The 144179-nt window shown below is 39.7% G+C and overlaps 1 protein-coding gene across 8 annotated transcripts; it reads right to left on the bottom strand.

Annotated features, from left to right (window-relative positions):
* Positions 1–32241: 32241 nt before the first annotated feature.
* Positions 32242–133705, bottom strand: EYA1 (EYA transcriptional coactivator and phosphatase 1). 8 transcript variants are annotated; one of them, XM_044294515.1, is made up of 19 exons: positions 132845–133705; positions 127363–127418; positions 125615–125742; positions 118715–118780; positions 110923–111000; positions 106578–106644; positions 105694–105839; positions 104496–104633; positions 94637–94719; positions 93995–94181; positions 82283–82422; positions 81843–81926; positions 75479–75568; positions 45323–45381; positions 44035–44195; positions 43252–43366; positions 43019–43140; positions 39198–39298; positions 32242–35157 (listed from the first exon to the last, which is right to left on the bottom strand). In XM_044294515.1, the coding sequence occupies exons 3-19, from the start codon at positions 125736–125738 to the stop codon at positions 35077–35079; spliced, it is 1842 nt and encodes a 613-aa protein (XP_044150450.1). In that variant the 5' UTR covers positions 125739–125742; positions 127363–127418; positions 132845–133705; the 3' UTR covers positions 32242–35076. The 8 variants fall into 8 exon arrangements, with proteins under 8 accessions (XP_044150450.1, XP_044150451.1, XP_044150452.1 ...); XM_044294516.1 differs by lacking the exon at positions 132845–133705 and having other exon boundaries at positions 105694–105836; positions 127363–127580; XM_044294517.1 differs by lacking the exon at positions 132845–133705 and having other exon boundaries at positions 104496–104618; positions 127363–127579.
* Positions 133706–144179: the final 10474 nt, after the last annotated feature.

Below are 144179 nucleotides of genomic sequence, written 5' to 3'. Positions count from 1 at the left end.
CGCTTCCAAAACCTTAATTAAATTGTGGGCCTTGTGATCACTTTAAGGCCTATTAAGCAGCAGCAGCATGGTGATAAAAATGAGTAGCAAGGTGACATGGTGAGATGGCAGCATGAGGAGGACACATAGTGGCACAATGACAGAGTCTGGATAAAAGACTGAGGTCACAGATTGTTGAGAAAGATGCAGGTAGAAACAAATCTGTAGAGCTGTATGAGGTTCACCTGCAGATTAATACAGCCATCATAATCAAGTTGGATTTGTCGGTTCCACCTCAGATCACCAGCAGGCCTGCACCTAAAATGTTTTACTGGGTCAGCTCACCTGCAGGCCCAAACTCAAATCTTTTACAGGGTCAGCTCAGCTGCAGGCCCGCAACTCAAATCTTTTGCTGGGTCAGCTCACATGCAGACCCGCGACTCAAATCTTTTACAGGGTTAGCTCACATGCAGGCCCTCGCATATAAATTTTTAGAGGGTCAGCTCAGCTGCAGGCCCTCGCATATAATGTTTTACAGGGTCAGCTAACCTGCAGGCACTCACATATAATGTTTTACAGGGTCAGCTCATCAGCAGGCCTGCACTTAAAATCTTTTACAGGGTCAGCTCACCTGCAGGCCCACAACTCATGCTGCCTTGCTTTGAAGTAGTAGCAGTAGCCGTTTATCAGGCTCCTTCTCCGAAATCGAACAATGATTCCCCGTTACCGGTGGTCACCATGTTAGGCGCATAAAAGAACATCGAAAGTTGATAGGGAAGATATCTAAATGGATCGTGGACGACACAGGTGCGTGTGATCAGGCAGAAGTTATCTAAAGTCAACAAAGCGGCAGCAGGGCCTCTCCTGTATAACATTTCCTCTTCCAAAATACCGCAGTGACATTCCCTGTAATTGTTTATTACTCATTCCAATAAAAGGGCATCTTAAGAGTCCTGTATTGTTATTTATCGGGAGTGTGGAGTCGAGAGTGTGTGATTTGCGCGCCACCCGCTTGCCTTACTTAGATGCAGTAGCCGCTTCTCAGGCTCCCTCTCCGGAACCAAACACTGATTCCCCATTACTCGTAGTTTACAATGGTTTTGAGCTGACAATTACATCATAAGTTTATAGGCCAGACATCCAAATGTATCATAGCCGTCACTGGGAATTGCCATCGGCCTCGGGTTAACTAGAGTCGCCAAAGGGCAGCAGGCCACCACCCATTATGTTTTAGATGGTCAGATCAGCAGTCCCTTGCTGCTAATGTTTTTGAGGGTCACCAGCAGGCGATTAATCAGAATTTTTAAAGGTTGTGTATGATGCCCTCCTTTATGTGTAATTAAGGGTGTATCAGAGTGCCTTTTCCTTGCAATTTTTAGCAGCACTTGCACTTTATATACAAGTAAATATTCAGGAAAGAATGTTTTTTATAAATTTTTTCTCTAAAATCAATTTTTTTCCCCCTTGGTTTTGTGTGTATTATTGTCATTATGTAAAAGTGGCGTACTATTTGGACAACATAGATCCCAGCAGCGACCAGAGAGTCCAAGATGCATCCATACATCCTCCCCATCCTGTTACAGAACCATTTTGATGGTGTTACCAACAATTTCTGACATTTTCTTATGAACCAGGCACCCTCCCATCTTCAGAGTAGGGGGTACCTGGTTTAATGCTCGGGTTCTCCTATTGACTTCCATTATACTCGGGCACCCGAATATCACAATGTGTTTGGCCCGAACCCTCGAGCACCCGAGCACTACGGTGCTCGATCAACACTACCGTATACAGTTCTGGGCTCCTGTGAAAAAGACAGATATAGTAGAGCTGGAGGCAACAGAAGTAGTAACTGGAATAGGAGGACTAGAACACCCATAAAAATGATCATAATTAGGGTTATTCACTTTAGAAAAAAGATGACTAAGGGGAGATCTAATAACTATGTATAAATATATCAGGGGTCAGAAGAGAAAATAATTATTTACGGTAAGAGTTGTGAGACTATGGAACTCCCTGCCTGAGGAGGTGGTAATGGTGAGTTCACTAAAAGAGTTCAAGAGGGGGCTGAATGTATTTCTGGAGTGTAATAATATTATAGGTTATAGTTATTAGATTTCTGAAGAAGGGTTGTTGATCCAGCGAGTAGTGTTGATCGAGCATGCTTGGCCGAACACCAGTTCGGCTCGAGCACACGCGACGTTCGGCCGAATACAGCAGTGTGCTCGAGCACGATGCTTGTGTCTTTTCCCGCACGTTTGTTGGCTGCTATGCAGCCAATAAATGTTCAGGTAAGTACTGCCACTCACTGTAATGCCGTAGCCATGTTGGTTACTGGCATTACAGTGATTGGCTGGCCGGAACGCGTCATTGGGTGCTATATGATTCGGCCAGTCTTAGTCAGGGAGAGCTGTGCTGTAGAAGGGACAGATAGTGTAGAGAATATAATTTTTTTTTTTTGTTAGGCAGGGTTGGTGTTAGAGACCCAAAAGTCCTTTTAAGGACTATTGTTGTATCTGGCAGCAATATATATTATTAGCGCAACCTGCACAAAATTGCAAGCAATTGTTAGAGACCCAAAAGTCCTTTTAAGGACTATTGTTGTATCTGGCAGCAATATATATTTTTAGCGCAACCTGCGCTAAATAGCTTGCAATTGTTTGGCTACTGCAGACAGCGACATTATCTGAGTTACATCTCCTGTTTAACGTGTGCGCATACTAAAAATATCTGTGACATTCAGTGTACTTTTTCCGTAGACGGTGTCTGCTGCGGACAGTTACATTACCTGTGCTACATTTCCTGTATAACATTTGCGCATCCCAAATAGCTGTGACATTCCCTGTAATTTTTTATTAGCCGCTAGTGACAGCAGCAACATTACCTGCGCTACATCTCCTGTATAATGTTTGCGCATCATAAATATCAGTGATATTCCTTGTAATTTTTTATTAGCGGCTGGTGACAGCAGCGACATTACCTGCACTACATCTCCTGTATAACGTTTGCGCCTCATAAATATGAGTTACAGTCAGTTTAATTTTTTTGCCGCTGGTGACAGCGACATTACCTGCACTACATCTCCTGCATAACGTTTTTTGCATCATAAATATCAGTGACATTCCCTGTAATTTTTTATTAGCTGCTGGTGACAGCGACATTACCTGCGCTACTTCTCCTATATAACGTTTGCGCATCCTAATTATCAGTGACATTCAGTCTAAATTTTTTGCTGCTGATGGCAGCGACATTTCCTGCGCTACATCTCCTGTATAACGTTTGCAAATAGCTGTGACAATCCCTGTAATTTTTTTTTAGCCGCTGGTCACAGCGGCATTACCTGCGCTACATCTCCTGTATAACGTTTGCGCATCCTAAATATCAGGGACATTCAGTCTAATTTATTTGCGCATACATTTACAAAACCTGCGCTAGTGTACGTGTGACATACTTGCAAGCATATATACAATTTAATATGCAGAAGGCGAGCAGTAAGGGATGGGGAAGTGGCTGTGATGCTGATGGTGCATGCAGAGGCCCTGGCCCTGAGCACTGAGAAACTGTGCTTGCTGCCAGAGCACAAGAAACACACTCATTCAAGATACCTAGCTTTATGTCCCAGTTTGCAGGGTGGTGCAGGACACCACTCTCAAAGTCAGACCAGTGCGAGCAGGTGGTCGGTTGGATTGCAGAAGATAAGGCTTCCAGTCAGTTAAGCACCACCCTGTCTTCCATAAAGTCCAGTCTCAGTAGCTAAGAGTCTGGCCAACAGAATCCTCACCCTGATCTTCCTCCCTCCCACCATGGAGAGTCTTGCCAAACAAGTAATCCCACACTTGGATATTCCTTGATTTGGGTCTCTTGCCAAGCCCGCTTGAAGAAAGACAGGAGGAGATCGTTGGCACCGATGTCCAAACTCTTGATCATCCACAGTCACAAGAAAATGACGGTGGGGAACGGCAATTAGTGTTTCACGAAGTGGATGATATTGATGAGACACAGTTGCCAATAACTCAACGGCAATTAGTGTTTCAAGAGGTTGATGATGAGGATGAGACACAGTTGTCAATAAGTGAGGTTGATGTTAGGTCAACAAGTCAAGAGGATGACCAGAGTGAGAAAGTGGAAGAGGAGGTGGTGGACCAGGAAATCACTACCCAACCTGGGAAGGTGACAAGCCAAGCGAGGATAGCAGTACAGAGAGGGAGGGAACCGCAGCACTGCAACAGGCTGAAAGAGGCAGTGGGATGGCAAAAGGGAGAAGGCGGGCCACACCTAACAGGCTTGCAACTGTTCCCCGGAGCACATCCCTGTGGCAATCTCCCTTGCCAAGGGGTAGGTGTTCCGCAGTCTGGCGCTTTTTTGAGGAAAGTGAGGATGATAAAATAATTTTCATTTGCAACCTGCGCCGCACCAAAATGAGCAGTAGTGTGAACACTAGCAACCTCACCACCATCAGCATGATCCGCCACATGGCATCAAAGTACCCTAATAGGTGGGCCGAACGCCTGGGTCCACAATCAGCGTCTGCGGGTCACACCACTGCCTCCTCTTCCCCTGTGTTGCATGCTGGCCAATCCCCTGTTCAAGACGCAGGCTCGGATGCCTCCCACCCTGCATCTGGACCTTAGCAAGCACCATCAGCTAGCACATCCACTTCTGTGTCCCAGCACAGTGTATAGATGTCCAAACGCCAGGCCTTAGAATGAAAGATCAAATACCCAGCCACCCACCCACAGCTTATAGCACTAAATGTGCACCTTTCCAAATTGCTGGCCCTGGAAATGTTTCCATTTAGGCCTCTTTCACACGTGCGTCATGTGTGAGGGCCGTATAGGATGCAAGTGTGTTGCAGGAAAATTGTGCGATTTTGCCTGCGAGTGGGGTTAGTTTTGTATGCGATTTCATTGCGTTATTCAGTTTTTTCCGCGCGAGTGCAATGCATTTTAAAGGCGCGTGAGAAAAAACTGAATGTGATACCCAGACCCAAACTGGGAACTTCTTCACTAAAGTTCGGGTTTGGGTTAGATATTCAGTAGATTTTAATATTTTCCCTTATAACATGGTTATAAGGGAAAATAATAGCATTCTTAATACAGAATGCTAAGTAAATTAGGAATGGAGGGGGGAGAAAAGGACCTTTGGTGATGTCACTGTGACGGACCATGTGATGAGCTCAGTGACGTCACCAAAGGTCCTTTTTCCTCCCAGGTCATCAAAGAAGAAGAAAGAAGAAGAGCCGTGCAGCGCGAACAAGTGGATGAGGTGAGTTTAATTAATTTTTTTTTAACCCCTCCATCGCTAATTTACTTAGCATTCTGTATTAAGAATGCTATTATTTTCCCTCATAACCATGTTATAAGGGAAAATAATAATGATCGGGTCCCCATCCCAATCGTCACCTAGAAACCAGGCGTTAAAATCGCACCGCTTCCGCACTTGCTTGCGGATGCTTGCGATTTTCACATAGCCCCATTCACTTCTATGGGGTCTGCGTTGTGTGAAAAACACACAATATAGAGCATGCTGCAATTTTCACGTGAAAATCACCGCTCATGTGCACAGCCCCATAGAAATGAATGGGTTCGGATTCACTGTGGGTGCAATGCGTTTACCTCACGCATTGCACCTGCGCAGAAACCTTGCCCGTGTGGAAGAGGCCTTAGGCTTGTGAACAATGAGGCTTTCTGCAGTCTGATGGTGGCAGCAGTCCCTTGTTACTCAGTCCCCAGCTGCCACTATTTTTCCCGGTATACTCTCCCTGCCTTACACAAGCATGTGTCCCGTAACCGTGCTCTGACCAACGCAGTTATTGGGAAGGTCCACCTAACGACTAGGTGAATGTTGTGGAGGCCTGGAGTGAGCCATACCCTGGGATAGCATAGGTGCTTCCGACGCCAAGGATTGTGGGCCCAACTTCCTTCAGGATTTCTGCCACTTCCTACGTTAGTGGCTGCAAGCCCCCCTTTTCCTCCTCCACCTCCTCCTCCGCTTCTACCTCTGAATTCTGATCTTGCAGCACCAGTCAGCCATTAGTCAGTAGCTGGAAGCAGTGTAGCACTGCATTAGGGAAGTGGCAATAGGCCGTGCTGAAACTAATGTTTAGGTGACAAACAGCACACTGCTGCAGAGCTGTGATAGGGTATAAGGGACTAGACTGAGCTGTGGCTCTCGCCACTCAACCTACAACCAGGCATGGCCGTAACTTGGTGGCGGCTTTGGAGCTCGGCAAGCTCACACGCATACCATGCCTAGCCCACATGTTCAACTTAGTGGTACATAGGTTTCTCAAAACCTTCCCCAATTTGCCTGAGATACTGGTGAAGGTGCGCTGTGTGTGTGCACATTTCGGAAAGTCATCTACAGCTGTCGCCGATAGGGCAATGCTGCAGCAGCGCTTGCAATTGCCAGCTCACCGCCTGTTGTGCGACGTGAGCACGTGCTGGAACTTCACGTTTCACATGTTGTCCAGACTTTGTGAGCAGCAGAGGGCAGTAGTGGAATACCAGCTGCAACATGGTCATCACCTTTCCAGTCAGCTTCCACTCTTCACAAGAGACAAGTGGGCAAGGGTGTCTGACATCTGTGAGGTTTTACGCAACTTTGAGGAATCAACACAGATGGTGAGCGGCAATGCCGCTATTATCAGCTTAACCATCCCACTTCTGTGTCTACTGAAACGCTCGCTGATCACAATGAAGGCGGACGCTTTGCATGTGGAAGAGGTGGAAATGGGGGAACACAGAACACAGGGTGATAGCCAGACCACCCTCCGTTCGTCTTCTCAGCGCGAATTAGATGATGAGGAGGAGGAGGAGCAGGAGACGGTTGCCTCCGCTACAGAGGGTAGTACCCACAGCAGGTTTATTCCATATGTTCAGCGTGGATGGGTCAAAGAGGAGCAAGAGGATGAGGAGATTGAGACATACCCCCTACCTTATAAATAAACCTGATCTGGCCGCCATTTAACATTCAGTCTTTTGCCAGTGTAGGGAGAGGTTGCTGTGTGGAGCTGGGACAGACTGTTGGGACACAAATCGCTAGCTAATAGGGCTACAAAAGTCCTTTTAAGGACTGGTATAGGTGTGCTATCTATAGGTATTATATACTGACGTAGAAAGTATATTATAGTGCAATTGTATTGTGCAGCAGTTGTGTGTGGTTCTGCTGCAATACTGCAGCTACACAGTGACAAACGCTATTGGAACAAATAATTTCTACTTGTGTGATTAACCAGTTGCCCCCCCAGAAAACTGATTGAAGCAGGGGTGCTATATACCAATAATATACTTTCTATATAGTGCATTTAGGTAGTGCAGCATTTGTTTGCGGTTTTGCTGCAATACCGCATCTACACAGAGTGAAAAACACTATTTGAAGAAATAATTTCTACTGGTGTGATTAACCAGTTGCCCCCCCAAAAAACTGATTGAGGCAGGGGTGTGATATACCTTCTTCCACAAATACTGCTCTTCTATAGGAACTTATGTCACAGGGTAATTTTGAAAATAACAGGCAGAGGAAGAGGCAGGCGATTCCGCAGGCGTACTAGGGTCGGGCAGGTGCACCAAGCCGCAGCCTAAGTGGGAAGTTGCAGAAGATGCGTGCGATTACGTCAAAGGACGCACCGCTTTTGCACCCTCCTCATCCTCTCTATCTGCACCCTCTTCACTCTCTGCTGTGTGCACCCCCCAAGACACCACCACCATATAACCTCCGCTCGAGTCAGAGGAATTATTTTCCCATCCAATATAAGACCTTACTGATGCGCAGTCATTATTGGCATCGGATCAGAAAGAGGAGGTGTCAACGGTCGCAACCCAGCAGTCTGACAACAGTACCCAGATCAGCCCAAGGAGGGTGGTCCCCGCTGTTGCTGCCTACTCCGAGATCATGTCAGTGGTGGTGAACATGACGAATCCGATGATGACGTGTCAATGGACGTCACGTGGGTGCCCACAAGAGAGGAAGAGGAGGGAGTTCAGAGGGAGAGACGGAGCAGCAGATAGGGAGGAGAAGGAGGAGAATCAGGCAGAACTTACAGTGCACAGGGGGCAAAAAGCAGACTGCTAATGTATCTGGAACGAGTGCAGGGTCACATCTGGCGCTACCAGGAAGCCGGCACATGTCTCCGCAGTGTAGGCTTTTTTTATCGTGTCCGCTGCTGACGATAGTGTTGCCATCTGCAGCCTGTGCTGTCAACGCATAGGTCGCGGTAAGCCCAACACTTACCTATGGACGACCACCTTAAGAAGGTACCTGGCCTCCCATCACCGAGCACAGTGGGAGCAACACCGTCAGAACCCACAAAGCCACACTCCCGGCGCTCCCCATCCTGCCTCTTCTCCTTCTCCTCTCCTCCCAGTTGTCCTCCACTTCAGCTTCCACCATGCCGTCGTCGCGTTCATCTGGCAAAAGGCAGGCTTCCTTGCCCAAAATGTTCGAGCGAAAAAAAAGATGATGACGTTGGATAACCCTCTTGCCCAACGGCTGACCGCTGGCTTGTCAGAACTGCAGGCCGCCAACTATTACCATATAAACTAGTGGACTCGGAGGCCTTTAGAAAAATTGTGAAATATTTCTCCTAGAAGGGCATCCCAGAGCTATATGGCCACGTTCAGCGGCAAGTGAATGTATCTCTGGCACACAGTGTCGGTGCCAAGATACATCTGACCACAGACATGTGGTCTAGCAAACACGGGCAGGGAAGGTACATAACTTTTACTGCCCACTGGGTGAACCTTCTGACGGCCATCAAGCATGCAACCCGTGGCACCCATGTAGATTTGGTGTTACCGCCATGGATTGCATGCAGGCCTGCCTCTTCTTCGCCTCCTCCTACTCCATCCTCCCTGTCCTCCTCAGCTGACTTCTCCTTTTCCGCTGCTATGGTCTCTTCTGCTGCGCCCCCCAAGCTCCCCAGAACCTATTCGACGTGCCAGGTGAGACATTGCGATGCTGTGCTGCGTCTGCTTGGAAGCCAAGAGCCACACCAGTCCTGCACTCCTTTCAGCTTTGCTGTCACAGGCCGATCAGTGGCTAACTCTGCTCAATTTGACAGTTGGTAAAGTGGTGTGCGACAACGGTGCCAATCTTCTGAGCGCACTGAAACAGGGCAGAATGACAAACGTGTAGTGCATGGCACACGTCCTGAACTTAGTCGTGCAGCGATTCGTTGCCAAATACCCTGGGGTCCAGGAAGGCTTGCGGTAGGCCAGGAAAATCTCTGACCATTTTAAAAGATTTTACACGGCCATGGCTTACCTTGCTGACATTCAGCGGCGACACAACCTGTCCGTCAGACGTCGGATTTGTGACTGCCCAATGCTGAACTCCACCTTGTATATGCTTGATATTCTGCTTTAGCAGAAAAGTGCAGTTAACGACTACCTGTACGAACTCTGCTGCAGGACAGGTTCTGGGGAGATTGGTTTATTTTCACCGCGCCAGTGACTGCTCATGTGTGACGCATGCAGACTTCTGCGGCCATTTGATGAGATCACCAAACTAGTCAGTCGCAACCAGGGCACCATCAGTGACATCGTACCTTGCGCCTTCTTTATGGAGCATGCATTGCGTTGTGTCATTGATCAAGCTGTCGAGAAGCAGGAGCAGAAAGATGAGGAAGTCGAAATGCTGGATAAATTCCCAGGGGAGGCTACTCTATCTTAGACAAGTCAACAACAGGAGTCTGAAGAGGACTCAGAGGAGGATGGTGTCGGGGTGGAGGAGGAGCAAGAAGAGCATGCTTTAAATGTTTCTGGGATCCCTGGTGTTGTCCGTGGCTGGGGGGAGGAGAACAAGGACGACATTATCCTAGATGATGAGCAGGAGCCAGGCCACTCCACCGCTTCCAGTTTAGTGCAAATGGGGGCCTTCATGTTCCAGTGTTTGAAGAGGAACCCCCGTATAAAAAGCATAAAGGGCAAGGACCAGTACTGGGTGGCAACGTACTTAGACCCCCGGTACAAACACAAAATGGGTGAAAATGTTACCACCATCACAGAGGGCTATCAGAATATAGCACTTCCAGGCCTTGCTTCGAGAAATGTTGCATTCTGCTTTTGCGGGAGCTGGCAGAGGATTTTCCACTCACAGAGAAACAGTTGCGGGTAATAATCCTTCCGCGAATGCAAGAAGAGGGCCATTTGAAGATGTGTTAGTGAATTCGAATATGAGATCATTTTTGCGGCCAACCCATCGACAGCCATCCTCCGGAAACAACCTCAGGGAACGCCTAGACCGACAGGTGTCTGACTACATTGGGTTAACGGCCGATGTGGACGCTCTGAGAAGCGATGAACCCCTGAACTACTGGGTGTTCAGGCTTGACCTGTGACCAGAGCTGCCACAATTTGCCATCGAACTGTTGGCTTGCATCTCTTCCAGTCTCCTGTCTGAAAGGACTTTCAGCGCAGCAGGGGGTATTGTGAACGATAAGTGCACTCGCCTAGCTAGTGTGGACTACCTCACAGTTCTAAAAATAAATGAGGCATGGATCGCTGAGGAATTCAACACATGTGACAAGTCGACCACGTTTGATTGAATTTCCTCATGACAGCCCACAAATATTCGTCACCACCCAGAACAAATCATGTTCCCTGTCTTAAGGTAAATACAGCGGCATAAAAGGCCTTTTATGTCCGTTGAATGCCTAATGTTTGGTGCCTGTACTGGCCGACAGTTGCATATTTATCCTGTGAACGCCTAATGTACCTCCAGCCACAGAATCCAAAGTTTTTTGCTGTCAGGTGAATGCCTATTGCCTAATTTTTGAGGCCTGTACTGGCCAACAGTTACATATTCATCCTGTAAACTCCTAATGTACCTCCAGCCACAGAATCCAAAGTTCTTTGCTGTCAGGTGAATGCCTATTGCCTAATTTTTGGGGCCTGTACTGGCCTACAGTTACATATTTATCCTGTGAACGCCTAATGTACCTCCAGCCACAGAATCCAAAGTTCTTTGCTGTCAGGTGAATGCCTATTGCCTAATTCTTGGGGCTTGTACTGGCCTACAGTTACATATTTATCCTGTGAACGCCTAATGTACCTCCAGCCACAGAATCCAAAGTTCTCCGCTGTCAGGTGAATGCCTATTGGCTATTTTTTTGGGCCTGTACTGGCCGACAATTACATTTTTATTCTGTGACCGCCTAATGTACCTCCAGCCATAGAATTCAAAGTTCTTTGCTGTCAGGTGAACACCTATTGGCTAATTTTTGGGGCCTGTACTGGCCGACAGTTACATATTTATCCTTTGACCGCCTAATGTACCTCCAGCCACAGAATCCAAAGTTCTTTGCTGTCAGGTAAATGCCTATTGTCTAATTTTTTAGGCCTGTACTGGCCGACAGTTACATATTTATCCTGTGACCGCCTAATGTACCTCCAGCCACAGAATCCAAAGTTCTTTGCTGTTATGTGAATGCAAATTTGCTAATTTTTCGGGCCTGTACTGGCCGACAGTTACATTTTTATCCTGTGACCACCGAATGTACCTCCAGCCACAGAATTCAAAGTTCTTTGCTGTCAGGTGAATGCCTATTGGCTATTTTTTGGGGCCTGTATTGGCCGACAGTTACATTTTTATCCTGTGACCACCAAATGTACCTCCAGCCATAGAATCCAAAGTTCTTTGCTGTCAGGTGAATGCAAATTGGCTATTTTTTGGGGCCTGTACTGGCCGACAGTTACATTTGTATCCTGTGACCGCCTAATGTACCTCCAGCCACAGAATCCAAAGTTGCTTGCTGTTATGTGAATGCAAATTTGCTATTTTTTTGGGCCTGTACTGGCCGACAGTTACATATTTATCCTGTGACCGCCTAATTTACCTCCAGCCACAGAATGGAAAGTTCTTTGCTGTCAGGTGAATGCCTATTGGCTCATTTTTGGGGCCTTTACTGGCCAACAGTTAAATTTTTTATCTCTAGCCACATAATCACACCCTTGTTTCACTCCTCTGCCTCTCATTATGATGGTGTATGAACTGCATTCACTATACGGACCTAATGTCACACGGTTATGTGACTGTGCCACCCTGTACTGTGCCCCCTTATACCCTGCTTATCACACCCTGTGCAGTGCACCTAGTCATTCCCCGTACTGTGCCCTCTTATACCCTTTATACCAGGGCTGGCCAACCTGCGGCTCTCCAGCTGTTGCAAAACTACAAATCCCAGCATGCCTAGACTGCCTACAGCTATCAGCCTACAGCAGGGCATGGTGGGAATTGTAGTTTTACAACAGCTGGAGAGCCACAGGTTGGCCAGCCCTGCTTTATACGGTCACGGTATGGCGGTGTTATCCGGTCACTGTACAGAGGTGTTATCCAGTCAATGTATTGCGGTGGCATCCAATATCTGGATGGCCTTAACTGTATCCCTTTCCCTTTCCACGCCATCCTTTTTTAGACCTGGCATGAGCGGGAAAAATATGCAGATTGCGGTGTTAAGGAACTTTGCGCCTCAATTGGTGTCAGAAATACGCCTAACATAGATGTATTTCTATATAATAAATGATCACCTAATTGTATTATCATTTGGGGGTAGGGCTAATATCTTTATATTATATAGATTCTAGTGTATTATACTGTGCCCTGTATTTCCCAGTAGAAAATGATCCTTGGTAAACATAGTCCTCATCCCTGACCACCAGGACCAGTTAACGCTCTGTCAGTGCATGGCGGCCTCCCCTCTCCGCCACGCTGCTCTGCTGTGTACTGGTGCTTATTCTGACACTAGGGCTGGGTTCACATCCTATTTTTGACATCCATTTAATGCATACCAAAAATGTATGCGTTAACAGATGCCTCAGACTGATGCCGTACAGTGGCGTCCGTTCACCATACAGTTCCATGGTAGAAAAAAAATGTACGTTAACGTATGCATTTTTTTAATAGACTCTGCAGGATACAAAAACGGGGAGTGCTGCACTGAATGTTTTTCAGGTTCGCCTGCCATTAAAGCAAATGGTACCCGCCGCGAACTTGCGGTTCACAAACATTTGATCGCGTTCGCGCGATCGCGTTTGTGAACCGTCTCAGCTGATGTTCGTCCATCACTAATTGGGACACCTTCACATTATACCTAAAGGGGTTTCCATGACATCTGATTCTTAATGTATGGACATTAATATGGAGTTGGTCCTTGCAGCAAAAACAGCTTCTGTTTTATTGGGAACTTAGGCGTTTCTAAAATAATTTGAAGTGTGTTCTGGGAATTTTTGCTCATTCATTCACAAGAGCATGTTGGATGAGAGGGCCTGGTTTGCAATCTCTGTTCTAGTTCATCCTAGAGGTTTACACTGTGCTTTGATTGCCTAGCCATGCCTTTATGGCCCTTGCTTTGTGCACTGGGTCACAGTCATGCTGGATCATAAAATAGCCTTCCCTAAACTGCTCCCACAAACACATACAATTGCCCAAAATGTCTGGGTATATTGAAGCATTAAGACTTCCCTTCACTGGACCTAACCCATAGCACTTACCCACTGGTAACAACCCATAGTATTATCTCTCCTCCACCAAACTGTACAGTCGGCACAAAACAGTCAAGTAGGCAACTTTTTTGGGAATTTGCCAAACCAAGAGTCGCTCATCAGACTGCCAGGTGGAGAAATATGATTTGTCACTCCATAAAACATGTTATGACTGCTCCAGTAAGTCCAGTGGTAGCGTCCTTTATACCACTTCAGCTGACACTTGCAACTGCTTGGCTACAGAAACCCATGACATGAAGCTCTGAAAGTCAAACTTAGAGCATTGGCAACTTTTATGAGCTATGCTCCTCAGCACTCAGCGGCCTCAATCTATGGTATTACATGGGCTGTCACTTAGGCCATTTTAAGCCATTCTGTAGTTTTACTGTCTCTTACCCATATATATGGAAAAAATAACCGGCAGCACCAACCAAACCAATGAAACAGAGTAGAAAGGGTGCACTGCCCGAGTATGGTAACTGGTGCTTACCCACTGATACGGAATAAAAAATCGGACTGCACTCCAGATGTATCTGCAGTGAAAAAAAAATGTATTCACCCATATGGTGGCACAAGTGACGTTTCGGCTCACACATGAGCCTTTCTCAAGCATTGGTAAGAAGTGAGCAAGTTACATATAAAGGTGTGTCAATCATAACAATTGGTGCTTCAACCTAATTGATACTTAAAAACATATAAGCAAAAAAATATTACAAGTAAAACAAAATACATCCAATTTGATATGGTTAGTAAAGTGACAAGTGCAGTAAGTGCATAAAGTGCATGATGTATCGAAATTACATATCAATTCCTCCAAATCCATAATTATTCTCAGCTACATTATACTCAAAACGTGATGATGACATAAATCATAATGATACACATGTGTGGGAGGAGGTAACCAGTAAATTGATACCTGGGATACTGCTAGCGACCACGCAGACCATCGCGCTGTACAGCACGTCCTTGCAAAGCCTTTGCACATGTCCCGATAGGCTGCCACGTCATTGTCCGGCGCCCGCCAGGGGACGCACGTGCGTCGCAAGGTCACATGTCAGTGACGTGAGTGGCGCACAATGCGATAACCCACGGCGTCCTATACATCTATCAAAGAGGGAAGCGCATGAGGTGTCCCCAATGTACTAACCGCCATATTAGATGAGGGAGCATTGCCCTATTATTAGTATATACTAAACAGACTTCTGTTCTCGTTCCACACTACGTCACTCTGGGTCAATCCCATGTGTCAGCAGGTTGGAAAAGTCTCGACCCTTTTCAAGTAGGAGGCTCAATTCCAGTCGTTACCCCAGTTCTGTGGGCACGTCAGTTCCATCAGTGCTGTGGGTCCCAAACCCGCTAAAATACGTGACTAAGAGGGATTCTCCTCATTACCATGTATCAGAACGGTATCTAATTATAGGTCGGCAGTACAAGCATAAGTTCTATCCTATCTCAAGATTGGGGAGAGGGGGACAAGAATGGAAAGCAATTCTCTATTCTACGCCACCGGGACATATGCAAGAATCACAAGGAAGCAATATTTTAAAAAAGAGAAAATTTCAACGTAGGCCACTCATCCACTGTCCAGGTCCATCAATTTTGCAAGATACCTTCTCCAAAGGTGTAAGTGTACCTGAAATAATAAAATAAAATTGTCAGTGATGCATATTCCAAGCACTATGTACAAAAGTGGTTTGTTTCACATTTATCTTTGTTACTAATTTTTTTATTTTTTATAAAAATATTGTTACCAATGAATCAGTCTACTACAAGAGAATTACTTCATGCACAACCAAAGCATAATAGGGCAAACCAACCTACTCACATCCCACCAACATATCCATAGTCAATATTCAGTCCATTAGGGTGCAGACTATTTAAAGTCTGGATCCAATACATTTCTCTTTTTTTAAGTAGGGATATCCGATCCCCACCTCTCCGTGGCATATGCACCTGATCTATAATCCAGCACCTAAGATCTTTTTCACTATGCTTTTTCAAGCTAAAATGCCTGGGAACTGGAAGATCTGTGCGCAGGAGGATGCGGAACGCATAATCAATGGCATACAGGGAGATACTGCCTTTCTCACCAACCCATCTCTAAAAGAACTTAGAAGAAAATACGAAAATTTGTCTAAACGGAAATTATCTCTGAAACTGCATATGACCACTTTGGGGCACTACTATAGGGAACAGAGGATTCCCAGACGGATGCGATCTCACCTGCGCCCCAATTTATTTTCCCCCCTGTCACTGATCACCCCCCCCGTAAGGCTCCATTCAGACGTCCGTATGATTTTTACGGATCCATGGATACATGGAACGGATCTGCAAAACACATGCGGACGTCTGAATGGAGCCTTACAGGGGGGTGATCAATGACAGGGGGTGATCAGGGTGATCACCCCCCTGTCACTGATCACCCCCCTGTAAGACTCCATTCAGTCGTCCGTATGATTTTTACGGATCCATGGATACATGGATCGGATCCGCAAAACACATGCGGACGTCTGAATGGAGCCTTACAGGGGGGTTATCAATGACAGGGGGTGATCAGGGTGATCACCCCCCTGTCACTGATCACCCCCCCTGTAAGACTCCATTCAGACGTCCGTATGATTTTTACAGATCCATGGATACATGGATCGGATCCGCAAAACACATGCGGACGTCTGAATGGAGCCTTACAGGGGGGTTATCAATGACAGGGGGTGATCAGGGTGATCACCCCCCTGTCACTGATCACCCCCCCTGTAAGACTCCATTCAGACGTCCGTATGATTTTTACGGATCCATAGATACATGGATCGGATCTGCAAAACACATGCGGACGTCTGAATGGAGCCTTACAGGGGGGTGATCAATGACAGGGGGGTAATCAATGACAGGGGGGTGATCAGGGAGTGTATATGGGTGATTACCCACCTGTCATTGATCACCCCCCTGTAAGGCTCCATTCAGACGTCCGCATGTGTTTTGCGGATCCAATCCATGTATCCATGGATCCGTAAAAATCATGCAGACGTCTGAATGGAGCCTTACAGGGGGGTGATCAATGACAGGGGGTGATCAGGGAGTGTATATGGGTGATCACCCCCCTGTCATTGATCACCCCCCTGTAAGGCTCCATTCAGACGTCCGTATGATTTTTACGGATCCATGGATCGGATCCGCAAAACACATGCGGACGTCTGAATGGAGCCTTACAGGGGGGTGATCAATGACAGGGGGTGATCAGGGAGTGTATATGCATGATCACCCGCCTGTCATTGATCACCCCCCTGTAAGGCTCCATTCAGACGTCCGCATGTGTTTTGCGGATCCGATCCATGTATCCGTGGATCCGTAAAAATCATACGGACGTCTGAACGGAGCATGACAGGGGGGTGATCAATGACAGGGGGGGTGATCAATGACAGGGGGGTGATCAGGGAGTTTATATGGGGTGATCATGGGTGATCAGGGGTTCATAAAGGGTTAATAAGTGACGGGGGGGGGGTGTAGTGTAGTGTAGTGTTTGGTGCGACTTTACTGACCTACCTGTGTCCTCTGGTGGTCGATCCTAACAAAAGGGACCACCAGAGGACCAGGTAGCAGGTATATTAGACGCTGTTATCAAAACAGCGTCTAATATACCTGTTAGGGGTTAAAAAAAATCAGATCGCCGCTGGCAGGCTGGAGATCCACTCGCTTACCTTCCGTTCCGGGAGCGCGTGCGCCTGTGTGCGCGCGTTCACAGGAAATCTCGGCTCTCGCGGGAGGACGCGTATATGCGTCCACCCAGAAGAGCAGGGCCGCCGGCAGGACGCAATCCTGCGTACGGCGGTCCTGAGGAGGTTAATTAACTTCTTTCGTTCCCTTAAGTTAAAGGTATGGTTCCAGGGAACAAGTGGTGAGCAGATAAAAAGATCTAGTGAGTTCAATTGCAAAATGTTTAATTTGTCCAACAGAAGCTGCTTGGATATGTCATCATTGACACCTGAAGCTTGCTCTTTTATCATCGAGTTACTCACGATCGTACTGGAACATAATTACTTTCTGTTTCAGGACACATACTATGTCCAGAAGCTGGGCGTGGCGATGGGGTCCACTGTGGCCCCAACCTATGCCAACATATTTATGTGCCAGTTTGAGGAGGGTGTCGTCTATGACTCCCACCATGCCCAGTATATACTGGGGTGGTGGAGGTACATGGTCGACATCTTCCTCATCTGGACTGGGACCGAACAACAACTGCAAGACTTCCACAGATATCTCAATGGTGTGGACGATGAACTACAGTTCACCGTCACTTATTCAGATACTGCTGTTCAGTTTTTGGACACTAATGTAATTGTGTCTAATGGGGTTTTGTTTACTGAACTTTATACAAAACCCACTGACAAAAACATGATGTTGAGGTATGAAAGCTGTCACCCCAGGAGTATGGTAAAGCACTTGCTTTATTCACAATTTTTAAGGGCTAGGAGGATTGTGGCAGTTAATTATACCTTTGAGAAAACAGTAGATGGTATGATTACCAAATTTTAACAACGAGGGTACCCCAATACACTGCTTGAAGCACAAAAGTTGAAAGCGCTAGCGGTAGACAGGGACACCCTACTGCGGGGTAACAAAGAGAGAAAGAACCATAACAGAATTACATTTGTGTCCACCTACTCAGAGCAGAGCAGCGCCATTAACAAAATACTGAAGAAACATTGGGCAATATTAAATTGTTGCCGGGCAACGGTACCAGAATTTGGGGCATTACCGCTATGTGCCTACCGTAGGTGTAAAAACATTAGAGATCAGCTGGTGAGAGCTGACGTGGGACACAAATCAGTTACCAGACAGACAACGTTGGCACCATTGGGCACTGGATGCCTTCCATGCCTTCATTGTGTCAATTGCCGTGTAATATGTAGGTCGAGGGTATTCACACACCCTGGTACAGGACAGACATATCCTATCAAGTTTCACTTGACATGTGACTCCTCGCATGTAATATACATCTTATCATGCCCATGTCAACTTCTTTATGTGGGTGAGACCTCCACCGACTTAAAGACCAGACTGAATAACCACCATTACACTATTAGAAAGGGACGCACAGATCTTCCAGTTCCCAGGCATTTTGGCTTGAAAAGGCATAGTGAAAAAGATCTTAGGTGCTGGATTATAGATCAGGTGCATATGCCACGGAGAGGTGGGGATCGGATATCCCTACTTAAAAAAAGAGAAATGTATTGGATCCAGACTTTAAATAGTTTGCACCCTAATGGACTGAATATTGACTATGGATATGTTGGTGGGATGTGAGTAGGTTGGTTTGCCCTATTATGCTTTGGTTGTGCGTGAAGTAATTCTCTTGTAGTAGACTGATTCATTGGTAACAATATTTTTATAAAAAATAAAAAAATTAGTAACAAAGATAAATGTGAAACAAACCATAGCACTTTTGTACATAGTGCTTGGAATATGCATCACTGACAATTTTATTTTATTATTTCAGGTACACTTACACCTTTGGAGAAGGTATCTTGCAAAATTGATGGACCTGGACAGTGGATGAGAGGCCTACATTGAAATTTTCTCTTTTTTAAAATATTGCTTCCTTGTGATTCTTGCATATGTCCCGGTGGCGTAGAATAGAGAATTGCTTTCCATTCTTGTCCCCCTCTCCCCAATCTTGAGATAGGATAGAACTTATGCTTGTACTCTTTACTGCCGACCTATAATTAGGTACAGTTCTGATACATGGTAATGAGGAGAATCCCTCTTAGTCACGTATTTTAGCGGGTTTGGGACCCACAGCACTGATGGAACTGACGTGCCCACAGAACTGGGGTAACGACTGGAATTGAGCCTCCTACTTGAAAAGGGTCGAGACTCTTCCAACCTGCTGACACATGGGATTGACCCAGAGTGACGTAGTGTGGAACGAGAACAGAAGTCTGTCTAGTATATACTAATAATAGGGCAATGCTCCCTCATCTAATATGGCGGTTAGTACATTGGGGACACCTCATGCGCTTCCCTCTTTGATAGATGTATAGGACGCCGTGGGTTATCGCATTGTGCGCCACTCACGTCACTGACATGTGACCTTGCGACGCACGTGCGTCCCCTAGCGGGCGCCGGACAATGACTTGGCAGCCTATCGGGACATGTGCAAAGGCTTTGCAAGGACGTGCTGTACAGCGCGATGGTCTGCGTGGTCGCTAGCACTATCCCAGGTATCAATTTACTGGTTACCTCCTCCCACACATGTGTATCATTATGATTTATGTAATCATCACGTTTTGAGTATAATGTAGCTGAGAATAATTATGGATTTGGAGGAATTGATATGTAATTTCGATACATCATGCACTTTATGCACTTACTGCACTTGTCACTTTACTAACCATATCAAATTGGATGTATTTTGTTTTACTTGTAATATTTTTTTGCTTATATGTTTTTAAGTATCAATTAGGTTGAAGCACCAATTGTTATGATTGACACACCTTTATATGTAACTTGCTCACTTCTTACCAATGCTTGAGAAAGGCTCATGTGTGAGCCGAAACGTCGCTTGTGCCACCATATGGGTGAATAAATCTTTTTTTCACTGCAGATACATCTGGAGTGCAGTCCGATTTTTTATTTTATATATATATATATATATATTGAAAAGGTAAATGAATAAATGATATTTAGGCCACCATTTGGCAAATGAATTGTGATATTCACTTCTAGCAGGATTTCTTTCTCACAACCTACTTTCAGTGAATAGGACAAAATTACAAACTTTTCCTTACATCAAAAATGATCTAAAGAATGAAAAATTGAAAACTGGAGAAAACAAGTGAATGGAAATGTAGCTTTAGTCATTTACTGTATGGAGACATGCTTTTCTCTGTTATGGTTGGTATTTGTTTATATGTGGTTAATTTCATGTTGAAATGCTTGACATTAACCAGACCAAGCAGAATTTTAACTTTTTTTTTGCTTCATGGCAAACTTTTTCTAGGAAAGCTATGTTATTATGTAATGGCATTTCTGCAAATAGGTAGATAGTAAATTATCATATATTTTGTGTACTAGATTAAGTTAAATGTTTTGATCTGCTTAATTTTACTACAGCCTTATAATGTGAATATTGTTTTATCCTCAAGCCTCAGTTGTGGAGGCCTGGGATTCATGACTGTTTTAAAATTATTTACTTTATTTCATTTTTAGATGGGATGTCTATTAACGGATCATGCATCTAATGTCAAGTTAGAGTGCTCTGGCCCAGGGCAAGGCGTTTTGGTATCCTAGGAAGAGTAGGCAAATTGTGCCAACACACATACCACTCACATACATACAGTACTGTGCAAAAGTTCTAGGCAAAGGTGTGGAAAATACTGCAAAGTAAGAATGTTTTAAAACTAGAAGTGTTAATATTTTTATCTTTTAATAAAATATAAATTAAATGAACAAAAGAGAAATCTAAATCAAATTAGTAACTAGTGTGATCACCATTTACCTTTACAAAAGCATCAGTTCTTCTAGGTACACTTGTACGCAGTTATTGAACTTGACAGGGAGGTTTTTAAAAAACTCTTGGATAATTAACCACAGCTTTTCTGTGGAAGTGGGCTTGCTCATATCCTTTTGTTTCTTCATGTAATCCCAGACAATGCTGTTGAGATCACTTCTAAGACTCCTTCTTTACACTGAAGATAGTTCTTAATGACATTGGCTGTATGAAGCTCCCCTGATAGTATTGCATGATGGGTATGCATCTGACTGTATTTCTCATATTTGTAGACACCATTAATCCATTTCTGACCAAATCCCTAGATCTATTTTCTGAAAACTTAGTGCAGCTGATAAAAGACACATCATGCTTACTTCCTTTCTAAATCAGAAGTGCCATCAGCTCAGACGTGGCAGAAGCCAGTGAGACCTAGGTATACTCATCTACCATTCTGGTCAGAAGTGGTTTTCGTGGAAGAATTGTGGCCAAAAAAAACACATACTTTCTAAGTGGAAACAAGGCTAAGTGACAACTATGCATGAAAGCATATAAATTTGGGTGCAGAAAAAAGGTAGCAGGGGCACTGGAGTGATGAGTTAAAATTTGAAATATTCGGCTGCAGCAGAAGACAGTTTGTTGAAGGAAGGGCTAGAGAGTAGTACAATAATGCGTGTCTACAAGCAACAGCAATTATGGTGGAGGTTCCTTGCAAGTTTGGGGCTGCAATTCAGCAAATAGAATTGGGGATATGGTCAGGATTAATGGTGTCCTTAATGCTAACAAATATAGTCATATACTTACTTATCCATCATTCAATACCATCAGGGAAGCATCTGCTTGGCTCCAGATTTTTTATGCAACAGGACAATGACCCCAAACATACATTCCAGCCAATATCATTAAGAAATATCTTCAGTGTAAAAAAGAACAAACTGTGTGCAAATGTACCTATAAGAATGGTTGTTGTTTGGAAGGGTAGTCACACCAAGTTTTGATTTGATTTCAATTTTGTTCATTCAATTTGCATTTTGCTAATTGATTAAAATAAACTTTTAGCACTTTTATTTTTGAAGAATTTTTACTTTTCAGCATTTTTTGCACACCTGCCTAAAACTTTCACACAGCACTGAATAATCAATTCAAATCTACCTTAGTTGATAATTAAAGATTGAAATGCATTTTAGAAAAGTTAATGGAATAAAAACAATACATTATTATAATTAGTGTTGAGTAAATCAAAGCCAAACCAATTGACTTTGATCTGAATTTCAGGAAAATTTTGATTTGCCGCAAAGCCTAACTTCCTTGCACCTTGTGGCTTTGCGATCGCAGTTCCCCATGTGTGTGCTACATACAAATGCGGAAAGGTGCCTGATCAATAGGTTCTAGTTTGCCAGTTTCCTGCAAAGGTGTGCCATCTGTTCATTTGCCTGACCTCAGCCTGCATGCTCTCTGTTCTGACCCTGGAATGCCTACCCTGACCTCATCCTGTCTCTAAGTTTTTGCCGTATTCCTCAGTACTCCACTTTGGTTTTCCCCTTGTGGCTCCCCTGCAGAGAAGTCTAGATTCCTGTATAGGGGGTTAAAGGGTGAGGACCTGAGGGGCCACTTAGATAACTCCCTGAGTAGAAGCCTCAAGTCAAATCTGTTCAATTTACACATCAGCTCCATTATAAAAAATATATATTAATGCTACCCAATAAATTAAAGGATTTGTACAGCAATTAATATTGATGACCTAACATCAGGATAGGTCATCAATATCTGATTGGTGGGGGTCCCAAATATGGCACCCCATCCAATTAGCTGTGAGATGAGGAGGCGGCGCTCCATACAAGGCCGATTCCTCGTCTTTTCACTACTCCTCGCCTACTGTGGAGCGGTGGTATAGTGTAATTACAAGCACTTGCTCCCTTCACATGAATGGAGCGAGTACTTGGATTACACTGCACTTCCAAGATGCGTTAAATAAAACTGCAGGGTATATTGATGCAATACATGATGCTCTGAAATGCAATGAAATGTCAATTACAAATGGTAAAAAAATTGAAAAAGTTTTTATTTTGTAACTAACAAGCACAATTAAGCATGCCCTGCTATGAAAACACTGGTAAAATGCAATTAATTGCTTAACTATACAGGATGCATCTTTTTTTCTCAATTAAAAGATGTGCAGTTATACATCCCCTTCTACAAATACACTGGCATTGATGCTCTGAAATACGCTGAATAGTTTAATTATAAATGGTGGCAAAATTGCAGTCGAATATATGCTGCTGGAGGTTCTGGGAAAAGCCTATAAAACACAAACTATAAAAACTTTTATTTTTCTTAAATCAGAGGACTGAATAAAGAAATGATGGCACAAGTACCTTGTGATTGCGAGTAGTATTTTGATGCTGAATGACCTTTTTGATTGCTGAGTTTCATTTATTATACATTCAATTTTCAATTTCCACACACACAGACAGAACTCTGAGTTCTTTCATTGATAAAACCCTGACTTTTCTATTGATTCAAGCTACCAAATGAAATATGTCCCTACAGCACCTAGATTGCTGGATTGCATCTGTAACTGCTGTCTGCCAGACACATCCAAGATCTCAAGCTAAGCTCAAAAAGGCATCTCTGGCTACTGAGCAAGCCCAGAGACTGACGGACCTGTCAAAATCCTGCCTGCTGATTGGCTTGCAGCCTAACTGTCAGACTCTCAGCAAATCAATAACTTATAGCAAATTGTAACTTGTAGTTGGTAATTGTTCCTAAATAACAAATGTATTTGTTACAAGCTATGTCATGAACAAGAGCTCAAGAGAAGCTCGAAACATGTAGGTGAAGGAAACAGCTACTTCATTTTGTTTTTATGAAAGATACAAAAATGAATGTTGTGCTTTTATGCAAGCACTGCATAATTGATACATTTCCCTGTCAGCGCTTTCTTATAGGCAGAATATAAAACTATTACATTTGGTGACTTGCAGGTGATGTTTTCTATAAGTGAAGTCATTTCTTCTCATGGCCCAGACCATTATGATGACTCCTCCTGGCAACTGCAAAGTTACCTGCCAACTCATCCTTAGCTCCTCACTTTTCAGCCCACTGCCACCCTCTATAGTAACTCAAACCTGTCATATTTATGCCCCTGCCTTCCTGCTACTACCCCCAATATTGTAAAACTGCTGCTGCCCCATGTGCCCCCAGTACTATATCTACAGTACCGCTGAATGCAATACTGCTAAATGAAACCCTCTGAGGACGCATATACAGATTAAAGCATGGGCTAAAATATTATAGGTCCTATATCCACCTTTAAAGACTCCCTGTCCAGTCCCCACAATTAGTTCATACCCCAGATCAGACCCCAAAATTAATTTAGACCCCCTGCATGTGGCCATAAAAAAATTGCATTGACTTCTTTTTAGTTATGCATATGTTTTTCAGTGTATCATATTTTGTATCATTATTGCTTTCTCTCATTGTAAAGGATTGCAGAATATGTTGCCAATAGATATATTTTAATATTTTTACATTGTCCCATATGAACAAGAGCTTAATAAAAAATGATTACATATTGCAGCAGTATGGAAGCTATACATTGCCCTTTGTCCCCCAAATGTCTTTTAAAACTCGGTTCCTGACCAACAAATGCCAAATAATATATTTAACTTGTAGCTGCATGTTCTGTGCTTCTATTTCTCAGCATTTAATATATTTATAGCAACATATTGCACAGTGTATATTGTGCAGGCTCAGGTCACAGCATGACACCGTGTATTACTATGATTCAGTGTGGAAATAGTCCAGGGCATACATTTTTTTTTATTGATTTGGAGTTGTCCATTAGTCTGTGTGTTTTAAAGGTAAAAATATTAACTTAGATCCTACATTTATAGTTACCAATATACAGATATCCTTCCATGTATCAGTTGCTTACTAATGTAATGCAAAATCTTAATAATGTCATTATATGTAGTTCACTTTTCCCCTAGAATTTTTGGATCTGATTTCCTCCTTGTCTACTTGGCCTGCCGGGTTTTCCTGCTTTCCTCTTCCTCTATAAAAAAAAAATTATCCGCTAATGTTTAGGATTGACAAACCATTCTTGCACACATGACTGCTGATACCTTTGAGTGGCTGTAGTGGTCTCTTGACAAAGAATAGGTCCCCACATCTGTTCCGGTGGCACAGACAGTGAAGAGGATGGTATTATTTTAAACTGCAGGATCACCACTACCAGGCTATGTGCCTGGTTTAATAGGGGTGAACTGGTGACAGAGCCGCTTTAAAGTGGAGAAATTAAATTAAAAAAATAATAAAGTTAATGTGGAACTGATTGAATACACATAACAAATTATAGCTACCCTTTGTGTGATTGCAACATGTAAATGACCCCTCCGACTTGTCCTTATAGTATTGTATTGCCACTACAACATAGATGCAATTGTGAAGTTGTAGTGATTTATACAATGCATTGTTTATTCATTCACAAACATATAATATTATATGCAAGACATTCTTTGCAAATACTTTTATGTTTACTTTGAAAACAGGTTAAAAAAAAACACCATGCACATCAAGGGGGGAATATATCATGTGTGAAATATTTTAATTCAATTCTGCTGTGTTGGCATACCTGATGCCACATTTATCAAATGTCGCATCTTATTTCATAAAATTGTCTTATCCTTCAACTTACCACTTTTGTCTAGAAAATCTACTCCAGTTTTGAGTGTGAATGTGACTTTTTTGGTAACTTTTTTTAAACTTCTCAGTAATAAATCTGAAGTGAAACTCATTGACATAGCTAACCACATCTGCTTTCCCAGGCATTTTTAAAAACTGGAGTGGCGTAAAAATGCAAAGAGGAGCAAAGTTTTTGCGCAATTGAACAAAAAAAATTACAGAGGGCCTATTTTGAGACTTTTTGAAGCCAGAATTGGGAGTGAAGGCATGATGAATCAGGTACCTACTGTGTTTTTCTACAAGCATGTTTGGTAGCCTTATATTTTGTGACATTTTTACAAGATTGTTCTCCTGGTATTTTTAAGTCTCTATAGAGAAAATTACCAGGGAAAAACACCAGAAAGAAACATCCTACCTGGCATGCTACAATTTGATAAAAATACTACTGATGCCAAAAACACAACAAAAATGTAAAAAAAAAATAGGATCTTAATTTGTTGTTCTAGAAATAATATGTTGATTATTTAGTCAATCTCATATTTTAAATATTTTAGACATTAACCCCTAAGTACATGTCCTATTTTGGTACTTAATGAGGCAGCATGTTCTTTTGCAGATTTTGCCCCTGGTTTATCAAACTGGTTTTTGTCTTTATTTTGGAGTGTAAGGCAAAATTGTCGATAGTTTGTGAGAGGCCAAAGTTATTTTTTGTGCCTGCTAAGTCAGTTTCTGAGCATTCCTATAGAGCACATAGATTTTTCATACTCCTAAATCAAACTCTTCAGCTAGACCAATGCCTATGAAAGATTTTGTATATATACATGTTATGATAGTCCAAAGAAGTTCAGCAGAGCTCACCTGCTAATCACCCAGGAAGCATGGAGATGCCTGGGACCAGGCAAACAAGGCAATATAAAAATGAAGAAATGAATCCAGCCTCCAATAAAAGCGATGACCTTCATTCCTCCAAGCAGTAAAATCCAATAAACACAATGCACAAACAACGTCTACACGTTTGGATTTAATGGATTACTCTATGATCCGAAACGCAGACACGTTGTTTGTGCATTGTGTTTATTGGATTTTACTGCTTGGAGGAATAAAGGTCATCGCTTTTATTGGAAGCTGGATTCATTTTTTGATAAATGTTTTGATAAATGTTAATACAAATAAGTCACAGGGGCCTGATGGGATACACCTAAAGCTATTAAAAAGAGCTCAGCGGCGAACTAGCAAAACCATTAACAGATTTATTTAACCAATCACTGGTAACAGGAGTCGCCCCAGAAGATTAGAAATTAGCAAATGTTGTGCCCATTCACAAGAAAAGTAGTAGGGAGGAATCGGGCAACTATAGGCCAGTAAGTCTGACATCAAAAGTGGGGAAATTAATGGAAACCATACTTAAGGAAAGGATTGTGGAACATCTAAAATCCCATGGATTGAAAGATGAAAAACAGCATGGGTTTACTTCAGGGAGATCATGTCAAACTAATCTTATTGATTATATTTGATTGGGTGACTAAAATAATAGATGGTGGAGGTGCAGTAGACATCACTTATCTGGACTTTAGTAAGGCTTTTGATACTGTCCCACACAGAAGGCTTATCAATAAATTGCAGTCTTTGTGCTTGTACTCCCATATTGTTGAATGGATTAGGCAGTGGCTGAGGGACAGACAACAGAGGGTTGTAGTCAATGGAGTATATTCAGACCATGGTCTTGTTACCAGTGGGGTACCTCAGGGATCTGTTCTGGGACCCATATTGTTTAATATCTTTATCAGCGAAATTGCAGAAGGCCTCGATGGTAAGGTGTGTCTTTTTGCTGATGACACAAAGATTTGTAACATGGTTGATGTTCCTGGAGGGATACACCAAATGGAAAAGGATTTAGGAAAACTAGAGGAATGGTCAAAAATCTGGCTACTAAAATTTAATGTTGAAAAGTGCAAGATAATGCACCTGGGGCGTAAAAACCCAAGAGCAGAATATAAAATCAGTGATACAGTCCTAACCTCAGTATCTGGGGTCATTATTTCAGAGAAATAAAGGTAGGCAGACAATGTCATAGAGCAGCAGGAAATTCTAGCAGAATGCTTGGGTGTATAGGGAGAGGCATTACCAGTAGGAAGAGGGAGGTGCTCATGCCGCTCTACAGAGCACTAGTGAGACCTCATTTGGAGTATTGTGCTCAGTACTGGAGACCATATCTCCAGAAGGATATTGATACTTTGGAGAGAGTTCAGAGAAGAGCTACTAAACTAGTACATGGATTGCAGGATAAAACTTACCAGGAAAGATTAAAGGACCTTAACATGTAGAGCTTGGAAGAAAGACGAGACAGAGAAGATATGATAGAAACTTTTAAATACATAAAGGGAATCAACACGGTAAAAGAGGAGAGAATATTTAACAGAAGAAAAACTGCTATAAGAGGACATCGTTTTAAATTAGAGGAGCAAGGGTTTAAAAGTAATATCAGGAAGTATTACTTTACTGAGAGAGTAGTGGATGCATGGAATAGCCTTCCTGCAGAAGTGGTAGCTGAAAATACAGTGAAGGAGTTTAAGCATGCATGAGATAGGCATAAGGCCATCCTTCAAATAAGTTAGGGCCAGGTGCTATTCATAGTATTCAGTATATTGGGCAGACTAGATGGGCCAAATGGTTGTTATCTGCCGACACATTCTATGTTTCTATTTTTCCTCCACTGTGTGCTTGTTAGCAAAGAACCCCATTAAAAAAAGGTGTGAAACAACACTAGCATATTTTCCATAATATTTTAACTATTTTCTGAATATAGGCAACATTCGGTTTAGATCAACAAAAATAAGAATGCATTCCTTCTGCAAAACTAATTTATTCTACATTTTCCATGGGAAGTTCAGTACAAAAGTCTACAAAGTTGTATCCTGGCCTGGATTGGCAATGTACCCCTCTGGGAAAATTCCCTGTGGGATGATTGCCTTCTATTATACAGTAGGCCAACCGGCCTGCAATGTGTATTACAGTCTGTAACACAGATTGCAAAAAACATCTGCCTATGCTATCAGGATTTTAAGATCCTTGCCAGGGGTACACCTGGCCTTTCTAATACCAAAGGCAAAAAGTAAATTACAACCCCCCGCTTCTCCCCACTGCTAGTGTTGTAGATTTTCAGTGTCCATGATAGAAAATCCAGAGCAAATGTTATATATGTTGTAGAATTTTGGAAAATCTCCTCGGTAAACCTAACATAGAACATTTAGACTTTGCTGCAAATTTCTGGGCCTTGTCTTGAAATTATAGCACATGTCCTATACTTATCCATTTTGAAGACAAGAATAGGGATTCCTTTTAAAAGAGTCTGCGTAAAGTGTGGGATGTTCATAACGCATATACGTGTTTTACAGATCTGCCCTTTGTGGACTGCTAAATGCATATGGCTATGTGAATGTAGCCTAAGAGCAGATAGAGACACACATACACAGAGAAACACACATGCATATAGAGATACACATGCAAAGAGAGAGACACACATTTTTATACTGGTTGCTGCTTCTCCATGATTTCCTATGTTACTTTATTGAGCCTTTTTGTTGCTAAAGTATCTTTGATCATGTGACAAGGACTGCAGGACTTTTGTCTCCGCTCTAAAATCATTTTCTGAGCGTAAACCTAACGGACCCCATTATAGTCTATGGGGTCCGTAGGCTCCGCTCGCCTCAGTTATGTGCCCAATCCGTCCTTTCCGTTCTCCTGCTCCTATAACGGAGCAGGAGAACGGAAAGGCTGAACGCTGATGTGAACGAGGCCTTAGGAGTAACTGCTCTGTGAGTCCATATAAGGCTATTTCCATATATTTAGTCATCCCTGAGGGTATCCCCAAGGACTGTTAGTATTCTGACAGTGTTTGTGGATACCCTTTCATATTTTAAAGTTATTCCATCTCTACTTTCAAATTGTTACTATGAGGACTCATACCCAGGACTTTCTGTCGTCGAGACTGACATGCTACAGAACCCACTGTTGTTAATCAAAGGCTTTTCTCTAACTAAAAATATTCACTAGTATTCATGCAATGTTTACTGGTATCTATAGATACGGCTCTATATATCACTGCATTTGTATAGGATAACAGCAAAAATATATATTATTTAAATTACTAAGGCTACTTTCACACTAGCGTTTTTGCTGTATCCGGCAGGGTTCAGCAAAAATGCTTCCGTTACTGATAATAAAACCATCTGTATCCATTATGAACTGATCCGGTTGTATTATCTTTAACATTGCCAAGACGTATCCGTCATAAACTCCATTGAAAGTCAATAGAGGACGGACCCGTGGCAGATTGTGTCAGAGAAAACGAATTTGTCCCCATTGACTTGCATTGGGGATCATGCCAGATCCGCTTGCTCCGCATTGCAATAAGGAAAGCAAACTACATGTTGTGGTTTGCTCTCCAGTATGGGAACGCAACTAAACAGAACGGAATGCATTTTGGATAGAGGTGGGACGATGAATCCGTCAAATCCACAAATCCCTCGAATCTTGTTGGATTCGAGGGATTTGTGGACTCGAATCCCGACCTCATTTACTAAATTCGAATCCGACGAATCCATGACAGTGGGGACCGGTGCAGTCCCTCTATTCTAATGCACCGGCCCCGCTCACTGTAGTATAATCTTATGATCTAACCTGCATAGTTAAGATATAATAATCCATCTGTATTACTTACATTACAAAATTAAGTCCCGTAGCAGAGAGGAGGGAGGAGAGAGGAGGCAGGCGGGAAGGACGGGCGGGCGGCGCGTGACTCACTACGTCACGTGCCTGCGCCGCCCACTTTATGAATCAAGCAGGCGGCACGGGTGCATGACGGTAGTGAGTGACGTGCTGCCCACTCGTCCTCCTGGCCTGCCTCCTCTCGCCTCCCTCTTCTCTGCTACGGAACTTAATGTCATAATGTAAGTAATACAGAAGGATTATTATATCTTAACAATGCAGGTTAGATCATAAGATAATACTACAGTGAGCGGGGCCGGTGCATTTGAATACAGGGACTGCACCGGTCCCCGCTGTCATTCCTAATCCAGATGCCGGCCCACAGCCCCTGTATTGGGAGTCACTTACACTGCAGGGACACTGTTATCGGGGGATCTGTGGATGGCACATAGCATAAGATGCTATATATGTGTCAACCACAGATCCTCCCCATCACAGTGCCATCCAGAGATCCCCCATAACTGTGCCATCCAGAGATTCCCCATCACAGTGCCATCCAGAGATCCCCCATAACAGTGCCATCCAGAGATCCCCCATAACAGTGCAATCCAGAGATCCCCCATAACAGTGCCATCCACAGATCCCCCATAACAGTGCCATCCACAGATCCCCCCATAACAGTGCCATCCACAGATCCCCCCCCCCATATCAGTGTCATCCACAGATCCCCCCAATAAGCGTTTGGATCACTTTGTTTCTTACACCGTTTATACAATTCTTATGCACAGAATTCGTAGGATTCGAGATTCGAAAGAATCAATAGATTCAAGAACCTTTTCGGATTTGAAAAAAATTGGATTGGTCCCACCTCTAATTCTGGAGCATTCCGTTCTATTCAGTTCAGTTTTGTCCCCATTGACAATGAATAGGGGAAAATTGAAAACCGAAGCGTTTTTTTTTTCTGGTATTGAGCCCCTACGACAAATCTTAACACCGGAAAACTAAAACGCTAGTGTGAAAGTAGCCTAAACAAATCAAAATAAAATGGAGCAAAATTAATTACAATATACGTATTTTTATATGTATATGCCCAATTGTGTGTACTGTAATTTGTGTTGCTTCATTATGTTTCTTGTAATTACTAAATAAATTATATCTTTGCTGATATCCCATGCAACATCCTGGTATATAGAAATGTATCTGTATCAGTGCATGGGAAGAATACTAGTCAGAGAAAATCCTCCCATTGACCATAGTTAAGTTTGTGGCTCAACTGGTAACGTTTCTGTCTCAAAACATCAGGCCCTGGGTTTAAAAATCAGAAGGTTCCTTGAAGTGGCTGACGTATCTGTTTGATATGTACTTGTTTATAATATATTTCCAGGTTGGTCAAGTGTTACAGTTTTTTTTCTTGCATGAAAATCAATAAACATTGATTAATCATAAAATATAACTGTTAGTTGATGAACCAGTAGAGATGAAGAACATAATTAATTCCACCAATAAAGTAAAGGAAAATACAAATGCAAAAAGTCAGGCCTATTACACCACAATTCTAGCCCCAGAATAGTGCCAGTCACAATGCTCACACAACCATATTGATTGGCTAAAGTATCTCACTCACAATGAAAATGCTTCTTTGCACTCAGGATCAAACCCATAGGTCAATAGTTATTTGCATTGGATGGGCCACATGGGTTTGTACCTCCTCACAGACATTTTTTTCACATAATGGAATGCATATACCATAGCCCAAAAATATATGGTAGATTCTGTATTGCACATTTCTTTTGTTGTCAAAATGTTAATTAGACAAGATGCTTATATTCAAGCATTTAAACAAAAAAAATAACATTTCATTTGCACTGACACACAAAGCTAAAAAGTATAAATCCTTTATCGTCTTCTGATTTTATTTAAAATGATTCACTCTTTTCTGAAGTTTCTATTTTTTTCTTTCTTTTACAGAATCAAAAATAACAAAATTAACAATATTAATTACAATAGGTACATGTGAAAATAAAATTAGGCACAATTTAATCAATATTTCACAAATTAAATTTATTAATTTAACACAAACTTGAAAGAGAAAAGAAAACTGTACATATCTGTGGGTTCAACATGCTAATTTTGTACAATACGGCTGAACTATTCACTGTTACTTGAAATAATCAAAAACAAAATAATCCCTGTGTATTTTTCTTAAGAAATAGATACAAAGTCCTTTTTAAGATCCACAAGTTGCTAATTCTAGCAGCAGTGTGAGTTCATTGTTTGGGTGGATTTATGTCTGTAGATGTAGTGAATTGATTGCAAGTAGATTTCAAGCAGGTAAACAGAATTCAGGAAAATTCAGGAAATTTCAACCTTATATAAAGACATTTATACAGCCTTCCAAACTGGATTTTAGGTGTTTATTATTATTATTATTATTTTTGCTTAAAGTATGTAGAGCGTGCCTATTGTGCTTATTTTTGAGAATTGGTTACAAAAGAAGATGGGAGTAGAACTCAATAGCTCAATATAGCTATAGGATGTTAACAGTTTGGGCAGCTGCAGGGAATGACATGAGGTCGCCAAATCATAGACAGTCTGTATAGCAGTCCACTATAGCAAAGTTGTGGAAAATGTGACTGTCCCACAGCTTTCTAGCTCCAGGTTTGTAGTGCTCCTTGTTTTCTTATGAGAAAATGAGTATGCTAATAATGCAATTCCTTAACACTGCATTGACTATGCCTCCAAATCAAAAAAGCACTTCAAATATATTTTGGTTATTTCTGTTTGAAGTCCGCCAACAAGACTGATATCTTTAAATTAGCTCCCCAGTTTGCCTAATAATGCTAAGCTCTCCCCAAATTCTCACTTGATAGAGGGGCAAGTTAGAGCCAATGGCATGTAATAGAGCACATTATTTTCTTGCTGATTGGTCAAAAACGATCACCTGATCCACACTGTGACTACTTTGGGAGAAATGTACCATGCAGCAGGAAAGGTGGGTCTTTTTTAGACCATCAGCCAAGGTGAATGTCCTGCATATCATGCATTGCGTAACTGTCATTTCAGACAATTTCTCAGAATAAGCTGCCGTATATATGTACATGACATATATATCTGCCTTGTATATAGAACTTGTAAGCAGTTTTTCCCTTCGCAAACTACCTATAATTCTATTTTCTTCTGAGCTAGTGAATGGAGACTAGCTAGAATCATGTCTGCCCATACACTATGCATGGAGAAAACAAGGATCCTGCTTCCTAATTCTGTATAGCACATCCTCGGAAGCTGCAGCAGTAACGGAGGACATTACATAGCACTGCTGAGCATTTTAGATGTGAATTCAGCAATTAATTAAGGCCGTAAATCACTTACAAAAACAGGAGCAAACTTTCTGTCTCCAGCAGCCCCTCTCTACTCCGCCTTCCCCTCTTCTCCTATGTAATCTGATCCTTCAGTGAGCAGGCAACCTATCTATACTGAAGATGATCTGAGCAGTGATATCCGAGTTAGTGAAAAGAAGGGGGAGTAGGAGCATATTTCTCTGATAATATATATTACAAAGTTTATTATATTCACTAGTACCATTCATTTATGGAAAATATGAAATTACAATTACTATTTAAGGCCTGCCCTTAGAGATATAATCAAATTGATGTTGTTATGGTATATATCTACATAACTGATACTTCTAATTACATCTTATATTTTAAGTTACTTCATTGAAAAGGTAATTGCACTGCTTTTAAAAGGCATGAGAAGTGTTTGGTTTGGAGAATGTGCATTTGATTTATTTAATAGGCAAAAAAAATAATGAAAAAGAAAAAGATATAATTGACACTTGACATCTGTGTGTTTGGTCTTAACAAATTCAACTATATAAAAAAAACACCTTTATCTACATATTTATAGCTAACACTTTGATAAGGCACTGCACAACCATTTGTACACACGCCGCCCTGCACACCTGATCTACTGAGGCTTTACTATCTCAATAATATTTACCTAAACAACATGTAAAAGAATCCATTATTACAAATTTACACACACAAAAATCTTTCTGTACATGATTGTCGCAGTGATGTACATATTTCTATTTTAAATTACAGCATACATACTTTAGACCAGAGGTAGGCAACCTGTCGATTACCTGATGTAGGCAGAATACCCCAACCTTGGCTGGGATCTGTAGCTTTCAAACGTCTGGAAATCCTAGATTGCCTCCATCTGCCTTAGACTCATTTTGACCAAAGTCGCTTCAGAGTCACAAAGACGGGTCTTTGGTGCCATCTTTATTTTACTATATCTCTGTACATCAAGCTGAAGTGTCCATCCATAAATAAGATGTATAAACTAGGGCACTATACTAAGAGACTTTAGCATAGCTGTTAAATGTGCAGTAAAACCTGCCATTCCACAGTCAACTTTCCTTACGTGGAAATCAGGAAGCCTATAAAGAAGTCACAAGGTCTTATTTTCCATTTTCTTCACAGGTAGGAACCCTTTGTTTTGTCTGTGGAGCTATAACGTGGGCTAGTGTTTTTTTTCTTCTTAATTTTCATTTACTAGCTATTTTTTCCCTTAAAGTCCTATTGCTTAAATTATCAGCAGTGTATCAAACAGAAGATAAGCACTTCCGGTTGAAATTCCACTTCAGCAATGTTGCACAGGGACACCGGAACATCTGTTTCATGTAACCCATCAGCAGGGTTTATTTGTATTCAGATGAAAAGTGCTGTTTTCCTGCTACAAGTATTCAAGTTCCAATGCGTGGTGTAGTGCCATTAAATCTGAGTGGCTTGTTATTCTCCAGAAGGGCATTGAATGCTGAAACGAAAAAAAAAAAAACTGAGTTGAAATTTCATAATGGGGCAAACATTTTTTCTTTGAATAAATAGATTCTCCAATTTTCCTCAAAATTTCAGTTACCAAGCTCAGTAGTAATAAATTCAGCATAGATTTGTTTTGCTAATGTGAAATAAATCCCCATTCCACTTGCCAGAAATGGAATGAATATCTGCAAAATAACTGCACCTTAAGAATTTCACCTTGCTTCATGGATAGTCCAACCCTAAATTTGGAATTTACATTACCTCAGAATTTACAGGGACACAGGTCCAACCTTTCTCCAACAAGTCAAGCCAGAAGTATACTGTTGGGTCACGATTTTTGAGTAGGCAACCAACACTTTCAAATAGGGGCATTAATATAAATAATAAGCGGTACTAGAAGGGCATGTCTCTGCTACTAAAGTTTTACAACTTCTAATCCAATATGTACAAATCCAGACTTTATATTCCAAGCAGCAGACCTGCCATCCAGTTCTCATCTACATAAAGTCTCTGATCATTATGTATGGTGGTACAGACAAATAAGACTAATAGACCTTATAGACTTATATTGGGGTTCATGATGCTTCCATTGGGATCTTGGTATTGACTAGAAAAAGCTAGAACTAGTGATTAGTGACTCTACTGGAACTCAATTCGGATTCAATTCTGCAGAATCTTTTGACCTATTACAGTCAGACACAAATAAATATGACCAAATTGAAAGTACTACAATTGCCCTGAAAAGTTGTGGATGACATTCTGGTGTCTTCTGAGACTTTATGAAACCATTTTCAAGCTCTTTAAAGCCAAAACAGCATTAGTATACTTAAAATGACAGCAGCATATCAAACAGCCTGTTTAATAACACACTGCATAGTTGTATTTTTTACTCTAAAAAAGTTTTAAATTTTTTTTTGCTTTTTGGTATTAAATGCCACCATTTTGTATATACACACGCTGACCAAATACTCCTCCTTCATCTTTTCTATCTTCTAATATGAAAAATGGCTGATGTAATTTTGAGAAATTTGCCCAAATTGGAAAACGCTGGTCAAATTTGATTCACTTAGAGTCAATTTACTGATCAGTGCCAAAACGCCTGATGAAAAAGGAAGACTTTTTAATTCTCAATCATGTCACCTGTCTTCTCAAACAAAGCTTACAGTATTCAGTATGCAATCTTTTTAAGGAAAACAGGAGGGTTTTTAAAGCAGTAGGCGTGGAACCACTGTGTTAACCAACAGATTTGCCTTAGGTATTTACCCAATAACTCCTATTCAGGGATCTGGAATTCTTTTCAGGCCGCAACCTACTGTAATAGTCTCTGTATGGTAACAGCTGACCCACAGGAGTCAGAGATACCAGGGCAGGGCATTGATAAGTCATGTAAAATTCTAGTTAGGCCTCATGCACACGGACGTTTTTTTTCACGGTCCGCAAAACGGGGTTCCGTTGGTCCGTGATCCGTGACCGTTTTTCCGTCCGTGGGTCTTCCTTGATTTTTGGAGGATCCACGGACATGAAAAAAAAGTCATTTTGGTGTCCGCCTGGCCGTGCGGAGCCAAACGGATCCGTCCTGAATTACAATGCAAGTCAATGGGGACGGATCCGTTTGATGTTGACACAATATGGTGCCATTTTAAACGGATCCGTCCCCATTGACTTTCAATGTAAAGTCTGGAGTTCTGTTATACCATCGGATTGGAGTTTTCTCCAATCCGATGGTATATTTTAACTTGTAGCGTCCCCATCACCATGGGAATGCCTCTATGTTAGAATATACTGTCGGATATGAGCTACATCGTGAAACTCATTTCCGACAGTATATTCTAACACAGAGGCGTTCCCATGGTGATGGAGACGCTTCAGGTTAGAATATACAAAAAAACTGTGTACATGACTGTCCCCTGCTGCCTGGCAGGTGCTGCCAGGCAGCAGGGGGCAGACCCCCCCCCTGTTTTTAACTCATTGGTGGCCAGTAGGCCCCCCCTCCCCTGTTGTTAACTCGTTGGTGGCCAGTGTGCGCACCCCCCTCCCTCCCTCCCTCTATTGTAATAATAGCATTGGGGCCAGTGTGCGCGCCCCCCCAACCCCCCCCCTCCCTCCCTCTATTGTAATAATAGCATTGGGGCCAGTGTGCGCGCCCCCTCAACCCCCCCCCCCTCCCTCCCTCTATTGTAATAATAGCAATGGGGCCAGTGTGCGCGCCCCCCCAACCCCCCCCCCCTCCCTCCCTCTATTGTAATAATAGCATTGGGGCCAGTGTGCGCGCCCCCCCAACCCCCCCCCTCCCTCCCTCTATTGTAATAATAGCATTGGGGCCAGTGTGCCCCCCCCCTCCCCCGATCATCGGTGGCAGCGGAGTAGAAGATTCATACTTACCTGGCTGCTGCGATCTCTGTGTCCGGCCGGGAGCTCCTCCTACTGGTAAGTGACAGGTCTGTGCGGCGCATTGCTGTCACTTACCAGTAGGAGGAGCTCCCGGCCGGACGCAGACATCGCAGCAGCCAGCAGCCAGGTAAGTATGAAAATCTTCTACTCCGCTGCCACCGATGATGATTACAATAGAGGGAGGGAGGGGGGGGGGGGGTTGGGGGGGTGCGCACACTGGCCCCAATGTATTAAAACAATAGAGGGAGGGAGGGGGGGTTGGGGGGGGCGCGCACACTGGCCCCAATGTATTAAAACAATAGAGGGAGGGAGGGGGGGTTGGGGGGGCGCGCGCACACTGGCCCCAATGTATTAAAACAATAGAGGGAGGGAGGGAGGGGGGTGCGCACACTGGCCACCAACGAGTTAACAACAGGGGAGGGGGGGGGCCGCACAATGATATTCAAACTGGGGAGGGGGGGGTCTGCCCCCTGCTGCCTGGCAGCCCTGATCTCTTACAGGGGGATATGATGGGGTTAATTGTACTATCATATCCCCCTGTAAGAGATCGGGTGCTGCCAGGCAGCAGGGGGCAGTCTTGTACACAGTTTGTAGTGTATTCTAACTAGAAGCGTCCCATCACCATGGGAACGCCTCTGTGTTAGAATATACTGTCGGATCTGAGTTTTCACGAAGTGAAAACTCAGCTCTGAAAAAGCTTTTATGCAGACGGATCTTCGGATCCGTCTGTATGAAACTAACCTACGGCCACGGATCACGGACACGGATGCCAATCTTGTGTGCATCCGTGTTCTTTCACGGACCCATTGACTTGAATGGGCCCGTGAACCGTTGGCCGTGAAAAAAATAGGACAGGTCATATTTTTTTCACGGCCAGGAAACACGGCTCACGGATGCAGCTGCCAAACGGTGCATTTTCCGATTTTTCCACGGACCCATTGAAAGTCAATGGGTCCGTGAAAAAAAACGGAAAACGGCACAACGGCCACGGATGCACACAACGGTCGTGTGCATGAGGCCTTAGTGAGAGGCTGAAGGTCAGGGAAAGTGGAGTGCGTGCAATACTGTAAGCAGTCTGAGGTCAGGGCAGGCAGTGAAAGGGCAATAAGGAGTTCATTCACAGGTCAGGTCAAGCAGCTGAGGGTCAGAATACCGTAAATGGGCACAGGTTGGTATATGAGCAGACAACAGAGAACAGCATATATTAAGGAACTTAGCAAGCAAAGTAACCTATTGCTCAGGCACCTTCCCACAGGGTTTGCAGCCATTGTCTGGTAAAGATGGAGGTGCGCAAACCCTGGCCTTTTAAGAGCTAGAGGGACGACCGCCACATGCACCCTACAAGCAGAGGAGGAGAGGCCCTATCTGCGTGAAGGGAGAGGATGAACCCTGCTGCCAAGCCCACCTGAAGGAAGACGGTGAGAGACAGGTTTGGGCCGTTGGGTAGGGTAAGCGAAACAGACACCATTGTAATAATAATATATGTGAATACCAAAAGTTTAGAAGGTTTCTCAACATCCTTTTTCACTTACACAATAATCATATGAAATACTTTTAGGGTAATTGGAATCATGAAAACATAATGAATGTAAATGAACAGATATTAACAACTAGATATTAGCAATATAGAAACAACTGAGTTACCTTTTTGGCTCCTTGCTCTTCCTCTACACCATCTCCAACTACAACATAGACTACTTTTCTTCCAAACCTTTGAACTATCCTTTCAAAGCAGCTTTCTTTACCTGTGCAAAAAATGAAAGGGGAATGTTATAAAATTTAAAAATATTGAGTTTTTAGCTCATGTTTATCATCTAAATAGAAGAATTTTCAGTCCAGCTTCATGATATACAAGAAGTTCAAATTCAGGACGAGTATACAAGATAAGTAACGCAATATATTTACAATTACTTAACTTTGAATATTCTATATACAAAAAGCAGTATTCAAGGTTGAACATACAGCATATTTCTTAAAATTTCTTTTGTGTCTAAAACTTTCAAAACAGCTTCAAAAATTTTAATTTGTGGCCAAATGGATTCTACATGAATCTAAAGTTCTCCAATTGCCCTGGAAATTGGCAAATGACCCTCTAAAGAAATTTTTTCAAATTATTGCTCTCCCCCATCCCTTTTAAGCTCAGTATGACAGTAGATTAGCAGTAGTGGTGGCTGTGTGAAAGTGGCAATAGGAATATTAGCAGTAGGAAGTAACAGCTACAGAAGTGACAGTGGCATGATGGGGCCAGCGATAAATAGCCACCATCAGCAATGACAGATTTATTCATCAACCTCAGTCAAAGAGGGGTCGTTGATCCGGGAATTAATTTTTTATTCCCCTTAGGCCAAATGCACGCGGCCGTGGAACACGGACATGAGCAGTCTGTGGTATCCCTGCCTGGCATCCTGCTGAGATACCACGGACTGCTCACGGGCGTGTGCATTCGGCCTTAAGTGGGGAAAATTGGCTTCTACCTCACAGTTTTTTTTTTGCCTTCCTCTGGATCAACTTGCAGGATGACAGGCCGAACTGGATGTACAAATGTCTTTTTTCGGCCTTATGTACTATGTGACCATGTGAAAGGTGTGTGAAGATCCTCACAGATCAATTCCTGATTTATCCTGACAAAAGTGTATTTTGTACACTGGTGCAGAACAAATATGTCTGTTTAGGTGTGACAACTCCCTCTGCTGTGGTGAAAACACACTTTGAGATTACATTGGAGACTGGACAAGACAGTATAGTGAGAGGAAACAGGGCCGGTTCCGGACACTGTTCCAGTCTTCCTGCCCAGATGTCCATGAGGTCAAGAAAAATGGTATGTGCCAGAAAAATGCCACAGTACAGGTAGGCAGTATGTCTCAGTTTGCAGTACAGGTAGTCAGTACATCTTAGTTTGTTCATTTACATCAGCCTGGCATGGTACATAAAAAAATGCTCCATCATGTTAATGAAACTTAGGTGTCTGTTTCTGTGGCTTCTGCTACTTGTGTTAGCAGAGATGGGAGGATTAGTGTGACTTAGTGGGGGCGGAGGCAAACTTTCTGGCCAGACATGCGGACGGCAGGCCTCTACACACTGAAATCTGTGGCAAACTGCGTGCACGGATTATCCTGGAATACATCAATTTGGCCTCCCTTTCAGCAACAGAAAAATATTCCCCAGTTTGCTTGGATAGTGAAGGTCTAAAAGCATCACTATCCAGTAATGATCAGACTGCTTGATAATAAAAAAATACAGCTGTTATTATGTAAGCAAGCAAGCAAGCATACAGCTTGCCATGCTAGCCAGCGTGCCCTAGGATGCAGTTCTTTCATGCACCCCACTGCAGTGACGCGTCATGGCCAGTAATGTCATTATCAGTAGCAGTCTTGTGCTCCTCCACTAACTACTCCTCCTTCTCTTCTTCCTCCATTGGTAGCTCCTCATTCTTCTCCTCCACTTCTGACTCCATTGGACTTTGTATGTGTGGGTCCCTAATAGCTATAGGCGGCCAACAAGAAGTAGAAGCTGTTTTTCTTCTGCCATCTATTGTTGTATGAGCATCTACTCTAAGATAAATATCAGTGAGATGACATCTTTGATGCTGCAGTTTCTCTACTGACAAATCTGGATGCATTTTTGAGGGGCCTGAGTACAGGACACGGGCCTGTAATGAGTTGCTTCTGCCTGACCTTAAACCAACATATGCTCCCTGCTGAGGAGGTGTGGTGCATCAAGAAATTATTTACTGCTTTATGATGTGCATACAGAGACTCTAGCATATGCAAGGTGGAATTCCAGCAAGCTGGAATATTGCAGATCAAGTGGTGCAATGGATGCCGGTTCTGTCATTGCAAGTCCAAGAATTTTTTTTTCGCCACATAAGAATGGTTGACATGTGAGGACAGTCTCCCAGACATAGCCAGCACCCTCTGCAAGCCACAGTACTTTTTCAAAAAGTGTTGCATCACTAAATGTATCACGTGCCCTATAAAGGGACTATGTGTTAGTTACAACAAATACACAGCAGCCATGATGTTCCTGCCATTGGCACTGAACACCTTGCAAAGTTGGAGTTAGGAGACAGCCTGTGAGATGTTTGCTGCTTGATGCACTTTTTGCACTGGTCGGCTGTGTGACTACTCTGAGCTAGACAGACACCGTCAATTGCAAGGAGTGTCCCATGATCTCCACTACTTTTCAGTACAAGGCAAGGATGTCTTTATTGGAGAAACAATATTAGCTAGGTATCTTCCAGTGAGGCTGAGTGCACGTCGTCATTTCCTTAAAGGCAGTAGAATCCACTAAGAGGTACAGCCAGGTTGGAGTCAAGCTTGCATACAAGAGGATTACTGGGCAAATAGAGTTGTTTCCTGGCCACACATTTAATTATCTATGGCTGACAACAGAGAGCTACTGCTGTTTGCACTACTACCCACATTCTGACTCTTGGAGAAAAAGGAATGAGTCTTTCATTTTCCACTCTTCCAATTACCAAACAGTTTACACAGATTATTAAACGGTAGCAAAATTGCAAGTGTTCTTTTTTTTTGTATTTTACAGAGGCACAATTAAATGTACCTCCTCTTCTACAAATCACACTTCACACTGGCATTGACAATTTGCAATGGTAATAATGCAGTAATTGCAGTAAAGTGAAATACATTTGCTGTAACTGGATGGTTTCTTGAACGTGTTAACACAGACATCCTAATGCAGTTATTGCAGTAAAATATATTAGCTGTAACTGCACAGCACCTTGAACTGATTCAGCTTGTTAATGAAATGTGCTGAAATGTCCAATTACAACAGATAGATAAATTGAACACGTTTGTTTTTAGAAAATAAAAAGGGGGCGATTACTGAGAGTTTGCAGCAGAATGTATGCTATTGATGCTGGAGGTGCTGACAATTAGGCTATGAACATTTTTTTTGTTTTTTTACAAAAAAAAGGGGCGGGCTGGCTGTACAGTTACTGGGGAAAAAAATGAATAATAATATGATAAAACCCTAAATCTACCTAATTATATCACTATACTCTTCCTATCATACCTAAATTGCTAGCTTGTTTCTGAAATTGCTATTTGGCAGACACAGCCAAAGTGTATGGTTTTAGATTGCAAGCTAAGGACAAAACGGTGTCTTGCTTGTTCTGAGCAAAAGGACCTGCCAGAATCCTGCTCCGCTCCCTGATGGGCTGTCTGTTAACCTCTAAGCCAATCAGGGCAAGCCCATCTCTCCTCTCTCCCAGTGTCTTGTGATGTTTCATCTTCTTCTTCCTTCCTGTTTTCCCTTCCAATTTTCACAGTAAAATGGCGCTGACATCGTTTTGCGTAATTTGTCTGAAACTAATTGCCAAAACTTTGGATTCACTTGGCAGACCAATTTTTGTGAAATTCGTAATGAATGTGATTGGTTTACCATCAATTTGCTCATCTCTAATACAGTATAAATTTATGCATAATGCTTCATTCGGTACTCACCTATTTTAGTTGCACTATAGATATTTTCAATTGGAAAGGCTACTCCTAATCCATACAGCAAAACCTTTGCTAGTGCTGGTATAAGTTGAGTAGTTGTGACTAGTATATTTACACAATTAGTCCTGAAAGACAGCAGTTACAATATATATGAATAATTAAATTTAAGAACAATGCGTTTTGTTTATATCAAAGTATACTAATCAACTGGTTTTATGCATTTAGAAATAAAATACCTGGAGTGAATTAATGTAAGGGCTTTCAGTGCAAGAGTTAACCATGAATCTGTCAGAGCTTCAATCTCGGCCCTTAGCTGTAACCAGGCTTCCCTCTTTGCTGGGCCAAGCAAACCTGATATAACACAAAGAATTTTATTTATGCAGTTTCGTTCCTTAGAATTTACTGTAACTTTGTCTAAAAGTTTATTTTAGCCTACAAGAAAAGTACAATTTAATAAGAACAAAAACAGTTTATCCTTTAATTGTGCTGGTGGGACAACCCCTCTCCATATGCAATAAGAGGGCGTATGGCTGTTGAAACCCACTTAATGCTGGGTCTGGTGAGTCACTGAATGTCGAGGTAACTCTCAGATTAAATGGTTGTCTTATGATGAGGCAACCCCTTCCATTTATGTTTGTTCATGGCAAAGTCATATGGTATCCATTAATTTTGCAAAATAAAGGTGGATCCTAGTATTTTGTAATGATTGAAATCAGGGGCGTAGCTATACCTCTTTGTATTGTAAAAAAATCTACGTTAGTAAATGGCACTCAACACAATTTTGATCAAAAATGTGTGCAAAGAGATAAAATGTTCATACATTGTAAGCATAGTAGTAATGCAATTCAGAGCAATCCATGTTTCCAGTGTTTGCATGTGTCTTTTCACTTGGAGGTGAAGGTGCTGTCACATATACTGTTTGTTTGCTTTTATATGTCAGCCATGATAGTATGTACCTGAATTTTAATACATGTTATTTGGAGGTGCTGGTCTAATTTTATTTCTTACTTTGTTCTTACCTCCGACATTATTTTTATAGGTGTTGTAGATTTCTTTTACTCTTCTATAACGAAAAGCCAGTTTTCTCATCCAGTCTACACCACCACGGACCCCCGTTGCAAGGCAGAGGTTTGCACTGGTTGCTGCTGCTGGAAAGCCATCAGTTCCAAAGTTATATGTGCTATATTAGTAGAAAAAGGAACTCCTTAAAAATCAGGTAGATAATCTCCATACAGTATTTTGTAGATGAAAAGGGTTGACCAGCCTAGGAGCCAGTAGCCCCACTGATCATAACCTTTGACCAATTCAAAAAAACTCACCTGTATGCAGTCCCACTATTCCCATGTGGTTTCCCAATTCCCAACTGTTTCTGGTCTTTGCTGGACCAGAAGTGTCTCAGGTTCTGTGATCACTATGGCAAATCACTGGCCTCAGAGGTTGCATGTGCATGAATAGCACATAACTGCTAGTGACATGCTAGGGTTGTGCTGTTCTAGCACATGTGACCACTGCGGCCAGTGATTGGCTGTAACCGCCATTTCAGGTCACTTCCCATAAGGTAGCATGGAGACAGTGTGGCCACAAACAGGTGGGTGGTTTTTTTTGTTTGTTTTTTACAGTTTTTATTAAGAAATTTCATGAGCCAATGTTGCAATGATAAAAAAGGTCAGCATTGAAGGAAATGGAAAATAAACATTATATATATATATATATATAAATATATATATATAATTTTTTTTCATGTATAGTAATGTCAAGTACAACATTGCTTCATAAACAAGGTCTTTATGGGCAAAAAAATCAGGATTTTCAAGCTTAAAGATAACTGACAGACAGGGGAGACTTCAGATGAAAAAAAATGACAAATATTCTAAAAAACAAATATATAGCATTTTATTCTATATAGTGCTATATATTAATTTTTTAGAATATTCGTCATTTTATTCCATCTGAAGTCATGATTCCTCCCTGTCTAAGTTGCTTGTGGACCAATGACTCATTTGCCCACAAGCAAGAAGCAGGTAGGAATCATGTGTTCAGAAGGAAAAAATATTCTATAGTGCTATATATTCGTTTTTGACACACGCCTGTATTGATTGCATAATATTGGCATATTTCGAGTAAAAAAAATAAGAATGTAGAATATAACGAATATTCGAATTCGCGAATATCAACGAATATTCTACAAATATTTGCGAAGAATCACAAATTCGAATATGACCCCTGTCGCTCATCAATATCCATTTTCACTCATTTTATTTCCATATTATAACCACAGCCAGACTTGAATTCCTTCCAGAAACGTACCTCAAATCTTGTCCATTGTCATCTGATGATACATCATCTATATGAACCTGGTCACATTCCTAAAAGAAGACAGAAATCATGAGCTTTTACTGTGTCTGCCAATTAACACAAATGAGTACTCAATTAATATCTCCAACTTGAAATGTTATCTCAAGGCTCTTAAAGTCGTAGGTGGCAGCCTTGTAAAATATCCACTTTACGTTTTAAGTGCCTTCAAAAAAGTTAGCTGTCATTACTTTTTACTGACCTCCAACTCATTCTCAATATTTACTAAGCTGCTAAGAACAATTAGTATATATACTTCATAGCAGTCTCTTTACTCTTTAAGGTACTTTAAATATTGTACTGTTTAAAGCTGACACAGCCAGTACTTAGTTTAACTGAAACCAGACATTTTCAGTAATGTAACATGCTACAAAAATTAAACCCGATGGAAACCGCCAATGAAATTATGACCTCTGATTGCTGTTGAGCCACACACTAACACAGCCTGGGGCCAATGTTTCTGAACAGTGTACACCCAAAAAATCTGTTACTAGTTTTCCATTTATTTGAGACTTGTGAGTTTTATTTATTTTGCCTTGGTTAAATAGAAAAAAAATAAGAGTGTTCAGGTTCTGAAAATAGGAAATCTGAAAGGAGTAGATCAGACCAGGTTTTTTTTGTTTTGTTTTTTAAGTTTAACGGTATCTGCTACTTGTACTTCTTACACAAAAGAGCCTTGTTACTAGCCTTTTTTTTTCTAAAATAGAAAGTAGTACATGAATTAGAATGAGAGCAATTTGCTTGAAGAAATTCTCAATAATTTGTTCTAAGATTCACATGATTCAATAGAATCTCACAAGCGAGATCATTAAGGTGTTTATTTACAAGTCCTCAGCCAAATGCTTGTATTACAGAGCTCCTTACAGTGCACTAAGAATTTGACTTCAGGGTCTTGCGATCCAATGCTATTGTGGAATGACTGACAATAAAACCTTATGTTGACATTCCACATACAGGAAACCCAGGAATGCCTAGCATCCAGGCATACCAAGAGAGCCAACAATTGCAAATGACATATTGGATTCTCATATCTCACAATGGCTCACAGAAAGAAATCTAACATACTGAACAAAGTTTATTATGTTTTAATGCTTGTAGATTATATTTTGATTATTAAAATGTGTAAGAAACAAGCATATTTCCAGAAATTCTAATGTGCAGGTTATGTACGCAACATATGCTCCTTCATACTACAAGTTATATAGAACTGAACTTACATAAAATTATATGGCGATCTATTTCAAGGGTGTCCACATGTTTTAGCTATAATATAATTTAAAAAGGGGCAAGAGAGGAGTTAATGCAACCAAAATTGATTACAGAATTGGTAAAAAATAAAATAAAAATCACCCGTTGACAGTGCCACCACTGCAACATTGCAGTTTTCGTCCCTACTCATTCTATTCCACACTGCACTGGAAGTGATGAGTTTCACATAACTACTGCTGCCAATCACTGGCCTCCATAACTCACATTTGACAGAATGGCACGTGGCCACTGAGCCATTACTATTTTATTTTTTTCCAAGACAGAGACATCATTCCTGTAAGGTTCATAGCAATTCCGCTCACTGATGAATTACAAACACTGAACCCAAGACAAAGGGCAGATTCCAATTCCTTGAGAATTGTTCATTTTCAACTTCCAACCATGACAGCAACACTTAGCTCATGCTTAACACACTGCTATTCCCTTATCCATCAATGCAAAATAAATATTTAACGTGCAGTTGATTGGCCTTCTGTGTACAATACCGCTCACCCTATAACCTGGGTTTGACTTCTTTCCAGAAACAGTAAGTTCAGAATTTACTGTTTCCTAAAAGTAGCATAAAATGTGTACAAATATTAAATCAAAATGTGCACATAAAATACACAATTCAAATATTGTTCTGTAGATTTTACAAGCAGATATTTTGCATTAACAAAGCCTTCAGAATATTTGGCTTTTTTTTTTCTTTGTAGATTTTTAGATAGGGGAGGGAGATTGGAGTCAAAGAAAAACTCAAACCAGCTGTTCTGTAACAGAATTAAACAGTGACCCTCAACCTCACTTTTAAAACATCTATTTTCCAGCCACCCTTCTCTCAGCGAGCAGCAGGACCCAAGGAGGAAAAGACTTTGACCCTGTAACCTGTTACTCCTCTCTTGAGGTCAACTGTTCTAGATAAGGGAAAAAAAGATTATGAGGCTTTGGATGAGAAATCTAAAAGAAAAATGTAAATAAAATATTGGCTACAGTGCAGTCTTCTTACATGTAGTTAAATTACAAATGTTTAGAAATAGTTTAGCTCTGTTTTACTAAATCCCACTCTGGTTCATGTTTTATTCAAAATGCATCTATCCAATAGCTATATGAATGTATACAAAGACATTAGATATTGTAGTAGGAAATAGGGTCAAACATGTCTATTTATGGTGGCCACCAACATAAATTTAGAGATAAGCAATCAGTGTGTCTAGGAACCATGCCAGCATCAAAAGTCAGCATAGTACAGTACAGTAGAGTACTCAAGGTATCCTTGAATACAGACCAGAAGACTCACCTTATACTGCCCTTAAACATGAGATAAAAATTGGTTTGAGTGGACGATTTTGGCCATTGCAGCCAACCAGGAGCGGATTGGCCTTAGACCTTACAGGAAAATTTCCAGGAGGCCGCCTGAGCCCTCCTCACGGCCATCCAGTGGACATTTTTTGGGATTCCCTGCCTTCCATCAATTTGGACCCGACAATTTTTAGTATTTTTTCCAGGGCCACTTTAAGTTCCCAGTCCCACCCTGCGGCCGACTGTCATTTGAAAAACTAGCATGATGACCAATGGCAGACTTTTTTCTTTTAAAAATGTAATCCTAATCAGCCACGCTAGAATATTTTGGTCAAAACTGAATTCTTATGGCATGATCATCCAAATTCAGCCTATTATTTGCCATTGTGCTCAAGGACCAGGGAGTCACTCCCTGGTCTGATAGTTTAGTCTCACATGTTGCTAGTGGGATCATTCGTACAAGTGATCCCATGGATGACTAATCAGCTGCAAATGTAAGGCCAGCTTTAGATCATCTCTCATTAGCATGGAGTACTTCAATACAGAGGTCAAATTGAGGATGTTTAAAGAGGACCTTTCATCAGAAAAAAGTATGTAAACTGACTATAGCGACGTGTAGAGCGGCGCCCAGGGATCCCCCTGCACTTACTGTTATCCCGGGCGCCGCTCCGTTCTCCGGTTATAGCCTCCGGTATGTTCCTACTTAGGCTCCACCCGGGGGAACTTAGGCTCCACCCAGGGGAACCTGCCAGCGTCTCTTTCTCCTATGCTGTAGCGCTGGCCAATCGCAGCGCTCAGCTCATAGCCTGGCTGATTTTCACGATATTTTGCGAATATTTTGAAGAATATTCGTCATATATTTGTGAATTCGCGAATTCGAGATTAAGTTACTGATTGCGAAAATCGGCAATGTATCATTCGCGTAAAGCGCGCAAAGTACTGGCGTGGGGTAGGCAACTTTTCTATTGGTTGCTAGGGATGTTGCTAAGCTATGACAAAACCTTCTCATTGGCCCACAAACTAGAAGAAGGGATCACCTGATGTGTACTGTGTTAAAAAAAAAAAAAAATATTCATCATTACGTATATATAGCACTATATTCTAAATATTCGCGAATTCTCGAAGTGCAGATATCCGAAATAAAAATGTGCTTTTCGAATATTTGCACTAAACACTCATCATGTGCTATTTTTATAAAGCAGGTGGTTACAGACGCAATAATATCAAATATGTCTACTTTCTTTGTTTGTTTATTTCAGTTTTACATAATAAAGCATTTTTTTTTTAAAAAGAGAGTTGACGTTTTTATTGGTACCATTTTTGGGTACCTATGATTTTTTGATCATTCATTATTACACTTGATGGGGCAAGGTGACCCAAAAATTTGTTGTTTTGGCACAGTTTTTATTTTTTTATTTTTACAGCGTTCACCTCAGGGGTTAGATCGTCATGGATGTGGTAATATCTAATATGTGTACTTTTTCTTATTTATTTAAGTTTTACACAATAGTAGCATTTTTGAAACCCAAAAAAGTATTAGTGTCTCCATAGTCGGAGAGCCATAGCTTTTTTATTTTTTGACCGATTGTCTTAGGTAGGGTCTCCTTTTTTGCGGGATGAGGTGATGGTTTGATTGGTATTATTTTGGGGACATATGCCTTTTTGATCGCTTGGTGTTGCAGTTTTGTGATTTAAGGTGACAAAAAATTACTTTTTTGGCACTCAACTTTTATTTTTATATGGTGTTCAGCTGAGGGGTTAGATCATGTGATATTTTTATAGAACTGGCTGTTACAGATGCGGTGATACTTAATATGTATACTTTTTTTATTTATTTCACTTTAACACAATAAAACATTTTGGAAACAAAAAAATTATGTTTTAATGTCTCCATGATCTGAGAGCTATATTTTATTTTCTTAAGCAATTTTCTTATGTTGGGGCTCATTTTTTGCAGGATGAGATGTCTGTATTATTGGTACCATTTTGTGGGACATACGCCTTTTTGATCACTTGGTGTTGCACTTTTTGTGATGTAAGGTCACAGAAATTGCCTTTTTTGACACAGTTTTTATTTTTATTTTTTTGGTGTTTATCGGACGTGGTGGGTCATATGATATATGGACATGGTGATGCCTAATATGTGTGTTTTTTTATTTTTTTTCTATTTTTTTTATAAAATCAGCTCTGGCCACGGCATAGAAGGGGTTAATCCACAGCCTTTGGCTTTTACAGCGATGCCGGAAGTTACAGCAGGGTCCTGGCTATCAGGGACTACCGGGCTTCTGCAGTGATCGTACGTCAAAATGCGGCAAGTCACTGGCCGCCATGAGGTACTATTGCGCCATATTTCGGGAAGGGGTAAAGGGAATCTGTCACCAGAATTCTCTCTATCACAATGTTTGTATATACACATAGATGTGGTTCATCTGATTAAAAAACAGTGTTTATTTTGTTGATTCGTGGCTCCTTTCCCGAGTTATCATGCTTTTTCATAATATGCACATTAAGCCTTTGGTAAAATGAGGGCATAGTCATGGCTCTTGTTGTACCCAAGCTCAGCCCCTTTCTGTGACCTGATCCTCTGTCACTGCTTTGATTGACAGGGTAAGGCCTTATTTACATGTCAGTGTTTTGGTCAGTGATTTCCATCAGCAATTGTGACCCAAAACCAGGATTGGGGCCTCCACAGACATAAAGTATTAAGGAAGGATCTGCACTTGTTCTGTGTTTTTGCTTTTGATGGAAATCGCTGACCGAACCCTGACTGTGTGAATGAGACCTAAGGTAGTGGTAAAGTAGCAGGTAGGGGCTGACCACAGAAAGGAGCGGAGCATGGGTGAGACAAGAACAATGGTGACACCCTCATTGCACCAAAGTTGTAATTTGCATATTAGGAAAAAGTATCATAGCTCAGGAACAGAACCTCAGATCATCAAAAGAAAAACAGTGTTTTAATCAGGAATCCAAGACAATGTGTCTATACAAACAGTTGGAGAGGGACATCGCTGGTGACTGATTCCCTTTAAGCATTTAGTTCTTCCATCCGTTGTTAGGAATATGCCTCAGAATGAAAAATTGGCGTGTGCTATTTATTGTCCATTTGAGGCACATTAATTAAAACAAGAAAATATCCATTGCAAAACAGGAAGCCATAGAATAGATTTCAATAAAGATATTACAATTAGGTGCTGACTGCCAATATTTGTTTTCTGGCTCATCATTAACACTGTGACTGGTGTCAGCAGATATCATTCAGCCAGTTAAACATGCCCTCATTGTCACTGAAGATAACCGCACATATTTACCTTTAACTACTGCCTTACCCTTCTTATCTTTTCACTGATAATGGGGCTATTATGCAAATCTCCTTATTGGCTTACTATTGTGAGAGGACTGCCACTTGTGTTTGCTCACAGCAAGATAGCGAAAAACCTAAAGAGCTCTGATTGCCATCAGCCTGCTATCTTCAATGAAAGGACACAGCTCATAATCTATAACACCATATATTTATATAGCTCCAGCCATGGGCGTAGCTATAGGGGGTGCAGAGGTAGCAGTCGCTACCGGGCCCAGGAGCCTGAGGGGGCCCAAAGACCCTTGTGCCACATAAGAAGACACACAATGCACTGAGGGAAGGGGGGCCCAAGCTGAACTCTTGCACCAGGGCCCACAAGCCGTTAGCTACGCCCCTGGCTCCAGCATATTCCGCATCAGAGGGTTCCTGTACATACAAAAACATACATTGCATGGCGGCAAAAAAGTCAACAATTAACACAAAAGGAATGAGGGCCCTGCTAGCAAGAGCCTACAATGCCACTGAGATTTCATTCAATGTTTAAGGAAATTGCTAGTGTTGAGCCAATCAAAGTATCCATAGTGGACTTCTATTCGAATTCCAGGGTGAATTTGACGCGCTACAAAGCCAAATTTCTTTGTGCTTCGTGGTAATGAATTAATTCTCCCTGAAATGGTGGCAAAGGTAAAAAAAAAAAAATCATACTTTTCCATTTAAGCACAAAGACACTGCTGCGGCCATCTTGCTCGAAGATCCCGCTCAAAATCTGGTGCACGGTAATGTATGACATCATCAAGCACTGCAAGAGATTTCGCACTGGATCTTCAAGCAAGATGGCTGTGGTGGCCTCTTTGCGCTCAAATGGATGAGGTAAGTACAATTGCATTTTTTTTAAACTGATCAACCCCTGAAAGGCTTTAATATTCATCTTAGATGCCGCAATCAGCAATGAATGCAGCATCTGTTAGGGGTTCAATGATGGGAGATGGTGGCTGCTCCCCATCATTGTACCAGCTGCTGACAAAGAAATTAGTTTCTTGATGAAGTAATTCATCATGAAGCAAATTTTTGGGGGCTAATTCCGAGGAGCAGCCAAATGGAATTTTTAAGAACATCTCAGAAATAAGAGAAATAACTGCAGGGGGCTAATCTTCACTTAATCATAGCATGTCATTGCTGACACATTCACAGCACATCCGTGGTCTGGCTATACATCAGGGAAATCTACCAATATATACACAACTGCGCCTATAGTTTTTAATGGTCAAATATATATCATCGTCCATAGGGTAAGGATTATATTAGACCAGCGGATGAGGCTTACAATTGTTAGAAAAGAAGAAAGAAGCGTTCTTCCCAACAATTGCCTACTTGTCAGTGGAGGAGACCTCTACTATTACATGCAATGATATCCTCCACAGTATGGGGAGGAGCGATCGCTAATGCCATCGCTCGTCCGCATACAAAATAATTATTTGCCGGCAGCAGGCCGTCATTACACAGCACAATCTGCTGCCGTCAAACGATTTTTCAACCTGCTTTTGCCTATAATTGCCCGATGAACAAGCGTTTGCTCATTCTTTAGGTAATCTGCGGCACTTTTACACAGGCAGACTATGATTGACTATATCTTGGTCTAATACTGCCTTTACTGCTCATGATGCCGATTAGATGCAGTTAGTTTGCGTGGATTCTCCTGCAGAAAAACGATGCATAATTCAGTGCCAGCAAATTGTGTGAGATTACACAAATCTCATGGACAATTAGCATTTTTCTTCAGTGTGGAAATTGACCTGCTGTGTGGATTTTGAAATCAATATCATGTAAATTTTATGTGCGATTGCACACCTTCTGTAGAGTGCTTTTACCCAAAGGCTTCAATGTGGTTGATAACATGAATAGAAAATCCTCCAAAATTGCAAGAAAAGACAAATAAAACCACAGAAAATGCATCAAAACCGCTATAAACAGTACAGATTTATATACATTTTTTGTGTGCAGTTTTAGTGGCTAAGAGAGGGAGAGAGAAAGAATTAAAGAAATCATTTTGGGTCGAATTTAGATTCTAACAAATTGATTCACTCATGTCTACAAATAATATTTACATTTACCATAATATATTTACACCCCAGTATCCTAAGGGAATTAAGTAATGTCATAGCCAGACCCTTATTTTTTATATTTGCAGACTCTATACTGACAGGGAATGTCCCACAAGGATTGGCGCATAGCAAATGTGGTGCCAATATTCAAAAAGGGTCCAAAAACAGAGCCTGGAAACTATAGGCCGGTAAGTTTAACATCTGTTGTGGGTAAACTGTTTGAAGGTTTTTTGAGAGATGCTATGTTAGAGCATCTCAACGGAAATAAGCAAATTACGCCATATCAGCATGGCTTCATGAGGGATCGGTCATGCCAAACTAATTTAATCAGTTTCTATGAGGAGGTAAGTTCTAGACTTGACAGCGGCGAATCAATGGATGTCGTATATCTGGACTTCTCCAAAGCATTTGACACTTTACCACATAAAAGGTTAGTATATAAAATGAGAATGCTCGGACTGGGAGAAAACGTCTGTATGTGGGTAAGTAACTGGCTCAATGATAGAAAACAGAGGGTGGTTATTAGTGGTACACACTCAAATTGGGTCACTGTCATTTGTGAAGTACCTCAGGGGGGTCAGTATTGGGCCCTATTCTCTTCAATATATTTATAAATGATCTTGTAGAAGGCTTGCATAGTAAAATATCAATTTTCACAGATGACACTAAACTATGTAAAGTAATTAACACTGATGAGGACAGTATACTACTACAGAGTGATCTGGATAGATTGGAGGCTTGGGCAGATAAGTGGCAGATGAGGTTTAACACTGACAAATGTAAAGGTTTGCACATGGGAAGGAATAATGCAAGTCACCCGTACATACTAAATGGTAAAATACTTGGTAACACTGACATGAAAAAGGATCTAGGAATTTTAATAAACAGCAAACTAAGCTGCAAAAACCAGTGTCAGGCTGCTGCTGCCAAGGCCAAAAAGATAATCGGTTGCATCAAAAGTGGCATAGATGCCGTGATGAGAAAATAGTCCTACCACTTTACAAATTATTAGTCAGACCACACATGGAGTACTGTGTACAGTTCTGGGCTCCTGTGAACAAGGCAGACATAGCAGAGCTGGAGAGGGTCCAGAGGAGGGCAACTAAAGTAATTACTGGAATGGGGCAACTACAGTACCCTGAACGATTATCAAAATTAGGGTAATTCACTTTAGAAAAAAGGACTGACTGATGGGAGATCTAATTACTATGTATAAATATATGAGGGGTGAGTACAGAGATCTATCCCATCATCTATTTATCCCCAGGACTGTGACTGTGACGAGGGGACATCCTCTGCGTCTGGAGGAAAGAAGGTTTGTACAAAAACATAGAAGAGGATTCTTTACGGTAAGAGCAGTGAGACTATGGAACTCTCTGCCTGAGGAGGTGGTGACGGGGAGTACAATAAAGGAATTCAAGAGGGGCCTGGATGTATTTCTGGAGCGTAATAATATTACAGGCTATAGCTACTAGAGAGGGGGTCATTGATCCAGGAGTTATTTTGATTGCCTGATTGGAGTCGGGAAGGAATTTTTTATTCCCGTAAAGTGAGGAAAATTGGCCTCTACCTCACAGGTTTTTTGCCTTCCTCTGGATTAACTTGCAGGACTGGAACTGGATGGACAAATGTCTTTTTTCAGCCTTATGTACTATGTTACTATGTTACCAGTAATATATATTCATAGTGTATCAATCTATATCTATAATCAGTTTTAATTTCTTTGTGTGTATTTACACTTGCCAATGATTGATAGGATCATAATTAACACATTATAAAGATTATTGCTTATGATATTTGTAGATTGTAAGAGCAGAATGAATATTAATACCGGTTTAGATGAATAGTATTTTTTATTCTAAAAATCTCCTTAGCATTAAAAACAAATAATAAAATAAGAAAATGGTCTTCAGTAAAAAAATAAAATAAAGAAGCAGGACAAGCCTCTGCACATAGACTGGTTATCTGACCAGTTGGAGTTGCCCAATCACTTTGCTGCATATGGAGAATATAATGGCCTCTAGCTTTGATAATAAAGTTCAGCTTAAATAAATCTAGCTCACCGTTGGCACTCTTTTGCTAAATGGCTACAAAGTTTTTTATGTTGAAGTCTTTATTTTATTAGTTTAGAGTGGTTTTAGGGTGTGATTATGAATGTTGACCTAGAGAGGTACGAATTCCAACAATAATTGTGTGTTAAGGTGAAAATAAAACACCATTTATGATGTAAAAACAAGTTTTGTGAAAGGTCTTAACAGCGTTACAATCCTCTAAGTATGATTATTATGGCAAAAAATAACACACTTCCACATTTACTCAGTATTCCCAGTTTATCGTGAGAAAACTAACACCGTCCTGAAGCTTAATTGTTTCAATGCCTTATTCTGAAGCCGTAAAGCAGAAAGAAAATTCCCCCTAGAAGCTGCAATTTGCGTTTTCTTTTTACATCAGCGAGCCCATTGAGACCGGCTGGAAAGCGGGCCAGCATACAGGAAATGATCAGTGCATTCTCTGTTCTCTTCATATCTGTCATTAGACAATTGCTTCAACTCCTTCCTTGTCTGCGTTGAATAATAAAGTTCCTTGACCGTGTCTGTGAGAACCTGCGTTACATTAAGATGTTCAAACTTCTGTTTTAAAATGTATGTATAAATATTCTTGACCTTAACAATATTATTTTACTATACATATGTGCAATGGATGATTAAATATCTAGACTATGTATTATACACAGCGCAGGTTTGATCAACATAGTGGAAGCACTGTTGTCTTACAGCAAATGGGGTCCGGGGACTTGGATATGGGATTTCTCCTGGAACTCCAGTTTACTCTTCACTCTAGAAAAATACTAGTAACTTAACTCATTTCTTATAAAGTTTATGTCTAAACTATGTGTCTGGAGAACTGAGAAACAAAGTCCAAGGGCTACTCTTGTGATCAGCGGGTCTAGATCAACCATTATCGTTCAGCCGAACATTTCAACTGTAGAGAAAATTACCTATTGGCTCTCCAGTCTGGTTCATAAAGGGGTTCTTCGGGAATTAAGAAAATGTAAATACTTAAATATTATTGTATAATAAATATATTCACAAATACCTTTCTTAAGTTATAATGGCTTGTTTTGTCTGGGGAGCAATCATCAGGAGAAACAAAATGGCCGCTGTCCCATTAGTTCACACAAAACCTGTCCAAATCACATATGAGGACAAGTTACTTCACAACACTGAGGTAAAGAGCTGCCTCATCCTCCTCTCTGCTCTGCTTGTCAGGGGTTATGATCCTGAATATAGGTGAATCTCCGTACGAATGGAGATGATGAGGAGACAAAGCCCCACATTACCAGAGTCTGTCATGTCTGTCCTCTCTGTACTTCATGTCTCCTCATTAACTAAATTCCCCAGAGATCCAGCTAAAGTTCTTATCATCTGTATTCAGAATCATAATCCCTGACAAGCAGAGCACAGAGGAGGATGGCAGCTCTTTACCTCAGTGTTGTGAAGTAACTTGTCCTCATATGTGATTAGGACAAGTTTTGTGTGAACTAATGGGACGGCGGCCATTTTGTTTCTCCTGATGATTGCTCCCCAGACAAAACGAGCCATTATAAAAAATATAAGGTATTTGAGAATATATTTATAATAAAGTAATATTTAAGTATTTTCATTTTCTTAATTCCCAGAGAACCTCTGTAAGAGGGGATGCCTTTCTGATATCGGCATGATCTCACACAGCATATGGATAGGAGTTGTCTTCATAAGACAACCCCTTTAAATTGTTAGCTCCATTATGGACAGGACTGGTAAATCCTATTCTCTACACAATACAGTATACAATAAAATGCTTTGGCGCCACATGAAGAGCACTTAATAGCAAGTTACATTGCCTTGTAGGGTTGATCTTGTTGATTAAAATGATACCTGACTTGTGAAAATCTGTTGGGGTGTTCCAGAGAAAGAAAAGATGCTTATTGTTTATGCAAATTAGAGTTTCAGTGCACCAAGGGCCAGGCTATAGCACCTCTATGTACCTCAGCTCCTCAGCTTTACAGTGCTGGCTACATCTCTCTGTGATTCATTTGCATAAATAATCTTTTTTCTTAGGAGCGTCACAACCAATTTCAGCTGGGTCAACCCTACCAGGTACTATGCCTTTTTTAAAAATAGGGTTGATCCTGCTGACCAGATGTTTAAAACCAAAAACAATGTTGATGATCTCTAATATCAAAAAAGTTATTGTTTTGTATGAAATAAATTGTGTTTTTTGTAGCTCGTGTAAGCAATAACCAAATAAATAATAATAAATAAAAAAATAAATGCTGGGCTAAAATAAAAAAATAACTATTGCACTATGTCACATAATTCTAAATGTAAAATAAAATTGGATAAGGCAGGAGAGCAACCTGTATTTGAGGTGAATTTTAAAATGCTTTAAAATTGAACAGCTAAACTGGATTATGGTTTTCTGTTCAAGTCAATTAAATCCTTTGATCAGGAATGAGTGTCTTTAGCCCATCATTACTTTGCCTAAGAATCAGAATGAATGCATGTGAATAAGAGGTGTCCTTAGTTCACAGGATTTCAGCACTAACAGTTGGCAGAGCCTGTCACACCTTGCTTGAATATACTTTGTGACCCCTTCATTTTCTCTACTTTCCCACCACAATTACTGAGGAAAGAAAGGTACAGATTACCTGTGGATCCAATACAGGATACAGAGAACAAAGACATCTTCAAATAGTCAGCATTTTGTTTGACAATCCATGAAGGAACCAATAGGGAGCAAGTTTAAAATTCAGCTTGGGCCACAAAAAAAGCTTAAATCTTTTATAACAATGGCTTCAAAATTTCAATGTTTATAAATTCTTGCACATTTATCATGTTGATTCCTTGTCCTTTACTACCTCAAGTCAATCACATCACATAATACATTAGAATCAGTTATATAAAGTAATGAACAGACATAAAAATGTTTCTATACTTATAATCTTAAGGAAATTTGCTTTATCTAAGTTATGAAAAGCTATGGCATTGTGTAAACTAGGGTTGACTTCAGACCAGAAATAATATTTTAATATTAATATTTTACAATAACAATTTCCGTCATTCTGCTTTGTTAGAAGAGCAGAACAATGAAAAAAAAGGAATGTCAGGTTCGACAAAATAGTCCTGTATGCGTTTGAGGCTCCAAATGGAGCGCCTGACTCAGGTGTGAACATAGCTTTTTAAAAATGATAAATTGCACACAAACCACTCTATAATGGCATATTATATCCTGGGCATAATACCACTTTATATTGTAGGCAGTACCACCTACAATATGTGCAGAGCGGGATAAATCTAGAGCATGTCTGGACAACTTGTCTAAGTTTACACCATCTATAGGATTCATAAAAATAATTTTTAAATGTTTTTGGCAGCATGTCACTGCCATTTATCCAGTGAAAATATACTGTAAAAATTAATAACATGCTCAGTTTATAAGGGCTTTTGGTGATATTTTACCAGTGACGATAGCCTTGTCTTAATTTTGAGAAGATCAGCTTTGAACAAGGATTTTTGTTTTTGTACATGTACGGCGCAGATGTCCGCTGACTTAAGGACCAGCACCATACATGTACGGTTTTGTGATCGGGCGGGTGCAGGAGATGCGCCTGCCATGATCCGCGGCAGGGGTCCGTCAGTCACTGATAGCCAGGACCACTGCTGCATGCGCCGGCATCAGTGAAATCACCAATGACGGCGCATTAACCCTTGATGTGCCACAGTCAGAGTAATAGCAAGCAATCAAAACGTCATATGCACCCCAAAAAGGTGCCAATCAAACCGTCATCTTATCCCGCAATAATTATATCCTACCTAAAACAATCGCCCAAAAACTGAAAAAACTATGGCTCTCAGACTATGGAGACACTAAATCATGATTTTTTTTGTTTAAAAAATGATATCATTGTGTAAAACCTACACAAATAAAAAAAGTAGACATATTAGGTATCGCCGCATCCGTAATAACCTGCTCTATAAAAATATCATATGACCTAACCCCTCAGGTGAACACTATAAAGAAAATTAAATAACAACTGTGTCAAAAAAGCAATTTTTTGTCACCTTACATCAAACCATATGGAGTTCCTTTCGTTCTGCGCAATGCCGTCTGCCCGTACAGCAGTTTACGACCATATATGGGGTGTTTCTGTAAACTAAAGAATCAGGGCCATAACTATTGAGTTTTGTTTGGCTGTTAACCCTTGCTTTGTAACTGGAAAAAATTGACTAAAATTGAAAATCTGCCCAAAAAGTGATTCTTGTCGAACAAACTTTGTAAAATCAGTTTTGAATACCTTGAGGAGTGTAGTTTCTAAAATGGGATCAGTTTTTTGTGGTTTCTATTATGTAAGCCTCACAAAGTGACTTCAGACCTGAACTGGTCCTTAAAAAGTTGGTTTTGGAAATTTTCTAAAAAATTTAAAGCTTTGCTTCTAAACTTCTAAGCCTTCTAACGTCCCAAAAAAAATAAACGGGATTCAAAAAATGATATAAACATGTAGTAGACATATGGAAAAAGTTAAGTAATAACTATTTTTGGAGGTATTACTATCTATTATAAAAGTAGAGAAATTGAAATTTGGAAGTTTGCTAATAAATAAAAATAAACTTTTTTGACTCAATGTTATCACTGTCATAAAGTACAATATGTGATGAGAAAACAATCTCAGAATGGCCTGGATAAGTAAAAGTTTAAAGTTATCCCCACATAAATTTACACATGTCACATTTGCTAAAAATGGCCTGATACTTAAGGTGAAAAATGTCAGGGTCCTGAAGGGGTTAAACCTCAAACATAATACAATAATGCTAAATAAAAAATGCCTAATATCAGCTGCTGTATGGAAAGGTTACTGTAGAATATCTATCTAAAACAGGGAAACATATATATTTATATATATATTTTTTTTTTACTTTCTTTTTATAATCAAAAGCCTGTATTATCAGACAAGTAGAATGACTGGAGAAAATCTTATGGGATTTTATTGTCCCTCCAACATCAAACAATGAAAAAGAATTTCAAAGACTCCACACAAGTCCTTTCAAAGTGTAAAAATCTTCATTTCAACAGGTTGCAGCGCAGGGTGTGGTGTCTAATTGTTATGTCAGCACCTCATCTTTGCTTTTTTGTTCTTATCTTATCTCTTCACTTAACCTTCTGCCATGGGGTTGTTAAAATACTTTGCTAGTTCACAGAAACATTGAAAAAACGATTCTGAGTAGAGGCAAACTATTTTAGATTGTCTTTTTCTTTAGAGTTTAAGGCAAAATTCTTTAAAAAATAAAGAAATTCTGAGAAACCATATATAGAATGCAACTACATGCCAAAACACCCACAATTCATAAAATACACGAAAGCATTAATAAAAGCAGAAAATTGAAATGTGAAAAAGGGACATGGCAAGAAAATAGTAAAGAGCGTAAACAAATATCGAGACAAGACATTGTTTGATAGATAGTAGGAAAAATTGCTGCACACAGCTGGTTCAATTTACCATTAATCAGTAAAGTTTATTATTCACAACTTATTTAATGTTGCATACATGATCCAGTGGATGCCCATATATCAGAGTCACATTATATAAGTACCGAACGTTTCGGCCTATATCGGCCTTCCTCAGCGGGATATGATCTGGCAGTGACGGCGGGCGGGTGACTCTGATATATGGGCATCTGCTGGATCATGTATGCAACATGAAATAAGTTGTGAATAATAAACTTTACTGATTAATGGCAAATTGAACCAGCTGTGTGCAGCAATTTTTTCTACTACGGATTACGACTAACAAGTCTTTTGAGAGCACCAGCGACAGCGGTGTGCGATACTTCATTCTGTGATTATTGTTTGATAGATAAACCTAAACCCTATACATCAGAACAACTATTGTACTATGAATATGCACTAAACTATTTGCAGTATTAAAGCGGTAGTCTCCTAACAGACTTTGATGTCATATTGGTACGATATTCATTCAATGATCGAAGGAGTTCTGACTTCTGTGACCATTGAGGCTAGCTAAAATGAATTGGCAACTGCCTTATGCCACTTTGGATTTCAACAACCTGCTCTGATTGTTTCAGAGGCCACATGGTCGACCATTGACATTTGATAATAGCCCAGATATCACTTAGTTCCAGAGATCAACAGTGTTTACACTGGCACTAGTTTATCCACCCTCTTTCCCATGCCTGGGACTCTAGTGCTAGCAACATAAGTTAGCATGTCGGGCATTTGCTCAAGTTCACAATATATATTTGGAAGGGTGATGATGCCAACAAGCTCAAGCATTCCATCTCCATGGGACATTCATTAGCTAATGGACCACATCTTTGGCCCCTTTCACACGGGTGAGTTTTCCGCACGGGTGCAATGCGTGAGTTGAACGCATTGCACCCGCACTGAATCAGGACCCATTCAATTCTATGGGGCTGTTCACATGAGCGGTGATTTTCACACATCACTTGTGCGTTGCGTGAAAATTGCAGCAAACTCAATTTTGTGCGTTTTTCACGCCAAGCAGGCCCCATAGAAGTGAATGGGGCTGCTTGAAAATCGCAAGCATCCGCAAGCAAGTGCGGATGTGGTGCGATTTTCATGCACGGTTGCTAGGAGACGATCGGGATGGAGACCCGATCATTATTATTTTCCCTTATAACATGGTTATAAGGGAAAATAATAGCATTCTGAATACAGAATGCATAGTACAATAGCGCTGGAGGGGTTAAAAAATATTAATAATAATTTAACTCGCCTTAATCCACTTGATCGTGCAGCCCGGCTTCTCTTCTGTCTTCTTTTTTGCTGTGTGCAGGAAAAGGACCTGTGGTGACGTCACTTCGCTCATCACATGATCCGTCACATGATCTTTTACCATGGTGATAGATCATGCCGATTTTCTCACACGCATGCAAAACGCATTACAATGTTTTGCACTCGCGCGGAAAGATCGCGCATGTTCCCGCAACGCCCGTGTCAAAGAGGCCTTTATGTTTCTATTATTTTGCCCTGGAATGCTTCGCCAACTGGACTGTGGAGTGTTCATTATCATACAGAGCAAAGGTTGTGCCAAAAATGACAAATTATACTTTATTTTGCAATTTGGTTCTCAAATTGTATTGCATATTATAATCAGTGATATTTTCTCTTTCATTTTATTGGCACCGATGTTGGTGTAACACATTATCTACTTTGTAATTTGCCATGTTAGAAGAAAGCTATAACATCAGTCAAAGAAGGAATGTGTATGAAGAGTCAGCAGCAGAACGTGTGAAATGTGGCCCCGTGCACATGTGGTTTCGTGAGAACATTCATCTTGGTTCCAGTTATTGGGCTCCTGGACCAGGTTTATGGGGAAATAAAAGCAACTCAGCTCTAACACATCTGTAATTTTGAACTTTGATGTAAAATAGCACCAAAGACCAGCTTGAGCCATCAACAGCTACAGATCAGTTCACTGTTAGTTTGCCAAAACAGCAGGTTTTTGAGACCTCCTGTGGGGTTTTCTTGTAATCTATTATAAATATCAGACTGTTTGTGATTTTTATATTCATTACTACTGTCTGCATTGCTCTAACTACAGACATAGATACATGTTTTTCAAATCCCCAACCTTTTCTGCCGGAAATACACATATAGCTATCAGCCAACAGCAGTTTCCTTATAAACATGTAGACTTGGATTGTCCGACAGTGCATGTTTATTTTAAGGAGGATAGACAAATAAGCTACTGATCCAGGATCCAGCATGTTGAAATCTAGCATGTCCGATCCTTCTATGCTCAAGTGTTTGATCATGGGGAACTATTGGGCTGAGTTTGGCTGCTTAGCTATAAGTTGTTCAGCCTTTTTTAAGTGATCCCCTGTCCTCAGGATAGGCGACCACTACCTGATCGATTCGGTCTGGCACCCCATACCCTTGCCAATCAGCTCATTGGATGTAGCTCCATCAACGGAAGTGAGCGGTGGAACTGCTCTGAACATTGTAGAGGGCATTGCTCTTTACTGCAGCTCTACTCCAACTGATTTCACTGTCCACCGCAATGTTGATGGTGCACTGTGGTTATGCAGCTGACTGAGGCCTATCTTGAGGATAGACTATCACTTAAAAAAGTGAACAACCCCTTAAAATTGGTTGTTTTTACTAATTTAACTAGTATGTGTAGCCAACTTTAGTATACAAAATGTGGCAAAATGCTTGTCTTCTCAAAGCATTTTTACTAACAGTACATCCATTACTTTGTATCCTTAACAATCAAAAGACTAAAGGGGCTTCTGGTAATGTTATATCTGCTGTGCCCTTTGGCTTTCAGTTTGGGAATTTACCTAAGCTAATGTTTATGATCCTGCCATCAACAGGGATGAGGCAACTTGTAAGGCAGATATTTAGCAGAATACAGGATACCATTTTCTGCAGTCTGTACTCTGAGTATGCAGTCCTAATACTGGTGCCTAATACATGATTTAAAGTCCAGCAAAAACTTTAATTTAAGCTGTAGGCCACATTCTGCATAAATAACAACCAGCTTCTACAGTATGTACGCTAAAACATTTGACACCGTCTTTACATTGTTTAGTAACATAGTAACAGTTTGTAAAAAGACATATGTGCACCCAGTTCAGCCTATTATCCTGCAAGTTGATCCAGAGGAAGGGAGAGAAAAAAACCTGTGAGGTAGAAGGTCATTTTCCTGACTCCTGACTCCATCCAGGCAGTGAGAACACTCCCTGAATCAACTACCCATGTCCAGAAATCTAATAACTATAACCTATAATATTATTGCACTCCAGAAATACATCTTCTAGTGAATTAACCATCACCACCTCCTCTGGCAGAGAGTTCCATAGTATCACTGCTCTTACCATAAATAATCCTCTTCTATGTTTGTGTACAAACCTTCTTTCCTCTGGATGCAGAGGGTGTCCCTTCGTCACAGTCACAGTCCTGAATATAAATGATTATGGGATAGATCTCTGTACTGACCAATAATATATTTATACATAGTAATTAGATCTCACATCAGTCATCTTTTTTCTAAACTGAATTACCCTAATTTTGATAACCTTTCTGGATATTGTAGGCAGCCCATTCCAGTCATTACTTTAGTTGCCATTCTCTGATCCCTCTCCAGCTCTATATCTGTCTTGTTCACAGTAGCCCAGAACTGTACACAGCACTCCATGTGTTGTCTAACTAGTGATTTGTAAAGTGGCAGGACTATGTTCTCATCACTTGCATCTATGCTCCTTTAGATGCAACCTATTATCTTATTTACCTTGGCAGCAACTGCCTGACACTGGTTTATACAGTTTAGCTTGCTATCCACTAAAATTCCTATGTCAGTGTTACCGAGTGTTTTACCATTTAGTATGTACGGGTGACTTGCATTATTTCTTCCCATGTTCATAACCTTACATTTGTTAAACATCACCTGCCACTTCTCTACCCAAGCCTCTAATATAGCTAGATCCATCTGTAGCAGTATACTGTGTTAATTACTTTGCACAGTTTAGTGTCATCTGAAAAAAATATATTTTACTGTGCAAGCCTTCTACAAGATCAATAATTATATTGAGGAGAATAGGGCCCAATACTGACCCCTGTGGTACTGCACTAGAGAAGGTGACCCAATCTGAGTGTGTACCGTTAATAACCACCCTACCTCTGTTTTCTATCACTAAGTTATTTATCCACATTTTCTACCAGTCCAAGCATTATTATTTTATAAACTAACCTTTAAACTATATCAAATGCTTTGGAGAAGTCAAGATATATGACATCCATTGTAAGGAACTTACTACCTCATAGAAACTGATTAATTTAGTTTGACATGACCGATGCCCGATCCCTCATGAAGCCATGCTAATACAGCATTTTTACTTATTTTCATTGAGGTATTCCAAGATAGCATATCTTAGAAAACCTTAAGTTTAACAGACATTAAATTTACCAGCCTATAGTTTCTGAGCTCTGTTTTTGACCCGCTTTTGAATATTGGCACCACCTTTGCTAAGTGCCAATCCAGTGGAACACTCCCTGTTAATTAAGAGTCCTTAAATATCAGAAATAAGGGTCTGTCTATGACATTACTTAATTCTCTTAGTATACGGGGGTGTATGCAATCTGGCCCGATGATTTATCTATTTTAATCTTTTTAACACATCGCTGTACTTCTTTCTGGGTCAGACAGGCATCATTACATTCTGCATCTTACATTTTATTTGCCTCAGTGAATACAGTTTTCTTTGCTTTCTCCTCATCGCTCTCTGCAACTCCCCCCTCCTCACTCTTTCAAGGGCTGACACCTTTAGATTTTACCATTTGTATATTTGAAGAACATTGTAGGGTTAGTTTTACTCTCTTTGGCAAAGAATGTCCATGTCTCCAGTTTGGCTAGTTTTATTTGTCTTTTGCTTATTCAGTTTTTTCCTTATAGTTTTTCATCACTATCCTACTGTTTTAGTGTTTTAAATGCTTTTTTTTGTCATTTATTGCTTCCTTTACATTTCTATTCATCCGCATAGTTTTTTTCTTGTTCCTTGCCCTTTTATTTCCATAAGGTATGTACCTCTCAAAATTAGAGTGTAGGGTGGTTTTTGTTTTTGATGACATTGTCCCAATTAGTGAGGCCAATGGTCTTTCTTAGCTGCTCAAATTTAGCTTTTTTGAAGTTTAGTATTTTTGTGCATCCCTGAAGAAATACTAATTTGAATGACAATTGGAAGGAGATTTTTTTATGGTCACTATTTTCCAGGTGTCCCCCAACCTACACATCTGTTGTTCTGTCAGATCTATTGGTTAGTACTAAGTGCAGTATGGCCATCCCTCTAGTCGGGTCCTGAACCAGTTGGGAAAGGTAATTGTCTTCGGTTATTGCCAATAATCTGTTTCTTTTATGAGACCTACAGCTTTCAGTTTCCCAGGCTATATCTGGCAATTTAAAGTCCCCCATAATACCAACCTCATTATGATTTGCCACCTCATGTATCTCCCTTAGTATCTCTCTAAGTAGATCTAAACTTTGGACCATCTTTTTAACAAAATAATTCCAATTGATTAAAAATAGTTCAACAGTATTGTATTATTATAACCACTCAACTATGACATTGACATGGAGCTACCTTTAAAATACAAGATGTGCACTTACTGTGCTTAAGATAAAAGATACCAGGATGCCACCATTCCATCAGTAGTAACAACATCTAGTAACATTTGCTATATCATTCTGTGGTTTTCATCACTATGTGCTTTATTTTTATTTCCCAGTTGAATGTTAAAAAATTCCTTTCACTGCTGTCATTGTTATGCAAATCATTAACACGATGGCCTGCTGATGTATTTATTATGTTGGTCATAACTGTGAAAAGGAGATACATCTGCGAGACACTTAGCTGGCTAATTGGAAAAATGAAGTGTGAGAACTCAACACCAGAAAATAATGCCACAATGTTAGGAAAAGTGATCCATCATTCAAATAAAGCAGAGCAGACAACATGTTTATATTGCCTCTCTATACTATTGGTTGTATATTAAAGCTATTAGTAGCACATGATTTGAAAAATCTTATACAGCTCCCTTACACTTCAGATAACTACTCCTGAATATTCAGGGTGATTTTCAGCAGTCACCCAAAAACTAGAATTCATAAGCGAATATACCGGTAATAATAATAATAATTGTCATTACAACATAGCATAGACATACCAAACCTGAAAACAATACAAGTTTGGTAGTTATAATTTATACAGAAGAGCAAAGGAGAGTAAAGAGGAATTTGGCTGTGCTGCTACCAGAGTAAACATCAAGATCTTCAAGCAGATCCAGTAATTCATCAGTTTAGACCTGGCTCCACAAATAGCCAAATTATCATTATTTTCCTTTGCTCTACTATATAAATTATAACTACTAAATTTGTATTATTATTATTTGTATAATTCTTTTTTCAGGTTTGGTACATCTATGTAGTGTGGTAATGACTTTAATTATTCACAATATTTTTTAATAAATGAGAATAAGATTATTTAATAAAAAATGATTGTCCCACTTATGAGCAACTTCTTCCCAAAATGTGCATCATTAAAGAAACTTACGCCTTGAAATATGTAGGTGTATTTGCAAAATGCTTGAAAGAGGTTGTCCAGGATTTTACTATTGATCACCTATCCTCAAGATAGGCCATAAATATCTAATCGGTGGGGATTCGACACCTCACAACTTACGATCAGCTGTTTTAGTGTAGTTCTGATGTCATAAGTCTGTGTCCCAAAATGCAGTGGGTTACTACAGTGCTAATTGCATTCTCTTCAATGGGAATGGTCCTGCAGTAACCAGTTCAGTCCACTACACAATGAACTGAGCTGTGAAATTTTAGCACTGTTTTTTGGCACCAGAGCTACAGCAAAACAGCTGATCGTCAGGAGTGCAGGGCAGCAGCCCCAAGTATGGTGCTGGTGTAACAGGCCGTAAACGCAAATGCATAAGTGAAATAAATAGGAACACTAAAAAAAAACTATTTTATGTACGGATAAATGCAGGTTGATATTTTGATCAGAAATTAGTATTTAGATAAATGCCACCAAAAGTACAAAAACACACAAAACATTTGTGTGAAGTAAGCCAAAATAAGCTGTTGGCGAAAATGATCACCTCCCACGTTTCTTACGGTAATTTTTTTTTAAATTATGACTTCTTGTTATAGCCAGAACAAGAATATCCCAGGAGTCTGTTTGACGCTGCACCAAAAATTTACTGCTGGCACCTGCTGAGGACAATTTCTATAAATGCTGCCTGACTGCTTAAAATGATCAGCTGTCTCCTTGATGAAACAGCCAACGTATGAATTCCACATTATGCAAACTCAAAGTCAATTCACGTAGTCGGATTTCTAAAGCATTTCTAAAGCATTTCTCTATGTCCTAATCTACAAACCTGTGCTTTATCTCATCTCAGCCTAACAAGTATATGGAGTAATCTCCCTATTTGATGAATTCAGTAAAATCCTAAACACTTTTTAAAATACTTTGGCACATTTATTAGTATAATGCAAGCATGATAATTAGCTTTTAGGGCCTTTGGTTCCACAGAAATGTATGGGGCCATACTATTGTGGAATGCTCCATCCCATGGTGTTTTATGGATGTATTCTTGTACAGAATGACAACATATTGCCACACAAAGTACCCAAAGCCTCATCATTTGATACCACTGGGATGCAACGTACCACCATCCTGGTTCTGGCAAAGCCATATGCATGGCTTTATATTTTAGCATTGATTTTAGATCCTGCAGTCAACTGAGGAAAGCTGTATATATGGAAGCTGTGTGTAGGCCTGAACACTATCGTGCCAATTTGTGGAACCTCCACATGCCGCTATATTCTATATTCTTCCCCAGAAGCAATGGCTCTAAAGAGAGAATAGCTAAATTAAATAGTGTCCAGTGAGCTATAAAACAATTATTTTTCGTTGGGATGTACTGTATTTTTCGCCCTATAAGACGCACCGGCCCATAAGACGCACTTAGGTTTTTGGGGAGGAAAATAGTTAAAAAAATATTTTTAACCAAAAGGTGTGCTTTTGGTGGGTTTGGAACTAATGGTGGTCTGTGGATGGCACTATTACTGGGGATCTGTTGATGACGGACACTGTTATGGGGGGATATGTGGATGACGGACACTGTTATGGGGGGATCTGTGGATGACGGACAGTGTTATGGGGGGATCTGTGGATGACGGACACTGTTATGGGGGATCTGTGGATGACGGACAGTGTTATGGGGGGATTTGTGGATGACGGACACTATTACAGGGGGATCTGTGGATGACGGACACTGTTATGGGGGGATCTGTGGATGACGGACACTGTTTCGGGGGGATCTGTGGATGACGGACACTGTTATGGGGGGATCTTTGGATGACGGACACTGTTACAGGGGGATGTGTGGATGACGGACACTGTTACAGGGGGATCTGTGGATGACGGACACTGTTACAGGGGGGATCTGTGGATGACAGACACTGTTATGGGGGGATCTGTGGATGACGGACACTGTTACAGGGGGGATCTGTGGATGACAGACACTGTTATGGGGGGATCTGTGGATGACGGACACTGTTATGGGGGGATCTGTGGATGACGGACACTGTTACAGGGGGGATCTGTGGCTGGCACTGTTACAGGGGGGATCTGTGAATGGCACTGTTATATATGTGCCATCCACAGACCCCACACCCCATAACAGTGCCATCCACAGACCCCCCCAGCCCATAACAGTGCCATCCACAGTCCCCCACCCCTTAACTGTGCAATCCACGGATGTTATCCACAGATCCCCCCCGCCGCTCCAGTATACAAATATAAAATGTCTTATTCAATTAAAAGTGATTACACATGCCCCCTCACTCCTATTAGTACCGTACATCCTAACAGCTTCAGTAGAATGCCGGCAGGCAGGCCGGACGGCCGGTGCGTCACTCACTGACGTCACTTGCCTGCGCTGCCTGCTTTATTCATAAAGTAGGCTGCGCAGGCACGTGACATCAGATAGTTACGCTGCCTCCCGCCCGACCTGCCTGCCGGCATTCTACTGAAGCTGTTAGGTTGTGCGGACCTAATAGGAGTGAGGGGGCATGTGTAATCACTTTTAATTGAATAAGACATTTTATATTTGTGCAGCACTGGAGCTGCGGGGCGGGCTATAGTACAGTCACAGTACCGCCCCACCGCAATTGCAGGCCCCCAGCTCCTCCTCCCAGTCCCTCCCCGCTCGCTCGTACATCGCAGCATGCAATGTTAAACTGTCAGCATTCGCCCCATAAGACGCAGGGGCATTTCCCCCTAATTTTTGGGGGTGAAAAAGTGCATCTTATGGGGCGAAAAATACGGTATACAAAATATTCCTACTCCAACTACCATATACCTCCATATGAAAATGGAAACACAGTGTGGCCCCATAGACTTCTATTGGTGCTGTATGACATGTCTGTAGAACTCTGAGGTTTAAATCTGTGTGCATGAGCCATTAGCCTTGGTTTTCTAGGCGCAATTTCGACTTGAATCAGAATTATCCCATCATCAGAAACATCAGCAAAAATCATATTTGACAGCTAAAATGCAACAAAATGCCCTGTTTGAACTGGCACAAACTTGAAAACTAGCATCTAAATTTTTACTTAGGATACTATCATGGTACTTAATTGCAGCCTTCTTCAAATTATTTGTGACAGGGTATTTTTTTAAGATTTTAAGAAGCTAAGAAGTTAATTTTAAGAAGTTAACTTCAACTGGACCTTTTACTTTTCTGTAACTCATGCTGGCAGTCATCTTATAGATTAATGTATAATAAATGAAAATTAAACAGAATTATAAATAAATTACATGGCTAATGCAATACCGGATCATGTTTAAGTTTTTCTAAATAAAAAATAAATAAGAAAAACTAAAACAATAATGAAGGTGACATAAAATTATTTCTACTGATTTTGAACCTAGAGGGGAAGGAATGCTTTGCCGTGGAATGTAAGAAAAATAAAGCACATGTAAATTATTTGATTGCAATATAATTTGCCAGTTCATCTGCGAGGAGGTTTTTTCTTCAGATGAAAAGAGATCAAAATATAGGACAGATGTGGAAGAAACCACACTGGAAGCCCGTCACATACTGGCATTTTTAAATGATTTTGGCTCATCCATTAAATAAGGTGCATTTCGCCTGATTTTGAAGAAGGAAACATCAGGGAATATTTAAAGGCCAATTGCGGCCAATTAACTTTGATCAGGAGAAGATGTATTCAAAACCTTTCAGATTCCTTCTTCTGTCTGAAATAACATACATTTCCAAAATCCAGTGAAACAGCATCTTGATGATTAATGCCTGTTGGCAGCCATGCCACAAGCTTGCTTAACGGCCGGGCTTTAAATAAACAGCTGTCTATATTCTGGTGAAACTGAATGTGGCGTATATAAGGAGCTCTAGTATGGGTAAAAGCAGTTTCCTTAATTAAATGAGTAATATGCCCATCATTTTGTACCTACAGGCAAGAATGGAGTTCTAAAACTTCTTCAAAGTTTTTAACAAATCAACTACCAATGTCTAAGCACAATGCCTAATGTGGTGCTCAGTTATGACTAATATCTACAGTATATAGCTGAGACTCTGCTAACTACATATAGTTAGAAAGTTTTTAAGATATATATTAATTGCAAATTAACTCTCCTCTTAAAGGAAGAAATCTCATAATAACCAAACGGAAGAGGAACCCATCTACAGACAGCTGTTTTGAGGATCTTTTTCCTCATCAGCACAGAGCAGAGGTCTGGTTGGATGGATGAAGTGCCTTTAGGCCCCCACACACATTAGTGTATTGTCGGCTGAACCTGCCAAGAATGGCGGGTTTGGCTCAAAGTCTAATATTTGTGGAGAGCTCCCTACTTTACCCTGACAGGTGATGTTGATGGTAAGGAGGTTCAGCCGAAGTGATTATTTTCACCAAACGTTTGTTTTTCCGGGAGAGTAGCCACAACCAGAGGTGTCCTTCAGCAGCTTTTCCTGCTCTCTCCACTGACTACACAAACATGTTCAACCAAGCCAAATGTGTACATGTATGGGGGGCTAGGAGAGATAGCTGTTGTCTGACTGTGTATGGCCACCCTTAAGTGCAACTCATTGGGTACTGCTTCTCATCGAAGAGATACAGTTGGTATGCCAATCTTGCATGCCCCTTTCCCCCCATGAGACAGTGCCTGAAAATAAGTTTCCAAACGCCAACTGGGTCTCTACAATGAGAACCAGTATTCCCCCTGAGTTGCATTTAAGACAACTGAACCTGCCAACTTGTACCCTGTCCTGTACTGAGGAGGGGCAAGAACTTTGAAATTGCAGTCTCTGCATATGTGTCTCTCTCTTTAGGATGAATCTCTGATTTGGCTAGTGTGAGATGGTTTTCTTGCTGCAGGGAGCTAATTTACATACTTTTTTTTTCTGATGGAGCACTGCCTAAATATAGGGCTCCATGCCCCAGCTGTGTATCTTCAATTAAAGGCCACCTTTTAGAAAGTGAAACACCAAAAATACTTTCCCATATAATATATAACCCATATACGTGACAACACATAGAACCAACAATAATATATGGATATACTATATAGTAATAAACGAAATCAAACACAGTTCATGATAAATATATGACATTTTATTAATAATCAAGGTATGGACATGATTGACACAACACAATGATTATAAAAACACTTGAAATTCATAGGAGTGGTGTTACAGGGGTAGGGGAATCCAATACAGTGCAAGTGCATAAACTGGTCAGGAATAGGTTAATAAAGGTGCATATACAGACTATATATCTGATACTATAATAACCTTGGTGAAATGTTCATACCAGTAAAGGAGCAAAAAAGTGCAAAAAATTATATACCAGAGTAATACAAAAAAACACAAACACGAAGTTATAAGTATAGGGAATGCAATATACTGACCAGTGATAAAATTCCACCTCACCAAGAGACCACCAATCTGTATCCAAACACTAGTTTCGCTGTCTGCTTCCTCAAGGCGTAATTAATATACCGTACAATAAATAACAATAAAAATATATATACTTTTATCAAGGGAAGACGATGGAGAGCCAAGTAATCAGCGGCACCTCTATTTTTAGACCAATTCCAGGTGTGTGCAAGGTTCTTTATTGGTAGACCTTGATGACCATTGTGTAACATTTGCGCTTGCTGCAAAGTATTGACCTATTGTTAGTCATGTGATTGAAATATATTTCTTTTGCTGGCCCTATATGAGATTCCGCTAGCCACAGCTCCAGTCATTACCCGTTGAGGAAGCAGACCGCAAAACTCGCGTCGGGGTACGGATTGGTGGTCTCTTGATGAGGTGGAATTCAATCACTGGTCAGTATGTAGCATTCCCTATACTTAGAACTTGGTATTTGTGTTTTTCGTACTACTTTGGTATATTCATTTTTTGCAATTTTTCGTTCCTTTACTTGTATGAACATTTCACCAAGGTTATTAATTGTAGATATATAGTCTGTATATGCACCTTTATTAGACTTTCCTGACCAGTTTATGCATTTGCACTTTATGGGATTTACTTACCCCTGTAACACCACTCCTATGAATTTTAAGTGTTTTTATAATCATTGTGTTTTGTCAATCATGTCTATACCTTTATTATTAATAAAATGTAATATATTTATTATGAACTGTGTCTGATTTTGTTTATTACTATATAGTATATCAATATATTCTTGTTGGTTCTACCTTTTAGAAAGTGGACTGATTAATTTTCAAGAACCAGAATAGGCTTTGTTAGCCTTTCTTTTGAGTTGGAATAGTGGGTGGAATCTAATGCATTTAATTTTTATCCCAGAGTGCTAAACAGTAAGGGCAGAAGAAGTCAACTAGTCTTACAAACATATAATAAATGGGGTTCTTCCTGTTTCTTAGGAGTCAGGGCTATAGGGGAATGTAGCATGACCCCTCTCAGCTCTCCTGAATGTCTGCGTGGTTGATGGTCGTAGGTGTAAAGAAGCTAAGTCAGCTAGCCTCATTTTAGTACTCACTTTGCCATTACCTGGATGTACTTTATCATTGTTCTTTACAATATAAATTGCTTCCCACACAATTTGTCCAGTCTCATATTGTAGCAATTTTAACATTTTTATTTATAAATCAACTGAATCCACATGTTTCTAAACTTAAAAAATTAACTTTGCCATACTTGTGATCACAATAAATTTTATATCAATTCCAATACATTTTTCTTCAGATATAATAATTTTCTACCAATTCAGTACATTTCTGTTTCAATATAGGTGCCTCGATTGTTCTCCAAATGGTTTGTAATTGATATCACCCCCTCAAAATTTCACCTTTCCTGACATGTCTGTTCAAATTACAACAAAAATTCTCGAGCATCTATTCTTATGACTCTACTTTGTGACATTGCTTTATTATTCCTGCTAGACATTATGAATGAATTGCTACCAGTCTGCAATTCAAATGGCTATTACCAGTTGAGGGTGTGTGCCTGACACTGGCAGCACTAATTGGATAATGTCAGACTGTGCAAGCGCACCCCCAACTGATCAATACAACTTGAACCTTAGGGCGAATGGTGCAACTGCAGCGGGATCACCTGCAGTAGCTCACATGACTCATGCCTCCCAACCATCCAGCAAGATGGTTGGGAGGATGCAGTAAGTCCTGCTTTTAACTGTATCTGTGGACGCAAATACAATTGAATACAATGGTGAAGCAGGGGGCCGTCAGCCAGCAGGTGCGATGAAGTGATATCATCGCCCCTACTGCCCTGAGCAGTAGGGAGCACAAGTAGAGGGAGAATATCCTCTGTTTATCAGGGGAGTGGGGTTAGGGGAGTAGTGCTTTTTTTAAATGTTATTAAAACTACAGGGACTTCACTATTGGGGCACTAAGGTGGCAACATTGTTGTGAGGGTCATTAAGGTGGAAAACTATTGTAAGGGGGCACTTAGAGATCATAACTATTGTGAGGGGGCACTAAGAGAGCATAATTACTGTGAGTGGGCAATAAGGGGGCATAACTACTGTAAGGGGAACTAAGAGACCATACCTACTGTGATTGGGCACTAAGGAGACATAACTACTATGAGGGGGCATTAAGTGGGCATAACTACTGTAAAGCACTAATGGGGCATAACTACTGTGTGGTGGCACTAAGGGAGCATTCTACTATATAAGTGCACTAAGTGGAGGGGGGGGGGCACTCATGAAATAGCTGCACTGGACCCACCAATGTATTAAAAACAGTTCTGCAACTGGTAACACCCATCTGGGCCTTCACTGCAAACTGCTAATAATTCATTCATAACTTCTAGCAGGAATAGTGGAGGAATGTCATATCATAAATACATAAGAATAGATAGCTCCAAAATTGTTTTTACATGGTGGGTGCAAGTATTTACTGAAACAGACATATCAGGAGAGATGACAGGTCCTCTTTAATAGCAGAGAGTAACTCATCAAGGTGGACCCCAAGAGACCATGTTCTTAACTTACACACTATATACTGTATAATACCCAAATCCCCTGTTCTCTAGTAAAACCCCAATAACATTTGTACTTACTTCTAGGTCATTGAAGAACAAATGTGTATCTGCCAAGTTGAAAATCATTTCCTCCATGCGAAGTCCAAGTGATACAGATGTCGGTGGATCCTTGTGGGACAAAAATAACAGTCAGACTTGTGTTTGTCAATGGAATTATTCAGTAATTATTTACACAGATCAAAGAGGATATCCAGGTTGGTCATCATTAGAATAGGCCATTAATATTAGACTGGGGAAGGTCAACTCTCCGCACCTTTGTTGAACTGCTGTTTCAAAGGATTGCTTAATTCTGACAAGCACTACTTCCCCTTCATTGTTTACTAGATATATATTTTAGGCTAGTTTTACACATGTTTAAAAAAAATACAGCAGGCTGTTCTGGTAGAGAGCAGTCTGCTAGAGTTCTCTGGATCCAGCATAGCTGGATAGTGCTACGTGCCCGCTGAACCCCAAAGACTATAATGGGAGGCCGAGGGATCTAGCCACTCCTTGGCCTATATGGCCAAACAAAAAACGTTGTGTGTACCAATTTTTGGCTCATTCAGTATTCTGGGGAACAACCGGATTTTTGCCCTATCCCACTATAGTCAAGGGCAGGGATACAGCACTATCCAACTATGCTGGATCCAGAGAACTCCGGCACGTTACTCTCTATTGGAACAGCCTGCTGGATTACTTTGACATGTGTGAAAGTAGACTTAATCACAGTAGCCTAAGCCAAAGCAGATACATGGGATGATACAGGGCAAATAAAACAATATTCATGGGACAATGGGGTATAAAAACCAGAAAACAGGGGTAAGGAGATAATAAATGACCCCCTTAAGGGAGTATTCCCATCTCAGACATTGATGGCATATCACTGATGTAAGAAAAAAAGTTTGAGAGCTAGTTCATACAACGGATTTTGAAGAGGCAAAATTCATCACATGTTTCACAGCAGGAATCCTTTTTTCTGCCATATCTTTTGCAATTTGAATGCCCCAGACCTGCTTACGTTTTAGACATGCGAGTTACAGACATACATAGCCTATATGTGGTACCAAGGAGGCCCAAATGCCACAGAAGACAACAATACTATAATAAACCATAAACAACCACAAACCATTGTAGGAACAGTTACTTGTGGAAGAAAAAGATGGGCTATACCTTGAATGTGCTATTGTCGTGCCAGGTCGTATATGTTAGCATTCACTTGCAGTTTAGCTCCATTCAAAGGGGCTAAGGCTAATTTCACACTAGTGTTTTTTGTGGATCCGTCATGGATCTGCAAAAACGCTTCAGTTACAATAATACAACCGCATGCATCCGTGATATTATGTATTATGTCTTCTTGAACACCATTGAAAGTCAATGGGGGATGGATCCATTTTCTATTGTGCCAGATTGTGTCAGAGAAAATGGATCTGTCCCCATTGAGTTACATTGTGTGTCAGGACAGATTCGGTTTGGCTCCGCTTCGTCAGGTGGACAGCAAAACGCTGCAGGCAGCTTTTGGTGTCCGACTCCAGAGCGGAATTTTTACTGAACGGAGGCAAACTGATGCATTCTGAGCCGATCCTTTTCCATTCAGAATGCATTAGGGCAAAACTGATCCGTTTTGGACAGCTTGTGAGAGCCCTCAACGGATCTCACAAATGGAAAGCCAAAACGCCAGTGTGAAAGTATCCTAAGTCAGTATATTGCAGTAATAAATAGAATAGGATAAAGGGAGAGAAGGCAATCTTTTGCTAGGACTTTTTTCTCTCTTTAGTACCTTGCTAATCAACTCTACATACTAAAATAAAATATATAGATGGAGAACTGAAATACATAATAAACCTATAATAAATAAGTGAAGGCATTATATACTGCATAAGAGGGTTTACACAAGGACTGCAGAAATGCTTTATCATCATGGAATATATTTGTATTTAGAAGACTGATACCATCATAACCAAATTCACTTCTTAGGTTGCTGATATTCCAAGTAAATCGGTGATCTAAAAAAATATCTGTAGAGAATCACTGATGTTATGTGAGTCAGGCCACCCACAAAGACTTAAGGCCTTTTATTTGCGATTAACGTATAACACACTTTATGTTCTCTGAAGAAATTGCCGTATCAACTGGCTCCTTGCTGAGCTAATAAAATAAAACACAGTGTCCAAAGCAGTGGTTTCTAAATATAATGCAGATGTCTGTCTTGTTTTCATTTGTGTATAGCATTTTCATGATTCTATAGAGAGAACACATGTATCGATCCCTATATACACTGAATCAAAATATAAACGCAATACTTTCGTTTTTTTTATTCCATTTTGCATGAGCAGAACTCAAAGATCTGAAACATTTTCTACATACACCAAAGACCCATTACTCTCAAATATTGCCCACAAATCTGTCAAAATCTGTGTTAGTGAGCACTTCTCCTTTGTTGAGATAATCCATCCCACCTCACAGGCGTGGTATATCAAGGTGCTGATTAGACAGCATGAATATTGCACAGGTGTGCCTTAGACTGCCCACAATAAAAGTCCACTCTGAAATGTGCAGTTTGATCACACAACACAATGCCACAGATGTTGCAACGTTTGAGGGAGCGTGCAATTGGCATGCTGACTGCAGTAATGTGTACCAGAGCTGTTGCCCGTGCAATGAATGTTCATTTCTTTACCATAAGCCGTCTCCAAAGGCGTTTCAGCTCTGACAAAGATATTGCAGCCTTCTCATTGGCCCACAAGCAAGAAGGGAGGTTACTGATAAAAAAAAAAAAGCTAGAATATTTGCAATTACGAATATATAGCACTATATTCTACATCTTCGCAAATTCTCAAAGTGCCGATATTCGCAATAAAAAATTGTGATTAGAATAGTGATTGTCAATATTCCTTTTTATGGCAGTAACTAATGGGTCTTAGGCTTTTATGGCAGACTAGTCTAAGTGCTGTATGGGTCTCCTATGCAGCGGAGAGCAGGAGCTTGGCTTTCACACGAGGGCCAAGATCCTGCTCTAATGGCTCAGATTTGCAGGTGCAGTGATCCGTGCCATTTAACTCCTTAGACGTCGTGGTCAATAGTGACTGTGTCATCTAATTGGTCTAGAGAGAGAGGGCTCCCTCTCTCAGGGCACCACAATGAACAAGATTGTGGGGTGTTGGAGACTTTAAATAACCTAATGAAGGCTCCCATGCCTGCCTTCAGTGATTTACCGATAGAGACTTGATAAGCAGTACAGTGTATTATAAAAGCGATCAGAAGATCACATGTCAAAGTTCCCTTGTGGAACTAATAAACTCTAAAAGTTTAGTAAAGTTTTATTAAATAAAAAGAATCTCCAAGTCAAAAAAATAACGTTTTCCATTGAGAAAATTATTTTCAATGGAAAATAAAATCCCTTCCATCTCTCTATATATCTCTTAGAATATGACAATGAAAAAATGCAAACAATTCCTGGGTCCCTTAAGCTCAAAACAGACTGTTCACTATGGAGATAAAATTATAATATTTGTATACATGTTTTAAATCATACAATCTTCAAAATGCCAAGTTATTATTTTCAAATTGAGTTCCAAAAATAATCAATTACAGAGAGAAAGGAAAGTATCGCTGCTTGTTAGGAGGGTCAATGACTGTCCACCTGTCCCTAGACATCAGTACTCTGAATGAGTTGTCAACATAATTCACCTTCCAAAACTAGTCTACAAGCAACAGCTGGCTTGATACCTCAGGCTGAGAGGTATGAAATAAGACACGCTCAGATAAAGAAGCATGGTAGTATATAAGTGAATTGCTTATTCTTAAAGTGGAACCATCATATAGTTAGTTTTCGTATCCATCATCTTTAAGCCAAATGCAAACAGTCTTTAAAGGAGTTGCTTCATAAAGAATACTTTTCAAGTTGAGTCCAGGCCATAATTATAATTTATTTTATTTTATTTACTCTTATTACAAATATGCTATTTTATTGAATAGCCTTTACTGTGTCCACCTCAGTAAATGTGTCGAGACACACAAGCTTATTCTTGCATCTCAGTCTGCTCCTCCAGGTATGCAAAGGATCCCAGCTGCTTCTAAACTGCAGTGTCTTGCTTCTCAGAAGAGAGATGTAGAGCAAGCGCAGTTACAGAAACACTGTCTCCTTGGCCGCATGCACACGACCGTGGTGTGTTTTGCGGTCCGCAAATCGCGCATGGCAATTTGAAGAACGGCACGGACAGCCTTCAATATAAATGCCTATTCTTGTCCGCAAAGCGCTTAATTAATGCTGTTTCATGATGGGATCTATTGGGAATGGACTGCTTAGATCCCGCACAGTGATTTTTCATTGGAAGATCAGTTTTAAAACTACAATTTCCATCATATTCAGTGTACAGTGGCTTTTGCCAAGACAACTGCATTAAAACAATAAAATTTTCATCCATTATGATGACAAATGTACTATCTCCAGGAAATCAAGTTAAGAATAGAGGCTTTATTTTCTTATGGCAACTACGCATATAGCTAGTGACTAGAAATTGCTATCTTTAATCTACTCTGGCTGTAGAACAGTAGCAATTACCTCTAATGTGAAGATTGCTGAGGCATTAGGTAAAATAAGTACTGTCTAATGAGATAAGAAGAGAATCACCTTCCCATCTCCGCCCTCCTTTCACTAAAAGCACACATTATCATTGGTAGGCTAATTGACCTTTTGGGCAATTCATTCCCCAGCCCCAGGCTATTGTTCTTTAGAAAAGAGTAGAGCCGTGTCCTGTCTGAAATGTGTAGACATCGCCTAAGACAAATCAGCTCCAGCTCCTCAATTACTAGCTTTTATTAAACACATTCTGGTTTTAATATGTGATCCCTGTCTTCATTATGGGAAAATTGGAGGACTCAAAACCTAGATCTGCTCAAGCTGCTCTACTACAATTAGTATGTGAATGCTACTGGATTTCAGAGAATACCACAACTGGTGAAGAGTGCTTCACTTAAGTTGAGCACTTGCATTGATTTGCCAGGTTAAACTAAGCATGGTATTTAGGATGCTCTTTTGGAACAAGGTCATATGTTAGAAAATATTTCCCCGATACAACAAATTTTTTTTTTTGCAAGGAATTACCATTTGTATTGTGGGAATCTGCATATCCCGCATTGAACAAACATTTTTTTTCTTAGATGATGCTAAAATTGTAATACATATCCTGAAAAATTTAAAACAGGTACTTCATTATTCCAACAGAAGATGTCCATTGGTCAGAAGAACCAATCATTTTAGTACCATAGAATTTATGTTTATCTTTAACTAACCAATAAATAGTGTCATTTTAAAGATTTATTGAATTTAAAGGTGTTTCTGGGATAAACATATTGATGACCTATCCCTAGGATAGACTATAAATAGCAGATCATAGGGGGTCTGACCCTCAGCATCCCCACTGATCAGCTGTTTAAAGGGGCCACATCACTTGTAATTGCTGTAGGCTCATAATGTTTAAATCAGCACATCTGATAATAATGGAATGAATCAATCTTAAAGTCAACTGCAAAAGTTTCAGATGCCTTAAATCAACCTTGCAATTTAATACTTATCTATGGGAGCCTCAGTCTTACAATCAAAGGCACAATGTAGCCCTCAGCTTAAGCTGGGCACTACAGTCACACAAGCAAAAGCATAATGTATCCCTCAACTTAAGATGGCCAAATACAGGATATATGAAACTCATTCTTCTGACAGCTTTTTTCCCAACTCTACCATCAACATGCAAGCATCAGAAACAGTACATATTTATTTCAATGGCGATAGAGAAATACGTCTCCATTCCATGGAAGTTTGTCTTCCAAGTATACATAAGATTGGGCACTGTTTGTAATGCAAAAATGTTGTATAGCCACTGAGCTGTTCAATAAAATGGATTTGTATAACGTTGCCTGCTGTTTGTTCTATTTCTTATTTGTTTGTCTACCTCACTGAGGTGGACGCACATGCTCAGTTAAATCCTTTAACTGCCTCTTGAGTTGAGAGGGAGAGAGCTGCAGCAGTAAGGGCACAGCCCCGTAGATGCAGTTGAAAGGACATTCCCCTTGATATAAATCTGGCAGAGAATTGGAATAATGAATGGGGAGATCTCTGGACCCATGTGAGGTACAGGGCTGGTTCTAGCTGTGTTAAAGAGAGATTGTCATGTACTATATGATGATTAATTTTTTGCAGTAATTTTTGGATAGCCCCTTTAAGGCTGAAGACTAGACATAGACCAATGTGGTTCTACAGCTTCAAGTCAAACTTGCGCATGACTAATACATTTGTCACACAACAATTATATGAAAATCCCTTGGAAGGTGAATGTTCTGTACTTACAACACAATGAACTGCAACCATCAAGCTATAAAGGGTGGATAGCCATTCCTTGTTACTCACCCTTCCATATCGGTTAGCATATGATCCTGTCAATAATGAGTGGAAGACAATGATTGTCTCATCCAAATCCCAAATAAATACTCTCTGAAAAATAGAGAGAAAATTATATACATAAAAAAATAAAAAATAAAATATTCAACATTATTAATGCCTAATATTCACAGGAATTTGCTTGTATTATTTCCAGCATGTTTTTACCCTATTCTTTAAATATAGTATTAATAAAAATAATTATTAATTAACTAATACCTACATACTCTGCATATTCTTACACGTTAGTACAGTAAATTAAGTTGAACTGAAATCCAACTGTCTGTAAATTTAAGAAAAAATTGTCACACTGACTGTGCAGTTTTTCTAAGGACCATCCAATACTACTGTTTAATTGATCCTACTGGGAAAATAATTTAGTATTGGACTCAGGTTACTGTATTACATACTTCAAGGTCAGAGTCTGGAGGAGGGGATGGGTTATTATTTCTTCGTCCTCGTCCGCGTGACTTTCCATCTGATACACGCCGTAATCGATCAGAATCTGAATCTTTAATAGGTGTTGATGGACTATGAATGATGCTGTATTCTATAAAAAAAAGGGTAATGAGACAGTTTATTTATAATATATTAGATAAAAACATGCATGCAATCGAACCCAAATCAAATTTCCAGAAATGATAAATATTCATCAAGTATTTTTTTTTATCAACATCGAACAATTCAGTTTTAATTGTGTGTCCAATAATATCAGAAATTAATACTTAAATGGGGTATTCCAGTTACTAAACATTATGCTCTATCCATTGGATAGGACAGGATAGAGGATGGTTTGTTATTGTGGCGGGTCCAACCACTCAGAATAGGGTCCTGTGCCCACATTCTGATGGAGTAGAAAGTTAAGCATACACCCTGCCGCCCCATTCATTTGCTACGAGGCTGCCGTAAATAGCCAAGCACAAAAAAAGCCGAGCTGGCAATAAAATGAAAATAATATCTCTACTACTGACTACTAATCTCTGTTGGTATGTATTCCCCAAGCTCTTGGAAAAATCAGTCTGGTCTTTAAAATAGTCTGTCTCCTGAATGTTATGCAACTTTGTCAGTATTAATAATGTGGAATTTTGCACTGAGGACTGAGAATGCCAGGCTTCCTGTTGTCGTCCGTTGATTGCTTTTGAATATTCATGAGAGGCACAGTAAGCGTTCCCCCTCACTGCAAAGTTCAGACGATCATATTACGGGAGTGAAGAATAGAGTTGTGCCAAAACCGTTTACTAAATACAAAGAAAGCCTGACACAGGAGAATTATCAGGGAAGAAAAAAATCACTGACATAAATGTAAGTGCTTCAACTGCAGGGCATTGGTAATTGAATTTCCATATTGATGATACGTATCATAGGGAAATTGATTTCCCAAATATCGTGGCATGTTTCTTAGAAAACTACTTAAAAAATTACAAATACAATAAAAACTACATTGGAAAAAATGACGTTCAAGGCAATGGGAAATAAGAATGTGCATATACAGACTCTATTAAAGGGGTTCTCCGCGAATTAAGAAAATGAAAATACGTAAATATTACTTTCTTATAAATATATTCCCAAATGTCTTTCATTAGTTATAAAGGCTCCTTTTGTCTGGGGAGCAGTCATTAGGAGAAATAAAATGGCTGCTGTCCTATTAGTACGCACAAAACCTGTCATTATCACATAGCAGGACACAGCCACATCCCCACTGGCCGGGGCGAGATAATTTTCATAAGATTATATAGGGCTCCCTAACCCACCCTGAATACAAGTACCAGCATACAAAGGAGGATTGGTACACGCAGATAAGTGACAGCAAGGTTCAAACAGGTACATATATACATATTTGGATTGATGCTGTGAATGCACATTTACCTCTGCTTATGGTATTGTAGGAAATTTAGAAATGTAATCATAAATATATTTTATGTTCTATCAATCTAATGCCCTTATTTATAGTGTTAAGCGCGAATATTCGAAAAACAAATTGTTTTCGTAAATATCATCACTTCGAGAATTTGCGAATGTTTAGAATATAGTGCTATATATTCGTAATGACGAATATTTTTTTTTGTTGTTTTGTTTTTTAACACAGTACATTTCAGGTTATCATTAGTGTTGAGCGAGCATGCTCGGCTGAACTGCTGTTCGGCTCGAGGATCGCTATGCTCGGCACATCCGAGTGCTCGACCGAATACTGCAGGTGCTCGAGTACAATTTAATACAATGAAAGTCAATGGGAGACCTGAGCATCAAACCAGGCACCCCCTGCTCTGAAGAAGAGAGGGTGTCTGGTTCACAAAAAAAGGTTAGAAATTGGTGGAAACCCCATCAAAATGGTTTGGAAACAACATTAAGAGGATGGCTGGATGTGTCTTGGACTTCTATTATCTACGACATACAATGGACAACCACACAAAGGCTATATGCCAAAAGCCAGGTATATGCAAGCCATCAATCTTTCCATGAGACAGATGACAGGCTTAGTCAGCACACCTTACAATGGCAGCCTTGTGCACTATGAGAGATTCCAAACCAGCTCTCATCTGACTGAGAGTCAGTAAGCCTCAAAGTTACTTCACAACTGTTGGATGGCTTGGGTGGACCTGTGCACCTAGATCAATATCATTAGGGTAAAAAAAAAGTTTTCTGATTGTACTAACATAATATTCAATAACCTTTTTGTACAGTTTTATCATGTAAAAACTTACTTACATAAATATGGGCATATGGGAAAGACATACAAATGAGCATAATCTGCCTAGTTTTTCAGCTGAAAAACCATTTGCATGGAAAATTCGCAATCTACACTACTTATGAACAGGGCCATCTATTGGTTTCATAGTCTTATGACAAGACTATTAGTGTAGCTTTTTGCATGGAAAATTAGTGATAAAAATTCGCGATTAGAATATTCGCAATCTATACTACTCATGAACAGCGCCTTCTATTGGTTTCATAGTCTTTTAATAAGACTATGTAACCAATAGATGGCGCTGTTCATGAGTCATTACAAGAAGGGCAATAGTCCTCAGATACACCTGAGCACACAAGCACTTTGATGCTCGATCAACACAGTGATCATCCCTCCCTTCTTCTAGCTTGTGGGCCAATGAGAAGCTTTTGTCACAGCTTATAAGCCCTAAAAATACACTACACAGCTACTAATAGTAGAAAACGAGTTTATTGTACAAATATCAAATATAATAAAATACATGTATATGTGGCAATACAGACACAGGACAAAAAACAAGGACTACATAAACTTTGTCGATAAATAATTGCAGATAATCCCAAACACTCCCAAGCTACCTGCAAGAGAGAATCTCACTATACAGGTATATAAAGTGCACAGTGCATAAGGGAGAGAGTAACCAAGGGACAATCAATTGCCATTTGTATACAGACCAGTGTAGTCCAGGCCCCAACACACGTTTTCGCTGTCGCTTCCTCAAGGGGTATAGATGGACTGTGCTCTGTGGTCTTAAAAATCCCCAATGATTAGTGGAATTTATGCTAAACACCTGAGTAGAGAGGGCTGCAAGCCAATCGAATACAAGCTGGCATGATTGACAGGTATTGTTATTTGGCATGTGATGTCACATCTATTCATAATGTGTACTGCCCCCATTATTATGCAAGTGCAGGAACCCATTGCCTAATTCAGTGATCCGGTCCCATATCAAGAGAAAATCACAACAAGTGCCGCTTACAATAAAGAATTTGAACCAGAGTGTATATAGGAAGGAGGGGGGAGGAGTCGGAGCCGCTTGTGTTCGCGGCCAAGTGCCACAGGACATGTGACACATCTGCAACCAAGAACCTTCAACTCCAGCATCACCCCCCATCAAATTATGCAATTATTTATTGACAAAGTTTATGTAGTCCTTGTTTTTTGTCCTGTGTACTGTGTCTGTATAGCCACATATACAGGTATTTTATTATATTTGGTAATTGTACAATAAACTCGTTTTCTACTACTAGTAGCTGTGTAGTGTATTCTTAGGGATTATCTGCTTTGTAGCTACCTCACAGCCTTACTTTAGGGCCAATGCTCTTATATTGGTGTTGTTTGTCACAGCTTAGCAACATCCCTAGCAACCAATATAAAAGTTGCCTACCCCACGCCGATATTTCACGTGCATTATGCAAATAATACATTGTCGATTTTCGCAATCAAGAATTTAATCTTGAATTTGCGAATTCATGAATATATGATGAATATTCTACAAAATATTTGCGAAATATCGCTAATTTGAATATTGCCCCTGCCGCTCATCACTACTTATTTATGAAAAACAATGACAAGCAGGAAATTCTAGTAGTGATAGATAATCAGTTCTTACCTTTTCTGTCCTTATACTTAATCAGTGATAAGCAGGGTGTTCTAGTGGTGATAAATAATCAGTTCTTCCCTCTCCTGTGTTCTCCCCTGTCCCTTATACTATAAACAGTGATAAGCAGGGTCATCTAGTGGTGATAGATAATCAGTTTTCACCTCTCCTGTCCTTATTCTATAAACAGTCATAAGCAGGGTGTGGCAGTGTAGTGATGAGCGTCATAGGCAATATTCATTTTCGCAATATTTCACAAATTTTTCGCATAATATTCGCAATAAATTAGCAAATTCTAGAATTTGTGATCTCCATTCATTATTTTTACGATTGCGCAAATCGACACTAATGATGCACATATTTTTTGAGGCAATACATGCAACTTCACATTTTATCATGTCTGAGTATTGTTATGACATTATAGCACTATGTCTGTATCATGTATGTATGGACAGCAGAGAAACAGTCATTCCTATCACACTACCTAACACCCTCCACTGGAACTAGCTACACTATATCACTATCTAACCTACACTGACTTTCTCCCATTAACTATCTGTATTATATATATGAGCTAACTAACTAGCTATCTAATGTAATTGGATAAGGAATAGGATCCAGATGAAAGCACAGAGCACAGCAATGTCACTGTTCTCTCTTTCTCTCAGAACTGCAAAAAATGGCTGCTGGGCAGTTTCTTATATAGTAAAGGGGTAGGCAACTTTCCTATTGGTTGCTAGGGATGTTACTAAACTCTGAGAAAGATATTGCAGCCTTCTCATTGGCCCACAAGCAAAAAGCGAGGTTACTGATGAAAAAAAAATTCTAGAATATTCTACATCTTTGCAAATTCTCGAAGTGACGATATTCGCAATAAAAATTTGCGATTAGAATATTTGCGATCAACACTATTCTAGTGGTGACAGATAATTAGTTCTCACCTCTCCTGTTCTTATACTATAATCAGTAATAAGCAGGGTGCACTAGTGGTGATAACTAATCAGTTCTTCCCTTTACTGTGTTCTGCCCTGTCTCTTATACTATAAACAGTGATAAGCAGGGTCTTCTAGTGCTGATAGATAATCAGTTCTCATCTATCCTTATACTATAAACAGTGATAAGCAGGCTCTTCTAGTGCTGATAGATAATCAATTCTCACCTCTCCTGTCCTTATACTATAAACATTCATAAGCAGGGTGTTCTAGTGGTGATAGATGATCAGTTCTCACCTCTCCTGTGTTCTCTCCTTTTCTTATACTATAATCAACGGTAAGCCGGGTGTTCTAGTGGTGATAATCAATTCTCACCTCTCCTGTTCTCTCCTGTACTTATACTATAAATAGTGATAATCAGGGTGTTCTAGTGGTGATAGATAAGCAGTTCTCACCTCTCTTGTGCTCTTTCCTGTCCCTTATACTAGTTATCTTTATGCTGCAAAGGCTTGTTTTACATTTGCGCTTACCGATCCACCAGGCTGTTCCATCCGGGAGCAGCCTGCCGGATGCCAGATGCTACGGGAATGCCATTCAGCCCCATTAACTATAGTGCTGAAATATGCAGAGAATCAGCCAGACAAATACAGATGCCTGTAGCGTTTTTTTTCTCCAGCCGATTCCTGCCATTCTATACCGGAACAGCCTGCCGGAACAGTGAGACTCAAGACTTAAGGCCCCAAGTTTCAAAGCCTGCACATGTTCAAAAGTGAAGTCACTCCTCTAAAAACCAAACGAGAATGTTCCCTACTGAACATGTCTGAAGTCATCTCAGAACTTCTAGACAAAACAGGATGACAGCATTAAAGGCATTGTCTGGTAATAAGTAACATATCACAGGGGCCCTTCTATGGAAAAAAAAATCATACTTACCTACTTCCTGCCGCTCTTATCCTGTGTGACGGCTTCTGTTTGTCCATCTTATGGCCCACCATTTTTTTAATTCGTCTCTGACATGGGCATTTATTCCCCAGCCCCAGGCTGGGGCTTCAGCAGTGACTGGCTTTGGCAGTGATGTATCTCTTGTGGACATCGCTGAATCCAGTCATTGACTGCAAGGGAGCAGATGATCATGCTGTGGACCAGAAGATAGACATATACGAGCCAGTGCTCAGGACTGGAGCAGCACGTAGCAGGTAAGTATAAATATTTCCATAGCAGAGGGAGGATGCGGGAACCTGTGAAAAGTTATTTATTCCCAGACAACTTTTTCATAGCAAGCACTGAATAGCTGAAGCTGAACAGCTCCATTTTAACATGTGTCTTTTATTCCAATTGGGGCTTGCATATGATTCTCTGCATTTCCAAGACATACATATAGAGCTTTCCTAACTTTTTTAAAGGACAAATTTAGAGATCTCTAACAATTTAGTGTATAAGAGTGTTTCCAGTTATAAAATAGTGCATTGAACATTTGCTAGTTTCAGGAATTTACAAAAGTTCAGAAATATCATATATTGTATTCCAATAAGTATGGTTTAAGTTTTATCTAAGTAACCTGAATAATTACATGATAAAAAAAACTATGTTAAAACAGTAAATTTGTTATTAATAAATTATTGGTCATTTATGAAAGTGTCGGAGCCAAAGTTGGAGTGTAATAAAATGCAGGAGATGGAGTCAGAACTTTGGCTTACCGACTCCTCAGCCCTGGTATTATTACTATCATATACCAAACCTTACAATAGTAAAATTTTGCTTCCTGTGATAGAAAGTTTAAAGCAGTTCTAGGTAATTTGACTGTTTATAGGGAAACTAAATGTGTATTTTCACACAAAGAAATTATGGACACATATTTTACATTTGCTGTTACTATACTAACAAATATACAGTTACTGGCACAGGATACATGAACATGCTTAACTGACAAAATGGTGGCGATCTGAGATACATAAAAGCCAAACATTCTGTTGTACTCAAGAAACACTAACCCTGTGCCCATGCAAATATCAGAGCCTTGGAGTTAGTTGGTAAGCCATACTTCCAAATCTGACTTTATTGCCCTGGTGCCCATGCAAACAATGGTGCTGTGAAGTTGGTAAGCCATAGTCTTGACTCTGACTCCACAGCCCTGGTGCCATAAAGACATCAGGGCACTTCCTGACGTGATAACTGCAGCTTACTCTAAACTACATCATTGTAAATAAAAATAAATCATAAATTACCAGTCACTAACATTGTACATCTAGCCTCTACAGTAAAATACCAAAGTAGCAAATAAACCATGAAAATTTCCCATGCTAGCTCAATCATAAGGTGAAATCACATTATTCACAATATAGCCACCATTATTTGTTAGGATAAGTCTATTTAGTTCTCATGAAAATACAAAAAGATATAAGGTCTAGTAAATAAAATCTGTAGATTTTATAAACAATGATAAGCTGAGAAACCTGTTCCAATGGTTTTCTGGAGCTACACTTCTACTTTCCCACTAGCGGCAACCTTCTCCGGCAGGCTGTTCCAGTGGGGGAATAGCCTACCCGGTCCGTGCTACCACTAGTCCACCATGCCACAGAAGTCTGCTCCGGCCCCATTAACTATAATGGGGGAGGTCCGGAGGTCCGGCTGCAGCACGGCAAACAACATGCTGCGGTTTTTGTCCGGCCGCCTCCCGGCATGTTTGCCGTGCAGCGGTCGGACCTCCGACCCACCCCCATTATAGTGAATGGGGCCAGAGTGGACTTCCAGCGGCACGGTGGACTAGCAGTAGCATGGATCCTGCAAGTGTGAAAGTAGCCTTAGGGGAGGCAGCTGGATCTTTTCTATTATTTTGTTGCGTTCCTTATTTTATATAGGTTATGCTTGTCTACTCCCTTAGGACTGTATGTGTGCTATTTGTGCAATATATTTATACCAGAGTGGCACTGGAAACTTAAAGTTGACATGGAAAAAAAATAAAAATGGCCCCATGTTGTAGGCAGGTCCAAATTAACAGAAGTCAGGACAACAGAAATCGGCCAGCAATGCCGTAGTGCAGGACAAAATACTGCCCCAGCAGAACCAAATACCACCATGCAGCACAGAATACCGCCTCAGCAGAAACAAATACTACAATGCAGCACAGAATACTGCCTACATTAATTAATACCAAAAGCATCAGATATTTATGTACCTGTCTGGCGGCCAAGAGGCCCTCTGGGCATCAGCCCACTGGGAAATTTCCCTGTAGAGTATATGGCCAGTCTGACCATGTTGATTGCTGTCTGAGTGCTGTAGGTATTTATGGAGTCACAAAGTATATTTTATCAAATGAGACCATGAGAGTAAGAGAGGATCTCACAAGACCATGAGGATTCAGGATAATCATTTTCACATGCATTTCATGTTATATACTTCCATATGAAATAAAGCTAAAGTAATAGTTAAACACTAAAATATTCTTGGTTACGGTTGAGCCCTCTGTTTTGTGTGGTCCCTCATTAACTTTTAAAGGAGAATTAAATAGTAAATTAAATGTACCTAAATAACAATTGCCAAGCCATTGGGTTACCCATGATACATTATGATTTGCAATGACCAAATTTTCAATACAGTTTTTACAAACTTTTCCCAAACAGTAGGCTATTGTAAATATTGGAAACCTAATCTAACAGCCTCCTTGATTACTCTTTATTCAGTGTTTGTTTGTCACCTTATCCCCTGTTTCAGGTGTAGCTTAGTACTCATTACTCTACCCTATTTAGTGTTGCCCCACCCTTCTGACTATGTGATAGATAGCTTCATTTGGGTTTGGCAGAGCTGGTGTGAGGTCGTCTTTAGTGTTCCTGCTCTTCCATCACTACAGAAGTTAAGTGTCACATTTGTTTGTTTTCCCTTCCTTGCTTTTTGTTACTAAGCCTCAGGGAGATGCCTGTTCCTTTATCGGGGAAGAAACTGGTTGCCTCAGTCCTGACAATATTCTTAGGGATCTATAGGGTCTCCAGGGTCCCAGGTTACAGGGTATGGGAATTTATACTATCAAGGGGTGCCCATACGGTTAGAAGTCAGGGCCAGAGTAGGGTTACTAGGAAGTGACCTTTTCCTTTCCCTAGCGTTGAGGCCTAGTGGCTTTCCCTCCTGGTTGTTAGTTTGGTTTTTCCTCCTATACCTCATCCATGACAAGAGCGCACTGCAAGTGGATGACATCACTAATGGATGCGTACAACCCCAGAATCGGACTAGAGCTGATTCTGCCCATCTGATTAGAGAAGAAAAAACATATGTCATATATCTCTCACAGTTATTCTCTTGCAAATCCACCTGTGGCTCAAATGTTCTGTAAAATAAGCTTTGGGCAGTGTTTTCACTCCAGACGTTGAAAGTGGCCTCCTCTGCTGAACATACGTTTTACTTTAAGATCTTAAAAAACAGAATTCAAAAGCTTCCAGCCCACAGGAGTTTTATTCCCAGACTACCCTGTGACTACTTATTAAGGAATGTACGTTTTTCACAGCCAACCGGACCACAAACATGTACTGTTCTAGGCAAAGACAGCTATAAGCAAAGCTCGCAGAGAATGATAACTTTTAACGACTTTGCTACAAATTAAATTTATAGAAGGATTACATATAGGCCTACCAAAGAAATATCACTGGTAGGACTCATGCACGTGGCACAGCCACATTCAGATATCCTTGCTCTTGCGAGCAAAACCATTACTCCTTTACTATGATAGTGGCCTCTTTCATCAGAATAATGTGTGATGGCACACTCTAAAATTTGTTCAGGAAGAGTTCCAGATGTTCATCTAGCTTCCAAGTTAAGTCACATCGATCTGCTGCTAACGTCTTGATGCCAGACACCACATATTCAGAGGTCTTGTGGAGTCCATACCTTAACATGTCAGAGCTGTTTTGCCTGCACAAGGAGGACCTTCACAATATAAGGCTGTTATCTTATGGCTGATCAGTATCTTTTAAAAAATTTCCATGCTGTGTGTGGTCGTTTTAATGGACAACAGACTCTGACTATGGCATAATTACTGAGTCTGATTATAGAGAGGGATTGTATTTTGCACATCTTTAAAAATGAAGGCAGCCCTATCATCACATCGAAGAATGTTATTTGCTTTTTATGAAACACAACATTGCTAGGCTAGAACAAATATCTGAGGTCTACCGATCAGTGGAAAAAGTAACAGCAAGCATTTGATCAAAAATGTTATAAACATAGAGCATGGCCCCTTTTCATTTGATCCATATAGTTTTATAGGAGAGCAAGTGGAAATTTACAGCAGACACCAATATTCTCTAAATCAAATATTCCTATCATTACTTAGAAAACTTCATCCTGGAGTTGATTTTTTACACCTCAACTGATACAAGGTCATAACGTTCCATTAGAGAAGAGTGTCACAGTTTCAAGTATGTAGTGCCTATAGAAGACAACAAAAACCTGCCTCTCCTACACATGTGGTCACTTTTATTAGGAAAGAGATCTCTCAAACACCTACTGTCACCCAAAAGAGCAAACAAAAGGCAAATTTCTCTCCTGCTGTGTTTGGAATCACACAGCATATAATATACTTACCACAAGCTCCTAAGAAAGAGTTAAGCCAACTTTCAAGACTCCCTGCTACAAGTGGCAGCCAGCATGGTGTCGGGAACTTAAAACCAGGACCAAGTCAGCTGTTCCTCATGACTTAGAGCCGGGTGTTAACCTCCTTTTACAAGCTCTGTTTCCTGATAAAAAGACCAATCTGGGCACCAAAACCCAGTGCACTTGTGTCTTAATAGCAGCTCTGCAGCTGTGCTCACATTTACAAGTAGAACGAACACAGATCCCTGCTGAGTACCAACACATATTATTCATGCCGTATACCTGCAACGCAATCTCAGTATCAGATGGAACCTTTCCTTTCCACTAAGGACTGGAAACTGAAGTAATATTTTTGTAAGAGACCAGAAGACTGAGAAACACATACTGACTCAAGCAATGCTTGGATGTTGTAATAGATATAAATCCACAGTCAACCACGAGTACTACTAATGGTGAAAGGTCAACATACCATGCTGCACCAAGATAAGTCATGTCACTCAACACACATCCCAAAATGACAAAGAAAATGATATGATGATTCATTCTGCAACATTATTTCTTCATATGTTTGTAGTTCTATGATGTTAGACATGGAATAACCAGGAACAACATAGATTGCTAAAATCACTGAACTCATCGAGAAGCCTGGAGACACAATCATAAGAAAATATGGTCTAAAGAAACACTAAGCTGATCCCACGGTTACAACTCTTAAAACATATATGCCATCCTGCAAAGTTTACGTTTCTTGTTTGTTTCCAGTTCGATAGAGCAATAGCTAAATAGATATGAGATAGATAGAAAAGAGATAATAACGATAGATAGATAGATAGATATTACATATTAGATAATAGCAATAGATAGATAGACAGAGATATATAGATAGATGATATATATTAGATAGATATGAGATAGATAGATAGATAAGAGAGATAGATAGATAAGAGAGAGAGAGAGAGATAGATAGATAGATAGAATAATAGTAGAGATATAAATAGACAGACAGATATGAAGAATGAGCCAGCACTCCAATGATGGTAGAAGGGTGATGGACCCACTTTATTCCCCCCTGGTTTCAGCCAGCCCAGCATAATGGGGTCTTTCTTGTGACAGTGCTGCTGTTATTTCCGATAGATAGATAGATAGATAGATAGATAGATAGATAGAATCAAAATGTAATACCAACAAATATGTATAATTCTAAGCACACAGACAGATAACAGAAATCCTTTAACGACCTTGGTCACGCTGACCACAATGCAGTGATAAATTGTAGCGTGCTTACCTGTGGAAGGATCTGTTACAGCTTGACTGGTGACACCCGATGACGGCTCTTGCAGCTGGTACGTTGCAGTAGTTGAGGGAATAGTGGGGCTTGTGTTGCTACTTGTCATGTAATGTGACGGATATGGAGAACTGTTGTAATACTGTGCATATTGACTTTGGCCAAAGTTGGGATAAGAAGGATATTCCTAAGACACAAAACAAGTAACCATATCAACATGTTGCTACTTCAGAGGAAATATTTCAAAATATTAGTACAAACACATGTTGATGATACTTTCCACATGGAATATATCAACCGGCTTGTTGGCACATGGAAACAGATAAGCGTAGGGGATCGGAAGGCTTTATGCATGCCACAAATGTATCTATTTAGTATGGCCTGATATACAAATGCAAAACAAATGTTTGTGGGGTGGCCCAACACATGGTACTTCTCCATCGCATTACAAGAACATTACTGGAGCACATCTGTCAGCGATGGAATTAAGGCTGGATTTATAACACAGCAAGGGGAAACACTTGGAGGTTGGAAGGACAACGTCACGGCCTAGGAGTTATTAAGGTAGGAACACAGAAGAAAAAGGAATAGGGAAAAAAGGCTTGTTGTGTACAAGTGAAATATCCCTTCTCCAACGTTTACCTGCTGGGAGCTATTAAATCCTGTTGAATTTGTGAGTGAATTGCTTCCTGCATAGATTACTGATGCTGTGGTGAAACTGCTCCCTGAAATGAAAGGAGAAAATGCTTCAAATTACTGAAATGTGTATATGCAGACCTCCCAGACTGCAGCATCAATAGGCTCCATGTGTTGGGTAGAAACAACAGGTTTGCACCATTTCTGACGTGCACAAGTAAGGAGATATGTGAAGTAATGTGGAGGCAAAACCCACCTAGAAGTACTATGTATCTATCCATCTACCTCTCCCATGTCTATCTATCTATGTATCTATCTCTCTGTACAATGGTGCACATTTATTAAGACTGGTGTTTTAGATGTCAATCTTAATAAGACCCCGTGCTGGCGATGGATCCCCAAAGTTATTTAGAGGCACCAACCTCTACATAACGTTGGCATAGCCAGCGCAGATTCTAAATGTAAGACAGCTTCCTTGCTGGCATAAATTTAGACAATTTTCTACTCCTTATCCAGCATAAACCTGCCGGCCCGCCACTTCCACACCCATGCCTCGTCCCCTTTTTTAGACCTGGCATGAGCGGGGAAGAAATCACAGATTCTGCAGCAACATGTCATATTGAAAAGTGGTGTATATCTGTTCATAAATTGCCCCAATATATAAATATATATATATATATATATATATATATATATATATATATAAATCCCTATTAACATACATATAAATATATTTATAGAAATATATATATTTTTTAAAACATATATATTTATAAAAATATTTGTATAACATATATATATATATATATATATATATTTATATGCATATATATTTTTTTATACTATACTATATGAAAATGGCATAATTTCATTACATAAATGCAGGCATTTGTACATCTCTATAGCAGAAGAGAAGGGTAGAGCATTTGGCTCACTGCCTTGTATCAGCTAGCTGCAAACACTGTGGAAGCAAATGCCTTTACATTAGAGTATATGGAATGTCAAATGGTCACAAATAGACCATAGCTGTTTGCAGAATAGCACACACGTACGTATCTGATAGGTCAATGATTCATATAGCCCATACATACAAAAGCCATCAATGTCAAATCTTCTTTATTTATTAACATATACAGTGCTATTCTAGTCCATGGACTGTGCCTAAAATAAAAACTACTCTTCATACAAAAAAGAATGGGGGTGATTTGCAATACACAACACAGCCCACAGACAAAAGTACACAGTATGGAGGTAACACTTGAGAGCCATTAAATCTCACTTTTGGCACCCTGTTAAGGGCATAAACTCTGTTAGAATATTAGATTATCAGCGGATCCTATAAAAATCTGTAGACTCAACCAACTTTGTAGTTACTGTACTTTACAAAACTTTGCACAAAACAATTGTACGGGCAAATATTAATTAAATGGAATATTTATACATAAACTTTATGTCATACATAAATATATCAGAGAAAATGCCTTGGTCTATGATTTTCAGCTGCTTTCTTCCTTCCCTATTTTCTAAACTAACATTGTCTTTGAAATTTATGATAAACTCATCTTGTTAAAATCAAGACAGGCATGGCAGCTCCTTAAAGTATTAGTATTATATCACCCATAGAAGTCTATGGAGAGCAGGAAAAAGAAAGAGGAAGTGCAGAGAGAAGTAAAGACACACCACAGACATGATTCATCAGATTTTGCATCATAGTAAGTGTTATACGTCATCCCAAGTGCTTTATTCACATCTATACTGTTCAGTACTTCTCTGTAATGTTCTATATGCTGCTTCTGAGTGATTCTGAGTTAGTGAGAGACAGGAAACAAAACCTGCTCCATGTGTAATCTATAGGCAGACTTCATTACAGCTAATTTTCACCCACTAACTCAGGAACAACTGAAAAACTTTACCATGTATATCCATATAACAACCTATTCTGAAAGGTTATCTGAAATAATGGGTATGTTTCAAAGGAAACCTGTCACATTTAGCAAGCAGGCAAGTCTATAGGCAGCTTACTATATAGCTGGAGGGGCTGATTGATATGTAGTTCTTCAGGAAAAATAATTTACATTTTTTGGTTATTCTGGGCTTAGGAGTCCAAGTTTTACTGAATGTTCCCCCATAAAACTATATATCCATCTGCTAATCTTCTCCAGCAATAGAAACTGCTGCCCACATATCAGACATCAATTTTTTGGTGACCAGTTACCTTTAAATGGGTTTAACCAGCTTGGACATGTCCATAAATGTCAAAGATGGGTATACCTCTTTAACATTGTGCAGACATTGGGTCAGCAAGGAATACTGGGACATTTCAGGTCTGAAGTCTGCAGAATTATAATGTGTAAACATAAGGGTGAGCGTAGACTATAGTAAAGGTTGTGGCTGACTAAGAATAAGAAGGCAATACAATATATTTACTAAGTTGCTCAACTTTCTCTTAAACAATGCAGTTCAAAATATAAACTATAAAAGGTACCCCAAAGATAGATATGTGCTGATTCTGCTAAATTCAGCTATAAAATCAAAACCGTTAACATCTTCTATATTTTAATAAAAAGACAGGAACTAACCACTTTCAGACACCTCTGGAGGCAACTTAAAGAGAATGAGCTATTGTTTAAACTAAGTTTTTATGTATCATTTCAAATAAATTTTGGTGATGCTATTTTAAATTTTCCATATATATATATATATATATATATATATATAAGCAGAAAAAGTAGGACTGCACTCCAAAATAGTGGTGAAAGCGAAAAGTTTTATTCACCCATGTGGCAAATCTTGCAAGATTTGCCACATGGGTGAATAAAACTTTTTGCTTTCACCACTATTTTGGAGTGCAGTCCTACTTTATCTGCTTATACTATTGGGGATTGCCGTTTCCCCACATTGGACTCTGCACCCACATCCCGGTTGGTGCTCCCGTTGGACTCTTCTTTTTCTATATATATAAATATATATATTGTAGGAAGGAACAAGGGGCCCTCATTGATGGTCGGCACGTGTCACCAAGGTTCCTGGCCTCAGTGAGGTAAGAGCCATTTTTCCCCCTAAACTGTCATTATTGCAGATTGCAGTCTGACACTTCAGCTGTTTAGCATAGCTGTAAAGCTGATCCGGGACGGCTCTTACTGGGAGTAGCCAAAGTGCTGGGTGGGTGGATACTCCCCATGTTCCAGGCCAGGTCTTGGCAGGCTTATAAAAGCAGTCAGCTCTGTCAGGTGGGGTGGATTTTCCTCCATCTGACAGTGAAGCTGTGGAGTCCTCTAGGCTGAAGACTGCAAACAGGCATGCAGGCCACCTGGAAGCCTGAAAGTGAACTATTCTGTGGCTGAGCATTCAACCAGGTATGAACCGACACCTAGGATTCCCGGTAAACGTTGTTTTGTTTTTGCTGTGTGTGAACAAACACCAAGACTGTTATGTGTTGCTGAGTGTGAATAAAACACTGAAGTTTAATTTACAACCTGGTTCCTTGCCTCTATACTACTTCCGCTAAACCTGTCTACCAGAGCAAATCCACACAACTGGTGGAGGATGCGTGCACACGCAGTGAGGCTGGCCTGAAGGCCCGAAAAGTTTTAGTTTTTCTTTCGGGCACGGGGGCATGTCCTCTATTAAGCCGGCAAGGTTACGACACGTGTCCCCTGACAAAATGGAGGCGGTCGTGAAAGCCCTCATGGAGGCTAACTTGCAGCAGCGGGAAGCTAACAAGCAGCAGAAGGAAACCAACCAAATGCTATTATAGCATGTGATGGTGCTACAAGTGGCAGGAGCGTCCCAGAATGTCTATGATGCCCGGAAAGCTGTCCGTGCGGTGATCCCTAAAATGACCCCTTCGGACGATGTCGAGACCTATCTGGCAGTATTTAGAAAGGTGGCCATGAGGGAGAAGTTACCCCGAGACCAATGGGCTGAGGTTGTCGCTCCGTTCCTGGCATCTGGACCCCAGCAGGTGTTTTTTGACTTACCAGATGGTCAAACGGCCGACTACCTGACCTTGCCTCTAATGCAAAAGGTTGTAAGTTTGAATCCCGACAGAAGCTTTTCTAAAATATAGGCTAAATTAGATTTAAATACACTGGGTGTCCCCAAGCACTGACTCCATATATAGACATAGCTATATATGGAGTCAGAGCAGGGACTCCTAAGCCGTGGGCTCACACTGAAGGATTCCCTCACTGTACAGCGATCTTCTGCATAGAAATAGAAGCTAAATTAGATTTAAATACACTGACTTGAGCATCGCGCTCGAGCACACGTCTTGTTCGGCCAAACTCTGTGATGTGCCGAGCATAGCGATGCTCGAGCCGAACTAGTGTTCGGCCGAACATGCTCGCTCAACACTAATATATATATATATATATATATATATATATTTATTTATTTATTTTTTGTCATTTAATTTTTGTAAATACACATTTATTTTGTGCAATGCATTTTTTATAATTACCCCAAAAAATATAAATCTAATTTAACCTCTATTTCTGAAAATGTTTGTGATGGGATTTAAACCTCAAACGTCTGCATCATAGCTTAGAACTAGTAGAAGTCTCTTTTTTTTTTTAAGTAACTGGGTATGCAGCTATTATAGCTGAGTGGTTTAGTGCATTGCCTCTAATGTAAAAGGTTGTGAGTTTAAATCCCAGCAGAAACTTTTCCTAAATATAGGCTAAATTCGATTAAAATGCACTGGGGTGTCCCCAAGCACTATACTGTACATTGCTATATATGGAGTGAAAGCAGGGACTCCTAAGCTGCAGACTCACACTGAGGGATTCCCTCACTGTATAGCGATCTTCTGCATAGAAATAGAGGCTAAATTAGATTTAAATACACTGACTCGAGCATTGCGCTCGAGCACACGTGGTGTTTGGCTGAACTCTGCGATGTGCCGAACATAGCGATGCTCAAGCCGATCTGGTGTTCGGCCGAGCATGCTAACACTACTCCTGACCTATGCACAGGTCACAGAACATGCCTAGTAAACTCTCCCATAGAAGACAACGAGGTCTCTTCCTGTCCCTTGTGCCTATGGCCCATGTGGCTGCTGTAAAGCATGTCTCTAAATTCTGTTAATGACAGCTCAGGTAAGACGGCAGTCCCATAATTATGCTGAGGAAATAGAAAAAAAGTTATAATAAATTAATAAAAACAGATTAGAAAAGAAGGATACTGTATCGCAATCTAATTTTAATTGGCAGAAAAAAAATTGGGTGACACATTCCCTTTAACTGACTGCGGCACTAAAGATCATCTGACTGTGTGTAGGAGCAGTTTTCCACTCACTCTCCTGGTTTATAAACTTTTTTATGCAGTGATAAATCTGGAGTGAGTCTAATTGACATAGTTAATCACATCCACTTCACTACCCACTTTTTAAAACTGGAGTGAGTGGTGTAAAAATGCAAAAAGTTGCTAAATATTTGTGTAAGCGAGCCCAAAATTAAAAAAAATTTGAAGCCATACTTCTAGATTGCAGGGTGTGCTTGTGACTATCACTGCTGGGCTGAGGATGGAGCAGCACTATCAGAATAATAAGGTCCATTTTTTAGGTGACCTAATCAATGGAAAGATGCATACAGCCATATTAATATCCATAACAATTCAAATTATCAGTTCTTATATACTAATAGTTTCCCCTGTAAAGATGATCTGTCACCACTCCTGAGTTGTCGGGTTTTAGCAAATAATTGAATTCCCCATAATATAGCAATTTCCATTAACTCTGTGTTGTTCCATTCCTCTGTTATGCCTACTATAAAGATATGTATAAATTGCTAACCTGATACTATTTGGTGGCGTCACTGCACACGCTCATACTGCCAGCATCAGCCTATGTCTTGACTTATCAATTTGGCAAGGGGGATGGTAACATTCAGTTGCCAATTTATTTATACATTTCTAGAATGAATAACAAGGGTCGAGCACAATACAGAGTTATAAGAAAAGATGGTCCAGTTATTTTATGGGGAATATGTGTATTTAGTCAAATATTTTAGGAGGGGTGACAGGCCGACTCTGAGCTCTAACATCGTTCCAGAAGGCAAAGTGTAGTATTGTTCCTCTAGAAGTCCCCCTACCAGTCACACCATCTGTTTCTTTGGATTCCTTTAATTGCACTTCTCATCTAGTTCAGTTCACACAATGGTTACCTTCAGGACAGTCAGTATTCAAGCCTGAGTATGCAGTATGCTACCGAAGAGACTAACTAAGGTGGTCTGCCTCTTAAAGTAAAGTAGGCATGTGTTTTTAGCGGCAAATGATATTACAGAATGGTGTTATCAACCATTCTGGAATATAATGTTACTGTTTGCATTTCTCCCTTGATCATACTACAGGCCTATAAGGGAAATCAGCAGAATATAGGAACCATCTAAGGCATGGATGTCAAACTCATGGCCCTCCAGATGTTGCAACAGTACAACTCCCATCATTCCCTGATAGCTGTAGTATGCCCAGGCATGATGGGAGTTGTAGTTTTGCAACAGCTGGAGGGCCACAAGTTTGACATCCCTGATCTAAGGCAACCTATATTCTGCAAATAAGTCACTTACATGGGTATAACCTGTCTGCCCAGCTCGGCAGGATTTGTAAGCAGTCCATTCATAGCAAACCAGCCTGCGGTCGTAGTGCCCCCTCCCCCCCAACCTCCCCTCAATAGAATTAACATTCATGCAAGTTAAATGTACATGCTAATGAGGAAATGGAGGTGGATGAGTGTGGGCAAAATAACGTTCAGGCTAAAAATTATATCATTCTTTTTCCTGCTTTACATTATGTAAAATAAATGTCCAATGTACATTTAAAGGGAATATGTCAACTATAATTGTTTTCTTCCAGTAATAACCAGATAGTGACACATATACTTTTTCTAATCTGTTTTTGACACAGTGGACAGAAGCTGACTCATTGACTTTTATTGGACATTTTTCCAAGCATGCTTTGTGACTTGTGCAGAGATTAGGAGGGAGTAGATAAGCTGTGATATCACCTATCGTGAATGGTGGATCCTACGTTATCTATATATATATACCGTATTTTTTTAAATATAAGATGCACCTTTTTTTCCACAAAAAAAGTCTGAATGTTAATGATCTCTTCTATCATGCAGTCATCAGCATACGGGTGACGCTGGGAGGGAAGCGCTGTGCAATACTCACCCTCCCTGGTCTTCTTCCTGGCCCCGCTCTGCACTATGTCCTGACAGCATACAGTATCAGGACATAGTGCAAGTAGGCACGTACTATGACCTGGCGCTGTGCGACATCATATCACAGTGCAGCATGGGCCGGAAGAAGAGCATGAAGCACTGAATAAGGGACAGCAGTGTCCAGAGCAAAAGAGGTACATTTTTTTAAATGTCTGATCTGAGGTCTGATGGGGGTTCAATCTTAGGCTGATGAGGTCTGTTCTGGGGCTGATGGGGTCTGATCTGAGGCTGATGGGGTCTGTTCTTGGACTGGTGGGGTCTGTTCTTGGGCTGATCGGGCCTGATATGAGGCTGATGGGGGCTGATCTGAGGCTGATGAAGGTTGGAGGGTATGACCTGAGACTGATGGAGCTTATGGATCTGATCTGAGGTCTGATGAAGAATGGGGGTCTGATTTGGGGGTCTGATCTGAGGTATGAAGAAGAATATTTTTTTCTTATTTTCCTCCTCCAAATCCTGGATGCATGTTATAGTCCGGTGCATCTTATTGATTGAAAAATACAGTTATCTTTCCAGGTAAGGCCAGGTTCACATCTGCGTTGTGAACTCCGGCACTCTAATCTGCTGACTGTATCTAGCATATAGGCCTGCTTTCTACAGGATCCCCCCTGGATCCACTGGATCCCATTATAGTGAATGGGGATCCATCAGTGCACAATGGTATTCAGCTATACCAGATACAGTGAACTCCGGCAGTCCATTCCTCCACCAGAACACACTGTCGGAGTTCACAGAGCAGATGTGAACGTGGCCTTATTCTGCCTGTAATTATAAGGATATCAATGCAGAAAAGTGATCTATACAGAACAAGAAGGGACGGCTATTATAAGGCTTTGTGTCCATTGTGAAAACTGCTGGATTTTAGGAATTTTCTTAAAATATATAGATAGTGACATGGAAAATTTAAAAAAATGCCATGACCAAAGATTATTTAAAAATATGTTTAGAATAAAAACTTGACTTAAACAATAAGAGACAATAAAGGGAAACATATGTATTCCAAACTATCTCGCATATCATATGGGACATAGCTGCCATGGAACAGTGTATATAAAAGAAAGAAAGCTATTTTGTACATATGTAAATATGTAACAAAATAAATAAATCAAAAAATTATATATATCAAATATATACTGTATATCAAATACACCCAAAAATCGAGGTCTCAGCATGCTATTTGTTACATATACAGAAAGGCATCTCTGTTCATAACAAAACTTTTGGTACTGTTCTAGAAAATTCCCCACAACACAATGCATTTGGGTTCTGGGAAATCCCATATATTCTTTACTCTTCTATTTGGACAGTTACAACATTGGTCTTAGTTTGAGACTTCGAACAGAAGTTCATTTGCTTCATATAATCAGCCTTCTTGCCATGGGCTATGTCTATCATCAGTGTACAATATACGAGGCAGAAGTTAGTGCCGTCCTCTGGGGAAAGCTCTATGAAGGCCAGATGGGCTCTTTAATCCCAGATCTTTTCCCTTTTTACATTCGCTGCTGTTCAGACATCATTTGCACTGTTTTTAAAATGTCTCTCTCGGTTCCTGGCCATTAGACACAAACATAAAATACTTTCCCGAAAATCTGTTTTCATTATAGGCCTTACAGAGAACAGTTGGCTTTTACAATGACTGCCTAAGTGACTTTTTTTTTGTGAGAAAACACTTTCCCAAATTAGACTACTTTGTATATAAAAGGTATATCTATCTGCATCACAGAACACACATTAAATCTTCATTTTACATATTTTGTTATATCAATATATAAATTACTTAATCAATTTCTTATTCTCCACATATACACAGAAACAACTATAAGCACTGTATAAAAAGCAGGAGTCTAAGAAAGGATTGGAACACAATTCAAGATGTAAAAAATATGTTTACCAATTAATTAATTTGTTTTTCGTGGCAATTAATATAACACATATTTAACAATGTAATAGAGGAAACGTAATAAAACATTCATATTTTACCTATATTCAGTACATGAAGACATTGTGTTAAAGAAAAGGACAGCTTGAAAGACTATCTAGGGTATTTAGCCAGCTGAAGGGCACCTTTACAAATGGCATCAATTGTTTGCATTTGAACCATCTGTAAAGCAGATCAAGCCGAGTGGCCTCACTTAAGGGACTTTGTATCAGATGGTCAGTCCAGCAGCACTGTGGTTACTCAACCAACAGTTCAAAGGTACAGAGACCTCACCAGATCCTGACATGCCCAGGATCAATATACATTAAGACAGAGAGACAGAAGTATTATTTCTAGTACATCAAACACACACAAGTCTTCCAGAGTCCATAGACCAAATATTCTAAAAACAATGCTAATGTCATATGGAAAAGAGTTGCAAGAAACAATATAAAGCTGATATTAGAGATGAGTAAATCAATTCCACAATTTGAAAAATTGACCCAAATTCTGACCCAAGTCCTGATTCTAATCAACCTGAATTTTGTCTGATTCAATTTGAGAGAATCGAAGAGAGAGGGAAAATTGGGGACACTTTCTTCAATCCAAATCATTTGGCCAAATAGGACTCAAATCACAGTTTTAAAATTTGCTCAACTCCAGCTATTATAGAGGACAACATGTCATATACAACAGCTCAACAAAAGTAAAAATAAACTTCTTACCTTGCATTTGGTAACTGTAAGGCGCTTGGCCTGGCTGAGGGGCACTGAAGCTTGAACCATAACTCTGAAATCCTGCTTGTCCTTGGGACTGAGATTGCGGTAATCCTCCTTCCGTCTTGATGCCTGCCCACAATGCACCTAAATCAGTTAGTGACATAAGATTTGTGTGTGCAAATGCAGTTAAATTAATCTAATCTGCATTAAATGTTACACTTCAGCAATTAACCTATACTTAAAGGAAGTGTGCCACGTTCAAAATGTATCCTCCATCCACTGGATAGGAGATAACTAAATGGTTCCTGGGAGTCTGACTGCTAGGAGCGTGACCAATCCTGAGAATGGGGATCCAGTTCCCTCTATCTGATGATACAGAAAGTCAAGCATGCGCCTTTCCATCATTCATTTTCTATGTGATTGCTATAGATAGTTGAGTACAGCACCCAGGTATTTTCGTAGTCCTTTATAGAAAGAATGGAGCAGAAGGGCACATGCTTGACTTACTGCCCCATCGTGCAGAGGGAAATGGGACAATAGGCACTTTGACACTTTCTCCCCTCATACACTCATTGCATAAGTGAAGGAATAAGGGTTGGGAAGTAGGGTTGCCCTGCATAGATCTTCAAACTTATTAAGAAGGAAGATTGGTATCAGTATATCGATGGCCCCCCCAGTAGTTACAAGGGCCACCTCTATGGTTTTAAAGTCCAGAATTACACTACTCCACCAGCTGCATTGCTTCAATACCAGAAGTAAAGAGTTTTAATGCCACTTAGTTGAGACAAGTGATATACATTGCAAACATTCAACGTCTACTCAGCCTGTTCTGAATCAAAAACCTTAAACTATGATAAATTAGTGTGAGGACCAGGTGTTATAGATAAGTACTGAAACCCAGAGCATTTCATGTAAAGTATGTTGAGAAATATGACTGCAGCACCTGGAAAGACACAGATGACCTACCCACAGTGTATTCTCCTGACGTCATCTATATACACTTCTCAATGCTGCCGATGTTTTAAGCAAATTTAAAAAAATAAAATAAAATTCTATATGCAACCATTTAATATACCCCTGAGAAGTTTTATATATAAATATATATATATATTACAGTTTGCTGAAAGGCTCTCCATGTGTCTGTCAAGAAGAAACCTAAGGTAGAATGGAAAGAGTGACATATAATTAATGACAGGCTGCCTACCGTAAGGAGGAATTCCATAGGGCTGTCCTGGTTGGGGGTATGTAGCATATGCTGTGGCTTGCTGCATTCCTGTGGGGAATGGAGTCTGCCCATATGTGGCCATCGTTTGTGAGGAAGGGGTGGGCAGGATATGTGGGTAAGCTCTGCTATTAAAAATACAGAAACAAGATGAAAAATACTTTACTAAAAATAATGGCTTGTCAACATCTTCATCAACATGACTTCTCGGCTGAATTAAACACCAAAAACGCATACCGAGCTTAAATGTCTAGAACAGATTCCAGGAAATGAGAGGAGAAGTGCATAGAAAAACAAAAAGCTTGCTGCGTTTTAAAGCCTAGTACGGGGTCCAGGAAATGAGTGGAATAGTAAAGTGAACAAATAATTTATTATGTGCTGTTATAGACAAAGATACATGAAATGTAGGTCACCATTGGAAAAAGAAAACTGTTAGATCTTAGGGAACAGTATAAACAGCAACAATAGGGGTACGTCTACTTGTAAAGAGGAACTTGCAGATTAAAGGGGCAGAATCGTATGACATGCTAACTCTAGGAACCCTCTGACATGACCACACCTTGATATACTGCACGTAGCAAGTTCAGAAAATGGTGAGATAAAATGTAAAATATGGAAAAGGAGATGTCAGTGCCTGAATTAGAAATGATTAAGAACGAAGAAAAAGATGAAGAAAGTTCAAGAGACAGCGGGAGACAGGACAGAGGACACAAGAGCAAGTAAAGGTGGTAACCTAATGCCTTCGCTGTCTACAGTGTGCTAGACTCCCTCTGCTATGAACTGGCAGCAATACACAAAAAACAGGCAATGACAGGTTTATGGATGCCATATGTTTATTTCTTTAGTTGTAAAAAATGAAATCTTACTTGGATGGGTAGATTTGTGGGGAGAACTGGTGTGTTTGTCTAGGGCTAAATCCACTGCTTCCGATTACTACACATAGAAAAGAGGAAACCAAAATAAATTGCCATGGTAAAGAAAGAGAACAGTATACATATGAATATCAAAAAGTATGGAGATGGAGTACATATCATGATATATATATATATATATATATATATATATATATATATAACATATATACTTTTTCATAGTACATAGTATCTGCATGATTCTAGATGGAAATTGACCATTGATGCATAATGGCCAGACTGGTTAATTTTGGAAGAACCAGTCCACCATCTAAAGTGTAGAGCCTCTTGACTTTCCCTTACAGCAGATATTGGGAAGTTAAAGGGGGCGTCTCACTTCAGCGTGGATTAATTTTCCCATCACATTATACACTGCTCATTTACATGGTTCTGACCACCCTGCAATCCATCAGTGGTGGCCATGCTTGCACACTATAGGAAAAAGTGGCGGCCTCTCTGGTGGTCAAGGCGGCGGATAGGCTGGAGCTTTTTCCTACAGGGTGCAAGCACGGCCACCGCTGATGGATTGCAGGGTGGTCATAACCATGGAAACAAGCAGTGTATAATGTGATGGAAAAATAATTCAAGCCAGCAAAGGAGGCCATATGGACAATCACAATACATTAGTAAGAGCCTTGTATTAACTTTCTTTACACAATAAATTTGCTGAAGTGAGAAAACTCCTTTAATGATTGGACAGTTGGATGTAAACATGCCTGATCTTTTTTATTCTCAGTGACATACGTAAGCCACTGCCACAGGTGTCTGGTATTGGAGTACTCCCTTGTACCTGTTTGTTTATGGTAAAGCTTGTATGTGTATAGGATAGAGAAAGCTGTTGGCCCAAACTTGTATGGCCAGCCTTAGACTAATGTTTATTAGGCATACAAATTCCTAGTATTGCTGAAATATGCGCACATATTGCCATTTTCAGAATGTCAAATGTTTTAATTCACTCGTTATTCAGTCTGTAGATTTTTTGCAGACATTCCTGTGACGGAGATCTCCATTCCGGACACCTGATTAGGGATGTTTCTGCAGCATGTGTATGGATTTCTGCAAGCTGCGTTCAAGTGATTAGGACAGGACAGAAAATAAAATGTGAGGCCTGGTTGCTAGGAGGTCAGCTATCCTTCACTATGATAACACTACGCTTGTAGAGAAAACATATCCAACAACCTCTGTAGAAATGTTATCGTTATAGAGGCCAGCTTCCTTTATCAATTCCACGCTGATATGTAAAAGAACTTCAATTTCAATTATGTATATCTGAACATTTGACACAAAAAAAGTCAATGAATAGTGACCACTGTACAGTTAGATTAACTTTTTATTCTACGTTCTAGATTTTGCAATACTCAAAGTACAACACATCCACAATACTGGTAACGTTAAACCAGCTATGTTGTCCTAAAATATAAACCTAGTGACTAACTATACGTAGTGAAAACAAAATCCATAAATGCTCAATATTTAAAGGAGTTGTCCCTGAATCACCATTTACAACTATCGCATCAGCAGGAATCTGACCACCGGGATCCCCAGCAATCATGAGGATAAGGATCCTGTATTCCCTGTTTGAAGGGAGCCATGGACTGCCACTCCATTTGAACTCTTTGGGAATGCAGGGGATAGCTGAGCGCCATACTTGGCTATTTAATGCAGTCCCGTACACTCTGGATAGAGGAGCAGCTTGACCTCTGTTTTATTCAAAAAGGTGATAAGTTGTCATTCTGGTGAAACCTCTTTAAAGGGAACCTGTGATGTTGTGCATGTTGTAGAGCAGAAGGAGCTGAGCAGATGATATGTAGATTTATAGGAAAAAATTCTGTATAACCTTTATTTTATACATTTAGATTCCTAATCATTATGGGCTTTGAGGTCAAGGAGGCGGTCCTATCAATGATTGACAGCTGCCATTGTATACACAGTCATAGCGGACAGCAGGGTGGCTGAGGATTTAGCACTGGTGCCTCGCAGCGCTGGAGTCCTAGATTCAAATCCGACCAAGTACAACATCTTCATGGAGTTTGTATGTTCTCCCCGTGTTTGTGTGGGGTTTGTGTGGGGTTTCTGTCAAAGACATACTGTTAAGGAACTTAGATTGTGAGCCCAATTGGGAACAGAGGTATGCTAATGTCTATAAAGAGCGGCAGAATATAGTAGCGCAATATAAGTGAGGGAATATAGGGAAGGCTGAAAGCCCAGAAGAGCAGGAATTTATATAAATGCAAGTTTACAGAATCTTTTTCCATAAATCTATATATCAATCTGCTCAGCTCCTCCTGTTCTATAACATTACGATGCATGGTGACAGGGTCAATTTAAACCTGAAAATAACCTCTTTAAAATTGAAAATAGGTTTTCGCCCCTCTTTACAAAGGGGGGGAAACCTACAGTATTTTAAAGTACTGAATTCGGAATCAATAAACTGGGGCCAACTAGTCATTTCTTATCAAGGATGAAGAGCAGCTACAAAAAGCATCTCTTTCTTGAAGACTGAGCACGTCTGTGCATGGCCCGGACAGAACATTGATTTAATGGAAACGGTATAATACTTCCAGAAATAGAGGTATCTATGTCTACTTATGTAGCGGATAGATGATTTCTATAAATTACTATGAATTCCCATAAAAGCATGTAGCTTACACTAAAGTACTCTATAGTAAACTTAAAAGGTGGCAATAGGCTAGAAAGCATACAGAAATTGTGCTTTCCTGCACCACAATCATAGTCTTCAAAGGGGCTTTGGAAACATACGATATGATAAAGGCTCAAAGACAGCAGTGAAAGAAAACATCTATAGACTGGCCTTTGTGATATGGGAGCATATCAAGGGAGATTTACTAAGCAAAATGTGGCAGAAATCTGGCACAAATGAAGCCAAAATAGTGGCGTAAATGCCATGTACCAAATTCATTATCACAATAGCGAGACAGTCCAGCATTCGATCCAACATTTATGTCTCTCTATTGAGAACTTAGAGGCCATTGGACCTGGCCTGAATTTCCGAGCACCAGCAAGAAGTGAGTTGTTTTTTCGTTTGTTATATATCAAATTTATTTTATGTTATACCAAGTTCAACAGATTTATTAACAGGGTATGGTATGTATTGGCATGAAAATACTAATGTTCAGTAGGCCAGTGAACAGGTGGCATAGGCAGAGAAAAACTTCTAATGGCGCGTTTACACAGCACAATAGTCGAGGATAAACAAGCGAAATGCTCATTCATCAGGTGAAACTCTCTTTTGTGCAAGCAAGTAAGTTATTATTTCTGGGCAGCAGATCATGTTGTCTAAACAGCGATCTGCTGCCCAGAAGCAATGCAGCTGTATGAGAACGATTGATCACAATAGCAATCCCTGGTCCTCAAACTGTGGAGGTGATCGTTACATGTAAATGCAAATGCATGTTTCTCCTCCACTTAACGAGCAGCCAGTTATCGGGAAGGAACGCTTCACTCCCGATAATTGGATGCTCCTCAGCCATTGTAAACCCACTATAACTTGTCTTACACAAGATTCACCAAATGGATTATAATCTACAAAGTACACCATTGTCATAAATAAGGGACTGTTTAGCTTAGGTATACCCATATACATACTGTAGATAGAAGCGGATAGTTTTGACCATTTTGGCCAACGATCATTTGAAAGTTATATACAAGCTTGATGGTTGATGGAAGACTAGTGTCTGCCAAAAATGTGGTCTATCTTGTTGGGATATGTTGGCCATTATCAGCTCATACTATACATTTAAGGCATTACTGGCTGATGGGGAACATTTGCCGCTTTGGACAAGTCTACTCTTTCTTTTTTTAACAGTCTCCCTGATATGCCAGGTTAGTTTGATCTGCTGATGTTCAGATTGTTTGGATGGACAAAACATCAGCGGCACTCTGGTTGATCGTAAGCTTTGATATTAGAAATGAATATGTCGTGTTTTCATTGCAATACTGTAACCCACACCGTCCATCTGAACTAATTGTAATACATCCCTCTAGAATGTGTAGGATAATCTGGTAATCCAATCGATCTCAATAGTTTTCTTAGAATTTTATTAATTTTCCAAAAGCTATGTAATATATAGTTCTATTTGTATTAAATGTCGAAACCTTTTTTTTTATAAACTATCAGGCTGTGAAATAATGTAGATTCCATGATTCAGTTAGACAGAACTGTATAACTTGTGAACGAACGTGTCCGCAGAGGAAAAATAAATAGCTGTCATTTTGTCACTGTATGCTATTCAAGCACTTAAGGAAAAACATCGACACCTTGTCATAACGGCCTACTCACCTGACCCTGAGTAGTTGTCTAAAGATTCGTCTGCCGTTGTTGCAGTGATGTCACTGCCGCTCATTGGCTCTGTTTTAACTGAAGATATAAGAATGATTATTACACCTCTTAATTAAAGGAATATGGTCAGGATGTTTGAAAATAATACGAGGTCTAGAAAGACTAAGCTGCTCTATGGTATTCTTCTGAATAGTAGGCTGAGAAGATAAGACTATGCTGGAAACACAGTGGACCATACTGGTTGATCACTGCATGATGACATACATGTTTGTGGAACTGATACAAAAGGTTATGATGTGCTTATCCTGAATACATGTATCACGTAATTATTTAAATGTTTTTTCTGGGAGTATAATAGCGATTGACCTATCCTCAGGACCAGTGGAGGTCCGATTCCCAGAAATGCTGCCAATCAACCGTTTGAAAGGGTCGAAGAGCTGAGAACTCCTCACACAATACCAATAATAGCGCCGAACATTGTATAGTGGCTGTGCTTGGTATTGCAGCCCAAGCCCATTCACTTTAATGGGGCTGCACATAGGCCATATGACCGATAAACATAATGACAACCACAATAAGAAATTGATGATCTATCTTGAGGATAGGTCATCAATATTTTACTCACAGAAAATCCACTTAATATCAGGATGTGGGGTCTTTGTTAACCACTTCCACAATATTCAATTTTAGTTTTTCACTCCCTGCTTTCCCAGAGCTATAGCGTTTGTATTTTTCCATTCACATAGGTATATTAGGGCTTGTTTTTTTTGCTGGCTATATTGTACTTTCTAAAAACACAATTTATGACGGGGAAGCTGGAAAAATTCCCAAATGGGGTGGAATTTAAAAAAAATGCCACAGTTTTATGGGTTTAGTTTTTATGGCATTCCCTTGAGATAAAATTGACCTGTTACCTTTATTCTCCAGGTCAGTACAATTACAGTGATAGCACATTTATATAGTTTTTCTTGTGTTTTAATACTTAAAAAAACTTTATTTGCATTGTCATATTCTGACACACATAACGTGTTTATCTATGGAGCTGTGTGGAGTCTCATTTCTTGCGGGGTGATCCACAGTTTTTATTGATACCATTTTGAAGTTTGTAGGACTTTTTATATCACTTTTTAGTCAATTTAGGGGAAAAAACAGGCCATTACATTTTTTTTCCTGTTTCATCATTAACTGTATTCTTAATAGTACAGGAGTTTGGGTATGCGGCGATACCTATGCGACACACTTAAATCTAAGGCAGCTAAAGGGCTGCTGTAAATTTAAGTCTTTCTTCAGACTAGAAAATTGGCGTGAAGAAAGATTAATGTGGTGGGCCTGCGCCACCTCCCAACCCCCGCCCACTTCTGAAAGTGGTGTGAAGGGAGAAATGTTGCACATTTTGCTGCACAAATGTCGTGCGACAAAATATGTGGCCTATTTACCCCACAAAAGTGGGGTAAATAGGTTAGTGAACGTCCCCTTAAGGGATTTTTGTTTCATAGCAGAAATCATGTCAGTTTATTGAATTCAACTCTTGTTGAGGGAAAATTTCTTGGATAGAACAAAGCTTGAGAGCACGGCTCAGTCATGGTCGTACTAAATACATTTTATGCAGATTATAAAGTAATTCCACCTATAATTGCATTTCAAAATACACACCACACTCCACCACAAGGGTAAAAGTGACTGTAGACACTAGATAGTTGTTGGCACATTCTGGCATATTTTGTTCGGATTTGTTGACGATGTATTGTATATGGTGGGACTTCCAAAGGTCTCTATGTGGTCATTTATCAAACTGGTGTAAAGTAGAACTGGCTTAGTTTTCCATAGCAACCAATCAGATTCCACCTTTCATTTTGGACAGCTCCTTTGGAAAATGAAAGGTGGAATCTGATTTGTTGTTATGGGCAACTAAGTCAGTTCTACTTTACACCAATTTGATAAATTACCCCACTAATGTCTGCAGCAACCAAGTGGCTTGGTGGCATTTTTACTGTACACAGTATAATATCGATAGTCTCCTCCTGAACTCTGTTACATTTATATGGTGAATATACAATTGCTGACAATTTGCATATTATTAAAACTTTTTCACCTTAAATGATGTCTTCAGTAATAACAGGAAAAGGACATGTTGCATTATGATATAATAAAGATCTTGTTTCAAGTTTTGGGATTTTTTTTTAAATGATCTTTACCGAATGGAGAAGTATCTATGGATCTAGATCTCTCACTCAAAGATTTCAAAGATCTCTCTCAAGATTTTAAGATTACAGTTAGTTTACAGTGTCAGTCGTGGCTATACACTAGTAGGGAGATTTATCAAAACTGCAACAATCCGCAAAATGCAAACAGAAGAGCTGTGTCATAAGCTATTTATTATGCTACAGTATAAAAGTCAATTAGATACCATGGTGCTTCATAGGCAAATAGTTTATGGTAACAAGCTGTTTTAAGGCTGGATTACAACTGCCGAATAACAGGCGATTGTCAGAAAGGAAGCGTTCCTTCCAAGCAATCGCCTGCTCATTAGTGGAGGAGACCGCTGCTATTACATGCAATGATCTCCTCCACAATAAAGAGAGGAGCGATCCCTTATGCCGTTGCTCGTCCACATACTGATCACTGTTTGCCGGCAGCAGATCCGAATTACACAGCACGATTTGTCACTGGGAAACAACGATTTTCAAACCTGTTGAAAGCTATGATCTGGCAGGCTATCTGCCTTATACAGCCCATACAAGTTTTACAGAATTTTCTCCCATAAACCTATATGGCAATCCGCTCAGCTTCTCCTGCTCTATAAAATGCTGCCTGCAGAATGCACTGCGTATTGTGGTGACAGGTCTTCTTTAAAGCTCTTGAGTTATATAAACTGGAATTGTTATAAAAATATTAGTAATTTCCTATAATAATTCCACAAAGTGTTTACAATTTTACGTAGCTCCATATAGCAAAATATTTAAAGTACAGTAAATGGAAAATGTTCCTGTAAGTGCTTCAAAAATCCACACAGAGAAGGCTATTTCTCCTGAAAGAATATCTGTCTTCAGTATGACACTAATCATTAGTTTATTATCAGTAACGCAACCTCCATTATCTAAAGTGATTTACTTTAAACTAGAGATGTGTTTAAACAAAGTAAAACAGGCCCATTCCCAGCTCCATTGTCTGCCTAAACATAGGGTGGAATGTACGAAGACTGGCGCTTCATACACCATTCATAGACCAATAGACATTGGAGTAAGATGAGGCAAATGTATTAAGATACATATGCCTTTTTACTTTGCTATAATTAGAGTTGAGCGAATCGAATCCAACAAAGTGGAATTCGATCTGAATTGATTTGCCGCAAAGCCGAATTTTCTTGTGCTTCGTGTTAGCGAATCGAATTAACCTGAAATAGTGGTAAAAAAAAATCATACTTACCTCCTCCATTTTCTTGCGACGGGATGGACGCTGCCATCTTGATTGAAAATATTAGCTGAAATCCCATGCGTGGTGACGTATGACATCACCACGCCAGCCGGCGTGACTACATTATCTTGGGACATGCAAGATTTCACACCAGATCTTCAAGCAAGATGGTGGCGGCTGGCCCGTCGCGAGCAAATGGAGGTGGTAAGTATGATTTAATTTTTCTTTCTGTTCATTTTACACAGTTTTTACTCTCAGATGCCACAATCATGTATGAACGTGCCATCTGAGGGGTACAATGATGGGGAGCGGCGCCATTGCAGCTCCCTGTCATTGCACCTGCTACTTACAAAAAAAATGCGCTTCGTGACGAAGTAATTCGTTACAAAGCAAATTTTTTCATAAAATATTTTGCTTATCTTTAGCTTTAATGTATGATAATTTTTGGTGTAAATTTTACTATATCTGTCAAATCAATGGTGGCCCTGCCCCCTTCCCATCTGGCTCCTATGGGGCTATCATTAAAAAAATATACGCTAAATGAATCAGCTCAAAAAATTGACTTTTTGATTATTCTAATTTTCAGACATTGTGTCAAACTGTTTTACCAATTTTAAACACAGTCTGCCTCATTACTCACTATAAAACTATACTACTCTCACATATTATTCTAGAGGAGAAGGTCATAATTTCCAGGCTCTGGAAATTGAGTATTACAGAATAGAGAAAATGATGACCTTATGTTCCAACAGAATGAACTTCTCCTAGAGGTTTGGTCAACTTGGACCATTATATCTCCTTCCAATCAGCACCTCTACCCTCAACTCCATAATCTGTTACCATAAAATATTGCCAACACTTTTTTTTCTCTTTTGTGGACATTGCTCAAATATTGATATTATATATTTCATTAGAAATGAGTAAAACATTTCTACTGATTCTGAATTTGTCCCAAATTTCCCCCAACATTCGGATTCTAAAAAAACAGAATTCCTTGTCGGTTGTTTCAGGCAAATGATAGAGAGACCCACTGAAAATACTTCTTTGAGTGAGACATGCAAACAAGTTCTCCTTCCAAAAGGACAAGAGTACTTAGTGTCTCAAGAGACAATTTTTATGGTTATATGAGTGGTCTTGGGGGGCTCTTTGTCATTAGAGAGATCACCTAGTATGCAAGATAAGTGTTGTAGTCCAGCCAACTCTGTTCTGCATTTCTGGAAAACATATATGCAAATTAACATATGGATGGCATGACACTGCTATGGGGGGGATCTCTGGATGACACATATATAGCCTCTTATGCTATGTGTCATCCACAGATCCCCCCATAACAGTTTCCCTGTGTAGTGAATGACCCCCAATACAGAGGGTGGGGGTCGCATCTGGTTTTGTAATGGCAGTGGGGCCCGCTGCAGTCACTGTATTCTATTACACAGGGCCCGCTCACTGTAGTAATCATATCTAACCAGTAGGCAATGTTAAACTATAAGAAATCATGTGCAATCCAGCCTGTAGTACTTACTACAATCTTCTGGAGCAGGCAGGAGACTGGGGGGGGCTCACTATGTCACGCACCTGCGCCGCCTGCTTCATTCATAAAGTGGGAGGAGCAGGCGCGTGACGTAGTGAGTTACGCTGCTGCCCACCCCGCCTCCTGCCTACTATGGAAGATTGTAGTAAGTACTACAGGCTGGATTGTACATTATTTCTATAGTTTAACATTGCCTACAGGTTAGATCTGATTACTACAGTGAGCGAGGCCCGGTGTAATAGAATACAGTGACTGCATCGGGCCCCGCTGCCATTACGAAACCAGATGCCGGCCCCCAGCCCCTCCTCTCTCCCCGCTGATACACCCGCTGGCCGTTCTGTGCAGCATCGCGGCGGTGTATCAATGTAAATTGCAGCATTCGCCCCATAAGAAGCATTGCCATTTTGCCCCCACTTTTGGGGGGGGGGGGAGTGTGTCTTATAGGGCAAAAAATACGTCAATTTGAATATATTTTCCAGAAACCCAAAGGTATGCAAATTAGCTTTCTTTCCAAAAAGAAAAGAACACTATACCTATCTGATGCCAGCAGATATGATATGCTTATTTGCAAATATGTTTCCCAGAAATATAAGTCTGGACTACAATACTCATCACGCATACAAGGCAGTTTCCCTTATGAGAAAAAACACCACCAAGAACACCCTCCGACCACTTAACTGTGGCAATTTTCTCTTGAAATACTCTGTACTCTTGTTCTTTTGGAAGGAAAACTGGCTTGCATGTCTCTCTCAGAGAAGTATTATACGTGGGTTTCTCTGGTCTTCTTGGACTTAAATTTTTCTTTTGTTTTTGAGAAAGAAAATATCAGTCCTAGGAGACCTTAGAGTTTTATAGCATATAATAGCATATTATAGCATAAGGGGAGCATATTTTATTTTGGTAGTATTAATTTGGATCTGATTTTTTTTTTTTTTTTTTTTGGGCAAATCAGAGATAAAATGAATTTTAAAAAAATTGCTTATTTCTATATTTTATATTGCAACCTGCATACTTCCTCTCTATTTTTGTATTTTATCATACAAAAATGTGTTGCACCACCTTTGTACACTTATTTGAATACCTCATAAAAATGTATATCTATTTGGTACTGTGGTTTAATCCCCCACTCCAAAGACATACTGATAGGGTACTTATATTGTGAGCTCCATTGTAGACAGTATGTGATGATAATGTCTGTAATGTGTGGTGGAAAATGTCAATGCTGTATAAGTGAGTAAAATAAAGAAATAATATGTAAAACAAATAATAATACTGTGTTGTTATTTTTATTAAAGCAGATATGCCTGTAATGATGCTGGTGACAAAGACAATCTCATCTGTATGATTTGTGATTCACAATTGCAATAATTGGGACATATTGAGTAGATATTACAGACTGGAGACTGACTTTTGATGCCTATTGATGCAGTCTGTGGGCCAGATTGGACAGATGGCTCTGATTGACTTGTTTATATTATCTATCTAATTAATAAATAAAATTAAAAAAATTGTATTCAATAAAGAAAACAACCATAACACTTGATAAACAAACCTCTAACCAAGCAAACAACATGGTCAAGAGAACATGATTTGCACATCAGATATCATAGGGAATAGGCAGGTTATTCCCCATACACTTCAGAATTGCGACTAGTCTAAATTTATTTATCTTCAGAATAGATGGGCCTTTCTACTACTTCCATAAAGCTGAACGTATATACATGCCCATCAGGCACCATGACCCAGGTGGAACAACATCATCTTGACCCCATATAGTTACGTCGCTGCTCAGAACAATTGTATCACTATGAGACTATGAAAGTAATGTGTGGCTTTAAAAGGACACTACCATCATATTTTTTTATCACATATCAATAGTCTATATTTGAATATTCTATGTAATTTTTATTTTCTTTACATAAGATAGGTGGATGTTTTCTGGATATACTCTTTTGAAGTCAATCCATGTATTCTACATCCTAGCCTATCTCTTTATCTCCCTCCTTTGCTTGGAGTTTTAGCACAGTAAAAAGAGTCAGACCATTCACTGTGGCCAGAGAGGTAAGGCAATGAGTGACTCAATCCTAGCGTCACACATTACACTGATAAGTGCAATGTTCTTATTTATTTTGCACACTTATATAGTGCTGCTATATTCTGCAGCTCTTTACAGACTTTAGCACCACCTTGTCCCTGATGGGGCTCACAATCTAAGTTACCTATCAATATGTCTTTTGTAATGTGGGATGAAACCACGGGGAGAACATACAAACTCATGCAGATGTTGTCCTTGGTCGGATTCGAACTCAGGACCCCAGCACTGCACCAGTCATACTGGTATCCCAATTCTACATCTACCATTATACTAGCAGATAACATCTTCCCTTCACAACAACAGTAAAACAGTAAATTTTATAATGGATTAACTGTCAATATAGGAGTTTTATCTCTTTATTCTGATAGCTACAGAAGCACAATATTTAGCATTTATTTGTCAATGGAATAGTACTTTCAAAATAAAAAAGCAGAACATTTAAAATTTTCGATGAACATGAATTTAAAAAATATATACCTTTCTGGTGGAAGTGTCCCTTTAAAGTAGTATATATAAAGTTTATACTACTATTTACACAGACTACAAAGTCTATCCTTAATTTTTACAAGTTTATAAACTAATTAGCATTTTTTTTCACAACTTAGGATTTTAACATATATACACACTCTATTAGGACAGAATCCTGAACTTCTAAATGACTTACAGACAATATTTCAACAGTCCTTCTGATTAGGGAAATAAAATAAAATGTATGTTATTAGTATATTTGTTGATATAAAAGGTACACAAACCTGCAGTGGTCTGTGCACTAGCCCCTAGTAACCAGTCTGCAGTGTTCAGAAGAGTCATGCTGTCCCCTGAAGGCAAAAGGCAAACAAAAGAACCCGTTGGGCATCATTTCAAGCATATCTTCCTTTATTCATACTTTTTGTGTGTAAATAATTCATTATTTGGACTTAGTGGGAGCTGGCTGCCTTACTGCTTTCTCTAGTCATGCACTTTAGCCCAGATGAACAGTTTGAGAACAGATGAAATGTAAGGTAGGAAAAGTATAAAACAAACCAAATTTTGACACTTTAATGTAAGCAAATATATCAAAATTTGCAATGCACACAAAGGTTTCCAGTGTGATGCTAAAGACTAGACATATTTATCTAGGTAAATGACAATAGTTTACAATGATAGTCCAAAAACGTCTTTTTTATGGCATTTTATTTTTGTTTTACAATAGGTCTAAAAGGATTGGACAGCAGATAATACAAAAAAAACTATGCTATATTCATGAAAAAAATCATCTCTGTACCTATGGTGTAGATTAGACCAAGAATTTTTTAAGTAAATGAAAGTTTATTGCATATTGGCATTGCTAAATTGATGCCATAAACGGCCCAACTGTTTATCTAATGACAACAGACTGCTGTGGAGTTTTTAGAATAGCTTGGCATTTTTATATTGTGAGGCCTCATGCACATATTTTGTGAATTTCACATGGGCCCATTTTATTTCTATGGGACTGCAAAAACACAGCTAACACACACACAGATGCCATCCATGTACTGTCCGCATCTGTATGTCTAGTTACCCCACAAATTTTAGAACATGTCCTATTCTTGGCCATTTTGTGGCCAAGCATAGCCATTTCTATTAATGAGACTGAGAAAAATGTGGACTGTACAAAGAAAGTATCTGTATTTTGTGGATTTATGGTCAGCAAAACAGATACAGTTGTGCACATGTAGGCTAAGGGTACGTTCACACTGGTGTTAAAGTTTTCCGGTATTGAGTTCTGTCCTAGGGGCTCAATACCAGAAAAAAACTCACTAATGCATTCTGAAGGGAAAGCATTCCGTTCAGTAAGCATCAGGATGTCTTCAGTTCAGTCACTCTTACAGTATTTGGCCTGAGAAAAAACTGCAGCTGGATCCGGTACCAAGTGTTCCGGAAAAATAGATCCGGTTTTCCAGTCTGCGCATGCGCAGACCTTTAAAAAGCAGGCCTTTAAAAATGTGAAAAAAATAAATACTGGGTCCGTTTTTTCCAGATGACACCAGAGAGATGGATCCGGTATTTCAATGCATTTGTCAGACGGATCCTCATCCGGATTTGGAAACAAATGCTATCCATTTGCACACGGATTTCCAGATCCGGCAGACAGTTCCGGCAATGGAACTGCCTGCCGGATTCCTCTAACGCTAGTGTGAAAGTGCCCTAATACTTTTTTGTATAGTATAAAAAATTCCATAGTAAAACATTATAAACAAATACATTTGTACCCCTTCCCTTGCAGATTGTAAGCCCTCGTGGGCAGGTCCTCTCTCTTTCTGTAAGAGTCTCTCATTCATTTAGTTCAGGTTAGTTGTACTTTTAAAATGTTATGCTATGTATTGAAACCATTTGCCTATGTACAACTCCTAGGAAATAATGGTTCTTTAAAATAATAATAATGATAACACGTTTCATCATCAGTTTGGATCATACAAAATCAATTATATCATTTACAGACTAATCATAATCCCTTTATTTATTAAGAACTATCAGCCCAGGAATGAGAACTAAGAAGTTAGTGTGAAATCAGTATACTAAATTAAGTAAGCATTATAAATGCCATCCTGATTGGCAGCATGAAAACGGTTAACTGAAAAAAGTAATATTATAAAAATTCAACTTTTACTGAACTGTTTTTTCAAATCCCTATTTGAAACAATGAAGAACAGTGAAATGCTCCTCAAACATTACTAAGATATCATCAGAAGAATTTTTATATGAAAGTTCGATAATAAATCTCCCTGTAAGAATCAAGGGTTTTACAGTGGAGATAAGTATACCTCTACAGCAGATTTACGTCTATTTACATGATATCTTTGAAGTGGCATAAATCATGTAAAATGAGGCTCCATCTCCATGTTCAGATCATGGGAAGAAATCACAGTGACCTTATAGTTATCAGGGGCTGATTTTATGAGGTGAGATCATTTTAGCAAAAATCATTTTATTAATTTTATTCTATGTAATAGTAGAATATAACCAGTAAAATCTTGGGGATAAATGACTTTTAAGTCCATAAAAATATAATAGGGTTAATAAAATAAATCTAAATCAACTAGTAAAGTAATTTATACAAATGAAATATTTAAATACAAAATAAAATGTAGAAAATACAGTAAAGAAGCACACTTAGAAGGAAAATATCAGGAAGTTGCTGCAAAATACATAAAACAAAAATAGAAGTGTTTGCTTTAGAGCAGTGCTTTCCAAACTTTTTTTCTTCATCACCCAAAACCACTTATCAAAAAGTCTTTAACCCAATGTAGGTAAGATCAATAACTGTACAAGCATCATCTCTTCATCAGCATGCTCATGATTTTATAAAAACAATGAATGATCTTTATGTCCCATTGGCAATTTTATCAGTGTTCATCTTCTAAGGATTATATTTCGAACATATTTTAGTATACGTGGCAGTCTAAATAATGTTCGGTTCATGTGGTATTACTCAAAGAAAAAAGACTTTTACCCAATTATGGGCAATTTAACAAAGGTTTGTGAAACCTTTATTTAAAGACTACATATATCCGTACTATATACAGTATTATTTTCAAGACTTGGCATTGACACGTTTTCATATTATTTTCAAGAAGAAATCCAGCATTAGATTGCACATATCGGAATTATTCCTCACATCCATCGTCAAGCGACAGGTATCAGTTAAAGCTTAATAAACAGGTCATAGTTTGCCAATGGGTGAATTATATCCAAAACCATTAACCACTAAGGTACTTGTTATCCTAAGCTATTGGTTTCAAGGTGAAAGGACCTTAGCTAGAGTATAGCAAACAGTTGTCTTCTACTAGGAGACAAGGAGAATAGTGGCAGTACTTTTTTTGAAGGCCAGTCTAAAACTAAGAAGAAAGACCCAAAATGGGACATAATAGACACAGAATTGGACCTGGATCCTATAAGATGTACTATTAGACAAGAGGCAGCATAGTACTGTAGTTACAAAACTGGGTTCAAATCTGACCGGAGCAACATCTACATAGTGTAATATGTTCTCCGTATTCTTGAATAGGTTTCCTCAGAGTCTTCTAGTTTACATGGCACCCTAAAACATACAGTGCTGAGTTGTTAACTGGCTTCCTATGAAATTGTCCCTAGTGTGTGACGGAAATAAGAACAGGATTGATGAGAATTATTGCAATCTATGCACAGCACTGAGGAATATGTTGTCGATATATGAGCAATGGCAATAAAAAAAAAAATAATACATGATAAATGAAACAGTTCATTAAAACTTCAAATATGTGCCCAAGGGCCATTTCTCATGACTTTGTATGCATTCCCGATAATTGGCCTATGTAAAGGTCCTGCCATGCACCCTATTAACCAGCAAATGCTTGTTTGTCAGGCGATCACTAGTGATGGGCGCGAATATTCGAATTGTGAATATCAATGGCGAATATCGCCACTTTGAGAATTTGCAAAGATTTAGAATATAGTGCTATATATTCGTATTCGCAAATATTCTAGATTTTTGTTCTTCTGAACCCATGATCCCTCCCTGCTTCTTGCTTGTGGGCCAATGAGAAGGCTGCAATGTCTTTGTCTGAGCTTAGCAACATTCCTAGCAACCAATAAGTAATTTGCCTACCCCTTACTATATAAGAACCTCCCCAGCAGTCATTTTCTACAGTTTTTTGTAGTTCTGAGAGAGACAGCAGTGTTATTGCTGTGCTCTGTGCTTTGCTGTGTCATTACATTAGATAGTTAGATAGCTTATATATATATATATATAATACAGATAGTTAGTTGGAGATAGTCAGTGTAGGTTAGATAGTGATATAGTGTAGCTGTTCCAGTGCAGGGTGTTAGGTAGTGTGATAGGTTCTGCTGTCCGTACATACATGCTACATACATAGTGCTGTGATGTCACAAGTTCACAACAATACTTAGTGCAACAATCACTAATATGTAGTCAGACCTGCTAAAATGTGAAGTTGCACGTATTGCACCAAAATATGCGCATCATTAATTGCTGATTTGGGCAATCGCTAATATATTGGAGCACTGTATCTGCATATAAAGCTATTGTAATGTTCTGCCGTGCCAACCATTTTCTCCAGTCTCAGGAAACTTCTAGCAGCTTGAAAAATGTAGCAACAGTGACCCACGTCTGTATTGCGCGTGCAATATGTGAATTTTACATTGCCGATTTTCGCAATCAAGAAAATAATGGCAAATTCTCGAATTAGCGAATTTATGACGAATATTTGCCCAAATATTCGTGAAATATCGCAAATTCGAATATTGCTTCTGCCGCTCATCACTAATGATCACATCTTTTATGTGGCTCCTAAAATCATCACTTGTTGATAGCACATTGCCCCATGTAAACAGTGCTGCTGACAATATGCAATCTGAATGGGGGCACAAATGACCACATTCCCCCATTCATTTGGCACCAGGCCATGTAAAAAGCCCTTTAAAACGAGTGACAATTGACTTATATATGATTATTTGGTGTATTTGGTGCTCATTAGTGACTGAACATCAGCCTATGTAACAAGACTCTAACTCACTTTTTTTTATTACTGATATGCCTTCAATTAATAACTTCTGTGCATAATCAATGTTATGTTTAAAATGACCCTGCAGATATTAATGGAAAATCTGACAAGCTGCAGAGGCAATTCAGATTCCCGGTGGTTTCCGTCTGCTCAGTCAACAGGCTAAAGATGGCAGTGTGTAGTCTGCACATAGGGTTCTCACTACACACTTCTGTTGATATAAAAGGAGGGAAACCATGAGGAATTTGAGTGACCTATAACGAAAAAGAGCTATATTCAAGGGAGCCCTTACAATGAAGCTTAGGCTTTGTAGAGGATCTAGCACTTCTCCTGTCACGTCTGTCTTAGCAAATATATCAATTTTTCCTAAAATAACAATTTTGGAGAATCTTTTCTTAGATCTTCTCTACGCCATGCTGTTTCTCTGCTATCACTGCTATACAATTATAATAAATCGACAACTGGCTGTATTGGAAGTATGTCTTACACTGACCAATCTGAGTTGCCAATATCAGACTGTGTGGGGACACACCCCTTTAAAAAGGGGAATGGTAAAGGCCCAATTGCCAGGTCAATTATTGGGAGTGTTCATAGGAATGTTTATTCCCAATAATTGGCTTGTATAATTGAGTTGCCAATAAGCCACTGAATAAGCAAATTCTTGTTTATCGGCTGATAGATATCTTTCATCAGAATGAAAAATGCCTGATTATTGGCAGCACATCTCTCTGTGCAATCAGGAATGTGCTGCTGGTAATGAATAGAACAGAATGAGGGAGGAAGGACTGCGGTATTAATAGTTCGTCCCACATTCAGTTTGCAATCAGGCCCATGCAAACAAGTGCCGATGAATGTTTTATCAGGCAGCCTAATAGAGCCCTAATACTCAGTTGTGAATTTATTCATATATTCAATTTATTCAATATTTGGGAGAAAATAACAGGGGAACAGCACAATGCACAATTCTGAGAATAGGCCTTGATAATTGTTATAGGGTATACAAGCATTTACTAAAGCAGATATGTCAGGACACTTTTTAAGAAGATATTTTAGTTTATTGGAAAATGTATAAGCTTCAGTCCAGACCCAGATAGAAAAAAAAACATTAAAACTATCATAGTCCACTTTATAGTTATGCCACATGTGTCTGTCCCACAACTTATTTATGAATAATCCCATAAGTGTAAAGTGCTATATGCTTCTTACATTAGCAAACATATGACATAAAACATCAGAGACACATAAAACTGCTTAGGGGGCATCATTAAATCTGAAAAACATCTGCTCTTGAGGGTCATCACAGTTGACCATTTGGTTCAAGAAAAATTCTACTCATAATGAGCATAAAATGTTTGTGAATCAAGACTATTTTCTCCTTTTCAACCTTACATTCCATACTCCAAAAACCTCTAAATTTTGAAACAAACAAAAACATCCAAATTTTGTATTATATTTTATTTAACTAATATTGTTTTCTACTCCTTTGTTGGAGAAACTATTGGCAGTGAGAATTCATCTAAGTTATAACTGCTATTAAATCAGACTGCTTATATATGAGGCCTACCAAAAACAACTATGGAGCTTTAGAGGTCTTATTGGTAATAGTTGTAGGTTGTCACTGACAAGATGGCCTTCTTAAGACCAAAGCTCATCATAATCCACAGGTGTCAGAGTCTCAGCCAAACCATCTGAATTCATTGATGGCATCAACCACCATTTCAGGTATCTTTTTATTTTCTATTTACTAATGTTTAAGAACATATTTCCAAGGCTTTCGATATAGTAACCTACTCAAAGTTATTCTATTCAAAGAAATGCCATGAATCCATAGCATGGACACCCTACCAAGAAATAGGATATCACCAGATAGCTACAGTATTAGATAGACCATAATACATAGTTTTAATAACTTTTGACGTGTTATCTGTCAGTGATTTCTACTGGACTTAAAACATTTTTCTCTAAAATACATAACCTTGTTTTTAATATGTCATGCTATTAAAAGCACACACCTTAGGGTATTTACATTATAATCATTTTATTATTTACCTTTGAAGTTGAAAGAACCCCCCCCCCCCTAAAAAAAACTTCTGTCATTTGTAAATGCAATAGTCAGAGGCCACTTACCTTCTGTGCCATTTGGTGTCATGGAATTGTTGTTTATGTGAGAGTTATCAAGGCTTGTCCCACTGGGAGAATCACTGCTGCCACTAAGTCGACTATGAGGACTAGCTAGATCCTGCATTTCCATAGACCTGAAAGGAAGCCAATTTCAGCCATGAATACAATGGACAGCTATCATAGCTAATCCACCTCCCCCTACTCCACCACAGAAACAATCTACCAGTGCACTGCTGTACCATATGTTCTAGGCTCCATAGCATAAGAAACGCAGACTGCTGCCTGTGCTTTAACAGTAATCAACTAGGAATTTTCTATTGTGAAGAATGAAATTTAAGAGCACTTGGTGAAGTCGAAAACATATCTTACATATAATAATGCAAAACATTATTAATATATTAGTCAATATTATCGTACTATGATGATTGCTTCTTGTGTATTATTATTAGTAATAATAATAATAATATTTAGATTATTGTGTATACATTGTGGCTACAAAGGAATACTTTTTATTAGTATGACATAGATTGTATTTGCATTGTGCCTGTGTTATAATACTATACTTGTTGTAGCACACTGTACACTATGGCCCATGATATTAGCACTGTTAAATACCAATATGTCCAAGGGGTCAGCTGCTGTGACCAGCGGGACTGTGCCCATTCAATATGGTATTGTATTAACCCCCCTCCTGCTTTTCAATATAGATAATTATCAGCATTATCAGCCCATTAGTGCAAACAGCTTACTGTCATTGAATTAGCCCTCAGCACTCACAAGCTGCCATGATTTATCATCCAATTGTGTTTTAAAGGGTCTACAAACACTTGAAGCTATTGATGTAGCCTGCAGTCCTGTGACAGCAAATGGGGTATTCATGATGCACATGTTTACTCTGGCAAACTAGTTAATTGTTCCTCTGTTTCCGCTGAAACAAATGCAGCATTAAAACATTTATTATGTCTGCTCAGTTGTTTGCTTTGTGGATTATATAAAGCGTGGCCAATTCAAAAGGGATAAGACCAACATACAGTGAGTCCATACAACTATTTTACTCCAGCGCTGTAGCTCAGCTGTCACTGAGGCAATGAGACCGCATCACAATAAGTTGCAGCACAAAGCGCTTTAGACTTTCTGCACGATTCCGCGTTAACAAAATGGTTAAAAAATAAATAATAGTTTAATTTTTCAACCTAGAGGCAAAGAGTGGACTTATCTAGTTTTTGTCACTTATATATATATATATATATATATATATATATATATATAATTATTATTATTAATAATAATAATACACATCTGTGTGAAATAAATCAGATGATGGATCCTTGGGCAGTTTAAAAAATGTTTTACAAAGTTACGTACTGATTATAGAAGTGATATGTCAGCCTCAATGTAACAGCAGTGCCTAAACGTGAGGCTAATATTAAAAATTAGTTACACGTATTTTATGTGAAGCATGGTTCAGATTTTTGGGGAAAACTAAGAATTCATAGACTCACGTTAGACATACAATTGGTGAAAATAAATTTTTATTAACACCATAGACTATACAAAACCATTTCCAATTTTTATCTATCTCATATGTATCTGTATGTATATATATATATATATATATATATATATATACAAGATAATATCATAATTGAAGCAAATTGCATACAAATCAGATCAACCAGAGGCTTCATGTATTAAAAGGAGATAACGCAAACAGTAAACTTTTAAAAATGGAAGAAAACCAAAATGATTCTTACCTTTGATAAGGGAAAACAGCAACATCTGACCTGATATAAACCAGCTTTCTTTATACCTAGAAGTCACAATATACAAGTGGCGTTATTATAATATCCACCTCCAGCCTGAGTTTGCAGTCACGGTTGAGTCTCACTAGACTGATACTAGACAGAAGCTACACATAGAAGAAGACACTGTGGCAGTAGAGTCATTTTGTCTTCATGTTAGAAGTCAGAAGTGTGGATTCTCCCTGCTGTACCCCTCCTCTTTCTCCCCGTCAGGGGGAAGGCGGCCAAATGGCAGGGATAGTGATTCATCATTGGTCTATGACAGCTGCAAAATGGATTACCCCTCCCCCAATCAACATGCAAAGCAGTTTTTCTAAGGTAGCTAGGACAAGGTGCATGGAGAAGGTAGCTATTAACAATAACCATGCTCAACAGAAGTAGATGAAGCATTAAACCAAGAGCAGCATCCTTGAAGTACATCTCATCTCTTGCGATCATTGTAATCTATATCCCCTTTAGACACTTTTAACTCTTGACAGTTTCCTAATTTTATCATCTGGACTTCTTGTTTGTAGCCAATTAAAAAACAAAAAGGTGGAGGCCAATTTCCAGGTTTTCTAAGGGGGAAATGGAGGAACGGGGATGCAATTTGTGATGTGATTCTACAGTCCTTCTATTTTTCTCGCCCTAATTGGGCAAACCTGAAAACCGCACATGAGGTAAACAGCGAAATGCAATGTAAACAGCCGTAGATTTGTATGTTGTTTAATCAGCGCTTGCCTTAGAAAACCCATAGACTTCGGCTTCATTCACAGGAGACAGGATGACTCAATCTCTGTATTTGTATAAGTGAGTTTGCAATTTGTATGTGTATAATAGAGAGCGAGGCTTCCTTTCTCTCTTTTGTATGTGATATTGTGGATCTCACGCATATTACCTTTATCTTGGATGGAGAGTGGATCTTGGGTGAGTTTGGTGGGTAGGTTTGGGAGATCAGTAGCTTGTTGATCAGATGCATTACTGCAGGCAGTGTATACAGAAAACAGGTGATAAGGACCAAGGTGTAGAAAGACTTCTGGCTCAGGAGGCACAAACAAACTGTTCATAGGTAACAGGAATGTATTGTGTACGGGCCTGCACCCAGAAACTTTGATGTGTGCCTCCATTCATTCTAAACTGACGGCTCTTTGATGCTTTTAGCACAAAAGGTAGAGATGAGGTATTTTAAGTGCAATATAGTCTGTCAAGAAATTTTCACTTTTCTTGACCCAATGCTAATGTATATATATATATATCTATATCTCTCTCTCTATATATATATATATATATATAATATTTTTTTTAATTGTTCTTTTTACACAAGAATTGCCAGTTTGAGATTTTTTTTTATATTCCACTAACATTATCCATACCCTCTCGCTTGAGAATATAATATAATAAGGGTTGAGCGAAGCAACGTATCCGAAGTGGACTTCGATCCGAATTTCAGGGAAAATTTGTTTCGCCGTGAAGCCCAATTTTTCTTGTGCTTCGTGGTAACATATCAATTTTCCCTGACATAGCGATAAAAAAGTAAAAATCATACTTATCTCATCCATATGAGCGTGAAGTGGCTGCCGCTGTGGCTATCTTGATTAAAGATCCTGTGTGAAATCTTGTGCGCGGTGATGCATGACATCACCACGCCTGCCAGTAGGATGATGTCATCGCACACTGCATGAGATTTTGAGCGGGATCTTCAATCGAGATGGCCACAGCAGCCTCTTTGCACTGAACTGGATAAGGTGAGTATTATTTTTTATTTTTTTTACTGATTAAACCCTGAAAGCCCTCATTTTTCATCTCACATGCCGCGATCAGTGATGAACGCGGCATCTGAGGGGTTCAATGATGGGTGCAGCACAATCGTTGCTCCACGTCATTGAGCCGGCTACTTACAAAGAAATGCTCATTTCTGTGCGAAATTTGGCGAAGCAGCTGAATCAAATTTTTGTAAAGATCGCTCATTACTACATATAATATTTCTTACATATAACATAAATTAGCCATACCCCCTCAGTCTCTGAAATCTATTCTTTTAGGCGTGTGTACAATAGATGGGCATGTAAAGGTAAGTAGATTGAATCACTAAAGTTTATTGTATGAAATAAATGTTGTGTGTATAGTGATAGACGGACGAGTAGATATAGATAGATGTCATGTCAGATGTTTTATATCCATTTTGGTTTATTTCCATTTCAAAACTTTACTGTTAATAGTGATTTGTGTGGTCCGCTTTTAATATATAAAGCCTTGGATTAATCTGATCTGTATGGAATTTGATTCAATTATTATATTACCTTCTGTAAGTAATGTAAATAGATAGATTGTTTTCTAGGTAGACAGATCAACTAGGCCTGTGAATTTAACCCATACATACATATATTGGTTGATAAAGAAAGAGAAAAAAAAGTAAGACACATGATAAATAGCAGATGTCTAGATAGATAGTGATATATTGATAGGTAGATAGAAAGATAGATAGATAGATAGATAGATAGATAGATAGATAGATACATAGATATAGAAGCATATCTATAGATAGATATATAATTTCAAAGCTAATAGACAGACATATTAGACAGATTAGATAGACAGATAGATAGTTAGACAGACAAAGATAGATAGATGGATATCAGATGAATAGACCTAGCCTTATCATATAGGCCTATTAATTTAGCCTATATAGAATATGCGTGGTTACTGAGCCAGCTAGATAGATAGATAGATAGGTAGATGGATATATAGTAGATAGATAGATAGATAACAGATGAATAGACCTAGGCTTATCATAGAGGCCTATTCATTTAGCCTATATAGAATATGTTTTGATAGCTAGCCAGCTAAATAGATGAATGGATAGATAGATAGATAGATAGATAGATAGATAGATAGATAGATAGATAGATAGCAGATTGATTGACCTAGGCCTGTAAATTCCTTTAACCTATATTGAACATGGATAGATAGATAGATAGATAGATAGATAGATAGTAGATAGATAGATAAATAGATAACAGATGAATAGACCTAGGCTTATCATAGAGGCCTATTCATTTAGCCCATATAGAATATGTGTTGATAGCTAGCCAGCTAAATAGATGGATAGATAGATAGATAGATAGATAGATAGATAGATAGATAGCAGATTGATTGACCTAGGCCTGTAAATTCCTTTAACCTATATTGAACGTGGATAGATAGATAGATAGATAGATTATAATAGATTGTTGAATAGAAAAATAGATTTAATATTCACTCATTTCAATTATATGCATGACAGTACTAAGCCAAATTTACAAATACAAAAACACATTGAGCCATTCCTGTATACATGTGAATATTTTCTGGAAGAAAACACGACATCCTAGTGTGTTTCAATGAGTATTTAAACCATGTGTTCCGTGTTACCAGATTAAGAAGAAATGACTCCTTAATCAAAATAACTTTAAGACAACTAATCCTCACTTAGGCTGGTCAGCTGAATCCACATAGTGGCCCAGAGAAAATAAATGGACTCTTAAGAATGTAAAGGCAGACAACAATTAGACACAGATGTGAGTAAAATTAGTTACAGTTTACAAAATGCTACACTTCACATGCTCACACCCCCCTTCATACCCCTTCATACTCTCTCTGTTCCTGTTAAAAAATTATGATGTTGAAGAGGGGGGTAGAAATGTGGACAGGGAAAATTCATCTCTGGGTAGTGCTGACATGTATTTTTTCACCACTGTATGTGTTATTCTAAAGTGATCCCACTCTTATTGCTTGATAAGTGATAGACATATGGACCGTTTCCATTATACAAGAAATCTGCGTGAGCGAAAAAGCTTACAGCCTGAAAAAGCCCTAATCTAAGCAGCTCCAGCTCCTTTATATGGGGACTGCATTTAGTGCTAGCGTCAGCATGCAGCCTCTGACACAGGGCATCAGGAGCACAATCCTCGGATGTAAATTTAGGACCAGCAAATTCGAGTACTGATTAGTTAATGAGGTAGTTAAGTCGCCTGTTTCTACTAATTAAACTCATAATTCTTCACAGATGGAAATTTCTCTGATTGGCTGACAGAATCATTTTTGTTAACCTCTATAAGGCTGGGAAGAATTAAAGGGGTGTTCCGAGGCCCTGTGGGGATGGAGGGGTTAAACTTTGCCTGGTATTCCACCAATCCATTGAATAGCCACATTAAATCTGTTAATACCATGCACTTCAACCTCCAAAAAATTATTTCCAGAAGGCAGACTTGCTACGCGAGATCATCAAACAAGGCTTTAGGTTCACATTTTCTCACATTTTCCCTACCACAGAGCTCAGGATGCGGAGGAGAATTCATGACTTTACAGTGTTTATTATACTTAGCAAAATTATAAAATCAAAAGCGTCTGACAGCAAAACTCCGGATCGGGCCAAAAAAGGAAAAAAAAACTTAATAACGTTCTGTGAAACGTAAACTGTAAATGGGAGAGGATTTGAAATTTCAAAGCAAAAGCAGAATCTACGCAAATTATGGGGTTTGAAGCCTTGTATTTTTTGCTTACTTCCAGCATTTTTTTATTTTTTCAAATAAAATGACTATAATTTGAAATATTTCTTTTTTCCAAATGCGAGGACAGTTTCAAAATGGAAGCAGCAGTCTTATCAAAATAAATGCAGCTGACGTAAAAAAAATTTTTTTTTGTCGAGTTGTATTTTTAATCTTTCCAAAGAAAACAGGCCATTTTCTGTACTTAGTGTTTATATAATCATGTCATTAAAAAAAAATCTGCTTACAAAGATTGGCATTCATGATGTTATCATTTTGAATAAAATATCTATTTATTCAATTAGAATTTTTTTTTTATTAAATACAAATTGTAATACATTTTAATATGTTGATCTGTCTATATATTATGGCATATTTTATGTAAATAATGAAAAAAAATAATTATTATCTGTGAAGTTACTTTATAATGATGATGTTTATTGCAAATATTTATTGTTAGAATAATAATAAACATAACTGCTACTGTCAATATTGTTATAGTTGTCTTATAGAAAATTCATCTATATTGACTTTGGTCTTAATAATGGGAAATAAAAATGTAGGCCTCTTTTTTGATTTTCTGTATTTAGAAGTAAAACACTTACACTTTTTAAAGTTTTGTTAGTTTTTACTTAAAATTATGAAAATAACAATAATAATAATAATAATAATAATAATACATGCCTATAAAAACTAGAGGAAAAAACTAAATATCTAGAAATAATGCTATTTATTTCACTGCAGCAACTGGTATCATATATGTATTTATTTTCTGTACACTGTATACATGAATTTTTTTTAAAGAAAATTTGTAAAAATAAATGACCTATTTATTTCTGTTTAGCTTTGCTTATTTATATACAATGGTCGAACTTGAAAAATTTTCATTTGAAATTGATCAAAAAGTTGCTACTAAAATCTATACTCACAGTAGTTTGGGAAGCCGTTCAGGGCTGTCTTCAGTTTCTCTCCCACACAATTCTTATAAAAGGAGATTCCAGGATAAAATAGAGCAAAGTTTTATTTTGCACTGTCTTGGAGTGAACATCAGAGCTCAGAGAATCCTTCTTTCCGGAGAGTGAAACCAGAAGAAAATAGTTCAAAATCCTGATTAAAGTCCCACGGACTGAAGCCGAGCTGCTGTGAGAGAAAGAATTAGGGAATGGAGCTTCCACATGGAGGTTGGAAGCAGGGGCTGGCAGCCTGCTTGTTGCACTGCAGCACTGAGCCTCTGGCCATCACACTGCACACTCAAGTCAGTTTCTTCCTCTGTAAATAAGATAAAATCTCAGATCCTTAGACAAAGAATCCTCTTCCCTCCTATTTGTTTGGTTTCTCAAGTAGATCTGCCCATGTAGCCGGAGGGCTTTTTTTTCTCCTTTTGGAAGGCAAACCACACCAATTCCCTTGTTCAGATCTTAGCGGTTGAAATATAACAATTGGACAGAGTGGTGGTGTGCTGGAGCTCTCTGAGTCAACCTTGGAGCTTCAGAAAATTGTATTATGTAAATGAATCCATAGCTGTGTCTCAGTATACAGCTGCGTGTAAAAAAACAAAACAAAAAAAAACACCTAGGCAAAGAAGCCTGTCAACATGTTATGAACTTCTGCTGTGGCTTCCAAATAAGGTTGCGTTAAGAAACTACACCTCATCAAATGTAGACCCTAGTAAACACATAGATAGATAAATAGATAGATAGATAGTCATATGTTGATGTCTTCAGTTCTTTGCCTGTAAATACAATCTAGCCAACTAATAAAACACCCCATTATTACCATTATCCAAGTAAACACCACAGAAAGAGCCCCCTCCTCCTACTTCCAAACGATGTAAACTTATGGTGATGCTTGATTGTTCACTAAAACAATCAAACTGAGCTGTGCAATGTGTTGGCACATTATAAATAAAATACAATGATAAAATTTGCAAGAAAAAAAAAACGAAGTGAGAATGTATGACAGATGTGATCATGAAATATGACTCTGGACTTGGCTGTCTGGTGGAGTGTTTTTCTCACTTGTCCCAAACAGACTACTACTCTGAATAAGGCACACACATTATATAAATATATTCATTATATATATATATATATATATATATATATATATATATATATTTAATATTATATAAAACATATCATTAAAGAAATCATCTGCATATCATCTGCACTTTCACATACACTTTCACTGCTGTCTGCTTTTGATAATGGGGATTCTATGAAAATAGTAACGGATGCCAGCCATTCACTAAAAATAGCATAAGTACTGCAAAAGCTTATGTACAGTACACAGTCAACAAGTTACAGGAGATGTACAGCTGCTAAACATGCTGCTCACTTAGGAATATTGCTGTGTGTTATTGCAATTCTGTATACTGCCTTATCAGATAACAGGAAGCAACAGTAGGGCTAACGTAAAGTAGTTGTCCGAGATACTTAGAAATGCCCCTAAATCAGAAATGCCCCTAAATGCTTTAATGCTTTTCCCAAGCAACTTTCTCTCTACCGCTGGTCTGGCCCTTTTCCCGCTGTTTACTTAAAAAATGCAGCAGACATGTGCAGGTATATGGTACATACCCAATGTCCTCAGTGGTCTTGTTCTGTATACTGCTAAGGACAGCTATTGACTGTAGCAGTCACATGCAAGGACAGACTGACAACTTTACGTGGCCCTGGAAAAAACTATAAAACGAGCCCATCCAAATTGACAAATTGGCGGCAGCACAAGTAGGCGGGCTCAGCCATACCTTCTGCAGTGTAGGCCCTGGCCTTTTCCAGCCTTGGGCCTGAGATGCCCGTGTTCCTGTGCCATTTGTACACTTCCTCATAGGCTTCCTTCAAGTCCAGTGGCCTGTTTCGGATGAAGGTTAAGGGGCAGGAAGCCAAGAGCAATGGTGATACAGTTGAATTCAGAGGATACTTGTAGTACCTGGCTGGGTACATTAGTACCTGATGTTCTTATCATTAACTAATGTTGAGAGTGTCGGATTTTTACATACCTGGTGCCCTGAAAAGGGCTTATGTGGCCCATGAGCATCGGTCCACCAGGAAATTTCCCTGCCCCTGGTCACATAGCATAGACCTGTATGTCACTGCTGCAATCTGTAAACAGACAGCAGGAGAGGTATCGGTGGTGCAAGGAATGGCAATGAGGTGACCTTGTAATTTTTCTTTTAAAACATTTAAGGGCATTGTTCAAATTTCTAATTATCTTGAACAATCCCTTTAAGCAGGAAATGGTCCCATGTGCATAGTAAAAAGCCACTCCCATTCCCATTTTGTTTCAGGCTATATCCCCCCTATATTGACACAGTAGGACCCCCTTCCTATTCATCGTAGTAAAAATAGTGTTTGTACATGAAGGGGGGTGTATTCTACCTGATGGAAGGGGATTGGCACCAACCTTAACTGGGTTCTCCTTTATGTGCTCCACCTAGCTGTTTCTATGGTAGGTATGTCAGTATAAGCATATTGAAAAACTGTACAAAATAAATAGCAATTTGAAAAAATACAATTTGCAAACTTTAGCCCTATGTAGTAACTAGTTATAAGAGATATTTTTCCTCAGTTGTGCTACCTTAGACTCACTGAATTTTTCAAGTAGTGAAAGGGTTATGTAATACTCTTAAGGTTGGCTGCTCTTTCCACTCTACCCCCATAGGAGGCTCCTAGTATCTACTGATATGTTTTAGTTTAGCCACCTCCCGAGAGAAATGAAACCAGTAAGGGAGGTGAAAAGTCACTACTCATTCTAAGTTTGAGGAAGAGAAAATGCAGAAAAAGGAAAGCCAAAGAAAATGTGTATTTCAGCTTCATGTTCACAGTGATAGTTATCACTTAAGTATTTCTCAATGAATAATCATTTTTTATTGAAATGTTCTCGATATTTAATATTATCTTGAAAGGAGATACATTTATGTTATTGTCTTGTCAAGTTAAAATACTGGGGCAGATTTACTAATCCTGTCATACCCTGGGCATACATATTCAATAGTTGTCGGCCAAATGATCGTTCAGCTAACAGCTATTTGTCCCGGTTCTCTCCTGTCTTCCCCATACACATACATGTTTGGCTCAGCCAGACACATATCTGTATTCTATGGGGAGATCAGAGAAATTTTCTGCCATACACTAATGGTGACGGGTTATCTCAGGGGAGAACAGAAGGATCGGGTGAAAATATTAATTTCGCCGGATCTATCTCTCCCCCAACATCATCAGTCAGGGAGAGTCAGGAGTAGGGATGAGCGAGCCCGAACTGCAAAGTTAGTACCAAACTTTGCGAGTTCAGGGAACCAAACTCAAACTCTTTCACTGAAGTTCGGGGTCGGTGTTCGGGAGATTTTATTATTTTCCATTATAACATGATTATAGCGGAAAATAATAGCATTCTTAAGACAGAATGCAAAAGAATATGGCCATTTAGGGGTTAAAAAACAACAACTCACCTCATCCACTTGATCGCACTGCAGCAGTCTCTTCTATCTTTATTCAGCAGGACCAGCCAAAGGACCTGCGATGTGTGTGATGACGTCACCGCACTCATCGCGATCAAGTGGATGAGGTGAGGTTTTTTTTAACACCTAATTGACCATATTCTTTTGCATTCTGTCTCAAGAATGCTATTATTTTCCGATATAACCATATTATAACGGAAAATAATAAAGTGACGTTGGTGTTCCCATTGACTTCGATGGGGTTCAGGTTCGGGGTCAAGTTCGGGATCTGAAGTTCGGTCAAACCCACCAAACCCAACTTTCCACGGGTTCACTCATCCCTAGTCAGTAGCTATCCATACATATTAGACTGTCAGATGAACCTGCCATACTCAGCAGGTTTGCCTACAATATACTAATATGCATGGGGGCCTTAATATTCTAACAGTGTTAACCTAGACTAAATAGTCTAAAGATCCACCAGATTTATCACAGTGAATGATGCTGGATGATAAATCTGGGGTACCTTTAGACTGTCTGGCCTAAGTTTATGCCACCTCCTAGATGGCTTGCTCTGTGTCAAAAGACAGTGCTAGTATTTGAGTACAATTTTTGTCCATCCTAATCCATACCCTCTCCATCACTAAGCCACGCACCCTTGCCAGAAGAGGCAAGCAAATCTGGAATTCTTAATAAATGTTCACCATTAGAGACCGAATTCTGCTGCATTTGCATTAGTAAATCTGACTCAATGGTGCATTTTAAATCATAAAACTTTCTGCAAACCCACACCTCTTTCCACTAGGCTACTCCTCTTTGGTGAAGCCAAAAAATTGTTGTTTAATGAATGTAGTACAAAGCATGTATTTCAGTTTTTTTGGCACACCAGAATTCTAACACATTTTGATTAGTAAATCCTGACCATAGTTTAGCTACTCACATTTGCTGGATTATGTCATTTCTGACACCAGTCTTATTAAGAAAACTCACTGGTGCGTAATGTGCCAAAATTATTTGCCACATCCTCAGGAGCTCCATGCACCAAAATATGAAATCTATGAAAGTACTATGTGCACATATTGTTAAATTATTAAATTACATACATATTGTATTCTCCGCATGACCCCTCCACTCCTGCCCATGCTCCATCCACTTTTTGTAAAGATGGGAAGAAGATGTAAAAGGCCAAAAGGCCTCAAACTTGGTACAAAAATTGCAAAGAGGAAAACTGGAAAAGATAATAATAAATGTTCCCTTATGTTTACACCACATTTGGTGTATATGCCAGGAAAATCTCAAATGTTATAAATTTAACATGTCCAATGAAAATTAAAACAATGACCCAGGTTTGCTAATCCAGTAGATGGTGTAAATGTAGTGCAGGGATAACCACTTTTGTCTTACTCTATAAGAGGGGTGCACAACCTGCGGCCCGGGGGCCACATGCGGCCCTCGATATCATTCTGTGTGGCCCCCAACCATCTGTTGACAGACATGTATGACTATGTCTTGTGGCTGCTCACATGCATTTTTCATGTATTCTCCCATTAGATGTGAATCCTGGAGGTGTAAGCAGACATTTATAGTACCGTATTTATCGGCATATAACACGCACAGGCGTATAACACGCACCTTCATTTTAAGAGGGAAATTTGAGGATAAGGCACAAATATATCGTGGCTCACCCGTGTCTGTTAGTGTGGTCAAGGTGCTCTGTTTTGAGGATGTTTCACCTGATCATCCAATATAATAATTGCGTAATAAAAATAAAATAAAACAGGCACTCAACAACTGGTATGTCTATAGTAGAATATTTATATAGTAAAATGTGCAATACAATATCACATAAAAATTATAAAACATATAAAATATAACATAGTTATGAATGCACTGAGCTTGATTTAGCTTATCTGTAGTTGACAAATGCTGTTGGGGTTCAGAAAATTGCTTACATCAATAAATGCGTTGTGATATTAATAGGTGACAATTGGTGAAATAATAATATTAGAAAAATTAGGAAAAATATATATAAAAAGATGATATTAATAATCTTTGTGAAAAAAAGAAGAAAAGAAGAATACAGTGATATCTGTGTCCATATAAAATTGTTGTAGCAACTTGTTGATTTCCCTACATCAATTTAAGTCCAGTATTTGGTAACACTGCTGTAGCAGAGTGAAGATACAAATATAGCAGCTCACAGAGTCCGCACTCCAAGTACAAGGATATAGGTGATGTTGGGGTTATTTGAATGGGGCGTCCCCCTCACTGTAAACCCTCTTACCTTGACTTTCAGAGTGCTTATCGCTATGTATAAAATACTTTGTAGCGCTCAGTTATAGAGCTTTTCAACTTCCCGCTTGTTGCTCTCCGGTCTCGGCGTTACCACGTGATGTTGATGCGTGTCACCTTCCAGGAAGCAGCATGCAGGAATCGCGTAATCTCGCGATAGTTCCAATCAACTCCTCTATTGCTGGTATCCAGAGGCTTGTGTTAGCTGATAATGTTGCCGATAATTTGTAAATCTCTTTACTCGGGTTCAGGTGGGTAGTGTATCACTCGCAGGACCAGCCAGACGCGTTTCGAGGGGTCTCCCTCTTCCTCAGTGGCATTTGTCAACTACAGATAAGCTAAATCAAGCTCAGTGCATTCATAACTATGTTATATTTTATATGTTTTATAATTTTTATGTGATATTGTATTGCACATTTTACTATATAAATATTCTACTATAGACATACCAGTTGTTGAGTGCCTGTTTTATTTTATTTTTAAATTTGAGGATAAAAAATTAAATTTCAAATAAAGCCTCTGATCTGCCCCCTCTGGTAACGCAACCCCCCCCCCTCCCTCCCCAGTATTAATCATTGGTGGCAGTGGCCACAGTGTAATGTTGGGGCTCCGATCGGTTACCATGGCAGCCAGGAGTCACGCTACTGAAGTCCTGGCTGCCATGGTATGTTAGTGAGCAGAGAGCAGCGCATTATACTCACGTGCGCTGTGGCCGCCGGTCGCTCCTTCTCATAGGTCTGTGCGGCGCATTGCTAATGCTGTAAGCATTAGCAATCCGCCGCACAGACAGAAGAAGGAGCCGGCGGCCACAGCGCACGTGAGTATAATGCGCTGCTCTCTGCTCACTAACATACCATGGCAGCCAGGACTTCAGTAGCGTGACTCCTGGCTGCCATGGTAACCGATCGGAGCCCCAGCATTACACTGCTGGGGCTCCGATCGGAACTGCAAACTGCCACCAATGATGGGGGGGAGGAGGGGGACCCTGTGGGATATGGCCGGCACATTCATTGGTGGCGCAGTGGCCACAGTCCCTTCCCCCCTACTCTGTCCTCATTGGTGTTCAGCGGCAGCCGCGCACAGTGGGGAGGGAGGGACTCCTTCCTCCTCCCTCCTCCTCCCTCCGCTGTGCCGGCCGGATCAGTCCTGCCTCTCTGGCCTCCTAATCGGCGTATAACACGCATACATCATTTGCCCCCTATTTTCAGGGGGAAAAAGTGCGTGTTATATGCCGATAAATACGGTATATACTGTATGTACAATATGCAATAAATACAGTATATCAGTTGGTAATACCCCTTTAACTTTTATTTTTCGGCCCTTGGGATTCCTTCAGTCTTTCAGTGTGGCCCCCGACCAGAAAAGGTTGTGCACCCCTGCTCTATAACAATTATTGTCTGGCTTACTTTGAGAAAGAAAGTCATGCCAGAGTTGTGGTACAATTTTGGTGCAAAACCATTCCTCCTCTCTTGTGATGCTCTAACCAATTTCTGCTAAGCCTTATCTCCTTTCCGGGTGAGTCAGATTTTTTTTTAAAACCCTACTTGAACCCAATTGTGCCAATTTGGGCCACTTATAGACAGATTCTATGTGCAGGCACATTAGTAAATGTGTCAATGTATTTTTGGTATATGTTCAGGTGCTGTGTTTTGGTATACCTTTTGTTTAACCTATACCATAAACGAATATTCTACAAAAATAAGAATATACACTTCCTTTAAAATGGGATTGGTTAGAAAACAAAGGCAAGGTTGTGAGAATTGCATTTATGTTAAGAATATTTCCTGGCAAATGACCAGATATAAGTAACAACTGAAATGTGAACAGATCCTTAGTTGGCCAAGGCCCTAAGATATCTTGTGGCAAGTTATTTAGCTGTCTGCCATCTTCTCTGACTTCTCCCATAGACATGTCTATTCAGCTTGCCAGAATGGGCAAGTTATTATTTTGGTTGAAGGGAAACTCTTTATATCAAGAAAAGAAAAGGATCAGGCAGATTGTCAATGTGAAATGGGGACTTTGTGTAAAATTATAATTTAAGATTATCATATCATTTCTTTGATTTTGTGATCCTTCTCTATATAAGATTTGAATTGCACTGTAAATGTACAAAAAAATGCTGAACTGTTCCTTGTAAAGCCACTCAGAGAAACCTATGAAAAGGTTCACCTCCGTTTGGGTGAGTGAGGGCACATGGCAGGAACCTACCCTGTTTACATAAGACACTATGTCAACATCACCTAACTTTTTATTATATAATATATGTGTTATATATATATATGTATATATATATATATATATATATATATATATATGAAATAATGGTAGCTTTTTTATATTATATTTTCTGGAAATGATTATTGCAGCAGCCATCTTGCCTGAGCTTCAGAGCAGCATTGGCTTTTCAGTGACCACATACCATAGATTATAAGAACCTGTAGAATGGAAATGTTCATTGACTTCTATGGGAGAGTTTTCTAGACATTCTCTGTGGCCTGTGCAGAAGTTACTATTCAGGGAGGGGGAGGAGGTGATATGTGATCATCACATATTGTGAATTGTGGATCTATTGTTATACCTTTCATTCGAAACCTGACTTTGATAATAATGGTATAACTATGGAAAAGTTATCTGTACAGAACAGGAATTGTCAGCCTATAATGAGGCTCAGTAGCCAGAGTGAAAACGGAAAGATTTTAGGATGTTGTAAATTTACTAGTAATCCTTAAAATATACTTTACATTAAAATCTGATTAAGTCATTTTCTGCTTCCCTTTAGAAACCTGTTTCTATAATTAAGTTTAAACTAGATGAGCCATTGACCTATAGAACTCATAGCCCCACATTTATTGATGTGGCACAGTAAAATGTAGCTTACTATAAAAGGTATAGTCTTTGACCTAATATTTAGCATTTTACACCAAAATTGTGTAACAATTCTGTCCCAAACTAAACTAACCAACAGTTGGTACAAAATTAGACAAACGTGTCTAGCCACCAAATGTATCATCCAGGGTGAGCCACAGTGATACATGTCTAGACAGCCTATCCAGGTTTACACCATCTATAGGATTTGTACATCTGCCCCAACATTTACTGGAGTAAGCCATCCTGGAAACAGATTTCTTCAAGTAGACATGTGTCACATAATATTACTAGAACTGGCTCATAAATACCTATTCACTACATACTACTGTCCTAAACTTGGATCTCCCGCACTTTATGGGGGAATAATCAGAGGCTGTACACTAGTTTTTCAGTGTACAAATGTCATTTTTTTCGTAGCCACAATTTGTGCAAAAGTTATTGACCTTTTGCTGTTTTGAGCTTTCCCTAAAACATATTAAAAAGGATGATAAAAGGGGTAGAGTATTAACTGGCTTTTACATTTACCATCACTTATGTCAGAAATTATACTCTGTTACAGGGGATCCACTGTGCCGACTTTGGAATAATTCTAAGTGTGTGGTCATCTGGTATTCACCCTATACAGGGATATAGACATCACTGCAGGACACTAACCAGGCTGCTATATCCGAGAATAGTGGAGTTTCAGCTGCAGCACGCAGGGTGAGGAACAGCACCACTTCTCCACCAATGAGTGGGCCTCCATGCGAGACCTGTGTGCCTTGTTGCGCTGTTTCCAGTACTCCACCAACATGGCGAGTGCTGATAACGCCATTCTCAGCGTTACTATCCTACTTCTATGCCTCCTTGAAAAAATGCTTTGGACGATGATGGAAGAGGATGTGGCACAGGAGGAGGAGGAAGAGGGATTATTTACAAGGGTTTCAGGCCAGTAATTCACAAGTGGCTCCGAGGGTGGGTTCCTGCACCCACAAACACCAGGTACACAATTGTCCAGCCAGGGCACAGTTCTGGAGGATGATGAGGTGGAGAATGAAGAGATGGAGGAGAAGTAACCGTGTTCACAGCAGGGTGGCACCAAAACCAGCTCATGACCATCACTGTTGCGTAGCTGGGGGTATACAGAGGACACAGCCTCGGGGCAGCCTGGCACACATGAGCTTTAACATGCTGCAGTGTCTCCGCAATGACCACCGAGTTGGCCACATTCTAACTTGTGCAGATTACTGGGTGGCCACGCTGCTGGTTACCCGTTACAAAGACAACGTACAGTCCTTACTTCCATCACTGAAGCGCGATCGGAAGATGCACGACTACAAGCGCACACTGGTCGACGCGCTGCTGATGGCATTCCCACCTGACAGCAGGGGCTTAGTGGGAGCACAAGGAAAAGGCTGAGGAAGAGGTCACCAATGCAGCTGGGGCACCGCCAGCACCTCAGAAGGCATGGTTAGCATGGCCGAAATGTGGAAAAGATTTGTCAGCACGCCACAACAACCAGCACCACCAGCTGATATGGAACGTCTTAGCAGAAGGCAGCATTTCAGCAACATGGTGGAGCAGTATGTGTACACACGCCTACAAGTACTGACTGATGGGTCTTCCCCCTTCAACTTCTGGGTCTACAAATTGGACTTGAGCTTGCCCTTTACACCTTGGAGGTGCTGGCCTGCTTTGCAGCCAGTGTATTGCCTGAACGTTTGTTTAGCACGGCAGGAGTGGGTTATCACAGACAAGTGCAGCCAACTGTCCACAGCCAATGTGGACAAGCTCACGTTCATTAAAATGAAACAGGCAGGCATCCCACATGACTTGTCTGTACCTTGTGCAGAAAAGACATGTATACCCGCCTCACTTAGCCATTGTTGTACTCCAGCGCACTTTCTCTTTGTTTTATTTTTATATTTCCAAATGTTTTGGGGTTTACCCAAATTTGAAAAAAAAAATTTAATAAAAAAAATAAACCAAAAACCAGTGTTGGCTACCTTCTCCTGATCCACCACTGCTTCCACCTATACCGCCACATCCACCGCCTCCTCAACCTCCTACTCTATATGGACCTCCTCCTCCTAGATCAAGATTATTATTTTTTATTTGTACGTATTAGATATATATACAGTATATGTTATTTGAAGTCATTTCCCTATCGACATCGCTTGCCATGCTCTGAACCAACATTTTGATGCCTTTTGCAGCCCTCTAGCCCTTTCCATGACTTTTTTAGAGCCATTTTAGTGCTCCAAAGTTCGGGTCCCAATTTACTTCAATGGGGTTCGGGTTCAGGGTCAAATTTGGGTCAAGTTCGGGTCCCAAACTCGAACTTTTTTGCGAAGTTCGGCCGAACTTCCGGTGAACCCAAACATCCAGGTGTCCGCTCAACTCTAGTAGTAACGAATCACATTTTTCCTAAAATGGCTGCTGCATGTGTGAGGACATGCAGAAAGGAAGTATGGGAAGGGGGGATCACCCATACTGACATGCATGCAGCCAATCAGCAGCCAGCCAGCCCTGTGATGTCACAGCCCTATAAATACGGCAGCCATCTTAAATTCTGCCATTCACCAGTGTACTTAGTGCAGGGAGATACGTGTCTGCAGGGGCTAGGGACAGGGGACAGTGACAGAAAAATCGTCATTCTACTAAAAAAAAAAAAAAAAAAAAAAAAAAAA

This window comes from Bufo gargarizans, chromosome 5 (assembly GCF_014858855.1).
Source record: "Bufo gargarizans isolate SCDJY-AF-19 chromosome 5, ASM1485885v1, whole genome shotgun sequence".
Taxonomy (NCBI): Eukaryota; Metazoa; Chordata; class Amphibia; order Anura; family Bufonidae; genus Bufo; species Bufo gargarizans.
Note: the sequence above shows the minus strand (reverse complement) of the source record. Positions and strands in the feature narration are given on the sequence as shown.

What these genes read in the sequence shown, in the direction of transcription:
- EYA1 (XM_044294515.1), bottom strand. Translation starts at nt 125,738, where the DNA reads ATGGAAATGCAGGATCTAGCTAGTCCTCATAGTCGACTTAGTGGCAGC. An exon ending in TGTAACAGATCCTTCCACAG is followed by an intron (nt 82,423 to 93,994) that starts GTAAGCACGCTA and finishes TTTTTTTTATAG; the next exon opens with AATACAGCATCATTCATAGT. An exon ending in GACAATGGACAAGATTTGAG is followed by an intron (nt 44,196 to 45,322) that starts GTACGTTTCTGG and finishes CTACTAATATAG; the next exon opens with CACATATAACTTTGGAACTG.